The 144179-nt window shown below is 39.9% G+C and overlaps 16 protein-coding genes and 2 pseudogenes across 21 annotated transcripts in view; 13 read left to right on the top strand and 5 right to left on the bottom strand.

Moving 5' to 3' along the window:
- The window catches only part of ubl3a (ubiquitin-like 3a), a 22320-nt gene extending 8818 nt beyond the window's left edge, over window positions 1-13502 (top strand). For all 3 annotated transcript variants that reach the window (XM_081702114.1, XM_027022120.3, XM_081702115.1), the window contains 4 exons: window positions 5791-5899; window positions 7867-7953; window positions 9464-9541; window positions 9941-13502. In XM_081702114.1, coding sequence (XP_081558240.1) covers window positions 5791-5899; window positions 7867-7953; window positions 9464-9541; window positions 9941-9993 — 327 coding nt within the window. In that variant the 3' untranslated portion in view covers window positions 9994-13502. The remainder of the gene's footprint in view (window positions 1-5790; window positions 5900-7866; window positions 7954-9463; window positions 9542-9940) is intronic.
- A 2196-nt stretch (window positions 13503-15698) lies between these two features.
- On the bottom strand, window positions 15699-23815 carry LOC145652386 (olfactory receptor 2AT4-like; annotated as a pseudogene).
- Window positions 23816-23957: 142 nt separating this feature from the next.
- Window positions 23958-26860, bottom strand: LOC118242844 (olfactory receptor 1468-like). The gene is made up of 2 exons (XM_081702113.1): window positions 26756-26860; window positions 23958-26546 (listed from the first exon to the last, which is right to left on the bottom strand). The coding sequence occupies exon 2, from the start codon at window positions 26484-26486 to the stop codon at window positions 25491-25493; it is 996 nt and encodes a 331-aa protein (XP_081558239.1). The 5' UTR covers window positions 26487-26546; window positions 26756-26860; the 3' UTR covers window positions 23958-25490.
- A 5695-nt stretch (window positions 26861-32555) lies between these two features.
- On the top strand, window positions 32556-33106 carry LOC113584902 (olfactory receptor 1500-like; annotated as a pseudogene).
- Window positions 33107-45281: 12175 nt separating this feature from the next.
- LOC118242845 (olfactory receptor 2AT4-like) lies at window positions 45282-47893 on the top strand. Its single transcript, XM_035535751.2, has one exon. It carries the CDS (start codon window positions 46246-46248, stop codon window positions 47233-47235), a length of 990 nt encoding a protein of 329 aa, XP_035391644.1. The 5' UTR covers window positions 45282-46245; the 3' UTR covers window positions 47236-47893.
- A 5122-nt stretch (window positions 47894-53015) lies between these two features.
- On the top strand, window positions 53016-54440 carry or30bu1 (odorant receptor, family 30, subfamily BU, member 1). The gene is given in 2 exon segments (XM_027022118.3): window positions 53016-53114; window positions 53116-54440. Coding segments are annotated over 2 exon segments (990 nt in total). The 3' UTR covers window positions 54007-54440.
- Window positions 54441-61386: 6946 nt separating this feature from the next.
- Window positions 61387-62724, top strand: LOC113584906 (olfactory receptor 1J1-like). The gene has a single exon (XM_027022121.3). It carries the CDS (start codon window positions 61387-61389, stop codon window positions 62377-62379), a length of 993 nt encoding a protein of 330 aa, XP_026877922.2. The 3' UTR covers window positions 62380-62724.
- A 7434-nt stretch (window positions 62725-70158) lies between these two features.
- LOC118242846 (olfactory receptor 1E16-like) lies at window positions 70159-72481 on the top strand. Its single transcript, XM_035535754.2, has one exon. The coding sequence runs from the start codon at window positions 70379-70381 to the stop codon at window positions 71375-71377; it is 999 nt and encodes a 332-aa protein (XP_035391647.1). The 5' UTR covers window positions 70159-70378; the 3' UTR covers window positions 71378-72481.
- Window positions 72482-76211: 3730 nt separating this feature from the next.
- LOC118242847 (olfactory receptor 1496-like) lies at window positions 76212-77207 on the top strand. The gene has a single exon (XM_035535755.2). The coding sequence runs from the start codon at window positions 76212-76214 to the stop codon at window positions 77205-77207; it is 996 nt and encodes a 331-aa protein (XP_035391648.2).
- Window positions 77208-81327: 4120 nt separating this feature from the next.
- LOC113584904 (olfactory receptor 1496-like) lies at window positions 81328-82682 on the top strand. The gene has a single exon (XM_035535756.2). The coding sequence runs from the start codon at window positions 81464-81466 to the stop codon at window positions 82457-82459; it is 996 nt and encodes a 331-aa protein (XP_035391649.1). The 5' UTR covers window positions 81328-81463; the 3' UTR covers window positions 82460-82682.
- A 2302-nt stretch (window positions 82683-84984) lies between these two features.
- LOC118242848 (olfactory receptor 1496-like) lies at window positions 84985-85980 on the top strand. Its single transcript, XM_035535757.2, has one exon. It carries the CDS (start codon window positions 84985-84987, stop codon window positions 85978-85980), a length of 996 nt encoding a protein of 331 aa, XP_035391650.2.
- Window positions 85981-90366: 4386 nt separating this feature from the next.
- LOC113568136 (olfactory receptor 1496-like) lies at window positions 90367-93076 on the top strand. Its single transcript, XM_081702412.1, has one exon. It carries the CDS (start codon window positions 90367-90369, stop codon window positions 91360-91362), a length of 996 nt encoding a protein of 331 aa, XP_081558538.1. The 3' UTR covers window positions 91363-93076.
- A 2478-nt stretch (window positions 93077-95554) lies between these two features.
- Window positions 95555-96737, top strand: LOC118242849 (olfactory receptor 1496-like). The gene has a single exon (XM_035535759.2). It carries the CDS (start codon window positions 95691-95693, stop codon window positions 96684-96686), a length of 996 nt encoding a protein of 331 aa, XP_035391652.1. The 5' UTR covers window positions 95555-95690; the 3' UTR covers window positions 96687-96737.
- Window positions 96738-99056: 2319 nt separating this feature from the next.
- Window positions 99057-100357, top strand: LOC113568137 (olfactory receptor 1E16-like). The gene has a single exon (XM_035535760.2). The coding sequence runs from the start codon at window positions 99212-99214 to the stop codon at window positions 100202-100204; it is 993 nt and encodes a 330-aa protein (XP_035391653.1). The 5' UTR covers window positions 99057-99211; the 3' UTR covers window positions 100205-100357.
- Window positions 100358-105495: 5138 nt separating this feature from the next.
- Window positions 105496-106589, top strand: LOC113568142 (olfactory receptor 1496-like). Its single transcript, XM_026996324.3, has one exon. It carries the CDS (start codon window positions 105582-105584, stop codon window positions 106575-106577), a length of 996 nt encoding a protein of 331 aa, XP_026852125.2. The 5' UTR covers window positions 105496-105581; the 3' UTR covers window positions 106578-106589.
- A 51-nt stretch (window positions 106590-106640) lies between these two features.
- On the bottom strand, window positions 106641-115006 carry pla2g1b (phospholipase A2, group IB (pancreas)). Its single transcript, XM_026996321.3, has 9 exons — window positions 113356-115006; window positions 112900-113047; window positions 112577-112695; window positions 112318-112425; window positions 110681-110688; window positions 109865-109961; window positions 109459-109606; window positions 109002-109135; window positions 106641-108763 (listed from the first exon to the last, which is right to left on the bottom strand). The coding sequence occupies exons 1-9, from the start codon at window positions 113402-113404 to the stop codon at window positions 108645-108647; spliced, it is 930 nt and encodes a 309-aa protein (XP_026852122.2). The 5' UTR covers window positions 113405-115006; the 3' UTR covers window positions 106641-108644.
- A 142-nt stretch (window positions 115007-115148) lies between these two features.
- Window positions 115149-120753, bottom strand: prkab1a (protein kinase, AMP-activated, beta 1 non-catalytic subunit, a). Of its 2 annotated transcripts, none has more exons than XM_026996322.3 (8): window positions 120623-120753; window positions 119351-119505; window positions 118843-119009; window positions 118391-118484; window positions 117938-118052; window positions 117535-117668; window positions 116787-116855; window positions 115149-116281 (listed from the first exon to the last, which is right to left on the bottom strand). In XM_026996322.3, exons 2-8 carry the CDS (start codon window positions 119498-119500, stop codon window positions 116204-116206), a joined length of 807 nt encoding a protein of 268 aa, XP_026852123.1. In that variant the 5' UTR covers window positions 119501-119505; window positions 120623-120753; the 3' UTR covers window positions 115149-116203. The 2 variants fall into 2 exon arrangements, with proteins under 2 accessions (XP_026852123.1, XP_081558527.1); XM_081702401.1 differs by having other exon boundaries at window positions 119351-119527; window positions 120623-120745.
- A 4107-nt stretch (window positions 120754-124860) lies between these two features.
- phf24 (PHD finger protein 24) lies at window positions 124861-143975 on the bottom strand. Of its 3 annotated transcripts, none has more exons than XM_035535262.2 (9): window positions 143569-143975; window positions 136546-136946; window positions 132242-132427; window positions 128759-128837; window positions 128430-128632; window positions 128073-128239; window positions 126946-126981; window positions 125699-125791; window positions 124861-125558 (listed from the first exon to the last, which is right to left on the bottom strand). In XM_035535262.2, exons 2-9 carry the CDS (start codon window positions 136942-136944, stop codon window positions 125462-125464), a joined length of 1260 nt encoding a protein of 419 aa, XP_035391155.1. In that variant the 5' UTR covers window positions 136945-136946; window positions 143569-143975; the 3' UTR covers window positions 124861-125461. The 3 variants fall into 3 exon arrangements, with proteins under 3 accessions (XP_035391155.1, XP_035391153.1, XP_035391154.1); XM_035535260.2 differs by lacking the exon at window positions 143569-143975 and adding an exon at window positions 142980-143210; XM_035535261.2 differs by lacking the exons at window positions 126946-126981; window positions 143569-143975 and adding an exon at window positions 142980-143209.
- Window positions 143976-144179: the final 204 nt, after the last annotated feature.

The following is a 144179-nucleotide window of genomic DNA, read 5'->3' as shown; positions in this document are numbered from 1 at the left end:
TTGTCATAGCCAAGGGTGGAACAGAGGATAAGCTCCCACTATCTCAAATGTTCTCAAGGCACGCGACTCAAATAGCCTCCGACAACTAAATCCAACTTCTGGCTGTCTCGGGTAACTTAGACATGAGTGTTTGTGTGTACTCATATTTTTAATTAGAAACCTTTAAAATCTAATTTACATGTAAGTATATTTATATTCCTGTTAATATGTTTAGTTTCCTGTTAAAATTTTAAACCTAAAGGAGTTTTGCAACTCTTCTGTCAAAAATGCCATAAACATACCATAAACAGTTTATGACAAAAAATATTTTAATGAATCCTTATTCTGACAGTTATCCAGGAAACGTATCAGTGTATTAGTCATTCTAGGTGTTAACTTGTCATTTAAGGTTTTGTGCAGCCTGTTTTTAATGGGTATGCATTTAAGATTGAACTATAATAGTAGCAGATATAGTTATGTTGTAGTGACGTAATGGTTATGTTACATATTTGCTGTGTTTATGGGTCAGACTGCAGTTAGAACCTAAGGGCATGGTGTATATGCTTTAACTATGTGGTTAAAGTTCACATGCCTTGTTGATGATAAAACCTTAGGATATAAAACAGCAGCATTATTTGCTCAGCACTATCCTGAGCTGCAGTTCCAACCAGAATAAAATCAAAGTGAGCTGGAATGTTGGAATTCTGTACAAATTCTCTATATAACAATGGGAAAGTTGTCATTGTATGTTGCATTACACAAGTATTGGATTAATCTGCAAGATGAATGCTGAGAACTATTTGTCTTTGCTGGCAAAGTGTAGCAGCCTGTTATAATGTTGAGGAATTGTACCAATGACAGGAAGAGATGGAATTTTTGCCCACTTTCAGCACAAATGACCATGGTTGGAACATAAAGTGATCCACGTTATTTTTCATCTTAGTGGGCTTTGTATAGTGTTTGCCTGAGTTCATAAATACAATGTGGTTTTCAAGGATGCATTTTCATTTACAACTGACAGACACTCATATCCAAAATAAATTTGAGAAATTTGCAAATTATAATCTTATCTTTTGATATTTTTTTTTGCTGAATCCATATACTCTCAGCAGGGATGCTTAATATAAGTCTTTGTAAAACTTTGGGTGTTAAGGGTTCAGAACAAGCAAGTCAGACAAACACAAGAATGCTCATTACTCTTGATGCTTAGGAAGCACACTTCCATTTTCAAAGCGGACAGCCTGTCAACGCCCTAGGACGGTGGAGCGAGTTCTGTGTGATCACAGGTTTCAGAATGACTGCCGTCTGATCTAGAGCTTTCTCTCACACATACACAACAAACACAGACTCTTTGAATGAACACTGTGGTGGCAGGTAAAAGATGGCTGGTCTCATAGCTTTATTTATTACTTCTGCAGGATCTGAATACAGAGCTGGTGCAGATTCAATTTGAAAAAGACAGGAACAGGAACAGACATGCTTTTTACTAGATTATATTGGTAAAGGTTTTTTTTAATTTAAAATGGAGTGTTTTTGTTGGGAAGTAAAATGGAGAAATGATTGTTGGGTTTAGGTCTGCATTTAGTCCTATGTCATAAAATTTTGGTACTATTTGATGTCTAAGAATTCTCTGTTGTATTTAGTATTTTGAATTTAAATCCTTCATATAGTTTCCTCTTTGTTTCCTTATAGACACAGTTCTGTTTATATTACTTTATTGCAGGCTCTCATGCTATTCATTGTGTGTGTAATTTATCCGTTAATTACATAGACCATCCGGTGCAGCATAAGCCATATTTGAATGTGACATTTACTCCTGCTGTGTCAGCGTCCTTTTGTTTAGTCTATGCATGACATCCATTGCCAGTACGTAGGGGGTATACATTGAAATGACAGATCTTCCAAACAGTCTTTATGCGATCTCCTATTACTCATGTTGAACTCCCAGGCTCTCTCTCTCTCTCTCTCTCTCTCTCTCTCTCTCTCTCTCTCTCTCTCTTTCTCTCGCTCTCTCACTCTGTCACTCTCTCTCTCTTGCTCTCTCGCTTTCTCTCTCGCGCTCTCTCGTTCTATTTCTCTCTCTCTCTTACTCTCTTAGTCTCTCTCTCTCTCTCTCTCTCTCTCTCTCTCCCCTTATTTTCCACTGTCCTCTGCCTTTTTCTCTTTCTCTTACTATCTTTCAGTCTTGCATCCTAGAACATTTTTTCATTGTTGAAAATTGTTTTTCATTGTTCTGTTCTTCGTTGTTGAGGCAACTGCAATTTCAAAGTTCCCCCTTGGAATATGTGGAATATGACCTTATTACCGCTGTAAAACACAAATAGTGGAATGAAATACAGTGGAAAGCGGAGCTGTCTGTGTCACTGATGAGGAGGGGGGGGAGGTCACATCTGCTGGCCATGATTAAGGCACCTGTTAAATGTAAAAGCCTCTTTAATTTGAATATTAATCTCACACCAGGCTTGTGTGGTCAAACACACCAATAGCAGTAATGCAGGTCTGAATTGTTTTGGTTGGGTGCGTTATGTCAACAGCAGCAGGTTACTGTGTTGAGCTGACTAATTCAAAAAATTGGACTTACTTAAGAAATCCTTTCCTGGGGCTGACTGATATTGCGTTCGTGGATGCATATTTGCATAAGAGCTTTGTGTGTGTGTGTGTGTGTGTGTGTGTGTGTGTGTGTGTGTGTGTGTGTGTGTGTGTGTGTGTGTGTGTGTGTGTGTGCGTGTGTGTGCGCATTGCATAAATGTCATTCCCAAAACATGACAAAGGGCAAAGCTAGTCAGCTGTTCTACCTTAGTTGTCATTGGCTGTGGGTTGTTTTTCGTTTGGCTTGGCTCCCACATTACTGCCACTATATCGCTTTCTGTATCTGACTGCCTGCATAGCAAACACTGTGCTGTTCATTCTCCTTTTACCACACTCGGGAGCTGCATGTTCTAGTGTCTGTATTCCCTTAGGCATTTACACAAATGAGACTGAAATTCATCATCATCATCATCATCATCATCATCAGCTCTTCAGTGTTGTCATTTCATTTCAAACACAAAGTCCCATCATTATTAGCAACACTGAACTATTCAAATGGCTTGTCTTAAATAACTGCTGACATTGTTTATTCCGATGTTCATAAACATTTTTTAGTTTGTCAGTGTGCTTAGAACACATAATTCTTTAGTACAGCTGACTGGCGACTGCGTGCTGTTTGTTTGCTTGTACAGTATGTGATTTCTGTACCTTATTGATTTTGGTGTGACTACCTCCCTGTGTACCTCCCTGTGTACCTTGCTGTCTATCTCCCCGTGTACTTTGCTTTGTACCTCCCTGTGTACCTTCCTGTGTACCTCCCTGTGTACCTCGCTGTGAACCTTGCTGTGTACCTCCCTGTGTACTTTGCTGTGTACCTCCATGTGAACCTCTCTGTGTACCTCCCTGTGTACCGTGAGCCAGTTTTGCAGATACATTACCAATGATCCCTTTCTTTCACTTCGTTTGCAGTTAGTAGTGGGAGTTCAATGTTTGCTTGGAGTAGCTTGCAGGGGTGTGAAATTTCTATACCTTATTTATGCTGTTTTTTTTTAAATTATCTGAACAGGTGTTCATGGATCAGTCTGTTATATATAATAACAGAGACCAAGATCGATGTACACGATGTATCCTTGATCCTAGATCAGCCCTATAATGAAGTTGTGTTTTATATTGTACAGTTTATTTCATGAATAATCAGGGGTTGCTTTGGTGAAGCTATTTCAAAATCATCGCTCTCTCCGTCTGCATCACACCACCCCAGAGCTGTGTGTTGAAAATGCTGACTTTTACAATTACATGTTCCTTAGACAGTCCTGCATGTTAACAGAGCCCCCTCCCCCTCTCCACACAAACTCTCTCTTCGGCCAGTTGTTTCGTTTACGTATTGAAACAATAGAATCGATTCTCTTGGCTTCTTAAGGAGAGCTCATTCGTAATCTTAGGGAGGAGCCAGTGCTGATGACGCAGAGGGAGGGAAGGTGAGGAGGAGAGGATGACATGACAGGGAGAGAGTGGGAAAAGGAGGGGATGGGGGTGGAGGGAGAAAGAATCTTGTCTGCAGGTAATGTAAAGTGATATCAAATCAGAACTCCTCTAGGAACTGCTGCTCACAGTAACTATCGCTATGGCAACTGGAAGGTGTTCTGTTCCACTTCATTTTGATGTTTTTTTTTTTTTTTAGCTATTGTGCGGCAACCGGCAAGTCATGGTCAAGGGAATTCTGTGTAGGAATTCCACTGTGTGTGAGTGAGGTTCTCTATGCTTCTGTGTGCGAGAGAAAACCCAAAGGGCAACCAGAAGCAAATATATATCCATAATTAATCAAAGAAGATTGGGAGTGACGTATCTCACGACATTACATCATCAAATGCCACTGCAGAGCCGCGTTTTATTGATCTGAGCTAGCAGTGGGGTCGCTTTGATTGAGCTGAATCGGATACGAAAGCTAATGGGAGGAAGTGAAGTCTTTGCTAAACCTTCCCGTATTCCTGATTCATGTCTACCACAGCACCACAGCCTTTTAAAGTGTTTCCCATAAGAGTGTCGAGGCTAATATACAGTTTCTGCTATTAAAGAAAGGGGAAGGCTTTTCTGCGTACCAGCAACTTCTGGCCAAAGCCTAAATAGTTTTTTTGAAATATACCTCGCTCTGAATAATACTCTGAATCAATACGTAATGTGTGATTAGTAATTATACGCTATATTCACGGTGCCATGTTTGTTCTGCACTTCAATATAATGTGTTGGGTGCAATTGAATGTATTTGGCATAGTCAAAGGATTGGTTAGGTGTGCTGTATTTGTTTGTATTTGTGTGCATATACTGTATGTGTATGAGTGTGTAAGTTAGTTTTAAGAACGCACATACACACACATATGATGCAAGATGGAATCTTATGTCAAAGTTTACTCAAACACTCAAACCCTGTTCATTCACTGTCTGTCATTTGTAGCTAAAGGAGTGAGTGTGATTATGTGTGATATCTGAGGCCTGTAGGTGAGGTAAGTATGTGGGTGTTTGTGTATTTGTGTGTGCTGGTGTATGAAGAGTGTATGGGCATTTGTGTGTTTGTGCTCATGGATTTGTTTAAGTGTGCACTCTGGCCCTGGCTCAAATCTGACTGGTTGAAGTGCTTTGAAAGAACTGTATTTCATTCCACTTTCATTAGCTCTGTTACTCTGTGTGTGTGTGTGTGTGTGTTTGTGTTTGTGACTCACTGAGGAAAGGCACATTGATCCACATAAGTAAACATGTGCATCTGACAGAAACTGCCCAGGGAGCTCACTACTTGCAACCTTACTGTCTTGTTTCTCTATCAAAAGAAGAATCATGTCATTATAAGAATATTTAGATAATATATTGTTAAATTGGACTGATTAGAATACCAGTCAAATACCAATGTTACCTTTCCCTAACATATGAAAAAGAATGCATATCTAAATATAAATAAATACCTTTTTAAAAATGCCTAATATCTACTTGCATTATTAACAGTTAATAATATGTTGCTAACTGAGTATTTTCACACAAATCTGGGCATCTTACAATGGTACTGGTGAAAAGGTCTTCTTATTCTCATTTTAATATATAAATACCACTATGGTTAGAAAAATTATCAATTTATCATGTTTCTCTCCAAATCAGAACTGTGTTTTCAGTCTTCTGATGTTCTAAGAGCAGGGGATGGCCTCTTAAATGAACTGTGAATGTGTTAAGAGTCCCTAGTGCTTTGTAGGTCACTGGAGATGCCCATTGATCCATGTTTCTGTGTGCTTGTTTCAGATAAATCTGCGGCTCATCTTGGTGAGTGGAAAGACAAAAGAGTTTCTGTTCTCTCCCAATGATTCAGCTGCAGACATCGCCAAGCATGTGTATGACAACTGGCCCATGGGTGAGTGAAGGCGTATCTCTCTCTCTCACACACACACACACACACACACACACACACACACACACACACACACACACACACACACACACACACACACACTCACACACACACAAACTCACACCCACACACACACACACACACACACACACACACTCACACACACATGTATACACGCACACAAACACTTCCTGTCATCAGCCATACATTTTCATCTGTTCATATTATTATGAATACAAACTATGCCTATGATAGTATACTAGTCAGTAATACTTGCATCCAATAATTTATGCGTCTTGACAGTGCATCTCAGTTCCATGTCATAAGTCTTATCACAGCTGAAGCCAAATATATTTAGTCATTTTTGCCTTTTTGTCAAGTCTTTTCTATTTCTTAAATTTCTGTGACCTTTTAAAACAATAGCAATGCATTTGACCTTCACTGTGACATCATGCTAATGGATCGTATTCCTTTCCGTTATGTTACATGGGTGACACTATTTGTTCTAAATATGTAAATCAAGCTTACAGTTTCATTTACATGTTCAGTATTTGGCAAGTGTTCTTTTCTAGACTGACTCACATACACATACACACTTACCAGTAAGCTAGTGTGAGCCAGGGTTCTGTGAAATTGGTGGCCTGTACATATCAAGTGTGTACTGGGGCATTTTCTGACACTTGTGCCACTTGACAAAATGCTTGTGGATGTTTTGATTTTTTTCTTTGATGCCATAGTGTTGTTTACCTGACTGACTACAGGTACCTGAGAGGCTTACCCAAAAGATAGTAGTTGTGCCTGTATGTGTGTGCATGTGTGTGTGGGCTGAAGACAGATTCACCTTAAAAAGTCTGTTTTAAAAGACAGTGAGTTTTCAACTTGAATAGATTCATTACTCAAATCTGGAATGTCTCTCTCTTTTGTCTCTGTCTGCCTCTCTCTCTCTCTCTCTCTCTCTCTCTCTCTCTCTCACACACACACACACACACACACACACACACACACACACTCACACACACACACACACACACACACACACACACACACACACACACTCCCCTCTATTCATTTTGCTCTAGGTAGAGCAGATGGTATCCAGTATATGCTTTCATCGGTTCAGGTTTTTTGTTCTCTTCATGTCTCAGTTCCTATTTCAGACAGCTTTTCTCTGGTTTTCACTGTTACTGCACACTGCACGGTAATAGATAGTTACTGCTTTTTTTTTCTGAGAACTATCCACAGTTTTATATACATACTTGAATATTGTCATTCTCTAAATTGCTCCATTTTCCTGTAAGTGCTATTTTATGAAATTCATCATTTAACCATTATCTATAAAAAGCATGTGGGCAGGAATACAAAGCATGGAATATAACATTTCCTAAAGAGAGCAAAAGCCTTCATTTCATCCGGTTTCAAAGAATCCTACAGAGGATTAGTTTTGATTTAGCTTATTATTTCATTCATAAAAGGTAGAAGCATGAATTGTAGTTTTGGCTTAAAACCACTTTAAGTATGATGTCACATCTTTGCTTTTGCTCCGAGGAGCCCCAATCAGAGAGCATTTAGGGTCAAGCAAGACGACAGCTGAACTTGAAAGGTACTGGCTGGGGGAAGAGCGATGAGGATGCTTGCCCAGGCTGTAGGTGACGGGAGGAGACAGAACGATGAATTATTCACAGAAGGCACACTGAGCGAGCTCTTTATCGCAGCCATGTGTTGGCTTAGAGGCAGGGGAGAGAGCGCTTCTATACTGTATGGAGTTAAATTGCTCAGTGGCCAGAGGAAAGCCGTGACATTACACGCATCAGACTTCAGGTACAACCAGGCATGATCTGTCATGTCAAGGCTCATGTGGGGTCCTAAAGAACTGACCTGTATAATAAGGGAAAGAATAATGAAGGTTAAACGCACTACTACTGGTGGAGCACACATCTCCCCTCTGATGTGCTCGGTGTTCTCTCTCTCAGACTGGGAAGAGGAGCAGGTGAGCAGTCCCAGTATCCTACGGCTCATTTACCAGGGACGATTTCTGCATGGCAACGTCACGCTAGGGGGTGAGTTCCCAATCCATCACAGCTTGTGAAAAATGGCACAGGGACGCGTTTTCCATTCCTGTGTTTACATCAAGCTCACCTGACGGTTTGTGTTTAGAAGTTTGTTTTAATATATGCATAAAAGTGAAAATAAAAACTTGCCTCCAAATTAATTCAGCATTTTACTTTTAGTTTACTTTTGTTTATTCTTTTTATTTAACAGGGACAGCACACCACATCATTATCTTATGATGTAAATGTAGGAAATTTAGCCAAATGGCTAATTTTATTTGCAGTTCAGGGTTAGTTCAGGGTTTAGGATTATGGAGGAATGTCTTTAGTTTTCTGTAGGAGCTGTTATATTTTGTTGACTCAGTTTGCACTGAGCTGCATTAGGCCCAGATAGTGAAGGCTATGATGAGGAGTGGGAGGTGCATCCATGCCTCTTTGCTTCAATTAGGGGTTATGCACTGTTTAAAGGGGTCTGTACATTTGATAGAGAGGGAGAGAGAGAGAGAGAGAGAGAGAAAACCCCAGGGACTTGTGTGTTTGTGTTTTGGTGTGTTTGGGAAGTGAGTGCAGGTAAGGTTGCCAGGCTGCTGTTTTATAACAAAAGTGGAGGGGTGGACCTCATCCTTTGTGTGCATTACTTTGTCTTCCCAGTTTTTTGCAAGTGAACAAAAACAGGCTAAAGGCTCTGGCAAAAGAGGGTCAAGAATGCTTGTTCCTTCATGGTCACTGAGAAAAAAAACAAATATTCTTAATGTAAAACGTGATACTGAAATAGGGAGACTAACTGAAAAAACTTGACAAAACATTGTAGACAATTGATTAAAATGATGAGAAAGATTTAAAATTTGAAAGCATTCTTGCTGGAAGAACTTTGAGATCACCTTAAAGGGCTCATAGTCCTTTTCAAATCGCTAGATGATATTCGTGATCTTCTACAAAAAGACTGTAATTCAGTTGTTTGACAATTTCTTAACTATTTATTCAAATATTACCACTTTTCAAAACATATTAATCCTTTTTTGCCCTTTCTCATCGGTAAAGCATTCTGTGTTTGTATAAACACAAAGAAGCTCCAAGACCCAATCTACTCGCTCAGTGATGTGACCAGGAATGCAGTGAGAATCTGCCAAGTAAATGAATGTTTGTTAATACAGGCTGACACCAGCGGGAGAGAGAGAGAGAGAGAGAGAGAAAGAGAGAGAGAGAGAGAGAAATGAGTAAAGAGAGGGACTGAGAAAGATAAAAAGCGGATTGTTCTGTGATCCTGAGAGAGAATAAGGAAGACAAGACTGGCACGAGGAAGAGTGTCAACTCTGTTGAGCCAGTCAGGGCACTGGCAGTTTTCCGTAAAGCCAGTGCAGGGTTTGTGTTCCTCCTTACATCTTCAGCTAGCTCTCTCTAAGCCCTCTTAAGAGTCAGTCCCATACTTAGACTTCATGTGTCTCAGTGTGTTGCCCTTGCAATGGCCAGTCTTGTCCATTCATTCTGAGGCTTTTTTTCCACTCTCTTTTCAATGCAGCTTTAAAACTGCCCCTTGGAAAAACCACAGTGATGCATTTAGTTGCTAGAGAGACATTGCCTGAGCCAAATTCCCAAGGTAACCGCTCTGCTTTTACCTTCTCTGCCCTTCTCCTGTTTGCTCTTTCACACGCTCCCAGATCATTCCCACTCATAGTGTGTATAATTCATGCAGTGAAATTGCAGTTTTGTTGAATTATTTTTCTACAGTGAACACACCTAATCTGTTGTAATGAGCCAATCAGTTATTGTTTATTAAGAGGACAGAATATTGTTTTATTCTTTAAAAACAGGGCTGTGGTCCTCCAGTGTTTCTGAGTAGACCTGTCTTCTGTCAATTAATGTTCATAATGTTTTAGTTATCACTGAAAAAATGTCATTTGTGTTCTAAATTGTAAACATTGTTTTGAAGAAATGGTTGCTTTGCTGGTGGTTATGACCGATCTGTGCTCTGTGATCTCCTTTTTTTCTGTCCTAGGTCAGAGAAACCGGGAGAAAACTGGAGAGAGTAACTGCTGTGTGATTCTGTAGACCTCTCCCTTTCCATCATTGAGCGTGTTCTGTAGTCCCATATGCTGCTGAAACACACACACACACACACACACACACACACACAGACAGAAAAACAACAAACAAACACAGAAGGACATCATCCTGAACTCTAATCTACAATTCATGGGCTCTTAGTCTCTGGGACAAATATTCATCATGATATTGCGAAAGCCTGTCCTGTATAGACTGCAGTAGATGATCACAATCCCTGTCTTTATATCACTTTTCTCTCTCTCACGTTCGTTCGTTCGTTCTCTCTCTCTCTCTCTCTCTCTCTCTCTCTCTCTCTCTCTCTCTCTCACACACACACACACACACACACCCATACCCCTAGTTCAAGTGAACCAAGAGTGAGAAAGGGCTGTGAAATATGACACAATCTCTGATGAACTTTTCACTTTTACTGATAAACCAGATATGGACAGAGCATTTTTAATTTAGTTTCTAGAGCTATCTGTATCCAATAGGGAGGTGAAGAAGCTCTCAATCGGTTAGCGTGTAATAGGCACAGTTTACATAGTAGTGGTTTAACCACTACTCAACTACAGTGGCAATCATTTAACCACATTTGATCAACATCTGTAGTCTATTGTTTTCAGCACAGCAGACCAAGTATTATTGTACCTGATCAATGTTAATGACTGTGTTTTTTTCCCTCATTCTCTCTCTTCATGAACGCTGTGTCTTTCGAAGTGCACATGTTATGGGTAAATGTCCTAATTCTGAGAGTTCAATTTCTTAGGATCACAGATCAAGCAAACATAGTAGACTTGATTCTGTCACTAACTGGGCAATGCTATTGGTTGCTATTGCATGCTAACGTTTTCTGACTGTGTTTTTGACAGTCACTGCAGTCTGTAACTGACCAACCAGTGTTCTGTCCACCCTTATTAGATAGTTTTGATTCCTCCTCATAGAGGAGTGTGCAGATCAATTGTCCTTTGTTTTCTAAAGGTGAAGCAGGCAGATTATATGTATAAATAGCATTGAGAGATCATAATAAAATGGTTGTCCATAAATGAAAGTCATTCATTGACATATCATAGCTGCTGTTGTTTCTGAAGCCTTTGTTTTCAAAGTCTTACTTGCCCTTCGCAATGTTGTTGGTTGGATAGACAATAGTGTAAATCAGGGACAGGCACAGTTGAAAAGTTTAGTGGCGTTAGCAACTGTGACAGGGGAGCAAAACACCAGAGCACGTTACTTCTGTAGGGTTGGTTATTTCATCTTGGCAAAGCTGATGATGAAGTTTGTCAAAAACAAAACATATGATCAGAGCCAAGTGTGGATAACATATTTGCTTTTACATTAATAATACCGTGGAAAATACAGGATACTGATTGGACACGGAACTCTGCTGAACACGAAGCCTAGTTAAATTACTAATGTAAGAGAGCTTAGATTAAGATTTCAGGTTTCAAAAGTCTGTGTAGCATAGCATCATACACATAGCATCAATCACTTTTTAAACAGTGTCAGTTCTAGTATGACGAGGTCTTATAGGAATGAGGCTGTGTTCAGGAAACGAGGCATGTTAACACGGTGCACCTGATGTCTCAGGTGAAAATATTTAGAGGCTTAACTTGTTTGCTCAGTTTAATAATTCATTCCTCTAGTTTAATAATTATGCTGTCAATTTATATTAAGTAAAATAATCTCTTGATTTCATAATTAATTTTCAAATTGGTACACCAAAATAATGCATTTGACTGAGATAAGTTTTATGAGACTTAGAATGTATAGATAGCATTAAATAGTTAGACAAACTAATAATGCATTATATGTATTCTGCCTTCTGTTCCAGCCTATTTTGCAAATATTCACACTGAATCATAGACTTTGCTAGACAACAGCTTAGCCAGTATGTCACTATTAAGATAGCCAGTAGTTCACTTTTAAGTACTTGCACTGACGAGTACTCATTTTCTACCTATCTTCGTAGTAACATTATTTGGAGAGGAGTTGAATATGTTACTTTAATGAAAAATAGTCACAAGCTAAAAGCTAAATTCGAAGCATTCCTGCACACACAGAAAAGCCATAGCCATGCTATAGTGTTAGCTGATGAGATTTGCTATGTTAAGTGTCCCAGACCCTTGCAATTGAGATTTTATGAAGTGGATGACATGCACCAAATCATCAACGAGGGAGGCACCCATGAACTCAATTAAACATTCTGTACTTATATTAATGTACAAGCCTGTTGGTGCATTTTGTTAATGTGATGGGTTTGTCCAGCACACATTTGTTGGAAAAATACACTTTTTGGAATCTAGTGGTCATAGTGTCCAAGTCAAGTCACTGGTATTTCTGATTTTGTAAAGTCTCATATCAAAATGTTAAACTGATTTGAAGTAATTCACTCATCTGGAGTTGTCATCTCTGCAAGCCTAGACATGGATTTGGGTACTTTACATTGTTAGTAAGTTTGCAGGGCAATTAGTAAACTCTAAAACTGGAAATTTATTACATCCCCAAATTGCAGCTACCAGTTGTTTGTGTCCAGGTGGTCACCGGTAACTGGTGAACTGATGTGAGCATAGGTATTTTCGACTACCAAGCTATATGTCAGTTACATTTAAGTTTCTAAAGTTTAGGAAAATTTGGAGGTCAGGACCCATAAAATGAATGTCAGAAATTTACTAAATATATATTTACAGTATTTACGTATAAAGACAGATTTCTCAAGTTCGTTGTCTATTTTCTAAGAAAGAAAGGATTAATGAATGAAAGTACATGAAATAAACTTTTTATCATGCCATAAGTTGCAATTGATTTTAATAGACTATTTAGACTGGTACTAGTATATGATTTTGGAAGAGAAGTTATGCACAAATGAAAAAAAAAAATTATATATATATATATATATATATATGAATCTGTAAATGAAGGAATGATTTATTAGAGCAAAAGATTTAGGCCTATATCTAAATAATTTCTGTCTACCTTGAGACTTAAGGGACACTGAAGATGATTGGAATACATTTGCACAACAAAACGCATGTGTTATTTTGTATGATTTGTTCTCCCCTTTTGTCAAATTGGAATCAAACCTTAAGCTTAGATTTGTGTAGCATATATTTAATATAAATCATATTGAGAATATGACAGTCCATTATTGATATAGCTATACCAGTGTCTATAGTGTATGATTGTCTAAACAGTTAGCTATCTTATTTGCAGTCACACAAGTCATCTGCTGACATCTTGAACATAAAGCAGCAAAACACCTTAACAGTAACATTATTGTTTTGTGATTTCTTCTGTATTTTTATTTTTTAAATGTTTAAAACAAGATTTATTTTTTCCCTTTTACACTTCTTAAAACAGCAATGCCATCATTTTACTTCTTATTTTGATCAGGGTTCTGCAAATCTGTACAGTGCTGGTTTTCAGAAGTTGTTGTAAATACGAACCTAATCTTATCTCCATCCAATCTACGAAATGGAAATACATCTATAAACTGAATAAAGAATATTGAAATGGCATTCACATTTTGTTCATTAAATACATTACAGCAAAGAAAACCTTCTCTACATACGCTAAATGTGTCAAAACACAGCAAACCCGCCTTAATATCAGGTTATTCTTTTAAAACACCAGAATGTTTTCTATCCAAAAGGAACATATAGTCAGTCAAAGCACAAAACAGTGAAAAACAGTTGCTGGCATTGCAGAAAAGGCATTTTTTTTTCATGTGTCAGTTCTACCAGCAAACAATAGACATCACATCCATTGTTTTTTTTGTTTTTTTTATGATTACAGTCTTCTTACTAGAAACCACTACATTTTTTTTTTGCTTGAGAGTCAAATGAGTACATTTTTGATAACATACTATCTACAAGTGAATGAGTGATATTTATTGTATATTTACTCTAGACAAAAAAAGTTAATGACAGACTTGGTGCAGTAAAAGAGTTATTATAGTAGGGACATGAAATTGCTGCCAATGATCAAAAATCCAACATATATAGCCTTTTGTCCCTAAGGTGCAAAAATAAAATACACAAATACAGTTAAAAAAACAAAACACAAAAATGCACAGTCCTGTTTAACAGTAATCTCAGCAATCCCGATACAGTAATCACTAAAGTCCTGTTTAACAGTATTATCTACAGTCCTGTTTTAGAATAATCTCTAAAGTCTAGTTTTATAGTCATCACTAAAGTCTTTTACAGTTAATGTACAGTAATCTCTACAGTCCTCTTTTACAGTAATCTCTACAATTGTTTTAAAGTAATCTACAGTCCTGTTTTACAGTAATCTCTACAATCCTGTTTTACAGTAATCTCTATAGTCTTCAGCATTTGGCCACATTTTCTCTTCCACATCTTATGTCATCCCTTGCTATGCACCTTGGATAGAAACGCTTGGCATGCCGTACCCACCCCTGGAAGTCTTCAACGGAGGCATCTCTGCAGCTGGGATCCATCGTATCCATTAGGGACGTTTGGTCATACATCTTCCACCTCCAGGCTGAGAAAATGCCTCTGTGGGCTTGAGGAAAGGCGAGTAGAGGGGGAGGACTAGGAGCACGATTCTTGGATGGGCTTCAGACCAGTTTGTGTTGGCATGTGAATGGTACTGTCCCATGTAATCGCCAATGTCCTCATGGTTCCTCCTACTTATTACCTGGCAGCAGTTGTCAGTAGAGGTCATCCAAAAACAAAAGAATGAGCTCAGTGTTGTAGGGAACAAGCTGGCATTTCTGCAGGACCAAACCAGCACTCGAGATTGCGGGACACATTGTGATATTTGCTCCTTTCTGACCCGGCACATCAGTGGTGGTCATTTTGCCCGATGATGACTCTTCCCCGCTGACGTGTTTTGGCCAGGTCTACATAAATGAGTCTGTGTGAGGTCTGATTAGCCTCCAAATCCATGACTCGGAAATAAATTAAACACAGTATACGGACACGCTTTCCTACTCTCTGCTCCTGTATGTCATGTTGTTGTTGCAGAAATAGATGTTTTATATTGTGTATAAGATTTTGAACATTAGGTTTTAATTTCTGGAATGCTGTGTTCAAGGACTTGTAAATGAGACTAGAAAGATTCATAATTTTGGGAAAGCTTGTATGTACAGAGAATTTGAGCATTTTAGAAAATAACATTTTAGATGTTAACTACATATTCTGTGACAACACCATGAATTGTATTAATGGTATAGTTCAAACAGATGGATGTTGTGCTAATTGTGTGCTAATTGTGAGTTTTGAAAATGTGACCACAGTTTTGACAAAAGGAGGTTAGCGACTGTAAAAAAAAACACGTATAATATGAATAATATCGTTTACAGTAATGTTTAAAAATACCTATACAGCATTTTGAAGAATGAATATAGCCTGGTCTTCCTCAGATCCCTGTCCTAACTGGAGCTGTTTGCACATTCCTCACATGGACCGTACCTCTGAGTTCATCACAGCTCCATAAAGTTCCCGTCCTTCCTTTTCTGCATGAGCCTGAGGAATGTCAGCATTAACTGATCAGGGTAAAAGGAAAGCTGAGTTTGTCTGTTGTTGCAGGTCTTTTTTTTTACGCTGGATGCTGATCTGTGTTTTCTGCTGGGTTTTGTTTTATAATGTACTTATGTGTAAACACCACTGTGAAGTATTTATCAGACAGAAGAAAACTAATTTTCTCCAGATATGCAGAGTGCAGCTCTGCATATAGCTCTGTGTGTGTGTGTGTGTGTGTGTGTGTGTGTGTGTGTGTGTGTGTGTGTGTGTGTGTGTGTGTGCGCTTGTGAACGTGTGTGCATATGCAATGGCAGATTTAGGTAGGTGTGTATGTGTGCGCATGTGCATTGGTGGATTTAGGTGAGTGTGTGTATATGTGTGTGTGCACACAGTAGCAGATTTAGATGTGTATGTATGCAATGGCTGATTTAGGTATGTGTATATGTGTGCGATTTAAGTGTGTGTGTGTGGGTTAGGTGTGTACAGGGCAGCATCTTTTGGGGGATGGCACCAGATGGCCACACACACACACACACACACACACACACACACACACACACACACACAGAATCGTAATTTGCACAATGTCATCATCAGTCAGTTAACCTTGGCGGAGCGGCTGGCCTACTGCCTGGGAAGGTTTCACTGAAAATTACAAGGTGTGGAGGGGGCAGGACTAGGTTGACCTCAGGTGTTCCCATTGGAAGCCCAAGACAGAAGGGAATAGGGGAATGTAGTCAAATAGTGCACCTGTACTAACGCAATTTATTAAAATCACCAAATACATTCATTCATAATAGAGCAATATTGTTGCATCTTTGTTCAGGTTTGTGCAAATTAATTAAGAATAATATAAAACCAGCCTGTACACAGTATACAAACAATGTTTTAGTCTTGGGTCGGGGGGGGGGGGGGGGGTGTATAGGCGACCAGTTTAGGAAAAATGGGAAAATGGGAAAGAAAAAGGAAAAATGCACAAAAGATAAAGCCCTGCAGCTAATATGTCATCGCTTTATGAGTATATTATGAATATAATGAATAGGCTGGTATAATAACATTTCTTCATTAGCCCTTGCTATGGTAATCGATATTACACACAGGGTGACAATATTCTGATTTCTGTCCAACCACCTTACATTCGATATTTCACACATTTTCATCATCATAATGAGTGTAGCCTGAAGCAAAACAATTACAACAATAACTATAAGATGATTGAATTTGTGTTTATTTGTGTTTTTGAGTTTATCTAGCACTGCCCGAGTGAAATGGCAGGTATTGAAAGTGCACTAATGTAATTTGTGTACTCCTGTCTCCATCTTGTGGTGAAAATGTCATACAGTGAAAATGACATTGACATGCAACTTTCCTTAAATGTATGGAGGCTCACAAAGAATGCTTGCTACAGCCTATTACAAAAGCATAATCTAATAATGAACATAATTTGGTGTCTTTTAACGTGGAATATTGGTACTTTATCCTTCTAAAATGCTCAGTGATTTAAGATTAAATGCATTGCATTTGAAGCAAATAAATATCAGTTTAAGTCAGCAGTAGAAGATTTGATACATTAAGAAAGAAATATTGACAGATAAGTCATCTTGTTAATGAGAGGGCTCATTAATGGTGGCTGTAGTGAATAGAACAGAACATAGTCTCTGATCAGTTGTCAGATTTAAATTAGATCTGATATAAGTCACATTAAGTAGCTAATATTACACTTCAGAATCTTATTCCTTTTCATTATACACAAGAGTGAGGTACAGGTAGAGAATGCTTCCAAGCTTTTATGGTTATTGGCCATCCTGATTAGGCTACAGCCTCCACAATGCTGGAGGAGAAAGTCCTAAATAAAAAGGGCATGAAAAGATCAAACATGGGGAATTACACTTCATAGTCCTCTCCGATATCTGCACAGGCTCCACTGTTCATACACATGGCGTTTCAGTAGCACCCAATGATAAGATTTCAAATCTCAATAGCAGTTAATGATTAAACTTCCAGTCCCAATTCTCTCTACTACAAGAGCCTGTCTTACTTAGAAAGAGAAACAATTTCATTAGTGTGGATGTTTTTTGAACATGCTATTTCAAAAGCATCTGTCCAGTCTCTGTGCTCTTAAAGCAGTATATGAGTGGGTTCATAAGTGGAGGGAACAGCCCATAAAACATAGCTATAGCAATTTTTAAAAATCTATGTTCACCTTTAAACTTGGTATGTAAGGCATAATATACACTAAGAGACGTGGAATGTAGTAGATGCTAATTATACACACCTGGGAGGCACAGGAAAGGAAGGCTTTCAGCCTGCCCTGATTATCGGTCTTTGTGATTACAGTCACCACGATGATGGTATAGGACATGGCCAGGGAGAGTTGCACTTGATAGGCAGCCCTTATGTCTGTACAGGCTAAGTTATTCATAGAAATTGTGTCACAATAGCAGTTAATTATCAGGTTTGGTCCACAGAAAGGCATTTGGGCAGTTAGAGATGTAGAAATGGGGGGGAGAGATCACTGCTGAGGCCCAAATGGACGCTGCCAAGATCCTCATAGTCTGGTTGGTCATCAGTGCTGGGTATCTGAGTGGGAAGCAGATAGCCAGATATCGATCTAGAGCCATGATCATCTTGATCAGAGAGTTCAGTGTGCCAAAATAGTGGATGAGCTGGAAGGAGATAGATCTGTTGTTGAACCAGTAGCGAGAGATCAGTTTAGGTAGAGCCACAGTGCAAAATCCAAAATCAGATAGAGCCAGATTCAACATGATAATATACATAGGCTTGTGAAGTCGTGGTTCAATCGCAAACAGCACTTCCAAGATAGAATTCCCCAATTCTATAATCACATAGATGCTAAAGAAAAAGGTGCCCATGAGATTATAGAATTCAGATGGAAGTCCAGGGAATCCCACAATAAAAAACTCTGTGACAACAGTCAGGCTTTTCAGCAACATCCTGGAAAATTTTAAAATAGGTGAAAATTCTTATTGTACTACCATAAACAGAATAAACAATATCTTAGAATTCTGTTAGATTTTTACTTGCTTTCCTGAGTTACATTTTTGAATACCTATTTTAATGCCCTACTATGCATTGGTCTGAATAATGAAATCAGTAATAAAATCAATAGTAATCAAAATACATACAAAATTAAATATTTGGGAAATGAATGATTATAATTAGAGAGTTTAGTGTTCAAAGCCATTGTTGAATCAAAACATCTAAAATTTCAGGTAATCTATGTGTGTTTCTACTGGTGCACACATTCAAGGGTTTTGTTTAAGTGAAACATAAAATATAAATATAGCCTCTACAAATGTTTGCATTTTGCAATTAAAGCAGTCCTTAGTTAATATTACCCACCAGTCTGTGTGGAGAATTCCAATATGACGTGGTGGACAAATACAGCGAATTTATTGTTTTTAAAATTTGTTTATTTATAAAAAATATTCTTATTACACCAAATTAAAGCAGTATTGAGCACTGTGCTGTTTTCTTGTGGCCAATTCACACCAACATGCCTCTTTAAATTGTAATATTGTATAAAGAATTCAATAACATATCTATGGCTAAGATACGGCCATTAAATATGCACTGTTAAGTGTCGTCAGGGTTTGAAAAACCATTTGATCACTTTTGCTTAGTTCATTTTTAGCTCAGTCTTCATATAGTGTGATTCAAATTTCACACCAGATTGTCAAGGTTGAAAACATGTTGGAAAAAAGGAGGAAGCAAACACAAGCATCCAAGAATTTAATGCAACGAGTGTAAATGAGACTGAAACGAGTATAAACGAGACTGCTAACTAGAACATAAGAAGCAAAGGTAACACTGGTGACTGACAAATAGTGTCTGAAACAGAACAGGCTTATTAAGAATAAAAACATAACACAGGTGGTGTGGAGAATGAGGCAAACATGAACCACCTGAGTGGGGTGTGGCGATAAATTAAAACAGACCTATAAACCAACCAAAACGTAAACAGAAGCCATTGGCAAATAATTTGCTGTGGCTTCAAGATGCACACTTTCTGGCCCATAATATGTGTGAACATGACTGAGTATCTGCATTACTCTGAAATGGGAGCATCTAGGAGCAACAGAAACTCAGCCATGGAGCAATAGACCTCACACACTCACAGAGGAGAGAGAGAGAGAGAGAGAGAGAGAGAGAGAGAGAGAGAGAGAGAGAGAGAGAGAGAGAGAGAGAGAGAGAGAGAGAGAGAGAGAGAGAGAGAGAGAGAGAGAGAGAGAGAGAGAGAGAGAGAAAACGAGAGAGCGCCAACACAAAACCTGAGGAGCAGCAGAGGGCGGCATCAGACCACAAGTAAAGCCATGATCACAGCTTCATAGTGTTATGGATCATATACATCTCAGTGTGGAGCAGGTCTGAGTTTAGTGTAAATAGCAGCAATTCCTCCATCAGAAACTACACCTTGCCTGCATTAGCAGTCCTGGCACCCCAAACTCCTGCAGTCCATCCTGCATGGCGTCACTGAGTACATGGTCATGCACTTTCAAGAACACATGTATGCTGCAATGGCATGCTTTCAAGCACCCTCAACAATCAGGGAGAGGATAAAGCGTTGGTCCAGAATGCACTTTGTTCCTCCTGAATCTTCGACAGTCAGCTGGTCTCATTTCCAGTTCCCTGCAGTTTTCCCACAACTATTTGCAGTTGTAACGGATATGAGGCTACCAGAGTCTCTCAGCTTCATTGCAAGCATTGACATAAAATCACTGTTGGGATTAACAGCACATTCTATCCACACATCTCACAAGATCACCTGGAGCACAGCAGCAAGGGGCAGTGGAAGAGGAAACCCCATGTACCGCATGGACAGCTATGTAACCATCCTACGTTGGTTTGCTGTACAATCATTGCTTGGTAATGCCTGCCATTTGTGGAATACCTTAAGGACAGTGCTGATAGTGACAATGGAAATGAAAACAGAGTTACCTCGGGAGCTGAAGGAACAATTTTTTGACAGCATTTTGTCAACCTAAATTTTGCTTAAGAGAGCAATTAATCATTCTACTGCCAATGTCTATGGAGATTGCATGGCTGTGTGCTTGATATTAAACCGCTATTAGCAAAAGGTCTGTCTAAAGTACCTGAACTTAATAATTGGGATGGCTGTCCAAATATGTTTAACCATATAGCATATGGTAATTCAAAACTATCATTAACACGTGATATTACAAGGATTTTCTGAACCTGATGTGACACAGTTTAAACTGCGTTTACAGCAAAAATGTAAGATAAAAGTACAAAACTTCTATTTTATTTGGGGGGAGGGCAGCTGTAAATGACTTGTGTGACAGGTCTGTACTACTTATTTATTTTGTTCTTGTCCAGGAGAAAATTCTAGAAATGGGTGAACATAGCAAGGATAAAGGCAAAGCAAAATGTAATAGCTGGAGGGAGGGGGACTAGATGGATCTATAAGTGTATATGGGCTCTTTGATTCTGAGAAAAGAAGCCACCCCCAGTTTATAGAACGCACAAGACATATCTGGCAACAAAGAGACAATCTGGCAGCCAATAGAAATGTCTAGCACAAATGGGTTGAGGTTTTGCAACTCATTTATAATCCTGGTCCTGAAGTCACTGGATATGAACCCTTAATCCTTTTCAAAGGCTGTCGAAACACGTCAGGCCCAAGTGTGGAGGAAGGGTAAAGAGTAGACATCCTTCAGAAGGCATAAGGGTTGGAGTTGAGGGTGGACTTGGTAAAAAGTTGCAGTTGCCACCATCATTGAAACAGCTTTGCGGCAAGATAGTGTTATCTGGTCAGAGCAGGCGAAAAAAGGTAATGACAGTCCCACGGGAAGAGGAGTGTGAAAAAACAACAACAACAACAAAAAAAAAACCACTGCTAAATAGCAGGACCTTATCCAGGAGTATAAGGAGAAATGGTGGCAAGCATGTCTTGTTCCAGTCAGAGTTGGGTGTAGAGGGTTCCCAGCGCAGTCAATGTGGACGATGTTCACTGCACTTGGAATATCAGGGAGAGGAAGGAGAACAGCTGTGTGCAGGATTTCGGAGCATAAAGAGCCTCTTTCTGGTTTTGGTATAAGAGGGAGGATGTGAACTGGAGGCCTTGACCTGATTGTCAGTGATTTGAACAGAAAGTTAAGAACTGTTTTTGAAAAATGCATACTATATACTGACTCTGTCCAAAGTAACGAAAAATTAGGACGTCGTCAGCATGAATTTCTCCTGTATGCCAGTGATACACGGCTCATGTACTACTCCAACTGCCACATTGCAATGCTAAGGTTTGCAAAAGCATCACTGGATGTCATGAAGCAAATGGCACCAGCAAGTATAAATGGTTGTGGTGTAATATATTTTCATGCAAATACTGCAAATGAGTCCTAGCTATTGCTAATGTTATAATATGAACTGGAAGCTTGAAAATTGGTAAATTAGCCAAAAGTACTGACAGCTAACAAGCTAAATGTCATTCAATTGAATGGTCTGATATTAGCAACTTGCCTTACCGATATTAGCAGTTATACCATTAGTAGCTAATTAGTCTAGTTTTTTATTTGATGTTGCTAGGTGTTAGATTTCACATTCTTGCTGCTTCTGTTACCTCAGAACCTTCATAGTAAACACCAGCAACATGTAGATTAATGAATAAAAATTGAGGTCTGTACACCATCCAGTCTTTTTTCATTTTCAGTCACGTTCAAAAAAGTGCATTTTTCCAACAGATCCCTCCCTCGGACATGTTTCTGTCACATCAAGTGCACAAAGCAGGTGGACCGGCGGCAAGGAGGAGTAAGAGGGTGTGTGCCAACGTGGAAAGTCTTAAGAACAGCAGTGGACGAGGAAAGAGAAGAGAGCTCCCAGCACAATAAGGCAGAAGCCTTTCTCAGATGAGCAGCAGATGCCCAAGTGTGGACCCTCCAGACACAGTGTTTGCATTAGTTAGGCTAACCTTGCTCACTGAAACATATGTTCTCTCAAAGCATCAGCTTTTTTACAAGCTTGCATATTTTTCTGCGTCATGGCAAAACGGTTTAAAGCACATGGCAATGTTTTTGTCTATAAAAGTCTGCAATTGTTGGTGATCCAAGGATAAAGACAGCATGCATTTTCATTCTAGATGCCTTTGGTGTTGTCTCTAAAGAGCGATCCAAGTTGTTTGTGTGCTGATTTGCAGTGTAAAAAGGAGGAAAAAACTTTTGTTGTAGTCATGCTTGTTGATGTTGTACAGCTCCTCCTCAGTTTCCACTCACACCATCTCTTAATGCTCTCATTGGCTGTAGCTTGTTACCAGACTAGCTGCCAGTCAGTACTGGGTCCCGACACTTCTTCACTAAACATTTGGACTCACTAACAGGTCCAGATATTTAGCTTGCTTGATATTTTTCAGTTCACACATAACAATTGAGAGCTGATTTTTGAGTCTTAAGCAAATACACATTTGCCTCTGATCTGGGGCTTTTCTCGGCGAACTTCAAAAACTGTGGATGATTTGAAAATCGGGGCTAAAATCATGTAGTAAAATTAACTCCATATAAGATTTTCAAACTAGGATTCTTTAGGTGTCTCTAACACGTTCTCAATGCAGATGGCTGATGTGACTCTCCAGGCTACTTAGCCAAGTACTGTGAGTCAAGATGTTGTGGCCTAAAAGGTTATAAACTGCACCAAAGTTTCCAGCCCCAATACCATGGAACTGATAGAGCTCTACAAATTCCTAAAGAAATGAGGGTCTGCAGTCCAGAAAAAAAACATGAATTTGATCCCTGGCACGTGGCAAAAGGAGTTTAAAAAACTGGCCACTGCAGGTTAGATATAGGAATGTAAAGGCTTGTGAGACCATGTATTCTATCCATTAATAATTTGTGGTGGAGAGCACAGGCTGTGAGGGTAATGCTGAGATGTTGAAAGAGAAGTGGGTGTTGGTAATACACCATGGCGCCAACCAACACGACTGGCCAGGAGACAGGCACTGGCACTGGTGTGCTCATTTAGGCCCTTGATGGGCGAGCCAGAGAAGTAAGCTTTTGTTAAAGCCATAATCAGAAGCCCACAAAACATTCATGAAGACTGTAAAAGACAAGGTGCTTTTGAAAGACCTGCACCCACACTACAGCACTAGAAGTATGTTCAAATATTAGAAAAAGTTACACCTTAATGTAATATGGCAGCATTTTGTATGGCAGGATGTGACTCACATACCTTATTTTTTGTTTTTTAAATTCAAATGTGTTCAGATGTACCTCTCCATATTGTTTGAATACCTTCTGAAGAGAACCATTTCAGAAATGAAGTGATGATCCATGTCTCTATGCTTGCTGCTCTGGCTCATAATATGACCAGAGAACAGGTGGGTTAACTATCATCATTTCTCTCCTTTGTAAACACCGTGTGTCTGTGTGTCACTGGCCATTGTACATCAAACTCTTCTTGACCCATGTTATCTCTAATCTATTTTTGATTAATCTATTTTCTATTTTTGAACAGGCTATTTTTCAAGATGGGGAGAGTATTGGTGAAGTTCAGGATCTCAGAGCAAAGGCCACAAGACATCCAGAGCTAGCCCAGTGGCTGTTGAGGACTGTAGCTTCAAGATGGCTGTGAGGGCAGACGCTCTCTCCTCTGTGTCAGAGTCAAACCAGGGCATGGACATGAGAGAAGCAAAGAAATGTCATGGCCCCACAGGAAAGACTTCCCAGAACACAGAGCATTTTAAAACACAACAAGTTTCATGTTTCAAGCACATGGTGTAAAACAGCATTGTTTAAATCTTTAACTTTAATTTTAAATTCTAGTCAATAGGTCAGTGTTTTCAAAGACATAATATATCATAAATGGCATGAAACACACACACACACACACACACACACACACACACACACACACACACACACACACACATATATATATATATATATATATATATATATATATATATATATATATTTTTTTTTTTTTTTTAAATATACTTAAAATTTCACAATGCTTCATCAACTTCTGTATGATTGATATCCATATCAAGAGGACCTGTTCATATTTCACATATTTCACTGAACTATCACCATGGAAACTACACAACCTTTGGTCCTCCACTGTCCTGAATTACAAACATGCTACCTGAAGTAGGCAAATAGAATTCAAAATTCACAAGGATATTTTTTACAAGCTTGTATGGTTTCTCATTTGAGGACATCAGTTACTGATTGAGTCAGATAGAAAATGCTACTTAAATATAAACACTGCTTAGCTGTCCTGTAGATATGATAAGGTATAATGAAATATATGGTCAAAATTATGCATGTATGGATGCCATGTAGAGTAATTTCAGACATTTCAAATCTTTTTGGTCAGAAAACATTACGATATATACATATACAAATAAGCAGGAATCAAACTGAATTTAATGTATGAGGCACTTTACACAAGATACATTTAGTTAGTATGAAATAAAATACTAAAATAGCATGACACAAAATACAGGTGAACATGGGATGGTGTTTTGATTTGTGTGTTGGTGACCTGGTTCTGAAAGTGTGAGCTTTTTAACTGTTTAACACAATTAAAAATCTTATCTTCTCTTTGAACAGCCAGCTGGGGTCATGCCATTATGTTTTCATTGTTCTAAACCCTCTGCAGAATTTCTATTGCAGTGATGCATTCATCTCACACAAGTCTGTTCATTTAACTCACACATCTCACATGGGCCTGTTCATTTAACTCTCACCCATCTCACAAGTCTTTTCATTTAACTCTCATTCATCTCACACAAGTCTGTTCATTTAACTCTCACACCTCTAATATGGGTCTTTTCATTTAACTCTCATTCATTTCACATGGGTCTGTTCATTTAACTCTCACCCATCTTCAGCTTTAAGAAACAGACCAACACCCAGTTTAATAATTAATGAGGCCAAAACCTTAGTCTAAAGTATAGCTTCTCTGAAATAAATAAGGCCAAGTGCTTTTTAAATCATAAATTGTTCTACCCCTCACCTGACTTAACATTATTTTTACCTCACACTAAACATGCCTGACCTGTAGGGGAAACAACAGCTGACCACTGGACCGAGGTAGTCCATGCATCACAACCAATTTGGCTCGTTTGCAGAGAACTTTAATTGCTTGCTTGAACTCCTTTGTCTTTAGAGTGTAGATTATGGGATTTAACAAAGGTGGAATTGTCTGTGTCAAAGTGGAATTGATTATTCTGTCATTTGGGCTTATGGATGAGATCTTAACTGCTAAGTTTGTACTTAAAATTGGAAGATAAAATATGGCCACTAACAGGAGGTGGGATGTGCAGGTTTTCATGGCTTTGATTCGCTCAGTCCACTGTGAGATCCTAAGCAAGGCAGTGCCAATACAAACATATGAGATCATTATTACTATTACAGGGGTGCATATCAGTCCATAAAAACAAATAATTGCCATTACATAATTCATGTAATTATCATTGCAGGATAACATATAGACAGGCCCATGATCACAGAAATAGCTGTTAACAGTAATAGATTTACAGAAAGACAGTCTGGTAATCAAGGCTACAATGAGAGTGACAATAATTACAGAAAAAAGCCAATTAACACCAATGATTATAGCCATTGCCATTTTGTTGACAATAACATGGTACCTCAGTGGAAAACATATAGCGATTACCCTATCATAGGCTAGAGTTAAAAGAGTAAGAGACTGCAAGTTCATAAAAAGATAAACAAAAAACATGTTTGCTAAGCAAGCTCCATATGATATGTACTGGTTGTTAAATAGAAATGCATCCAGAATCTTTGGAACGAGAGCTGAGCTCCCACACAGATCAGAGAAGGCCAAGTTGAAGACTGCTATATACTTTGCTGTGTGTAGACTTCGTGCCAAGTAGATTGAACACATTACAGCGGAATTACCCAAAACAGTCACAACATAGACAAAAGACAGAAATATGTAGTAATACATTGTGTGTGGGACATTGTAAAATCCACTGATGAAAAACATGTTAGGAGGAATGAGTGTTGCATTCATGACAGGAGATGACTCCACAGAAATCACATAAGAAGTTTTACAGATTTATAAAGACCCAACCTGTAAGAAACAATGAACTGCATAAGTTAAAACTGATTCTGCACCTTATATTAATTTCCCCAATGCAGATCAGGACAAAATCATAGAAATATATTTAAAATGCTAAAATTAAAACAAAAATATAATCTAAATATTGCAGCACTATTAACATGAGGATATTAGATATAAGTAGATGGAGACAGTGATCCACAGTTGATTGATGTCCTTACCTCTGCAGCTAGAGTAGTATGTCAGTATACCTGATAGGATCAAACACATTTATACTTAAGCCGTGCTATTATCATGTGTGCATATAATATGTATCTCAGTCAAAGGAATGCTGCTAGGTAGGCCACATCCTTAGCAGCAGTGATTTGTTGAGGACCCTTCCTCTGTAGCTGGCAACAAATTATACAGTCTATCAAGCTACTGTGACATCATAGGTAATTCCTGCCTCTGATAGGCTAAGGGGCTAAACTTTGGTGTATGAAGAAAATGAGAGAAGAGAATGAGGGAGTTTGCAACATTGTTAGATATACAATGTTTGTGTTTTGTTTTTTTTTACATTTGAGGAAGTGCTGAGAATTTTCCAACAGATTCTAGAGAAGGGTGAGAAAGGTACTTTATCTTCTCAGTCAGTCTGGTACCAGTTGTCATTTAAACACAATACATTTTTTAAAAATAGATTTTTACATTCAGCTACTATTAATTACAACAATTTTGTCTGGCTTTACATAGGCAATAGTTTAGCATGGAATAAACCAAAATCTAACAATGACTGTATCTAGCATTTTATCTGATATAACTCAAATCAGATTTTCCCTGTATGATAATTAGAATTTTTAAAAAAAGATTATTTAAAGTTAAATGTGTTTATTAATGATGCAGTTATGCAACATGCAGTTATGATTTTTTAAAAACATTTTTATTCGTACATTTATTAGTATCATCAATATTAACATAACCACAGAATTATTCTAATATATTCGTATTATAGGATGAACAACAAGAATATTAGTAAGCAATCATTGTAAGTGATATACACGGTGACGGTGGTGGCACAGAGGAAGAGACGAGGATAAGATAAGTCAGGCTGCTGAGCTGCGATGCAGTGATAAACAAAACAACAGTAGTTGGTGTGTAGGCTTAGCGCTGTGGTGAGCAGTATGCTGCTCAAAGGTCCACTAACGTGCAGCACCTGTGGGCTTAAATAGAGACAGTGGAAACAAGGAACAGGTGAATGAGATCAGTAAATGGGTGATTGGGACCGGGACAGGTGCCTCCTCCTCGTCAGAAAGGGGACCCTCCACCCTCGTGGAAGACATATGGAAGGTAGACAATGCATGCAACTCCCTGGCAAGCCTATCCTGTATGTGACCTCGTTAATCTGACCAAGTAGTGTGTACAGATCGGCATATTTTGCGCTCATCCTGCCTGCAGGTCCCACCCGGAAGTCTTTTGTAGCTACCTATACCTTGTCACCTGACTTATAATGTGGGGTCTCTCCATGCCTCTTATCTGCCTTCTGTTTCAAAGCCGCTATAACAGAATGCAAATGCTGGTGCATCTCTGCCAACACCTGTTCGCTGCACTGACAGCATGTCTGGACAGTGGGCTCGTCTGACGTAGAAGGGTTCTAGGGATATAACGGTGGTTGGTAACCTAGGATGCACTCAGAGGGAGTAAGCCTTGTCCTTGCATGGCAGAGAGAGTTTTGGGCATATTCTGCCAAGGAGAGGTAAGTACACCATATCTCAGCGTGCTGCTGACAGTACAAGCGAAGGAACTTGCCCAACTCCTGATTGACTCTCTCAGCCTCTCCGTTAGCCTGGGGGTGATACCTGGACGTTAGGCTCACAGTGAAGTTCAGTTTTCCTTGTAATTCTTGCCATACCTGTGATGTGAACTGAACCCTCCTGTCAGACACGATGTCCTTGGGAAGCCCGAACTGTCTGAAAATGTGGTGAAAGAGCAGATCGACTGTTTCCAGAGCGGTGGGTAGTGCTTTTAGGGCAATGAACTGGACCATTTTTGAGAACCATATCCACAGCAACAAGGATGACAGTGTTCCCCTCGGAGACAGGAAGGTCAGTTACGAAGTCGACGGCCATGTGAGACCAGGGATGTTGGGAAATAGTGGAGCTGTGCATGTTGACCCGTGGTGTCCTGTGTGGAGTTGTGTGCCCATTTGATGAGAGCTCTGCAGTATCTAGGTGGAACATATAACCGATGTGATGGGCAGTGAGGATGGGGGTTAGCTGCCTCGATGTTGTGGTCCAGATCCCACTGTACAGCTGCCAAGAAGCAGGAGGGAGAGAGCATTATCTCCTGATTGGTGAATTGCACCTCGGCAGTGTACTGCCTACTGCGTGTCTGCTCACACATTCTTCTCTTCTGGTCTGAAGGTAATCCGGAAAACAAACCAGGAGAAAAAGAGAGACCAACGAACCTGCCTGGAGTTCAAACGTTTTGTTGTCTGGAGGTATTCCAGGTTCTTGTGGTCACCAGGGATCACCGTGAAAGGATGCTGTGCTCCCTCCAGCCAGTGCCTTCACTCCTCAAATGTGAGCCTCATGGTGAGAAGTAGAGATACTTTATAGTGATTTCACTTTGGCCTCGATAATCAATACGAGGGTGTAGACCATCATACTTAGAGATGAAGAATAATCTTACTGCAGCTGGGAATTTTGAGGGATGAATGTATCCTTGCTCTAATCCTTCCATTGGTTTCGTTTTCTGCCAAGGAAAGGTGGTATGGATGTACATGAGGAGGTGTAACACCTTCTATTAGATCTATAGCGCAGTCATAAGGACAGTAAGGAAGTAGGTCAGCACCTTTCCTTTTACTGAAAACCTCTGCTGATAACTAAATTCAGCATATGAAGGCAGTTTTGTCTACAAAAGGCAGACCAAGAAACAATGTCAGTGTGATGTTGCGACAAAACAGAGACAGAGTCACATGCAGTATTGTGAATGCAGTTTAATAGTGAATATGGGTAGTCCACAGACATAGTCCACAAAAAATATGCAAAGGTCTTAGAAGGGAACCTAGACCTACATGGAGACAGACCCTGCGGAGACAGGCCTGGTATGAGGCATGGGGACAAGCTTGGTACAAGGCATGAGGACAGACCTGTTACAAGGTACCGGGACAGGTAGAGTGGCATACTCCACGCTGGAGACAGGAAAAGGCAGGGCAGCATCCACCATGCCAGGAACAGGAACAGGAACAGGCTGGGCAGTGTCCTTCATGCTGGGAACAGGTACTGGAACAGGCTGGGCAGCGTCCTTCCTTGACAACGGGTCCCGGAGGTCTGGAGGATGTCCACGGGTCCAGAGGTACAGCTGTGGCAGGCGACGGGTCTAGGGGAGCAGCGTCGATCAACAGCGTGTCCATGGGAGTGGCTGCTCCTAAAGGCATGTCCTACTGTACTGGAGACCTGAGTTCACCGGGTGTGGCCTGAGCATCCCAGATCATGCCGGACACAGCCTGAGCATCCCCGTAGTCCAGAGACTGGCCGTTGCATTCCACAACAGGGTCTGGAGCATGTAGCACAGGGGAACACTGAGAAAGAGAAGCTCATGTGCAGTCCCTCAGGCCCCTAGTCCCCCCCCCACATGTTCTATTGGGCAGGCCTGCTGGGCCTTGAGGGCCCAATGCAAGTAAATAGAACCACCCCAAGAAATACATGGATGCCTCCATCTCAGCAGTCAGGATGTTTGGCTGAGGGGCAGGATCAGGCTGGGATTCCATTAGAGGAACAGAAGACACCGTCAACTCAGGAGCAAAACCTTAGATTTCTTTCTACGCTTCTTTCCTTTGGGCTTAGCCTAAACTGTCTCTGACATAAGGGAATAGAGACCATTTAGAAGCTGGGTACAAAAACACTTACCCTTGCCATACATGAATAACAGGGCCACCGCATCAGCTGTGATGGATCGGATTCGGTTCTCTCCCCACCCAGTAGCATTGCGTTTGTATAGCCAATCCAGGGTGTCTGATAGTTGTGATAGTTGTCCAGATATGTTTTTCCTCTGTAGTCCCATTAGGAACACTAATTCACACCTATTGAGCACCAATGTGTTAGGGAGAAAGCGGGTGGGGGGCTATCAAATTACTGCACAAGTGTTTTCCAGGTGCAATCGGTGTAATTGGCAGCTGTTTCAACAAATACAGGACACACACGAAAAGGTAGATGCCTCACTTGCCTTATTTGGTTACTCACTTAGTCAGCTACAGCCGTGTGCACAGCAAAACATAGCTTGCGCATTCTAAGAGAGATAAAGTGTTGTGCATGCGTGTGACACTGTTTCACTGTTTAGTGAAACTGGTACAGTCATGGATATTTTAATTATTTAATAGCCAATACTTTTGGACATCATAGAAAGGAAGAGGCTTATTTTATCTGAAGTTTACGTGGAGCTGTTTTGGTGCAGTTATGAGCTGGAAGCTGAGAGATGGTTGAATAGCTTCTAGCATGGACTCGTTAAGATGTGTGAAGTTTCCTCAGGACGCCCATTATGTGAGTCCACTCGGCATTTATGAGAAGAACAGTCGCAAAGAATGTGCCTTGACTCTACACAATACACACACACACACACACACACACACACCACAAGTCGGTATCTGTCTTCTCTTGAATGAGCTGAGATGAAGCTGCAGCAATACGAGAACCTTGCCGTAAACTGAACAGAATCTCACCACTAGCTCTGCCCTCTGAAGGGTGGTCGAAAACAGCCCGAAATTGATTTATGAGGAGATTATGTTCTCTTGTGACCTCTCCACCCTATGTCCACACGGCGTAAGCCCAGTATAACTTTTCCTTCTCAACAAAGATTTAATGAGGGAAATGTGGACAGAGTCTGTTCACGGAGGTTGATGTGCAAAACGCAAAGAGCACTGTAATAGGATTTCCTTACAGCCTGTTGGATTGCCGTTGTACTTGTCAGGAAAGGCACGAGGAATGGGAGAACTGTTATTAGCGGGTGGAGGGAATGTGACAATGCTGGGAGCTCTCACCTCACTGGTAGTTAGCATCGCTAGACGATGCGTCAACTCAGTGACTGAACAGCGAGTTGTTGCGTTTGCCTTGTAAGCTCTTCCACCATATTGCCCAAGGATTCCAGACACTGATGACACTGGCTTAGTAGTTGGCCTTGAGCAGCTAACGTGCCTGGTAACAGACCCTTACCTGCTGACTCCATACCAGGCAAAGTCTTCCGTCACTCTCAGGGAACACAGACGGAGTAGCATGCAGTAAAACCAGGCCTTATATAGGGAAACATAAGGAAAACAAGACGCAGGTGAAACTAATAATCTGGGGACTGAGAACATAGTCCACAGTAGACGGTGTCCTTGCGGAAGGCATGACATCTGGTCAGTGAATGGTAGGTATAGGAATTTTTTAATGAAAAGCAAATACTGCAACTAGGCAATGAATCGTCAGTTTGATTTTTTTTTATGAAGATGTGAAAGTACATTAATATTGGGACTATAAATCCTGTGTGCAAGGACTGTACTATATGCAAGGCATTGTCTTCAAGGCTAAACACTGCAAATAAAGTGGCATACATTTCCTACCCTACAAAAAAATAAATAAATCTGGGACTATCTTGAAAAGCACAGAGAAATAAAACATTTAGGCAATAAGTTGAACAAATGTATTATGAATGCAACATTGCTTTTGGATGACTGCAACTCCTTTTTTTCTGGAGGTGCGCGTCAGTCACTGACATCACCACATAAAGAGTATAAATGTATGATGACTTTAGGCAATGTTGAAATGTTCTCTCAGCTGCAAAATGTGGTATGCCTCAGTTTATCACTCCTCTATTTTTGTCCAATATGCATTATTGATATCACAAGTAACCTAATTGTTATGATACTTTAAAGCAATGCACCATAAATGACTATGTGAACTGTCCCAGAGGTTATATAAAACTCCTGACATGACTTCCCTGGTGTCAGCTTTGACTGCAAATGCAACATTTATTGGACCTTCTACTTTTTATATCAATGGATTTTACAGCATGCCAAATGCAAAATACTACTATGTATTACTGTGCTTTGTCTATGCTGTGGTTGTTTTAGGAAATTCTTTTATAATGGACACCATCTACTTAGCACGCACTCTCCATACAGGAATATATAGCAATCTTTAACTTGGCCTTCTCTGATCTGTGTGGAAGCTCTGCTCTCATTCCAAAGATGGTGGATAGTTTCCTTTGTGAGAATCAATACATATCTTATGAAGCATGTCTGGCTAACATTTTTTGTTCTAATCTTTATGACTTTATAGTCTCTTACTCTGCTTGTTTTGGCCTTTGACAGGGTGGTTGCTGTTTGTTTTCCTTTAAGGTATTATGTCATCGTCTCCAAAACAGCAATGACTCTGATCATTGGTGTTATGTGGATTTTCTCTGGAACTATGATTGCATTTCTTGTAGCTCTGATTACCCGCCTGTCTTTCTGTAAATCTACTACTTTTGATAGTTACTTCTGTGACCATGGCCCTACCTTTGCACTGGCCTTTAATGATACATCTATAAATCATATCTTGGCATATATTTTTTTGTTTTAGTGGCTTGCTTTCCAGTGTTATTAATAATTGTCTCTTATGTTTGCATTGGTAATGCCCTGCTGAAGATCACACATGGTTCTGAGTGAACCAAAGCCATAAAAACCTGCACATCACATATCATTGTAGTGAGTGACACAGACTATTCCACCCATGTTAAACCCCATCACTTTAAAAACATAGGAGGCCATGCAGGCAATTAAAAAACTCTACACACAGGCAAAGGGTGAGGTGTTACCTAGGATCAGTCTGCACAGGCAGGTTTGTGATAAAAATACATTAATCAACAGGTCAGGTTAAAATACATCTATACCTGAATTTATGTTACAGAACCCTTTGTTTTATCATGTTCATAAATGGAAAATAATCTAATCACACAGAATAATTGTATATCAAATTGAACAAAATTCATCAACACTATTTTATGATGAAACTGTGAAGTGGGCTTGAACCCAGGTCAGCATGCCAATAGCCTACTGGGTGAGCAACCATGCTCTAACAATGGTGTGCCCATGCGCAGAACAGTTAGAGCTTGGATCAAGTGAAATAAAAGGAAAAAACTAAACACCACGCTGAGCGTGGAAAAAGGGAGAACAAAGGTCGCCACGGGAAGAAATGGCAACCCCGATACACTGGGGAAAACCAAACTAAAACTTCCCAAATAAAACCAGAAAATGGGGAGGAACTAGAATGGCTAAGGGAAGCCTCGGGAGAGAGACAGACTCGAGAGGGGAAAACTGGAGAAGGGAGGGGACGTGTCAAAACACTGACACCCTTGCAGAACAGAAAAGAGGCATAGCACAAGGGCTCACAGACCTCAATACCCAGAGTTACCGGCTAGGAGCTTGGCTCAAAACTTTAGCAGAAACCCAGCTCTGAATGACTGGGTCACTGGGCTTATATAAAGTTTAGCCCAGCTGTTGGGTGTTAAGCCTGATTAGTAGCCTATTTGACTCAAGGCCTCCCTCTGGTGGCCGGAGGGGGCCTTGGCCTGGTGCCAACCCTTACAGAAAGACTGAAAATCTTTCTGTGAACAATTATGAAAGCTTTTGGGATTATTCAGATTTATGCATAAATAGCACTTAAAATTTAATCTGTCATAATAATAAATGTTTTTATTTATTTTATTTCTTTATTTTAATTTAATTTAATTTTATATAACCCAAACTCTTTAGAGTTTTAAATCAAATGCACTGATGCGACCCTGTACAGTAGTTTTTCCTGATACAAATAGTAATTCATTTGTCCCTCTATAATATTAAGCTGTAGAGTCCAGGCAAAGTTGATTACTTCAAACTTACAAAGTAAAAGTCTTCTGCACTATGACCAGGGTTTGATCTCTAGCTCAAGCCTGCAGTTCGATGTACTGAAATCACATGGCTGAAAATCATGGCAGGGCATTTATTGATTAACCTGAGCTTTCTCACTGTGGTATGCAGTGCATTGTTTCTCCAAACATAACATTGTGTATATTTACCAGGCAGTTCACCTTTTTGCCTTATGTATACATTGTATCAAATAACACCCCACATTTTTATTTGGAAAAAAAAGCTTGATATTTTAAAAAGTGTTGTCAAAGCATAAACAGTCCCACATCTCATACTGAAATAAATTCGCCATTGCCATATTCTGCCATTCACAAATTTCATATGTGAATCAAAAACAAGCCAGGTACAAGTCCATTGCAATCACTTGTTGTAAACTACCATCAAATATTAACTCTTTCTAGTCTATGTGGAACATTAGCACTGGTTGGCAAAAAAAGCTTGTATAAATATTGTACACCATAGATGCAATATATACAAATCACTTTAACCAACAGACCCAGTTCTTTAGAGAATGTGAGCTATTCACAGTTATGTGAGTTATCCAGAATGAACATGTCATTCAAAAGTTACTTTGCAATATTTAGTGATATAAAATGTGCATATCATTCCTATTTCACATTACCTATGCCCAACATCATAAAAGGTAAATAAACTATGAGTATGTGTTTATACATATTGAGTTATATTACAATAATAATTTTGTATTATTTATTACATTTTTACTATGGATTGAATTATTAAAAATGTGTTACAATTTTTGGTCCAACCTCTTTTGTACATATTGAACTTTAAAAAACAAGACAAAGCAAACAACAACAACAACAACAACAACAACAACAACAACCCCCCACTGATGTACATTCATGATAAATGTTATATGTATATTTATTAGCATTATATATAACCTTATATAAAGTATGTTTGACCTGAGCCCATCAGCAGACAGGTCCCCACTCCTCCTCTTGGACATCATGTTTTAAAAGACAACATCTGTATTTATTATTTTGAGATGGACAAAGGCTTAACCACCCTCAAAATAATATATACAGATGCCATAATCCTTTAGCAAATTGTATCCATTTAGTATTATAAGATTTTAGATTACTGTAGAAAAACAAATCTTTATTGTAGACATTGCTGTTGACTAACATATTGTGGCAGCTGCCACTGGCCAGGAGAATTGGAAAGACCAGGACAACACAGACTCCCAGGATATAAACTGGTTTAAAGTTTCACTTAGTTTTTGGCATGTGCATGAGTTATTAGTTAATCTGTTGCATCTGCTTTTGTTAGCTAGTGTGCTAAAGTTATCTAACCTTCTTTGTGTGGTATATGCATTTCACCCTGTGAGTTTTGTTTCTGTTTGTACTCTAGTTAAGGGAACAGTGGTAAATAAAAAAACTTTTTCCTTCGAGCAGAAATGGCATTCTTTGACCCTTGTGTGCCGATGCTACACTGGTGTCAGACGTGGGATGTGGCCGCCAAGTTAGACAAAATTGAGTGGCGCATCAAAGAAATTGAGAGTGGATGGTGAAGAAGGAGCAGTCGGGATGAAGGGGTTACCAAGCGCTGTCTGAAGGGTCCAGCCAGCTGAGAGTAAAACGACTGGCTGGGGAAGATGCAGAACTGAGCACTGCTAAGCAACGGCGCCCGGCTGGTGCCTGGCGAAAGAGAGATGGCGAATATCCGCCTAGCACGCCTCTACTCTGCACAGATGCAGGTGGTTGCTTGGCATCACAGCTGGACAGTGACTGTCATCGCAATGATGATGTGTCTGGTACTGGAGGGGAAAGCACTACAGGATACTCGTGGATCTGCTGTTGTAGCAGCGTGATGACCTGGCGACATTGACAACAGCCCTCCAGCAAAGTTCCAGAGACAAATGCTACGGTCTCTGAGCAGTAGTGTTAACTTTATCATTAGCATCAGTATTAGATGATCACTAGCAAGGGTGGAAGACTAGAATACAGACCTGTATGTAGCAGGCCATTTGGCTTTGGTTCCAATGTGGACCCATTGCTCATTTATGTCAGTTGTACTCATGATGGACGTTCCATCCGTCCATTCCACTGGCCTGACAATGCGTGTATGTTCAGCCTGCTACTCTGCTGAGCCCACAGTCGGTGTTCTGTTACCAACACTCCCACACTGTAACAATTTTTCAGCAACGGTGTTCTGAAAGCTGAGAACACCTTTTAGGTTTCTTTGGCAGACAACAAGAACTTTCAAGAACTATTCAAGCTCCAGTAGCAATAATCTAAACAAACAAACAAACAACAACAACAACAACAAAACACAACAAAAAACACCCAAACAAACAGGAAGGCAACTACATTCCTCTATGCAGAATATCTCTACATCCCCTCCAAACCGTTGTGCACTTAATTTCCCTTGCCCTCAGGCTTGATCTAAAATGTACTGGTATTTTATTGATATTCATAGGCCTTTTGGAAGCATAGCAGACAAATTCACATATCACCACACTTCACAGAACAGGTCAGGGTACTCTGTCTCTCCATTACATTTTATATTGAAATAAATAATTTTTTATGTAAAAAAAACCCCTGTTATGGTGACAATCTGATCAACACTTAGTCCAAGTTCCTATAACTCCAGATGCTTGGATTTGTGAGGTAGAGAATTTCCCTGTCAAAATTTGTAATTGCTTGGTGAAATGGAGGTATCTTCTTCAAAGAAATGGACACTTGGAAGAAATGCTGTTCTTTTAAAAAAATATTTATTCTCTCTGTACTTTTCAGCCAAAATGCAAATAAATTCTTCATATATCTAGTCATCTTAAATTCTAATATTCAAAATGCATGTTTTACTGTCATTGCCTGATTTATGAAGCTCAACAACCATTTGCAATTTTTTGAATACACAATAAAGCTGATTTTTTTTAAGGATGTTTTGTGAACTACCATACATTTTTTATGTTAGTTCTGTAAATCTTTACAAAATGCTGCAGATAATTAAAAAAGCCACTGTATTTTGTATTAACGTGTTAAGAATATATTTGTGGAAGAAGAAAAGTTTCTACACTATGTGTAGTAACATAATGCACAACACCATGTTTTTTCTGATGACCACTCCTACAATATGAGCTGAAGAATGTGTGGAAACTGCGCACACTTCATTGCAAGGAAAAGGTTTGTACTGGACCATCTGGCACAGGCCCATGGCAGTGGGCCAGATGGAGTGGAGCGAGGGGAGGTCTCCCAGAATGCTGTGTGTCTTCACAGACTTGACTTGTAATGTGCTTTTTTGTTAGTTAAACCTTCCCCACTAGAGTAGTTCCCTTTCTGTGATTTGCTGCTGTTGAGAAGACATTGCTATTGCAATAAATAGTGTTCTTCAAGCAGAAATGTCTTCTGGTGAAGACATTTTCAATGCATCTCCTCTGCTGACACTACAGTACAGTACTTTATTTAGCGTCTACACCCTTAAAAAGCTTGGGCTGTAAAAAATAAATCTATGATATTAGCAACAACATGTAAACATGTCATATTAAAAGTAAGATTGCTAAATTGTCATTAGTAGCATTTTCTAAAACAAAGGTAGTAATATGTATAACTAGTATACAAATTGCACCAACTAACTTCTTTTGGGACCGTGCTTAAAGAGAATGACAACCACACACATATTAGACCTACAACTCTTGCCAAAGAGGAACTTCTTATTTAACTATGCTAATTAGACTTTCTTTGTTGTGATGATTCCACTGAGACACGCATATGGAAACAACACTTGAGAGATTTGTGTCACCTGTCTCTCAGCTCATTAGTGATGTGGGTGCACAATAATGTGCTATTGTACCTAATTACACACTCCTGTTTGAACGATCCACCTTTTGACCGATATCTTGGGAGCACATCAGTGAAACATAACAAAGCACATTGCAAGGGCAAAAAAACAGAACTCATTGTGAATGTAGTTAACAAACATGCAGCTAAAAAAACCCTGTATCGATACTCGAGAAGGTCTTGCACTGTACAAGGAACAAGACATAACAAAATACAGAAATACATTAAAATATGTTTTCAGAACAGTAGTTGCCTTTGAATTAGTTTACTTTTTCTAAAAGCTCTGTCTGAATATTGTATTTTGCAAATAATATATAAATAGGCTACTTTAGATGGAGTCTAGATGGGAACAAACAAATTCTCTTTCACTTTTCTATGATATTCTCATTTCCTCTGTTCAAAACAGGGCATCTGCTCTCTTCGTACCTACCTGTTCTAGCTCATGACATTATGCATATTGTAGATGTCCAGATCTACCAGGCCTTTGGAGGACCTACCACTAAGCTGGAAAATGCATTCTTCTCTGGCTGGATGGGAAAGCATATGCTGCTTTAAGCAATTGTGCTGTAAAGATACTTACGTATGTAGGATTGCTTAATGTTTTACATTTTCTCCACAGCACATTTATTAAAAACACTGTTTGAAACGAAACAACAAAAACATTGTAAGTGTGGGGCATAGGACCCTCCAGTCCCATTAGAACTATAAAATTGCTGCAAAAAAGTCATATTTGTTGAAAACAAAGTTAACATTCTGCACCATTCCAGTTAATTTTCCATTTAAATTACACTGCAGGTTGGGATTTGTGTATCATGTGTATAATGTGTCTATAGCCTTCGATTCATAAAGAACATACATTAGCAAATGTATTACAAGTAATTACCAATCAACGAGCTGACTGAATATTTTCATTTACAATGAAACCCAGTGCTCAGACGTGGTGCTTACAATGAACAAAGGAGGTGTGCATAGGTCCCCTCACTTTTCCTTTTAATTTTTGTTTGATTTAGCAGTGTTCACTCACTCATATAACTAATCAAATATGCTTTTGCTGAGTTTAAGTTTCCCTTCATCTGTAAGTTGCATAGTCCTGACATGACTAATAACAACTGCACTTATCTAACTCTGTTTTCAAACCAGTTTTCAATTGGAGCACATACTTCTTGACACACTGGACAGTTTTACAACAAACACAAATCATTAACCTGTATGTCTGAAATGTCAAGTTAGACTGGGAATGAACTGGACTGTGAGTTCTCTACAATAGAAACATGTTTCAGTATTCTGGCCTCATGACTCCTAATTCCTTGGGGCAAGGAAAATATTTCAAACACCCCATATCCATTTCCCCAAAGAATAATTAAATACAAAATCTATTAACCTAATTAAAAATTCTAAGTACAGAAGATTGAATGAGAGAGAGAGAGATGTGATTAATCTCAGTGGGTAATAAATACAACTAAAGACCTGAAACTTGTCAGAACAAAGACTCTGCTGATGAATGGTGTTATGGATTGCATCTGCTACTGCCCATATTGCATAGTTGCTCAAGTTGTGCTTTTCTTTTTATATTGAATTTTGATGCATTGTTCAAGAAGTGTGCCAGTTCATGTCAACTATTATGCATCACTTTGCTATTCCATACATATTTATTATCTAATTCATTATGTTTTCTGAAAAATCAGTGCTTTAAATTAGGGGCATATGTATGGAAGCATTGGGCAGATGTGTTACATCATTCCAGGTCAAACAACCCCCCCCCCCAAAAAAAAACAAAAACCCCCAAAACAAAACAAGGTACAAAACATGTACACTGGTACATGTTCACTAAACATGACTCATGAGAATGGCTACTGGAGAAAGCACGCTTGTTTGCAGCGTCTCTAAGCACATGCAGTATGCTCTTAATTGATTCTCCAAGGATGCCCAACAGACCCAAAGGGCCACATGTCAGGATATGCACCCTGAGAGACCGTACACACTTAGTAAAGAGAAACTGTAATAATCTTTAAACAATGGTTCAAAATAAGATTCCCTCCTGACAGTTCAGATTAGTTTTAATCCTTGTTTGTGTCCAGAATACTAGCCTCCTAAAATTGCATGTCAATGCATATAAATGTCTGTAAAATAGGGTATTATATTTTAAAATAAAATGCAAAAGAAAAACAAAATTAAGAAAAATATCAGAAAAAAAGTATTATATATTTTAAAATAAATGAGAGTCCACTATGTAAAACAGTTTATAGCCAAGAGTTGTTATAATAGAGAAAGCAATCTGAAAGAGATGAGTTGTCAGTTGTGTTTTAAGCAGGGAAAGGGAAGTCCACTCCAAGTATAGGGGTGTAGTGTTGCAGAATTTTAGGCCTGCAACAGTAAAAGCTCAATCAGCAGAGAGAACACAGAGTGCATAAAAGAGGATAGAATAGAATAGATAGAATGATGGAATAGAATAGATAGAATGATAGAATAGAATAGATAGAATGATAGAATAGAATAGATAGAATAATAGAATAGAATAGATAGAATGATAGAATAGAATAGATAGAATAATAGAATAGAATAGATAGAATAATAGAATAGAATAGATAGAATAATAAATAGTCCATGGAGGTATTTGAGGACAAGAACAACAATTTGGTGTATTGTATCCAGAAACAGACCGGACATCAGGCAAGGAGTTCAAGGGTTCTATGTTCTCTGGATCTGATATGAATGAATACCCTAACAGCTATTTTTGCAAATGCTGCCACTTCTTCAGGTACTGGGCAGCATGGCCACAGAGCACAGCAATTGAGTACTCGAGTCTAGAACCTCTAGCAAAAACAGAGGGGCTTGTGTGTGAAAAGAAAGGCTGACAACGAGCAAATATTTGGACCTTCAATAATGTATTCCATTACTGCATTAAGGTTTTAGGTGAAGATAGACCACCTGATATTACTAAAATATGTGTGCAAAATGCAATAAGATGGTAATAACAATGAGACTTGTGCATCAATACCTTGCATTCCTTCACCTAGCTACCCATTATCAAAGTTGAACATTGTGAGGTTTACACATTTGTTACCCACTCCTTATGTACATCCATTTGTACATGTGAACCTAGTTAAGACTCATTACATATAAGTTTCCAATAACCTCTTGAGCTATATCAGATCACTCATATTTGACTACCTTGATAGCTAGACATAACCTTATCATCAAATATAAGTCTTTCAGGTTGTTAGTCACAGCTATTGCAAAATGTGTTTGAAAACTTTGAGAACCTGTGTGAGTCTGGACCATGGGGTTTCTCATCTTTTAGTTAAACTAGTAAAACTGTATTTGGCAAGCATTTGCAGAAGGCATTTGGTGCCTTTCTACTGCATATCACATGGTAATACAAAAAAGGCATTATGTCAGTATGTTAGTTTGTATATTTAATTATTATCATGAATGACCAAAGAGACAGGATGAAATGGCAACCAGCCTTTAATGAAATCAAAGGGGCTGTCACAGTTCCCACAATGGTGCCTACACGTAACTTTTGTTTTGGTTTTCTTGGTTTTGTTTTAGTTGGTTGGTTCCACCCCTCATTTGGTTTTCCCCATCTGTCATTATCCTCAGCTGTTTCTTGATTAGTCTTATTAACCGGTGTCTTTAAGCCCTATATTTCCCTCATAGTTTTGTTGGCTAATTTGTAAGCTACATGTTTTGCTTTGGTCTATATTTAATTATTGATTCTCCCCACATTGCCTGTTCTGCATTTCATGTAATCTCATTTTTGGTTTGTATGCCTCGGTTTAGATTGTACTCTTTTTTCATTAAAATCGGTGTGCACTTGTACCCATCTGCACTTACCTCATTCCGTGCCTGCCTGCCTGCATTACATATTATCCGACCACATAAGGACATAGCGGAGGGATTTAGTCAAGTTAATAGAGAAGGTTACTACTTACCTGGAATTATCCGATTGTACTAAGGACCAGAAAAGGCTTAAGAGGCTAGCAGCACGTTGTTTGGATTCGTCGCACTGGCTTTGTGAACGGGATGCTTCCAGATGGGGAGACAAATGGATTACACACCAAGACCGGCAGGTCTGGAGGCACAAGCATGCCAGATGTGGACTGGGCATCCCTAAGCGTGCCAGGGTCTGGAGGCTGGCCAGCGTGTTCCATGCAGGGATCTAGAGGCTGGCCAGCACATTCCATGCCAGGGTCTGGAGGCAGATCTGGAGTCTGGTTAGCGGGGCAACACACAGAAAGAGCAGCCTTTGTACTTTGGGTCCCTCAGACCCATAGTCCTCCCCACATGGTTTATAGGGTAGGCCTGATGGGCCTTGAGACCAAAAATACTTGGATGCCTCCCTACCGGAGGCCAGTGTCTTGAGCTGAGGGACAGGATCTCCAACAGGGAGACAGAGGAAACCAACATCACAGGAGCAGACACAGGCTGGCCCTTAGATTTTTGTTTTTTGTGACTTTCCTGGCTGGGCTTAACCTTGATACTCACAGTCTCTGGGGAAAGGAGTTCTTCAGGAGGGTGGGCAGAGATGGTCCACTACGGACCCTTTCTGTATATAGTCAGCAGCTGATCAGGCTCTCTCCAAACCCAGAAATATCTCTCATTAAAACAAGTCTAGAGTGGTTGCTAGCTGCCTGAGGCGTTTCTCCTTGGAAGTCCGATCTGGTAACACGAGGAATTCAATTGGCTCCTTAACAATGTCGGCTAAATCCCTCTGCTGCATCCTTCCTGGGTTCGGTTATTCTGTAATACTTGCTGGCAGGCACGAAATGAAGCAAGAAGATGGACATATGTGCAAAGGGGCACAAACACAAAAAAACATAAACCAGGACAAGACACACAACGTATGGAACCCGTCTAATAAAGCGAACATAGACTAGAACACAGAACAGCAAGATAGCTGAATGGACAAAAATAACTGACATCCAGGGTGACAAAACACAGGGCTTAAATACTCTAACTAATCAAACCAAAACGCGGAAGAAAATAAAAAAAGAGGGCATCACCATGGGAACTGCGATGCCAGGGAGGGGCGCTCGTGACACCACTCATATTGAGGAGACAGCTGAAGATATTATGATTAGGGGAGAAGAAGGCAGTTTAAATAGGGCAGGTAAATGGGGAACAGGTGGAAAAGGGTGTGGCCGGTGATCAGTAAGCAGAACGAAGGAGTGTGAGAGGAGTCAAGCTAGGGCAGGTGACAGTTATGGTCTGCTGCAATAGGGGCAATACCACCACCACCAGTAGTAGTATTAGCAGTATTTATTCTTCTTATTATTCCTATTATTACCAAACAACCAGTTAAAGCTATCAAGAAGCTGCTTTGATGAGCAGTAATGCACCAAGATACAAAACATTCACCATAAAGTAACAAATACCAAATTTTGAAGTTGACCCACAGCAAATTTTCCATTAGTTGACCCACAGTGAATTACTTATTAGGCAGCTATCAGACATTCAGTACAACAGATGTAAACAGAACATATGACTGCTTTGAGCTATATTTCTTGCCTTTAGTATACTGCACATTAATTAAATTATACAAATCATACATTATTTCACTTTTTTTATGGCCATGCCAACAGCTATTACATAGAACGTCAATTCTGATCACATGTGTATAGGCGTGGCGCTTCCTTAAATTCTCTGGTATACTGTTTGTTGGACCAATATGTGCATCATGGACCCAATATGTGCAGTTGGGTAGAGCAAGGGTTAAAAACTTTGAATAAATTGAATAAAGTCCTATTTCAGGATTTCTGATTGTTAATACCTACATGCACAAAAATTCTGCAGTAAAGGTTTGCGATAGCAAAATTTAAATAATTTTTATGCTGATATGACAGCCAGTTCCATTTACAAGACAGAGAGTTTTAATCTCACACATCTGAGTCCTCTAAAAACAGAGGATTGGAATGCAATGAAACAGTATTGTCTGCTGTATGATGTGGCACTGGTGACTCAACGCTGACAGGCTGAGAAACCTCTGTGAGAAGACTGGAGCAGGCTTTGCTTATAGCTAAAAGTTTCTTTATACCAGCACTACTTCTTGCTGTCTTTAGGAGTCTTTAGCATCCATGGGTGAAGTAGATGACAAAGCACTTTTGTAAGTCACTCTGGATAAGAGCGTTTGCTAAATTCCATTAATATAAATGTAAATGTAAGTAGGCCATGGTGTTGAAATGCTAAGCTCCTCTAGATCACAGGGTTGTTGTTCTAGTTTGCATGGTTGGTGCTACAGGTCTCTGTAGCTGCTTCAGGGGTCTGATTAGGGTCTGATTAGTGTCTGATTAACACTAAGTTTATAGCTTTGCATATATGCACAGCATTACATGGGATGATGGCATCTCATGTAGATGGTACAAGCAAGGAGTCTTTGAATGATTTTGGCTATTCTCATTTGTCCCCTCTACAAGCTATTGTCCAAACACTGGATCGCACATTCCATTGCAGTCATGGGACGTATGACTTGTTGAGATGTAAGAAACACACTGCAAACTTAGTTTTGTGCAAGATATTTTATAATCACATTATGAATGATCTTTAGCATATGAACAACCTTTAGTACATCATTTGTAATATAAGATATACTAAATATATTTTAGATTGTTCTTGGGCATTGGATGGGAATTGATGCTGTCACACTATTTTCAGGGGACAGAAATAAAAGGTGATCTTGCTCTAAAAACAACAAACAAATAAATTTGTGAAGCACAAGGCACAGATGGTTCTCAAAGCCAGAGCCTTCAGTAACTTCCACTGGGATTGGGTTCTTGGTATCAGGAATTGCCCCAAATCCAGGAAGAGGGGTCCCCCTGGAATTATTTGGGGTGTGCTAATGGGCCCCTGAGCCCTGCTCTCCAGGGGCTGACTGGTCCACCCCTGACTGCTATATGGGCAGTGGTTGCTCAGTGGTTAAGGTGCTTACCATAAATGTAAATGTGGGCAAGCTGATTGGTCTGGAGGGCTGCTCAGGTAAAAATATTATGCTTTGCTTTGCAGGTGCAAGCATCTCTGAGCCCAGGGTGTGCACTGTGCCTGCTGTATTCTGCCGCTCCCTCTCTTTGCTTTATCACCGCTATGGTGTTTGGTGAGGGATATGTGATAGTGCTCCCCCTACTGGTAGCCTCCGTTGGACGGTGGTGGCATTGCACATGGCATTTTATTTATGTTTCATATTCTGTTACATGTGTTCTCTGTTTTGATTTATTGCCATGCACCTCTCAGGTGGTGCATGCTTTGCCTCATTCACTGAACCACCTTTGTGTTATTATGGTCATCAAATGGTCATTGTAGAAATGCATGCCAGCTCTCTAATACATGTTTATGATATATACTAAAGTCAAATGTACAATAAGAGGCTTGCTATATAGAATCTAAACAAATTTATAAAAAGCGTAGTGATAAATAGTCAAGTTACTTCCAAGTGATCCTGTAATCGTTTCAATAGTCTTCCAAAAATGTGTTGCCTTATTTTGCTGCTTTAAACTACTGCTCTTTGTCCACTTAAGTTCCACACTTAAACTGAACTACCTAGATGCGGTCTACTTAGATGAGGGCTCTCTTTTCCTGAGATATCGGGCTTCACTATAAAAGACTGAACGAGAGAGTGCAGGCTCTTTAGTCTGCTGAGAGTTCAGGGAGTGTGGTGAGGGCAGGAGTCAGCTGCTCAGTTTCTTTATAGACCTGATAACCCAACAACCTCAGCTGTGATCCATACGGTGGATATTGGATGACGAACATTTTCAAACGTTAACAGTTTGGTCAACTTTTCATTCATTCATCTCATCCACAATAGAGGTCTATGAGATTTAAACCCGTAATCAGCATAAAGTAGTACTTTGTACAGTGCAATCACCAATGAATGTTGAATTCACTCGATAAAATGGTTTATCTAGTACAACTAATGTCCATGATATTGTAGACATTGTAGTATATTTGTAAATTAAATTAAAACAATGAAATCTAAAATGCATCTAAAACTAAAATCAATTTGTCTGATGTTTTTAGTATGTCACAAGGAAACCAGAGTGCCCTTACAGTTGTAACGGAGTTTTTCATCGTTGGCTTCCCAGGACTTCAGCCGGAGTATTATAACTTACTGGCTACTACTTTTTTTGTCATTTTTGTATTGGCTGTATTGGAGAATTCAGTTCTGGTGGTGTCATTTACAAGTGCACCAAGCCTCCAGAAGCCTATGTATATCACTATGTTGAGCCTGGCTCTGTCTGACATTGGATTTTGCACTGCGGCTTTGCCCAAAATAATATCTCGCTACTGGTTCGACAATGGCTCTATCTCCTTCTCTGTCTGTCTCTTGCAAAGACAGTTCATCCACTATTTTGGGACACTAAACTCTCTGATTATGATGATCATGGCTCTTGATCGATATCTGGCTGTTTGCTTTCCACTTAGATACCCTGTGTTGATGACCAACCGAACTATGACCCTCATATCAGGGCTATCTTGGGCATCAGCCATGATTATTCCTAGCATTGGCACAATACAAACTGCCCAGATGTTGTTCTGTGGACCCAATCTAATTATTCACTGCTACTGTGATGGCATCTCTCTGTATAGTTTAGCTTGTGGTGATATAAATTTGCAGATGTACATTTCGACCACAGTGGCTTCAATTATACAACTTTTACCTTTCAGTTTCATTATTTTCTCCTATTTCAGCATCGGGGTGTCAGTGATCAGAACTACAAACAACCAGGGCAGGCTAAAAGCTTTCTCCACATGTGCCACACAGTTGTCCATCATTTGTTTATATTACATTCCACGTATCTTTGTTTATCTCACACCTTATTTACCCAACTTAAAAATGAATTCAGATGAGAAAATTGCAGTCACTATGTTTTATGGGTTTTTCCCTCCTCTAGTGAACCCACTCATATACTACTTTAGGACCAAAGAGATCCATCTATTACTGCAGAATTGGTGTTCTCAGAAAAAGGAGAAAGGCCATAAAATGAATATTGTAGCAATTTTAAAGTAGCAAATATTACTATTTGGTTAAAAGTGGTTTTAACATTTGAATATGTTACTTTAATACTTTAATTAATTACAATAGAAAATACTTGCTTGTTTTTTTGCTTTATAAATGCTTATTTTTACTATGCTTATTTCGCTTATTAAACCAATATAAAATATTATTGTGCTTGTCAAATCACAATTTTGTATGATATCTTATAGAATGTATGTATATCTGAAGAATTTTGGCTGAAGAAGCACTTTTTTAACCTCAAATAACTGAAAAAATACATTTACTTTTCTTTTTGGATCTGAAATTTAAGTTTTTATTAGGAAGAAAATTGTAATTGTAAAATGTAAACTATTTTTACAGATCATGAAAATAGAAAGCACAACAAGGTATGCACAGGCCAAGCTATAAAAGATATTCGATCTAAGCATATAAAGTGACTTGTAACTGCTTAGTTGGTAGTTGTATGCATCTCCACGAGTGTCCCACACCATATATTCCTTTGTTTATATTTTTACTCTTTAATCTTATGGCATATATCTTAGAAACAGGTTTACATGATTTTTCAATCTACACTTGAAATAAAACAGCAATAAAACTGAGGTCCAGCTAATCTTTGTGGCTTCTGTTGTCACACTCTGTTGTAACTTCTCTGTTTAATGCTAGTCTCTTGCCTCTCGGGAGAGACTAAATGAAAAACTTATCTTAATGTATTTTCACTTGGACAATGTTTAAATGTATGAACTCATAAATGAGGCATTCAAGTCATAAAATCCTCATTCTGAACTGAACTACTTATTACTTTTTGACTGAAAAACATATGAATAAACCACATGTCAGAAGGAGGATTTCAGAATAGGTATAACATCAGTCATGGAGGTAGACATAAACTCTAAATGGAGTGTCAATTCAAATTTATTTATACAGCACATTTAAAATCAACAAATGTTTGCATGAGTTTGCACATTATTTGATGTGCAATGGAATTAATTTGATGTGTTTTGACTTTTTGTTTACTCATAGCTTTTAGTGATTTGGCACTTTTGTCAGAAGTATCTGTTTACAGCAGGGACTCCATAGTGGATGTATGACGTATATTTATCAGCAAGTCCTGGAACTCCACTCACAAGCCAACAGATGTGCAAAGGATTTGGAACCTTTTTTACAGTTTTGAAAGTGATCCATATCATTAAAGTCATAAATACTGAAGGGAGTGCAGATACTATGCTAAATGCTGTAAATGAAAATGTAAATGTAAATGTACGATGGCTCTCAGCACAGTAATTACAAAATATTCCTCTCTGTCAACTTAAGTTATACACTTAAACTGAACTAACTATATGCAATCTAGATAAGGTCTCTCTTGTCCTGGGATAACATTTACTCCTTCTGACACCACTGAGATGTCCTTTCTCATGTGTGGGCGTATATCCCTGTAGGCGAGGCCTAGCATGCATTCTAGCCCTGTATGTGACAGAGAAGATGCAATAAGCCCACTATAGCCTGTTTGCCAGTGAAATGGAAATGCTAACTCTTGTGAGAATGACTCCAGCAACGGTGGCTTCCCAGTTTCACAAGTGCACCTCCACCCACAACACAAAATTAGAGGTCTCACACGATGACCTCAGCCAGAGGTCAACTGTTCACTGCACAAATAGAGAGAGTGGTCATGAGTAATTTTCAGTGCAGTCTCCCATATGTGATGATGAAGGACAAAGGTGCCTCATACAGAAGGGAAGTGAGACTGAACTTCTTATAATGCAGCATTCAAAAATCAACCCAGTTATGTGGCACATTTGTGCATTCTTCTCAGACCATCCCATGACATCAACAGGAAGTCAAGAATTTCCTAATTCATAAGGCCTTTAACTAAAGCTGCTCTGCCGTCACTGCACTTCTACCGTGCTCATGAGGACTATGCACTTTGGTTCTTAGTGTAGATGCGCTTTTGCTTCCTTGATGGGCAGAAATACAGTTTTTAACTGTCTTTAAATTAACTATTATTAAACTAATCATTTAAATTGTCTTTCCGTTAAATGGTTGTATTCTTCACTTAATTTATAATTTTTTTCATTTTAATTTTGGCAAATACATTCCTGATATGAAAGATCTCAGGATGTAATACACTATCAATGTATGTATTCCTCTATCAATTCTATTTTCTGGAAAGCACTTATTTTTAAGAAATTTCTATACATTTAAAGTTTATTAAGTATATTATTATATTCACTCTGTTCCAGCGTAGGGGATTTGGTAATTGTATTTACATACCCCTACCCACTTACCTACAATCAATGAAAATAGATGTTTGAGCACACTTATTAACTTATTCATAATTTATCTAACTCATACCGCCACAACCGCTCCACCGCTCCACTGACGATGCAATTGCACATCTGCTCCACACTACACTGACTCACCTGGACGAAGGGAGAGGAAATTATGTTAAAATGCTATTTGTCGACTACAGTTCAGCATTTAACACTATCATCCCCTCCCTACTCACTACTAAGTTGGGGGATCTAGGACTGCATACATCCCTGTGCGACTGGATCTCCAACTTCCTAACAGACAGACCACAATCAGTACGGGTGGGCAACTGCGCCTCATCCACCCTCACCCTCAGCACTGGAGCTCCTCAGGGTTGTGTCCTAAGCCCCCTGCTCTACTCACTGTACACCTACGACTGCACAGCCAGCTCCACCATCATTGTCAAGTTTGCTGACGACACCGTTGTCATGGGCCTGATCTCGGACAACGACGAGAGGGCCTACCTGGAGGAGATTAAACACCTGGAAAACTGGTGCCAGGAAAATAATCTCCTCCTAAACGTCAGTAAGGCAAAGGAGCTGATCGTGGATTGCAGCAAGAAGCAGGAGCGGCACTACCAACCTGTGAGGATCAGTGGAACCACGGTGGAGAGAGTAGATAGTTTCAGGTTCTTGGTGTTCACATCTCGCAGGACCTGTCCTGGTCCCGCCATACCAACTCCCTGGCAAAGAAGGGTCGTCAGCGTCTTTACCACCTCAGACGCCTAAGAGACTTCAGACTGCCCTCCAAGGTACTGCGGAACTTCTACACCTGCACTATCGAGAGCATCCTCACGGGGAACATCACAGTCTGGTTTGGGAATAGCAACAAGCAGGACAGACAAGCACTCCAAAGGGTAGGGCGTTCAGCAGAGCGCATCACTCACACAGAACTTCCTGACCTGCAGACCATCTACTACAAGCGGTGCCAGACCAAGGCCAGGAGGATTGTGAAGGACACCACCAATCCCAACAATAGACTCTTCTCTCTGTTGAGGTCAGGGAGGCGCTTTCGCTCCCTGAAGAGGAGCTTCTTCCCACAGGCCATTCGGGCCCTGAATCAGGGAAACTGATAAACTGTGGGGACCACCACCACCATGTAACATAACTGTATATCTGTATATATATATTTATATTCAATTACCTTGTTACACATCAACTGTAGATATGTTATTATACAAAATGGATCTGTACATTCTGTAGATTGTGTACATATATACACAACCATATACATTGTACATTGTGTATATAATCATAATATACATATATTGTACATACATTGTTAATATATTTTGTACATACATAGAATATATATATATTTATCTTTGCATATATATATTTCACATATAGAGAATATCTATATTTCTCTACGCACCCCTGTTTTCTTTTCCTCAGTTTGGACAGAGCACTCTCCACCATTTCACTACGAGTTATACTGTGTATGACTATGTATGTGACGAATAAACCAAACTTGAACTTGAAGTTCCAAATTATAATTTCAAATGTGATTATTGTGGTAGTTTTGTATTCTATTGATTACACCATTGAATAATCGAGTAATTGGATAAGAAATACTTTTGCAGGTCTCTTAAAAGGAACTACTAACTGGCTTCTATTTTAGAAAAATCAACATTTTTATAGCTTAAAGTGCATACCTATCAAAACTAAAACTAAACAGAATGGATAACCTATAATAAAAATAATTTCAAATAAAAAAAAAATCCTTGATATTTTTCACGTGACTTTTATTTTTCATGAGTTTTTCATATTTATAGCCTCTCTGCCACTTGCTAATGATTCAAGAAAATATGCAAAACACTTCCAAAAGTTCTTGGCTTCTTCCAATTATTCTCCCGTCCTTTTCACGTGACTTTTATTTTTCATGCGTTTTTCAAAATATGTGCGGAAACATGCACGTGTGAACAGAGTCGTTACTCATTATTTTGATGAAGTTGGTGTAGCGATGCTAAGTGTTTGCTGATATGAAAGGCAAACACAGTGCACTCAGTGGGCCTCAATATTTGTGTGAAAGTAGAGTTTTTGAAAACAGTAGCTAGATTTCTCAAAATACAGAGCAGTTTATTACTTCCTCAGCATACAAAAGGAGTGCACTGAGGAACTAAACTTCTTTAGTATGGTACATTTGTTCATTCATTAGTTTGAAATAAATTTGTATGTAATGTAATATATTCCATTTACTATAATGCCGGCTGCACAGTACCCCCACCGACACCAGCTCTGCACCCAGTCAATAAATGATGTCTCCACAACCCTGATGTATTAAAGGATCCCAGCGTAGGAGGAGCTGTCCACACTTCACTGATGAGCGGGGGGCCCTGTCGACTACAGGGGAACTGTCTCTGTGCCAGATTGTCAAGGGGCCCAAGCGGGGCCCCCTTGAGACAACGGGGTGCCTGTAGTCCTCACTGCGGCGTTGACTTTGAGGTTCCCATCAAGGAAACAGGCCAGTGTCTGTTTGCCTTCTTACTCAGTTGGTGAAAGAGGGCCCCACTGAAGAAGAACCAGACGCTACATGACCCAGGGATGCACAGTGTTGTCGTGCCCAGGGCACTGTGTGGTGTAGTGTCTGTTCCGTGTGGCATGGTTAGAGATTTGGGTTTGCTTTTTTCCCCTGCATGTTATACACCCATGACAATTAGATTTAAGAAATATTAAATAAAGAAAGTGAGCAAATAAATACCCTTGATGGGGTTCCCTTTTCATGTTGGACATGACTTGGCGAAACATATTTTGGCTCCCCATATTGCATGACTCCTGAGAAACAACTAAAAAAATGGCATTAGGAGACAAAACACTCCAAAAATTAGTTTGAAACTTCACATAATCACATATGTTCACTGAATATATCAACACATTCCATCAAATGTTCTTCATCTTAATCATAAATAAAATTGTTTTGGCTGTCATACTGTTGGTCAGCTGCATCCTCACCTATGAGTCTGGCAGCTATGAGCATTAAGACACCTGTTTTAAAGGAACATGATATATTGTATAGTCTCAACAAGGCGACTTTTACAAACAGTATGATGAAGCACTTTCTTTAGTCCTGAGATATCAGGCTTCACTATAAAAGACTGAACGAGAGAGTGGAGGCTCTTTAGTCTGTGCTGAGAGCTCAGGGAGTGTGGTGAGGGCAGGAGTCAGCTGCTCAGTTTCTTTATAGACCTGATAACCCAACAACCTCAGCTGTGATTCATACGGTGGATATTGGATGACGAACATTTTCAAACGTTAACAATTTGGTCAACTTTTCATTCATTCATCTCATCCACAAGAGGTCTATGAGATTTAAACACATAATCAACCTAAAGTAGAATGAATACACTGGTGAAAAGATTTTATCTAGTACAACTAATGTCCATGATATTGTAGACATTGTGGAATATTTGTACACTAAATTAAAACAATTAATTCTAAAATGCATCTAAAACTAAAATCTAATCTTTTTTCCCCCATGTTTTTAGTATGTCACAAGGAAACCAGAGTGCCCTTACAGTTGTAACGGAGTTTTTCATCATTGGCTTCCCAGGACTTCAGCCGGAGTATTATAACTTACTGGCTACTACTTTTTTTTGTCATTTATGTATTGGCTGTATTTGGGAATTCAGTTCTGGTGGTGTCGTTTACAAGTGCACCAAGCCTCCAGAAGCCTATGTATATCACTATGTTGAGCCTGGCTCTGTCTGACATTGGATTTTGCACTGTGGCGTTGCCCAAAATAATATCTCGCTACTGGTTCGACAATGGCTCTATCTCCTTCTCTGTCTGTCTTTTGCAAAGACAGTTCATCCACTATTTTGGGACACTGAACTCCCTGATTATGATGATCATGGCTCTTGATCGATATCTGGCTATTTGCTTTCCACTTAGATACCCTGTGTTGATGACCAACCGAACTATGACCCTCATATCAGGGCTATCTTGGGCATCAGCCATGATTACTCCTAGCATTGGCACAATACAAACTGCCCAGATGTTGTTCTGTGGACCCAATCTAATTATTCACTGCTACTGTGATGGCATCTCTCTGTATAGTTTAGCCTGTGGTGATATAACTTTGCAATTGTGCATTTCGACTATAGTGGGTGCAATTGTATTACTTTTACCTTTCAGTTTCATTATTTTCTCCTATTTCAGCATCGGGGTGTCAGTGATCAGAACTACAAACAACCAGGGCAGGCTAAAAGCTTTCTCCACATGTGCCACACAGTTGTCCATCATTTGCATTTATTACATTCCACGTATGTTTGTTTATCTCACACCTTATTTATCCAACTTAAAAATGAATTCAGATCAGAGAATCGCAGTCGCTATGTTTTATGGGTTGTTCCCTCCTCTAGTGAACCCACTCATATACTACTTTAGGACCAAAGAGATCCATCTATTGTTGCAGAAGTGGTGTTCTCAGAAAAAGGAGAAAGGTCATAAAATGAATATTGTAGCAATTTTAAAGTAGCAAATATTACTATTTGGATATCAGTGGTTTCAACATTTGCATAAATTATGTTAACAATAGAAAATACTATGTTTATTTTTTCCTCATTAATATGAAATGTTATTGTGTATGCCTTGTCAATTCACAATTTTGTATGCTATCTTATAGAATGTATGTATATCTGAAGCATTCTGTCTTAAGAAACACTTTAATTTACATATCATGAAAATAGAAAGCACAACAAGGTATGCACAGGCCAAGCTATAAAAGATATTCGATCTAAGCATGTAAAGTGACTTGTAACTGCTTAGTAGTTGTATGCATCTCCACGAGTGTCCCACACCATATATTCCTTTGTTTATATTTTTACTCTTTACTCTTATGGCATATATCCTATAAACAGGTTTACATGATTTTTCAATCTACACTTGAAATAAAACAGCAATAAAACTGAGGTCCAGCTAATCTTTGTGGCTTCTGTTGTCACACTCTGTTGTAACTTCTCTGTTTAATGCTAGTCTCTTGCCTCTCTGCAGAGACAATGAAAAACCTATCTTAATGTATTTTCACTTGGACAATGTTTAAATGTATGAACTCATAAATGAGGCATTCAAGTCATAAAATCCTCATTCTGAACTGAAATACTTGTTACTTTTTGACTGAAAAACATATGAATAAACCACATGTCAGAAGGAGGATTTCAGAATAGGTATAACATCAGTCATGGAGGTAGACATAAACTCTAAATGGAGTGTCAATTCAAATTTATTTATACAGCACATTTAAAATCAACAAATGTTTGCACGAGTTTGCACATTATTTGATGTGCAATGGAATTAATTTGATGTGTTTTGACTTTTTGTTTACTCATAGCTTTTAGTGATTTGGCACTTTTGTCAGAAGTATATGTTTACAGCAGGGACTCCAAAGTGGATGTATGATGTAAATTTATCAGCAAGTCCTGGAACTCCACTCACAAGCCCTTCATCATGGCAACAGATGTGCAAAGGATTTGGAACCTTTTTTTACAGTTTTGAAAGTGATCCATATCATTAAAGTCATAAATACTGAAGGGAGTGCAGATACTATGGATATCAGCATGGTAACTATAAAGTATTCCTTTCTGTCCACTGAAGTTACACACTTAAACTGAACTAACTAGATGCAATCTAGATATATTTTCTCTTGTCCTGGGATAACATTTACTCCTTCTGAGACCATTAAGATATCCTTTCTCATGTGTGGGCATATATCCCTGTAGACAAAGACCTGGCATGCATTCTAGCCCTGTATGTTCAAGTTCAAGTTTGGTTTATTTGTCACATACATAGTCATACACAGTATAACTCGCAGTGAAATGGTTTGAGAGTGCTCTGTCCAAACCGAGGAGAAAAAAACAGGGGTGTATAGGGAAATATATATCTTTATATATACAAAATATATTGATAATGTATGTACAATATATGTATAATATGTTTATATACACAATGTATATATGGATATGTATAAATGTATGTACACAATGTATAGTTCCAGCTTACAATTGAATATTTACAGTTACATGGTGGTGGTGGTCCCCACAGTTTATCAGTTTCCCTGATTCTGGGCCCGAATGGCCTGTGGGAAGAAGCTCCTCTTCAGTCTCTCTGTCTTGGTCTTCAGGGACATTAAGACTCACATTTCAGAGTTTACTCTCAGACACCTTTGTTACATGCAATTATCATGAATAATAAAGAGCACGTCAGTTCTAGTTCACCTCTCGCTCCTTCTGTGCCGCCAATGTCACAGAATGCGTAGCCTACTGGAAAAGAAGCGAGTAGCCCAGACTGGGCTCACCTGCTGATGGTTCAGATGGAGGCTCTGGACCAGCAGAAGCAGGAGATCGGGGAGATTCGCTCGTCGATACAGGTACTCGGGCAGTACGTGCACCGCCTGGGTACAAGCCCAGAACAGCTGGCAAACCCTCCCATCAGTTTGCCAATACCAGAAGGGATAAAGGGACTGATCGCTACTCCTGAGGTATACAGAGGAGACCCGGAAGTGTGTGAAGGGTTCATCGTACAATGCAAGCTTTTCTTTGGTTACCAGCCTCGGTTTATGGATCACATTAAGGCGTCAGTCGTGATCTCCAGGCTTACAGGTAAACTTCGCGAATGCGGTACGGCACTAGTCACTAGCGCATCATCCTTAATGAACAATTATCCTGAATTCATTCGAGAACTAAGGGCTGTGTTCAATCACCCCCATCAGGGGAGGCTCTGCGGACAAGCCCTGTTGTGCCTGAGGCAGGGTATCAAACCAGCAGCAGAATACGCCATGGAATTCCATACCCTGCTTGCAGGAACTAGATGGAATGAACCTCCGCTGATCAACGCATTCCTAGGAGGGCTACGTGCAGAGCTGTAGGCAGAGCTAGCCTGTAAGCAGGAAGCTACCTCTTTGAATGCAATGGTGCATTTTGCCATTACCTATGACACCTCAGCATCTCTGCAGGGGTTCACCACCAAGAGGAGGGAATGTGACAGCAAGACAGACTGATCCTCCAGAAGAGCCTATGCAGCTGGGCGCGGCGGGAGTTCAGCACAGACCTGGGGAGCAGACGAGAAGTAACACCAAGGTGAGCTGCTCCCCAACACCCTCCATGTGTAAACTACTGGTCGAGGTATCATACAAAACTCACCAGCTCAGTACACTGGCCTTAGTAGACTCAGGAGCAGCTGGTAATGTTATGGATTGGGGTCTTTTTTGCTAAGAAAAAGGATGGGGGCCTAAGACCATGCATCGATTACCGGGGGACTCAACAAACTATTGGTTCAGTACCCTTATCCCCTCCTGTTGGTTCCGGCAGCACTTGAACAGTTAAGGGGGGTTAAATGTTTTACCAAGCTGGACTTGCGCAGCACTTAGAACTTGATATGGGTCAGGGAGGGGGATGAGTGGAAAACTGCTTTCAGCACCTCCACCGGCCACTATGAATACCTGGTCTTGCCCTATGGCCTGGATATGGCTCCATCCATATTTCAGGCACACATTAACGAGGTTCTGAGGGAGTACTTGGGAAGATCGGTCATCGCTTACATTGATGACATTCTGATCTATTCCTCCTCCTGGAACCAACACCTGCAGGATGTTTAGGCAGTGCTCCAGAACCTGTTAAAGAACCACCTATATCGCAAGGCAGAAAAGTATGAGTTTCACAATAGGGAAGTAGATCTCCTAGAATACGTCATCCAGGAGGGCATTGTGTGAATGCAATCGAGAAAAATAGAGGCAGTGAAGGACTGGCCAAGACCCCGCACACGCAAGGCACTACAGTGGTTCCTAGGCTTCGCTAACTTCTACAGGAGGTTCATTTTAGTTCCATCGCCAAACCTCTCACTGACCAATTCCGGGGACCGGCTAGGCAGGTCAGGTAGAACTCCAAGGTGGAAAGGTCTTTTGAGGGGCTCAAGGGCGCTTTCATTACAGTACCAGTACTGCAACAACCCGATCCGGAGAACCCCTTTGTGGTGGAGGTAGATGCTTCAGACACAGGAGTGGGCGCAGTATTGTCTCAACACATGGGTGAGAGAGGTGGGATCAAACCTGTTGCCTACTTTTCCCAGAAGTTGAGCTACAGAAGTTGACCTCACCTACAGGCCGGGGGAGTGGAACACCAGGGCGGATGCGCTGTCACGACAACACCATGTGGGGGCCTTACCAATGAGTGCAGAACCCGTCCTTCCCCCCTCGTGCTTCCTTGGATCACTGGAGTAGGACATTGACCAACACATAAAGAACGTGAACCCGCATCCACAGTGCCCACCTGACCACCTCTACGTACCGCCAAAACACCATGGTGCCTTGATCACCTGGGCTCATACATCGATGGGAACAGGACACCCTGGTGCCACACGTACAGCACAACTAATAGGCACCGAATACTGTTGGCCCGCTATGCATAAGGACGAGGTGAGGTATGTGTCTTCTTGTGTGGATTGCGCTCGCAGCAAGACCCCACGCATCCCTCCTGCCGGTAAGTTGCTCCCATTGCCCACTCCTATAAGACCTTGATCACACCTTGTGGTGGACTTTGTTACTAACTTACCTGCCTCTGAGGGCAATGCAGTACTTTTAAAAGTAATTGACAGGTTTTCGAAGATGGAAGCACATCCCTCAATAAACTCGCCTCCGCCTTTGCACCAGGGGATAGAAGGGGGCCCGGCTTACAAGGTGATGGCCCTGCTTGATTCCCGGAGAAGAGGGACTACAATATCTTGTGGACTGGGAGGGGTACAGCCCTGAGGAATGTAGTTGGGTTCCAGCCTCCCAGATTTTAGACCCCGACCTCATTGACTTGTAGAGTAGCCTAATAGAGTAGCTTCCAGTGTTTTAAAATGGGCACTGCAGTTCAAAATATTGAAGCACCATGTTAAACTTTGAGTATGGCAAGCGATGACAAGTCCTACACTGGAAGTTGATCAGCTAAATAAAAGTGTAGTAACCAGACTAGAAGTCAGTGTAACAGGGTTATTAATGACCCACAAACAGAAATGGATCTTAAAGAAACTAACATAGTAACATAACTCCCAGGTGGTGTGGCAAATGAGGCACAACACACACCATCTGAGGGGGAGAGAATTGCAACAAAAAGATAAAACATACAAAAGCCATGTGCACTGCTACCGCCCTATGACAGAGGCTACCAGCAGGTGGTTAATACTAAGACCAGAACAGAAAGATTGCCAAACCAAGTGATCATCCAAACACGAAGTGAATAAACAGTCCAGGTCAAAACCAGCAAAGCCAACAGATTAGGCAAACTAATCCAAAATGGCAAAAGGCTTAGACAAAGGTCGGGGAACATAAACAATGCTGTTGGTATAAGCATCAGTAATAACAAGAAAATTGCTTTGTATGCTTTTTAGTGACAGACATGTATATATGGGCTGAATATAATTGCATAGAGTGTAGTTAATAGTCTGGTGATGAGGATCTTGTATGTCCATACTTGGAATTCTGGTCATTATAGGATCCCCCTTCCCAGAACTGAGCCAGTTCCAGACACCTAGATATTGGTCCTTGGGATGAGCTCAAGAACGCTTTGGTAGTAGCTCTTTTCCATTAAGTGGTGCCTCAGATTAATTCCTGGTGTGAAGTAGTGGCAGTACTGACATCCCGGGCTAGCTGGGGTATAACTATCGTTATTCCTTGGGAAAACTCTTTCTCACATGGAGAGCATCGGGGTGGAGCGAGCCTCCATTGAGCTCTAGGGAACACTGCATTAGAATGCCAGGCTGCCAATTCCACTGAAGAGAGAGAAAAGAGCCAACAACAGTCTGACAGATAAAAAGAAGTAATGAAAACAAAAAAGGACACAACTGCTTCCAAAAATTGGACATTCTGTCATGAGCGTAGAACATGCAGGAACAAAGGACGCAAACATGTCTCCCACTGAAGAGTTTAATGAAACAAATGTCAATGTCAATGTCTCCACTCCTTGAATGCAAGTTTCACCGCCAGGAGTTCTTGATCACCTACCCCGTAATTTCTCTCTGATGGGCTTAGCTTCTTGGAAAAGAAAGCTATGGGCTTCAGCTGTCCTGACTTTCCCCTGTGTTGGGACAACACAGAATCTACTCCCACATCCTACGCGTCTACCTCCACTATGAAAGGTTTCTCGGGGTCCAGTTGCTGTAACACCGGAACAATAGAGAAGGCGGTTTTAAGCTCTCCGAAAGGTCTCTCTGCCTCCGTGGTCCATTTTATCTGCTTGGTCTGTCCTCGAAGCAGATCTGTGAGGGGCTTGGCCAGAGTGCTAAAGGACTTAATAAACTGTCCGTAAAAATTTGCAAACCCTAGGAAACGCAGTAATTCCCTTCGTGTCTGTGGTCTTGGCCAGCCCATTACTGCCTGCACCTTGCATGATCGCATGCGTACACTGCCCTCCTGGATGATGTATCCTAGGAAACTCCCTGCAGTAGAATTCACATTTCTCTAATTTGCAGTAGAGGTGGTTCTGCAAGAGGGTAAGGAGGACAGCCCATATGTCACGCACATGATGGCCCCAGGAGGAGGAATAGATCAGGATGTCATCAATATAAGTGATGACGGATCTACCCAGCAACTCCCTTAGGACCTCGTTTATGGACATTTGGAAGACTGAGGGAGTCATGGCTAGACCAGATGGCAGGACTAAATACTCATAATGCCCTGAGGATGTGCTGAAGGCTGTCTTCCACTTGTCACCCTCCCTGATCCGTATGAGCACTGTGTAGGTCTAATTTTGTAAAATACCTGGCTCCCCTTAACTGCTCAAGTGCTTAATGGAATAGACACTGGCAGAGGCCAGAGAGGTTGGAGGGACAAATCTAACCCTGCTCCAGTGCCTTCTTACTCCATTGTCCGCTCCTCCTCCTGTGAGAGAGGATAAATTCTACACCTGGGAGGGAGAGCTCTCCTCTTCAGAGTGATGGCACACGATAGGGGGGAAGCTTTTTAGCCTTAGTGGGACTAAACGCCTCTGCCAAGTCTATATTCCCAGGGAATGGTGAAGCTTTTGTCAGTGTCGGGACTCCCTATCGATGTTGACTACAGAGGCACAGCCCGGTTAGGAAAGCATTGCCTGTCACAGGAGGACACCCACTCGAGGAAGCGATTCTTGGTCCACAGCAGCTGAGGGCTGTGTAAACGCAGCCAAGGCAAACCTAATATGAGGGGGTGAGAAAGAGAAGAAAGGAGAAAAAAGGAAATGTGCTCTACGTGATCCTTGTTTGTTTTGAGGAGGACACGAGGAGTGATGAGTGATGTACCCTGAACCCACAGGTCCTCTGTCAAGCGCTTGCACGCTTATAGCAGAGGGCAGGGAAATTGCTTCCCCCAGTCCATCACGTTCCCCGCTGCTCCAGAGTTGCCAAGTGTCCAATTGCATGGGTTCCTCAGGAGCCTTGGCATGTCCCATCGACAGGGTTCCCTCCCAGTTTCACTTATTTGGTGATCAAAAATAAGGAACAGGTGAACACAGGAGTGGGCGTGTCCCTCCTCCCTGATGAACAGTCAACCATGACACGAGGACAGCATGTAATCCAGTTTATCCTCTCTTCAGAGATTTGGGAATGGAGGTGTGATTTAGTGGGTGATGCAAACATAGGTCTGTTATAAATGTGATTGATCTCTACTGTTCCAGCTCCAAAAGTATTCGATCAAACCTTTGGAGATCTTTTTATTTTTCCTGCACTATAGGACTAATATGTTTAATATATATTACAGAGATTATCATTTGTTATTCATTCACTGGGTGATTTAAAATCTCTGCAACTTTACACAACTATTGTAACTATTTGAATTGTGATATGAAGTTTCTTCATGGTTCTGTAACTATATTTTTCTTTCAGTAAGAAGTTACAGATATTTCTTGCTAACATGACTTACACAAGATCCCTTGATAATGCAACCTTTATTCACCCTGCCACATTTTACATCAGTGGATTTTACAATGTTCCATATGCAAAGTATTACTATATATTTCTGTGTTTTGTGTATGTTTTGACGGTTTTAGGCAATTCTTTTGTAATGGGTGTTATATTCCTGGCACGCGTACTACACACAGCAAAGTACATAGCAGTCTTCAACTTGGCCTTCTCTGATCTGTGTGGAAGCTCAGCTGTCATTCCAAAGTATGTGGAAATGTTTTTGTTTGACAAACAGTACATTTCTTATGAGGACTGTCTGGCAAACATGTTTTTTGTTTTTTTCTTTATGACTCTACAGTCTCTTACTCTGCTTGCTCTGGCTTATGACAGACTGGTTGCCATATGTTTCCCTCTGAGGTATCATGCTGTTGTAACCAAAACAGCAATGGCTGTGATCATTGGTGTTATATGGGTTTTTGCATTGATTGTCTTTGCTCTGCTTGTGGGTTTTATTACCAGACTGTCCTTCTGTAGATCTACTACAGTTGACAGCTATTTCTGTGATCATGGCCCAGTCTATAGACTAGCGTGTAGTGACGTTAGTATGAATTACATATTGGCACATGTAGGTGTTACATCAATACTATATATTCCATTGATTTTGATCCTTGTCTCATATGTTTGTATTGGTTTTGCATTACTAAGGATCTCGCGTGGTGCTGACAGAATCAAAGCTATGAAAACCTGCACCTCCCATCTCATATTAGTGGCCATGTTTTACCTGCCAATTGTTAGCGTTTACATTTCTGCTCTTGTAACATCCATCCCTCCAAATACTAGAATAATTAACTCCGTATTAACACAAACTATTCCACCTATGCTGAATCCCATTATATATACTCTAAAGACAAATGAGATATTGCAGTCCTTTAAAGTTCTTTACAGACGAGCCAAGCTGATCTTTGCAAAAGAAGGGTCTGTGATTAGCATTGTAAAGAATTAAAATGACATTGTAATGATTGTTTAGTGTCAAAGCTTAGAATTTTCATGTGTACCGAGCTGAAAAGTTGACAGGCTACACCCCTCTATAGACTGTTATTGAAACTATGATTTTTTTTTACTACAGCTGGTCTATCATTGTACTATGATACACCATAGTTTAAGTTATAAAGTTTGGACATGTATTTGATCAAAGGTAGATGCATAGTATACTTCTATTGTATGCATAGTGTACATATACTGAGTAGGATAAATTCAAATTATGAATAATGTATGGCTTATGTTGAATTTGTTTTTATGGGTATTTCAAGTAACACTTTTTGTGCATATACAAATATATCATAATGATACAATGACACCCTTCAGAGATGAATATAAATAAACGTCTGAATTTCTGTATATGTGTTTAAATGATTCCAAAAGTATTGCTTTGTCTAGAGTGTTTACAACCCCTATAGATGGTCTAAAGATCTTTATTTGTGTAACAATGGGCTGTGAGGCAGGATGCAGAGTGGAGCCATGTTCACACAAACAGACGTTTATTTTAACATGTAACAAAACCAAACATAAAACATGAACAGCAACACTAGTGTTAACCCTGACCTGTACATCGATGGGAAATTTGCATCATTTCAACAACTTAAAGATACATTTTAGTTACCCACCAATACATTTCTGCAGTGTTTACAAGTCTGTAGCTTCATCCATGCCCAAACACCCCATTTTCCCTCTGAACCTGAAAGTTCCTAAAGCCGACCTCAAATGAGGGAGGTATGATTTCCAACATGTATGCCAGAATTTTCTGAGGGTATACAACCACGCTGTTTCATCAATTAAAAGCCAGTGGGAGAAGGATCTGGGTGAGGAGCTGGGAGATGATGATATATGGGAAGCAATATTACACTGTATACACTCTGCCTCTTTCAAAATTCAAAATTGTACCTCGCACTCATTGGAATAAAGTTAAGCTCTCACCCCCCCCCCCCCCACACACATATCAGTCCTCTGTACGATAGATGTCAGCAAGGCCCAGCTTGTCTAATCCATATGTTTTTATCTTGCAGTTAAATATTTACATCCATAAATATTGGTCTCACATATTCCAACTTCTTTCCAAGATTCTGAATGTAACACTTGATCCCACCCCTGTGACCATCTTGTTTGGTGTGCTGCCATCCACCCTCTTGATGCTAAGTTACAAGGCAGATTTTATAGCTTTTGCCACCTTGTTAGCTAGAAGGCACGTTTTACTCAAGTGGAAGTCAATTGTCCCACCATCTGTTTTTCACTGGCTGAATGATCTCTTAAATTTTGCCAAATTAGAAAAACAGAGCCACGTTATGAGGTTCCACCCGTAAGTCCTGTAAGACATGAGATCCTTTTCTTGAGTACTTAAAGCTACTCCAGTTCCCCTCTGCCACTAATGCAATTTCCTCTGACTTATCTGTTGCATCATATCATCATATAGCTGTTGCATCACATCATATCAGCTATCTGTCTCATGACTGTAGATTTCAAAGGACCCCCCCCCCTTTTTTCTTTCTCCCTGAATTTTTACATATTTTTTCTTTTCCCTCTCTCCATCACCCCCCCCCCCCCAAGCCCCCCTCAGTGTGGTGGTGTTTTTTTGCCTTTAAATGTTCATTCAGTGGTAGCTTACACATTTTGTACTAATGTTTTTTTTCCTTTCTTTTTACATTTATCCTTGATATTGTTGGCAGGTGCAGTTTCTGTAGTCTGTGCTATGTGTGCAGTACTGTCATTGTGTGAATGACTGTTAAATCTTAAAACCAACCCCCCCCCACCAGACAATGCAGCTAACAATAGCATAGGCTAGGTCGAACACCCAAAAGACAACGACTAAACAATTCATAGGAGGAGGGGGCTGTGCCATGATAACTTGGCTGTTTTCAGTAGTGCCCACCTTCAGTGGTTTTAAAAGTAGTAACCAAATCCAAGCAAACCCATGGAATTATTGGACTGAAAAATTTAAAATACTGCTTTTTGTCCACTGAAACAAAACATTTATTAGCTAACAGTTATGTTTCAAGGAAATGGTGGAATTTACCCAACTCAGGTAAACATTCCTACCAAAACATTTGACAAAATGTTTGACTAAAAGTTTTAAAAGTTTGAGCTCAAGAAAGTTTTGGTAGTGGCTCTTTTCCATTAAGCGGTGCCTCAGACGAATTCCAGGTATGAGGTGGTGGCAGTATTGACATCCCGGGCTAGCTTTGGGGTAACTGTCGTTATTCCTTGGGAGAACTCTGGGACATTCTCACACGGAGAGCATCGGAGCTGAGCGAGCCCCAGTGATCTCTAGGGAACACCGCAATAGCATGCCAGGCTGCCAGTTCCACTGAAAAAAATGTGACATTCTGTCATGAGCGTAGAAGATGCAGGAACAAAGCACGCAAACATGTCTTCCACTGATGAGTTTAATGAAACAAATGAAAACAAACCTGAACATAAAAGTGCACTAACCCTAAATAATGAGAGTCTGTGTTATAAAGACACAAGGACAATGCAGACCATGGGAGGGGACTCGCACCTTCATTTGTACCAGGGGTTTGGGTATGGCTCTCAACTAAAGACTTCAAGTTTGGGAGAGGATGCAAGAAATTAAGCCCCAAGTATGTTTTTCCCCTTAAGTCTAGTCTATACTGTGTGTAGGTGTAGGTTGTTGGACTCCTGGCAGCATTGGGGTGTTCTCCATTACCTGGTTGACTGAGAAAGTTATGTCTTGGAGGAGCAGTGTTGGGTACCGGCTAGTGATATTCTCAACCGGGGGTTGAATCTATCTACTATTACCAGAATGACTGTTATCTTTGGAGACAGGCAGGTCTGTAATGAAATATACCACGATGTGAGACCATGGGTGCAGAGTGGATAGGAGAAGCAGCTTACCTGTAGGTGGAGTGCATTTTGCTGCAGGTGCAATCTGCACACAAATCAGCTCCAGCATTGTGTTGCTGAGAGAGCACATCCATCCTTATGGTCTTCTCTCCCTATAGGTGATGCAGAAAATAAACCTAGAGAAGAGGAGCAACCACTGGGCATGCCTGGAGTTCAATCTCTTGGTGGTTTGGAGGTACACCAAGTTTTTATGGTTGGTAATGACTATAAAGGTGTGTCGTGCTACCTCCAGCCAATGTCTCCACTCCTCGAATGCAAGTTTCACCGCCAGGAGTTCTTGATCACCTACCCCGTAATTTCTCTCTGATGGGCTTAGCTTCTTGGAAAGGAAAGCTATGGGCTTCAGTTGTCCTGACTTTCCCCTGTGTTGGGACAACACAGCATCTACTCCCACATCCTACATGTCTACCTCCACTATGAAAGGTTTCTCTGGGTCCAGTTGCTGTAACACCAGAGCAATAGAGAAGGCGGTTTTAAGCTCTCCGAAAGGTCTCTCTGCCTCCGTGGTCCATTTTATCTGCTTGGTCTGTCCTCGAAGCAGATCTGTGAGGGGCTTGGCCAGAGTGCTAAAGGACTTAATAAACTGTCCGTAAAAATTTGCAAACCCTAGGAAACGCAGTAATTCCCTTCGTGTCTGTGGTCTTGGCCAGCCCGTTACTGCCTGCACCTTGCATGATCGCATGCGTACACTGCCCTCCTGGATGATGTATCCTAGGAAACTCCCTGCAGTAGAATTCACATTTCTCTAATTTGCAGTAGAGGTGGTTCTGCAAGAGGGTAAGGAGGACAGCCCATATGTCACGCACATGTTGGCCCCAGGAGTAGGAATAGATCAGGATATCGTCAATATAAGTGATGACGGATCTACCCAGCAACTCCCTTAGGACCTCATTTATGTACATTTGGAAGACTGAGGGAGTCATGGCTAGACCAGATGGCAGGACTAAATACTCATAATGCCCTGAGGATGTGCTGAAGGCTGTCTTCCACTTGTCACCCTCCCTGATCCGTATGAGCACTGCGTAGGTCTAATTTTGCAAAATATCTGGCTCCCCTTAACTGCTCAAGTGCAGCTGGAACTAGGGGAAGTGTATAAGGGTATTGTACCAGCAGTTCGTTGAGCTTGGCTTGCATGGTACCACGAACCCCTCACAGCTTTCTGGGTCTTGCTCTCCTGTAAACCTCTGGGGTAGCAATCAAACACCTTATCCTTTCAGGGACAGGTGGAGTAGCAGGAGAGGTCACTCGACTCTCAGGACTTGCAGATTTACGCATTGCCCAAGACTGCACTAAAGAGCAAATCTCTCCGATTTCCTGCTTCTGCTCTTCCAGTGCTGCCATCTGGACAGTGAGCAGGTGTGCCCATTCAGGGCTACTTCGCCTCACTTCCAGGTGGCTGCACATTCTGTGATATTCCAAGTAGCGTTGCGCTGTGTTGGGACATGTAGCTCCATGGTCCGCTAATGTGTGCAGGGCTACTTCCTGGGACCTGTGGGTTTAAATAGTGGTGAACGACAATAAGGAACAGGTGAACACAATTAATAGGTGTTGTGATCCTGAGCAGGAGTGGGCGTGTCCCTCCTGCTGGATGACCAGTCAACCGTGACACCAGGAAAGCATGTAATCCAGTTTATCCTCTCTTCGGAGGTTGGGGAATGAAGGTGTGATTTAGTGGGTGATGCAAATATACATCTGTTATAAATGTGATTGATCTCTACTGTTCCAGCTCCAAACGTATTTGATCAAACCTTTGGAGATATTTTTATTTTTCCTGTACTATAGGAATAATATGTTTAATATATATTACAGAGATTATCATTTGTTATTCATTCTGTGGGACATGGCATCAGAAGTCTCAGCCTAAGATCCTTGTTGGATAGCCACACCCACTGGCTAGGTTGCAGGGCTCGCACCTCCCTCATCCTTTGGTCAGCCTGCAGCTTTTCCACTGGACCACCCATTGCAACCTGATGTGGGCTTCCTCCTATGTCTGTTGGCTGTGGCCCACCCTGCCATCCACAGCTTGAACCTCAGTTGTTCTTTGATCCAGGGGAACATAGCTGACTGGTAACCCTGTGGTTACATAGTTGACTGGAGTGATGTGGAGTAATGTGCTTTCATTAATTCAACTTTCACCAGAGAACCGTCAAGACAGTGTGTCTGCCTTCATGTTCTTATATCCTGGATGGTAAGTAACTGAAAAATCAAAGTTGTTAAAGAACAGCACCCACCTAGTTTGGAGCATGTTCATCTGCTTTGCCTTTTAAATATATTCAACATTTTTGTGGTCAGTGAGTACAATAATGAGTACAATAAAATGTTTCAATTCCTCAAAAGCCATTTTCATGGCTAACAATTTGCAACTTTCTATATCATAGTTTTTTCAAGTGTCAGTGAGTTTGTATAAGTAAAACACGCAAGGAAAAAGCTTTGGTGGCTCACCTGACCTCTGTGACAAGATTGCTCCAATTCCTGCTTCAGATGCATCCACTTCAAAGAACAGACACAAAACAAGGAAGAGCATGGCTAGGCATCACCTGGGAACCATGATGCCAGAGGTGCCAAGGACAGGAATGAACATGACCGCAGAGACAAGAACAGTGCCAGCAATAGGAGGCAGAAAAATAAAGGGGCAGACAAAAAAGCAAACGAAGTGGCCACAGGAGTCACAGTGGTGCCACAGTAGAAGACCACAGCAGAAGGCCAACAGGACAGCCACAATGGAGCCATGCTGGTGGAGGTGGGCCAGGCAGCTCCGGAGATGTGGCGACCTCCTCCAAAAAAATCACGAATGCTGTGGGCCTTCATATAAGGCAGGAAAATGAGAACATAGGGTGGAAAAGAATAGAAACAAAATAAAGGAGCACATGGATAGGCATTGCTGTAGGAACCGCAGTGCCAGGTGGGGCAGAATTGTACGCCTGTGGTGGCTGCAGAGCAGGGAGGGGGTCGGCAAAGGAACTGAAGGTGTTGCCTGTAGTTTCTGACCAAAAGGTGGCATATTGGTCCTGACATCCTTTCGTGGGACCTGTGCTCACAGCCCAGCACCATGCAGCTCGACTGGAATTTACCAGAGAACTCCAGAATTGGCAGGTCCACCTCTAGCACCCCATTCTCCTCACAGGTGAGTGCAGGTTCACACTGAGCACATGTGACAGACATGAAAGAGTCTGGAGACACCGTCTTGCATGTTTTGTTGCCTGCAATACCAGTCAGCATGACCGGTTTGCCAGTGGGTCTGTGATGGTCTGGGGAAGATTACCAGGATTTGCAGTGGTTTTTAGGCTTCTAGTGACAACTCATCCACTCTTTCAATTCCACCACTATCACAGAGGCACTTTACCTGGTCTGATGCTGCAACCACAGGCAGCTGGTCGCGGCAGTCAACAGCACTTTACATGGTCTGCTGCTGCCTCTCATGCTTTTCAGGATCTTAAGAGCGCATTTACCTCCGCAGCTGTTGGCTAGCACCCTAACACTGCCATACCATTTGTGCTGGAGAGAGCTGCTGTTCTTTTCCAGCACTCTGGTCAGTCCCCCAAACTCCATCCAATAGCCTGCTTCTCACACAGACACTCCCTAGCTGAGGGGACTATAGCTGAGAACACCTGGCCATGAATCTAGCCTCTGAGAATTGGTAATCTAGAGTACCTCCAGTCTGCTAAGAGATTTGAAAAGGAATGAATAAGTAAGAAGGGAAGCATTTCAGTGTTTAGTGTGCTAGTGCAGAGTGTGACAGGTGTGGCGTAATGTCGGAAGGTTCCCTCATTAACACGGCGATTGTCCTATTGATTTGTACTGGCAGTGGTATTCCTCTCCACAGGTCAGTTCTGCCTGCAATTTTTTCTTAAGGCCCCTCCACAAACAGCACAATCATTCTATTTACCTTCTATAGCTAGGGTTTGGAACTCTACAGAGTAATCCAGGGGATTATGATCGGTGGCTAATTGAAGTGGTGATGTAGTATGTATGTGGATGTGTGTGTGTGTGTGTGTGTGTGTGTGTGTGAGATTAGGACAAATCTAGCATGAGGGATGTGCGGAATCCTGGAGACTGGACTGCCTGAATGCGCATAGTGTGACGTAGTGTGACAGTACTCCATGGGGACTGCACCCAAACCCCACACGTGGCAATATATGTATTGCAGGGTGAAAAACACTTATATATTATACATGTTACTTATCCCAGCATGCAAATATTATAAATTGCTATTTACTTGAATCCAATCACCTCACCAATCATATGACATAATTAATTTCTTATTTACTGTGGCACTTTTATGGTTTGTCCAAGGGGCAAAAAATAATAAATAAGCTACACTTCACAAAAAATGTACGAGGTCCTATATGAATAGAATACCCGTCCCCCAGCCCAAATGTAAGTTGGTTTGTCTCCTCTCAACCATTCTCTCACCATGCTGGATGTTCTGTGCTACCTTTTGGATATTCTCGTCTCTCAGATGTTTCATTGACATTGTTGTATTGTATTGTTATATTGTGTGAAAAATCTTGTGAAAGACCTTGTGAAGTTGTTGGCAGTCCAGGAAAAGTAGCTATATATATATATATATATATATTATATATATATATATATATATATATGCTTTTATATATATATGCTTTTGGACATTTACCTTTTGGACATATCTATACCTATCACTTTATGAATAATTTAAATTGCCAGTTAGGTTGCCTGTCTTCAGAGGTTTGTGTTTTGGAGGTGTGCTTTAATTGGATGACATAAGCATAGGTCTGTTATAAATGTGTTTGATCTCTGTTAATATTATGTTACTGCTGCTGAAGGTATCAAATGTTTGGCAATCTTTTTTTTTTTTTTTTAACATCCTGTACTCTTGCTTAATATTTATTGCAGAGATTATCATTTCTTGCTCATTCAGCATATGTTTTGACAATTTATTGACAATCTATTTTGACAGTTTGTATTGTGAAATCTATTCCAATATTTTTCTTGCAGTAAACGGTATATTTGTCTCATGATAATATGACTTATGTAGGGTCCTTTGATAATGCAACACTTATTCATCCACCCACATTTTTACATTTTACATTTTACAGGTGTTATGACAGATGACTGCTAAAATGACTTCCACTCAGTTTGTGTCATCAATGAATGAAACATTTTTTCGTCCAACATTTTACATTAGTGGACTTTACAATGTTCCACATGCAAAATATTACTATATATTTCTGTGTTTTGTGTATGCTGTTACTGTTTTAGGAAATTCTTTTGTAATGGGTGTTATATTCCTGGCACGCACGCTGCACACAGCAAAGTACATAGCAGTCTTCAACTTGGCCTTCTCTGATCTGTGTGGAAGCTCAGCTGTCATTCCAAAGTATGTGGAAATGTTTTTGTTTGACAAACAGTACATTTCTTATGAGGACTGTCTGGCAAACATGTTTTTTGTTTTTTTCTTTATGACTCTACAGTCTCTTACTCTGCTTGCTCTGGCTTATGACAGACTGGTTGCCATATGTTTCCCTCTGAGGTATCATGCTGTTGTAACCAAAACAGCGATGGCTGTGATCATTGGTGTTATATGGGTTTTTGCATTGATTGTCTTTGCTCTGCTTGTGGGTTTTATTACCAGACTGTCCTTCTGTAGATCTACTACAGTTGACAGCTATTTCTGTGATCATGGCCCAGTCTATAAACTGGCATGTAATGATACTACCTTGAATTACATAATGGCACTTATCTGTATTGCTGCAATACTTTATATTCCACTGATACTGATAACTGTTTCATATGTTTGTATTGGTTTTGCCTTGCTCAGGCTCTCACATGGTGCTGACAGACTCAAAGCTATTAAGACCTGCGCTTCTCATCTCATGTTAGTGGCTATGTTTTACCTCCCAATTATTAGCGTTTACATTGTTATTCTTACAACATATATTCATCCAAATACTAGAATAATTAACTCCGTATTGACGCACACTATTCCACCTATGTTAAATCCCATTATATATACTTTAAAGACAAAGGAGATATTACAGTCTATTAAAGTAATTTACAGACGAGCCAAGCTAAACTATGTGATGGAAGGGCCTGTGATTAGCAATTAGTAATTAAAACTGACATAACAATAGTTTAGTATCTTAAAGAAAACAGAATTCTCAGTGGTACTAAAAGCTGACGCGCTCACAGACTGTGACCCTCTATAGACTGCTACTCTAACTATTGTATCTTTTATTACAACTGTTGTACTGTGTGCTGTGTTACACTTAAATACATTGTAGTTTAATCTGTATAACATGTATCCGAGTCACCTTGAGATGCTGTTTACATTTGCTTTAAAATGTACTGAATATTTTACTATTTAAAATTGAATATAATACATTTCAGCATAAGACTCAAAGGTACGGATGACGTTGACTATTTTTGGAGCGTTTCAAATAACACAGTTTTGCCACAAATGTAGATAAACTACAGTATATATACCCGCCAGATATATTTAAATAGAGAACTTTGAATTTTTTAAATTTGTTTAATGTAGCCAGAAGTGTTTCATTGTACACAGTTTTCATTCCATCTCGATATTCTAAAGATTTTTACTGTGCTTTCTTCAGCAATGCCCAAGCAAAACCATGGAATTACTGGATTAAAATAAACCAAAACTTTTAGTGTTTTTTGTCATTGCAACGAAATACAGCTCCATAAAAAAATTATTTTGTAGTGATCTCTTATCAGTTTCTCTAATTTTACAATTGATGGGTATGTGTTTGACCAGGCTGAGCAGTTTTGTTTAATCCTATAAACTACAGGCAACATTTCTTCCAAATTCCAGATAAAAATATTGTATTTTAGAGCATGTTTTTTTTTTAAATGAAAATAATTGTCAAAATTGTGGAGGAATTCAACAAACATTTGAATGGAGTGAGTGAATTGGAGTGGTTTCTTATTTTTTTCTGGAGCTGTATATCTGGGTTTTCAATGAGTTTCAGAGCAAAAAAGCTGAGGAATAGACTTTTTTCATGTTAAATTAACTGGCAGTTATTTTTCAAGGAAAATGTTCTCACACTCAGGTAAACATTCCTACGAAAGAGCTTGACTTAAGTGATGTCCTGTCAGTTCCACTGAGCATGCAACATGACAACTATATACAAATTAAAAGAATTACAAAGAATTTTACTGTAAATGTTTATTAAACATTTTAAAATAAATTTTATTGGACAAAAGTCATTATTAGGTCAGAAGGGATTTTTTTAAATGTGTGTGCTTGTCCTACAGTTAGATGTTTTCTTCTGTCACATGCCAGTTTTATAGAGTTGAGGTTAAAATAATATATTCATATTCACTAATGCACAGGGCAAAATATGTATCTGGTAGATTTATATTTAAATAAAATCATTTAGCAGATGCTTTTATCTAAACCAACTTTCTAGTTGTGACTGAGTACAGTTTGAGCAAATAATGGTAAGGGTCTTGCTCAGGAGCCCAAGAGAGGTAACTTAGCAATGGTGGTGCTTGAATTGGCAATCTTCTGAATACTAGTCCAGTACCAATACATTCAGTCCAGTTTTTTAATGCAGGTATAGTCATAACTATGTACAGGAGTGTTAGGTGATGTAGAATATAATAAAGAAGGTGTGGTAAGTAATTAGCATCTCCATAGTCTGTCATGTTACAGCTTTTAAACAGCTGCACTAAGCTCAGTGCCTAAATACAAAAATAGAGTAGAAAAGGCAGTGCCAAGTGTTTCATGAAAGAGGATAATTGGTTGTTTCATTTTTTTCATGGTGCTTATTTGTTCCTGAAGCCACACCTGCAGACCTGCCCCCGCTGATTGCCACTGCACCCGTACCCGTGGCCTCACCTGCGGACCTGCCCCCGCTGATTGCCACTGCACCCGTACCCGTGGCCTCACCTGCGGACCTGCCTGTTCCTGTTTTTGTGTCCTTTCCTGCGTTCGTTCATGTGTCTGTTCCGGTGCATGTGATGTTTTTGTTCCTGTCCCGCTGTTCCTGGCCTGATCTGTGTTAAGTTTTTGCTTTCCTCATCCTCCTGTCCCTCCAGTTATCCATTGTTTGGGGTCGTCGTGTTGTGCCTTTTTTGTTAATCTCATTAATTGGACTTGTGGGAGTGGGCTACATTCTATTTACTCACCTGTGCCTGTTTTCTCTTGAGCAGGTAAGAGTCAGGGATTGATGATAGCATTGAGCAACCAATAGTCCGTGCAGAAGCTCGAGATGTTGTCCGTTCTTTTCAGCAAGAGCACCGGCACTGACCATTCCCAAAGCCACACTATCCCTCACTTTTTGCTCTGCAGCCTCTCTTTTAGCCAACATGACCAAGTGATGGTGTTATCAAATTGGTGCAGCATGGCTGGTGTTGATGCTGTCAGTCCAGTGCTCCGTCCTCCATGGCCACAAAGATATCAACATAGTGCTGCAGAAGCTTCCACAGCCACTATTGCTTTCCTCTAATGAAGCCTGACCCACTCCACTGACTCAGTTCATGCACCCCCTCCTGCGTCACGCACACCTCCACTTTATTAGTTGCTTCTGTTCTCTGTGCTTTCCACGTTCTCCATCATCTGCTACTTTATCGATCCTGCTCATGTGCTCTGCCCATGATTTTCAAGTATCAAGTGTTTTGGTAAAAAAATATATGCATTAATTCTAACTTAAACAAATGAAGCTCCATTGTACAGTTTGTGGTAGAAAAACAGTCTACTGACCAGCAAGTACTAATCCTACCCATTCACTTATGTCAAGGACCCCAGTTACGTGCACATCTAAAGTCTATGGTTCATTGAGCTCTATGTACAACCAGAGAAAGGAATGTACAACCACGAAGGCACATGGGAAAGCAGGCTTTAACTAAGGCAAGGGAAACACGAAGGCTAGGATAAACACAAAGGCATGGAGTACGAAGAAACAACCACAAGGAAAAATACACAAATTCAATAATTCAAACAGTCAAACATCCAAACAAACAAACAATGAACAGCCACGACCAAGGCAATCAACAGGGTTTAAATACATGACATTCACAAAACTAGAAATGAGAGACAGGTTGACCCAAGCTGTTTCATATAGCTTGACCACATCACCACCTCCTATGACAAGTAAGGTTTTCTTCCCAGTATCACCTTCAAAGACCATAAAATCACAGAGAACTCTTGACGAAGAGCAGAATGCCCAATTTCAATGGGGATTGCCCTTCCCATTCTGCCTTATTGGGCTGTGTGTCCCTCTGAAGGACACCATTAGTACATTAGTAGCGTTGTGCTCCTCTGGGATGATATCTAGGCATTGTTTGAGAAACATATCAATCAGCCATGGATGCATCTTCCAACACTTGTCCTCTTCTTGTCTGTATGACAAATCAGTGCTGCCAGTAAAATTTAAAGAAGCCAGCAGGGTCTGAAAATGGCTGTGACGTTAGCCACCATGTTATAATTTTCCCCAGTATGTATGATTTGCTTCCATACGCAGGTAAAGGCCAATCAATATTTTCATTTTTAATAGTGATATTAACATTGCCATAACATTTAGATTTTTGTACACTGTACAAATCTTTTTGTTCCATCAATAACTGAAGCATTTCTGCTGTTATTAACTTTCTGAAGTACTCCAGTGGAGTATGAAAATTGTCTTGAGTTGTGACACACTTATATGGTTGTATTTTGCTGTCTGAGGTTTATGTTTGGTTGTAGTATATCATCTCACTCACTTGATTCACTTCTGTCCAAATCATCTGACCCACTTTACTCATCACTCTCCATGTCTTTGTATAATCAGGCTCTTCATCCAAGCTATCTTCACATCCCTCCAACTCACTGGCATATCCAGTGTTGATACTGAATGCATCCTGAATACTGTATCGGTTCTTGAAATTCAGACTACAAGTAATTAAAATGGCATTGAAATAGGATCAACATAAGATAGTAAAATGCTTGTGCCTCAGCTAAAGCCAAAGTGCAGTTTCAGTACTGATATGCAAAAAGATGGGTCAAATGGGTTATGTGTAACATAGGACATGTTAAAGCATTAGACCTGTTAAAATGGGATGGAATGTACATTTAGAAACAAAAGAAGCTTTTTAAAATGAGCTAGGTTTGTCTCATGTGATAATATAGCACACCAGCATTTTGTACATGAAGTCATAACTACACAAATTCACAAATTGTCTTATAAGTGCAAACAGGATGTTCAGTATGTCACTTAGGGACTTCATGAGTTAAAGTGAAGGATAAATCTATATAAGGAACTTTCCAGACCATTTAAAAGATTTGTGACATCATTTTATTTTTTAATATTTTACCTTTTATTGTTAAATGAATTTATTACATTTAATTTTTTGTAGTTCTGTGCTTTATATGTTATATCTTAATTTATTTGATTTCATTTTATTGCTGATGATTTCTGTTAGTTTTTTCGATTTCATTTAATTCCTATTTGTGACGCATGAGGTGATACAAACAATCCATGATGTTATTGTTACAGGCTAGAATAGATATCAATGCTTTTAGATCTACAAAGAGAGCAATAACAATCACAAAAAAAACCCCAACCCATATACCACTGGAGATTATAGTCATTGCCGTATAAATGAAAACATCATGATGCTTCAGAAGAAAACAGCAATTAGTCCACCATATGTTAAAGGTCAAAACAAGCAGAGTACTACAGGGAATTATGTCAACAAGAATTAAGAATAAATACATCTGATCTTTGTACATATATCAGCATTCTGTCTCCTCTGCAGTAAGGTAGCATCAACGGGTTTTCACCGCTCATGCAAGTCTAATAAGATTATTACTATTGTTCATTTGCTGTTACTGTTACTCCAATGCAATATTAGCATTCACATTTACATTGTAACAAAGAATTAATTTTGAATGCTTTAACAGAAATTGAATACAAACCATTATTTTTACAGGGGTTATGACAGATGACTGTTAACATGACTTCCACTCAGTTTGTGTCATCAATGAATGAAACATTTTTTCGTCCAACATTTTACATTAGTGGACTTTACAACATTCCACATGCAAAGTACTACTATGTATTTTTATGTTTTGTGTACGCTGTGACTGTTTTAGGGAATTCTTTTATAATGGGCACCATATACCTGGCACAGAGTCTACACACTGCAAAGTATATAGCAGTCTTCAACTTGGCCTTCTCTGATCTGTGTGGGAGCTCTGCTCTTGTTCCAAAGCTTCTGGACATGTTTCTGTTTGATAACCAGTACATATCGTATGGAGCCTGTTTGGCAAATATGTTTTTTGTGTATTGCTTTATGACTCTACAGTCTCTTACTCTGCTTGCTTTGGCTTATGACAGACTGGTTGCCATATGTTTCCCTCTGAGGTATCATGCTGTTGTAACCAAAACAGCTATGAGTCTGATCATAGGTATTATGTGGATTGTCTCTGTAACTGTAAATGCTCTTCTTGTATCTCTGGTTACTAGATTGTCCTTTTGTAGATCTACTACAGTTAACAGCTATTTCTGTGATCATGGACCTATCTATAAATTAGCTTGTAATGATAAATCTATCAATTCTGTAATGGGTTATGTCTGTACAGCTGCTCTGCTTTACATTCCATTGATATTAATAACTATATCATATGTTTGTATAGGTGTTGCATTGCGGAAAATTGCACGTGGTGGTGAACAAATCAAAGCTATGAAAACGTGCACCTCTCACATCATTTTAGTGGCTTTGTTTTATGTACCAATTATTAGTATTTACACTGCAGCTCTTACAACATCTATAGATACAAATATCAGGATAATCAACACTGCTCTTACACAAACTATTCCACCCATGTTAAACCCAATCATATACACTCTCAAGACAGAGGAGGTCATGCAGTCAATTAAAGTACTCTACAAACGATCCAAGATGAAGTCTGCAATGAAACAAGCTGTGAGGAATTAAGTATGAGATTTTCTATTTCTATGATGAATTTGATCCAGAATTACAGTCTGAAAAGTTCATGAATGCGCACTCAGGTCAGTTATAGAAATCATTTCTGTTATATCTGGATTTGGATATATTTGGGTGTGTTTTTATATTATATATATATATATATATATATATATATATATATATATATATATATATATATATATATATATATACATACATATATTATATATATATATATATATTTATATATATATATATATATATATATTTTTATTTTTATTTATTTTTTTTTTTTGGATATATTTGGATTAGTAATATATAATTACTTTTTTTAAATTACATTGTCAGAAAGATAAAAGTTATAAAAGTTTTTCAGACATATATTTAATGCTTGTAACTCAATAAAAGAGTTCTTATATATTCAGTTCTCCTTCAGAATGTCAGATCCACAGTAGTGAAAAACTGAACTGAAAAAGTAAAAAAACTGTTTGAGGGGAGTGTAAATTTTTGTTGCCATTCATTTTTTTTTGATGAGAAATTGAATACTTTTTCTTTTGATCTTATGACATCAATGAACAATATAGGCTGTGTATTTAAATCCCTTAAGTACGCATATGATTTTTTATGGAAAAAATACATTTTTTGTGACTTATTTTTTTAGTACTTCTCTCTTGCTCTTTGTTACACCGATTTTGGCGGTGACTCTACATGTGATGCATATTAGCAATTACCCTTTTTGTGCAGCTTTTATCTAGAGAGGTAAAATTATTCACAACATTTGTTTATGGATGACATGGCTGGATGAAGATAAAATAATGAGTTAATTGCGCACTGATATGTAGTTTATAGAAAAGGAAAAATCTATTTGATAATTATTTGTATAGTGCTTTTCATGCGCTGTCACCACAAATGTCACGGTACGGCCCCTCCTCCCAAACCTCGGAGTGAGGAGTACCAGGACGTGAACCTGATTCCGAGACCAAAGAGCATCGGGCACCCAAGGCTTCGCGCAGGGCACGTTGCACTAGAGTCAGCAAGCTCCACGCGTGACTCACAGAGAGGTGGCACCGTCACCTGAGGACACTCCCTCACCTAATGCACACGCACGCCTCAAGGAGGCAAGAAGGAGGCGTCACCAGTGCCCGCCCCAGAGACAGGCAAAACCGCTGGTGCGCTTCCTGAGGCGTCTGCCCCAATGCCAGAGAAGCCGCCGCCACCCAACTCGGCGAAGGGCGAACCCCCACAGCAGAGTCAGACTCCCACCCAGCCGACGCCTGGGGGACAAGCTGGGGCTCCTGCCAGCTTCCCTGGACTTATTCACAACCATTTGTTGAATTTTGTTCATGTACCTGTCCAGGTAACTGTGCCAGTCCCAGTCACACTTAATGTGTCTGTCACTTTGTCTCCCTTCGTGTCTGTGCCTGTACCCATCAGTGTGTCCGTCCATGTGTCTGTTGTCGTCTTGGCTCCTGTCTTCTTCCCTCTGTCCTGCTCACGCTGACCCGTGTCGGGTCACTCAGTCCTCCGGCCTCGCCATTTGGCGTTGGTTTTGGGGCCATAGCCTGATAGGCTGGTGTGCCAGGATTCGCACCGTTAGGGAGGGGCTCTGTCACGGTACGGCTCCTCTCTCCAAATGTCTCCCTGTGTGTGTGTGTGTCTGTGTTCGTGCATTCGTCCATATGGCCACGCCCTTCCTGTGTTTCACACCTGCTCATCATTGTGTATTGTTAGTGTGTGAGCATATAAGTCTTTTGTTTAAATGTGAATATTGTCAGTGTTTGACCTTGCAATAGCCTAAGCGCTACGTTGTCTTTCGTATTTATCAATAAACGTCGTTGTGTGTCACACAGCTCGTCTATGCATCCTGCCAAGCCTCCCCATGTTAGAACAAAGCACCTTTACAGAAATCCTATCTACAGAGAATCCAAGTGTAGGCACCTAAGCAGCAAGTCAAGGTGACAAGTGGCAAGGAAAAACTCCCTGAGAGCAATGGAAGCACTTTTCATCTGGAAACCAATAGTTCAAGTCAGTCTATAGGAGTAATTCAGGAGAACTTGACAGCAAACAGTAGAACAATACATTGACAGCCTTGTTGAACCACCATGGTCTAACATCGTTTATGCCAAGTCCAAAGCGAAAAATCCTAATTGTCAAATATCCAAAGAGCAGCATGTGACCAAAATCTACTATTTGTGCAGTGTGCACATTTCCCACATGTAAATCCAAGTAAATATTTAAAATAAAGGAGAGACCAATTAAAGGTCAAAAGGTTATGATTTGATTGTGTCAAGCTGGAAAAATCAGACATCTCAAAAGAAAGAAGAAATTTACACAAGTTAACAACATCAGAAGGGAAAAAAATTCTAAGCAGGAGATGACTAGAAGATATACCTCTCCAACAAATAATGGATGTCAATATTTACCATTAGTTTGATTAAGTGTATTTTTAAAGTAGTTTCATCACAGGTGAAAAAGCCAACATCTTCACCATAATGCTGCTACATTCCCTGATTATATTTTGAGTCAAAATCAGTTCCATAAATTTCATTATCTTTTTGACTTTCCTGTAGTCAGCACAGAACCGAACAGTTCCATTTGTCTTTTGGACGAGCAATATGGGGCTGGTTCAGTCATGAATATGTAATGACAAATGGAAAATATAATTAAATCTTAGGAAAAAATCTAAATCTGTTGTATGTAGTTAGTAATTGGGAGATATATTTTTAGTGAGGTGATTTTCGTAGTCAAACTCCCATTGTGACAAATTGAACTTTTCTCTACATGCCTGCTTGAAGTGAGGAAAATACCGTCGTGTGCTTGCATTTGTGCTAAGAGAAGGTCTTAGGAGACAGCAGCACAAGCTCTCTTTTAACCCAGTATAGGAGTTTTTCAAAGGCAGGATATGAGTATCTACTTCACAAATATATACTAAGGTCATTATTCTTAATACCACTGCATCCTCAGTAGCTCCCAATGTTTTATATGTGGGCACACCTTCACCATTTCTGTACACTGCCATGGAGAGCAATGCATTCTGGGAGTTGTGCAAATGTTTTCCTTAGTGTGATACCAAACAAAAGAAATAGTTTTGTTACTCACATAACCTTGAGATACCTTACCCTGCCTAACAGGAGTGAATTCTCACAAAACTTCCCTTATTGCATTATTCAGAGGGCAACGAATGCTGTTCAGGTGCACCGCAGTGTTAGACATGTGTGAGCAGGGGCCCCTATGTTGAAATGTTATACATGTGTGAGCAGGGCCCCCTATGTTGAAGTGTTAGACATGTGTGAGCAGGGGCCCCTATGTTGAAGTGTTATACATGTGTGAGCAGGGCCCCCTATGTTGAAGTGTTAGACATGTGTGAGCAGGGCCCCCTATGTTGAAGTGTTATACATGTGTGAGCAGGGGCCCCTATGTTGAAGTGTTATACATGTGTGAGCAGGGGCCCCTATGTTGAAGTGTTATACATGTGTGAGCAGGGGCCCCTATTTTGAAGTGTTATACATGTGTGAGCAGGGGTCCCTATGTTGCATAGTTAGACATGTGTGAGCAGGGGCCCCTATGTTGCAGCGGTGAAAGGTTTGTCCTTTGATAGTGTTGGTCATTGGGTTTTCCATAGTCAGCCTCATCTGAGGCATTCGCATAGTAGCATACCCTACTGTAATCAGATGACCGGGTGTATACAAAAACACTTAACTTTCATTACTGGCTAGTTCAGATGGTCATGATCACAAAAATACCAGTGGTTGCAGATCTACACAATAATCTTAAAAATAGGCGTGGCTCGTTTATTTATATAGCACTTTTCATATGCAGTGGCAATTCAAAGTGCTTCACATCAGATATAGAAGTATAATTTAGTGAATAGGTAATCAGAGCTACAATGTATGTAATGCCAGTCACAGATTAAATCCACATAACATCAGTGATTAGAGTTATTGCTCTAATGAAAACATGATACCTTAGAGGAGAACATAGCAATTATTCATCATAAATCAAAAATAAAGACAAGCAGAATACTACAGGGAATGATGTCAGCAATGATTAAGCATAAATATGTCTGGTCTTTAAAGGTATGCCAGCATATCTTCTCTGATCCAGTAAGGTACGGTATCAGCTTCCCCTACTAGAACTCTGATATGCATTGATTTAGTGTTGATTTAATGTTACTGTCATTGTGCTGTAATAACTGGATTTAATTTAGAATGCTGCAATGGAAATTAAATAACAGAAAAACTTTATTTTTACAGGTGTTATGACAGATGACTGCTAACATGACTTCCACTCAGTTTGTGTCATCAATGAATGAAACATTTTTTCCTCCAACATTTTACATTAGTGGACTTTACAACATTCCACATGCAAAGTACTACTATGCATTTTTATGCTTTGTGTATGCTGTGACTGTTTTAGGGAATTCTTTTATAATGGGCACCATCTACCTGGCACAGAGTCTACACACTGCAAAATATATAGCAGTCTTCAACTTGGCCTTCTCTGATCTGTGTGGGAGCTCTGCTCTCGTTCCAAAGCTTCTGGACATGTTTCTGTTTGATAACCAGTACATATCGTATGGAGCCTGTTTGACCAATATGTTTTTTGTGTATTGCTTTATGACTCTACAGTCTCTTACTCTGCTTGTTCTGGCTTATGACAGACTGGTTGCCATATGTTTCCCTCTGAGGTATCATGCTATTGTAACCAAAACAGCTATGAGTCTGATCATAGGTATTATGTGGATTGTCTCTTTAACTGTAAATGTTCTCGTGGTATCTCTGATTACCAGATTGTCCTTTTGTAGATCTACTACAGTTAACAGCTATTTTTGTGATCATGCACCTGTTTATAAATTAGCCTGTAATGATAAATCTTTGAACACCGTAATGGTTTATGTCTGCACAACTGCTCTGCTTTACATTCCATTGATACTAATAATGACCACATATGTTTGTATTGGTTTTGCATTACGGAAAATTGCACATAGTGGTGAGCACATCAAAGCTATAAAAACTTGCACCTCGCATGTCATATTAGTGGCCATATTTTATGTACCAATTGTTAGTATTTACACTGCAGCTCTTACAACATCTATAGATACAAATATCAGGATAATCAACACTGCTCTTACACAAACTATTCCACCCATGTTAAACCCAATCATATACACTCTCAAGACAGAAGAGGTCATGCAATCAATTAAAGTACTCTACAAACGATCCAAGATGAAGTCTGCAATGAAACAAGCTGTGAGGAATTAAGTATGAGATTTTCTATTTCTATGATGAATTTGATCCAGAATTACAGTCTGAAAAGTTCATGAATGGCAACTCAGGTCAGTTATAGAAATCATTTTTGTTATATCTGGATTTGGATATATTTGGGTGTGTGTGTCTGTGAGGAATTAACAAAGTTTTTCACAATAAATGATAAGAAATAAGCAAAAATCTATGATAAATAAATAGACTTTCTTTTTGCAGTCAAAATGTTAAGACAGAAAAGTGTAAATCACAAAGTAATAAAATACTTTATATACTTTATATATACTTCAGTTATGTTAAATGACTGTGAAATTAAAAAATAAAAATTTATATTACATCATAAAAATTACAATAGTGATAAAGGTTTTTCAGACAACTATATAAAAAAGGCTTCATATAAAGGGATCCAGGGGAAATCAATACAAAAGTATTTACATACCAAACTTGAAAAGTATAAAGTCATGAGTTAACTTTGGACTGGAATATAGGTAACACAGGCTCATCCAGACCAAAACACATTCCCTTTGCTGGGGTACTGGCAGCAATTGATTTCCTATTATGCTTTATGTGGTTGGACTTAGATTTTGTAAGTAAGTAAAATGTATTTATATAGTGCTTTTTCCAGACATAAGTCACAACATGCTTTACAAGGACAAATCTGAAATCATAGGAAACACTCAAGAAAAGGGGGATCCAGTAGCAAGCAGTCTTTATTTTTTCACAGAGTAGGCTAGTAGCACGCTGGCCAGTAATAGTAAGGACTGGGCATCTTAGACTAGAAGCAGCGAGAGCACAGTCCTTCTCGTAGTCTTTCCACTCCGGGGTTGTAACAGGGAGACCGGGAGTCCAGGAGGTACCGAAGGGTCAGGCGGAAGGTGTAGTCTAGAAGTACAATATGATTATCACCAGAACAGGCAGAGAAAAGAACTGCTTGGTATACATCACAAGAATGGCAATACTTTGTGGTTAGTAAAAAGGAGAGCGCAGTGTTAGCAGGAGGTACTAGGGGGGAATTACAAGGTGAACATGATCAGGTGGGGCCAATTAGAATTCAGGTGAGTTTGATGGGACATGACCAAGTGTCTCACAGTAAGATCTTGGCGTGGCACCAAGGGTAGAGTGTCCACAATTTGTGACAAATGTGATGTGCGTGGCACAGAGGAAGCAAGATGCGAGTTTGTGAGGAAGTGCTCTTTATTATCCATAATAAGTAAAGTCTGAAAGCACTAATGAAAGAGAAAAAAAAAAACAGTCCAGTTCTCTAAGTAGCGTTGCGCCTTGCAGTGACACGTAGCTCCGTAGTCTGTTAAAGTGCAACGCTACCTTCCGGGACCTGTGGGTTTAAATAGTGGCGAAAGGAAATAAGGAACAGGTGAACACAATTAATAGATAGGTGATTGGGAGCGGGGCAGGTGTGTGGGGTGATACCGAGCAGGAGGGATGACCAGTCAACTGTGACAACAAAATCACACACAAAAAAGGTTTTTGTTTTACAATATCAAAACTAACCAGGTAAACGGTGTACATCTGATAAGTAAATAGCAGATTTCGATTGCAAAACAAGAAGTTAAAGCAGCAAGATACTCTCTTGGAGCTGGAGACAAAGACCTCCACCAGAGTTTTGATAACTAATTTTTCCAGATCATATTAGAATTTGATTAGGTGAATTCTTAACTTAAAGGAACCAGAACTGTTAGAATGAGGCCTTGGGTTTTTTGACAAGCAGTATATGACAGACATATAAGAAGCATCATCACACTCATCAGTATTCTTCCTGGAAGATTTTTCACACAGTGTGATAAAGCACCAAAGAGGGGATTGTGTTATTTGCATAAGTCCGAGATACCTCACTCTGTATAGCAAGAGGGAGTTAATTCTCCCAAATTCCCAAATTTTTGCATTATGCATGGGGTAGATGATGGCGTTCAGGTGTACTGACCTGGGACCCCATGTCACAGTAGTGTCATCGGTTCTTCCACAGTCAGCCATGCCTGACATATTCTTAAAGTGATATATACCTTACTGTAATCAGAAGGGGTATACAAACTATTTATAGATATCATTATAGGCTAGTAGAGATAGTCATGATTGCCAAAATAGCAGAGATCTACACAATAGTGTAAATAAATGGAAGTCAGCACTACAAAGTGTGCAGTGAAAATCCCTATAACACCAGTGATTAGGCTAGTGCTTTATGAAAGAAAACAGCTTGATACCTCTGAGGAAAACACTTCATCATAAGTCATACGTCAAAACAAGCAAAGTCCTACAGGGAATGATGTCACCAAAGATTAAGCATAAATGTGTCAGTACTTTACATGTATGCTGGTATGCTCTGCATTCTGCAGTAAGGTGCCATATCAAGGCAATTTCCCCTCCTAGATGTCTGATATAATTTGATTATTATTATCATTGATTTTGTGTTTCTGGTATTTTACTACAATAATTTTATTCCCATTTGCATTGTAACAAGGAATTCAGGACAAATAAATGCAAGCCATTATTTTTTACAGGTTTTATGACAGATGACTGCTAACATGACTTCCACTCAGTTTGTGTCATCAATGAATGAAACATTTTTTCGTCCAACATTTTACATTAGTGGACTTTACAACATTCCACATGCAAAGTACTACTATGCATTTTTATGCTTTGTGTATGCTGTGACTGTTTTAGGGAATTCTTTTATAATGGGCACCATCTACCTGGCACAGAGTCTACACACTGCAAAGTATATAGCAGTCTTCAACTTGGCCTTCTCTGATCTGTGTGGGAGCTCTGCTCTCGTTCCAAAGCTTCTGGACATGTTTCTGTTTGATAACCAGTACATATCGTATGGAGCCTGTTTGGCAAATATGTTTTTTGTGTATTGCTTTATGACTCTACAGTCTCTTACTCTGCTTGCTCTGGCTTATGACAGACTGGTTGCCATATGTTTCCCTCTGAGGTATCATGCTATTGTAACCAAAACAGCTATGAGTCTGATCATAAGTATTATGTGGATTGTCTCTTTAACTGTAAATGTTCTCCTTGTATCTCTGATTACCAGATTGTCCTTTTGTAGATCTACTACAGTTAACAGCTATTTCTGTGATCATGCACCTGTTTATAAATTAGCCTGTAATGATAAATCTTTGAACACCGTAATGGGTTATGTCTGCACAGCTGCTCTGCTTTACATTCCATTGATACTAATAATGACAACATATGTTTGTATTGGTTTTGCATTACAGAAAATTGCACATAGTGGTGAGCACATCAAAGCTATAAAAACTTGCACCTCGCATGTCATATTAGTGGCCATATTTTATGTACCAATTATTAGTATTTACACTGCAGCTCTTACAACATCTGTAGATACAAATATCAGGATAATCAACACTGCTCTTACACACACTATTCCACCCATGTTAAACCCAATCATATACACTCTCAAGACAGAGGAGGTCATGCAGTCAATTAAAGTACTCTACAAACGATCCAAGATGAAGTCTGCAATGAAACAAGCTGTGAGGAATTAAGTATGAGATTTTCTATTTCTATGATGAATTTGATCCAGAATTACAGTCTGAAAAGTTCATGAATGCGCACTCAGGTCAGTTATAGAAATCATTTCTGTTATATCTGGATTTGGATATATTTGGGTGTGTTTTTATATTATATATATATATATATATATATATATATATATATATATATATATATATATATATATATATTTTAAATTATTATTATTTATTTATTTATTTTTGGGATATATTTGGATTAGTAATATATAATTACTTTTTTTAAATTACATTGTCAGAAAGATAAAAGTTATAAAAGTTTTTCAGACATATATTTAATGCTTGTAACTCAATAAAAGAGTCCTTATATATTCAGTTCTCCTTCAGAATGTCAGATCCACAGTAGTGAAAAACTGAACTGAAAAAGTAAAAAAACTGTTTGAGGGGAGTGTAAATTTTTGTTGCCATTCATTTTTTTTTGATGAGAAATTGAATACTTTTTCTTTTGATCTTATGACATCAATGAACAATATAGGCTGTGTATTTAAATCCCTTAAGTACGCATATGATTTTTTATGGAAAAAATACATTTTTTGTGACTTATTTTTTTAGTACTTCTCTCTTGCTCTTTGTTACACCGATTTTGGCGGTGACTCTACATGTGATGCATATTAGCAATTACCCTTTTTGTGCAGCTTTTATCTAGAGAGGTAAAATTATTCACAACATTTGTTTATGGATGACATGGCTGGATGAAGATAAAATAATGAGTTAATTGCGCACTGATATGTAGTTTATAGAAAAGGAAAAATCTATTTGATAATTATTTGTATAGTGCTTTTCATGCGCTGTCACCACAAATGTCACGGTACGGCCCCTCCTCCCAAACCTCGGAGTGAGGAGTACCAGGACGTGAACCTGATTCCGAGACCAAAGAGCATCGGGCACCCAAGGCTTCGCGCAGGGCACGTTGCACTAGAGTCAGCAAGCTCCACGCGTGACTCACAGAGAGGTGGCACCGTCACCTGAGGACACTCCCTCACCTAATGCACACGCACGCCTCAAGGAGGCAAGAAGGAGGCGTCACCAGTGCCCGCCCCAGAGACAGGCAAAACCGCTGGTGCGCTTCCTGAGGCGTCTGCCCCAATGCCAGAGAAGCCGCCGCCACCCAACTCGGCGAAGGGCGAACCCCCACAGCAGAGTCAGACTCCCACCCAGCCGACGCCTGGGGGACAAGCTGGGGCTCCTGCCAGCTTCCCTGGACTTATTCACAACCATTTGTTGAATTTTGTTCATGTACCTGTCCAGGTAACTGTGCCAGTCCCAGTCACACTTAATGTGTCTGTCACTTTGTCTCCCTTCGTGTCTGTGCCTGTACCCATCAGTGTGTCCGTCCATGTGTCTGTTGTCGTCTTGGCTCCTGTCTTCTTCCCTCTGTCCTGCTCACGCTGACCCGTGTCGGGTCACTCAGTCCTCCGGCCTCGCCATTTGGCGTTGGTTTTGGGGCCATAGCCTGATAGGCTGGTGTGCCAGGATTCGCACCGTTAGGGAGGGGCTCTGTCACGGTACGGCTCCTCTCTCCAAATGTCTCCCTGTGTGTGTGTGTGTCTGTGTTCGTGCATTCGTCCATATGGCCACGCCCTTCCTGTGTTTCACACCTGCTCATCATTGTGTATTGTTAGTGTGTGAGCATATAAGTCTTTTGTTTAAATGTGAATATTGTCAGTGTTTGACCTTGCAATAGCCTAAGCGCTACGTTGTCTTTCGTATTTATCAATAAACGTCGTTGTGTGTCACACAGCTCGTCTATGCATCCTGCCAAGCCTCCCCATGTTAGAACAAAGCACCTTTACAGAAATCCTATCTACAGAGAATCCAAGTGTAGGCACCTAAGCAGCAAGTCAAGGTGACAAGTGGCAAGGAAAAACTCCCTGAGAGCAATGGAAGCACTTTTCATCTGGAAACCAATAGTTCAAGTCAGTCTATAGGAGTAATTCAGGAGAACTTGACAGCAAACAGTAGAACAATACATTGACAGCCTTGTTGAACCACCATGGTCTAACATCGTTTATGCCAAGTCCAAAGCGAAAAATCCTAATTGTCAAATATCCAAAGAGCAGCATGTGACCAAAATCTACTATTTGTGCAGTGTGCACATTTCCCACATGTAAATCCAAGTAAATATTTAAAATAAAGGAGAGACCAATTAAAGGTCAAAAGGTTATGATTTGATTGTGTCAAGCTGGAAAAATCAGACATCTCAAAAGAAAGAAGAAATTTACACAAGTTAACAACATCAGAAGGGAAAAAAATTCTAAGCAGGAGATGACTAGAAGATATACCTCTCCAACAAATAATGGATGTCAATATTTACCATTAGTTTGATTAAGTGTATTTTTAAAGTAGTTTCATCACAGGTGAAAAAGCCAACATCTTCACCATAATGCTGCTACATTCCCTGATTATATTTTGAGTCAAAATCAGTTCCATAAATTTCATTATCTTTTTGACTTTCCTGTAGTCAGCACAGAACCGAACAGTTCCATTTGTCTTTTGGACGAGCAATATGGGGCTGGTTCAGTCATGAATATGTAATGACAAATGGAAAATATAATTAAATCTTAGGAAAAAATCTAAATCTGTTGTATGTAGTTAGTAATTGGGAGATATATTTTTAGTGAGGTGATTTTCGTAGTCAAACTCCCATTGTGACAAATTGAACTTTTCTCTACATGCCTGCTTGAAGTGAGGAAAATACCGTCGTGTGCTTGCATTTGTGCTAAGAGAAGGTCTTAGGAGACAGCAGCACAAGCTCTCTTTTAACCCAGTATAGGAGTTTTTCAAAGGCAGGATATGAGTATCTACTTCACAAATATATACTAAGGTCATTATTCTTAATACCACTGCATCCTCAGTAGCTCCCAATGTTTTATATGTGGGCACACCTTCACCATTTCTGTACACTGCCATGGAGAGCAATGCATTCTGGGAGTTGTGCAAATGTTTTCCTTAGTGTGATACCAAACAAAAGAAATAGTTTTGTTACTCACATAACCTTGAGATACCTTACCCTGCCTAACAGGAGTGAATTCTCACAAAACTTCCCTTATTGCATTATTCAGAGGGCAACGAATGCTGTTCAGGTGCACCGCAGTGTTAGACATGTGTGAGCAGGGGCCCCTATGTTGAAATGTTATACATGTGTGAGCAGGGCCCCCTATGTTGAAGTGTTAGACATGTGTGAGCAGGGGCCCCTATGTTGAAGTGTTATACATGTGTGAGCAGGGCCCCCTATGTTGAAGTGTTAGACATGTGTGAGCAGGGCCCCCTATGTTGAAGTGTTATACATGTGTGAGCAGGGGCCCCTATGTTGAAGTGTTATACATGTGTGAGCAGGGGCCCCAATTTTGAAGTGTTATACATGTGTGAGCAGGGGCCCCTATGTTGAAGTGTTATACATGTGTGAGCAGGGCCCCCTATGTTGAAGTGTTATACATGTGTGAGCAGGGGCCCCTATGTTGAAGTGTTATACATGTGTGAGCAGGGGCCCCTATGTTGAAGTGTTATACATGTGTGAGCAGGGGCCCCTATTTTGAAGTGTTATACATGTGTGAGCAGGGGTCCCTATGTTGCATAGTTAGACATGTGTGAGCAGGGGCCCCTATGTTGAAGTGTTATACATGTGTGAGCAGGGGCCCCTATGTTGCAGCGGTGAAAGGTTTGTCCTTTGATAGTGTTGGTCATTGGGTTTTCCATAGTCAGCCTCATCTGAGGCATTCGCATAGTAGCATACCCTACTGTAATCAGATGACCGGGTGTATACAAAAACACTTAACTTTCATTACTGGCTAGTTCAGATGGTCATGATTACAAAAATATCAGTGGTTGCAGATCTACACAATAATCTTAAAAATGGGCGTGGCTCGTTTATTTATATAGCACTTTTCATATGCAGTGGCAATTCAAAGTGCTTCACATCAGATATAGAAGTATAATTTAGTGAATAGGTAATCAGAGCTACAATGTATGTAATGCCAGTCACAGATTAAATCCACATAACATCAGTGCTTAGAGTTATTGCTCTAATGAAAACATGATACCTTAGAGGAGAACATAGCAATTATTCATCATAAATCAAAAATAAAGACAAGCAGAATACTACAGGGAATGATGTCAGCAATGATTAAGCATAAATATGTCTGGTCTTTAAAGGTATGCCAGCATATCTTCTCTGATCCAGTAAGGTACGGTATCAGCTTCCCCTACTAGAACTCTGATATGCATTGATTTAGTGTTGATTTAATGTTACTGTCATTGTGCTGTAATAACTGGATTTAATTTAGAATGCTGCAATGGAAATTAAATAACAGAAAAACTTTATTTTTACAGGTGTTATGACAGATGACTGTTAACATGACTTCCACTCAGTTTGTGTCATCAATGAATGAAACATTTTTTCGTCCAACATTTTACATTAGTGGACTTTACAACATTCCACATGCAAAGTACTACTATGCATTTTTATGCTTTGTGTATGCTGTGACTGTTTTAGGGAATTCTTTTATAATGGGCACCATCTACCTGGCACAGAGTCTACACACTGCAAAGTATATAGCAGTCTTCAACTTGGCCTTCTCTGATCTGTGTGGGAGCTCTGCTCTCGTTCCAAAGCTTCTGGACATGTTTCTGTTTGATAACCAATACATATCGTATGGAGCCTGTTTGGCAAATATGTTTTTTGTGTATTGCTTTATGACTCTACAGTCTCTTACTCTGCTTGCTCTGGCTTATGACAGACTGGTTGCCATATGTTTCCCTCTGAGGTATCATGCTATTGTAACCAAAACAGCTATGAGTCTGATCATAGGTATTATGTGGATTGTCTCTTTAACTGTAAATGTTCTCCTTGTATCTCTGATTACCAGATTGTCCTTTTGTAGATCTACTACAGTTAACAGCTATTTCTGTGATCATGCACCTGTTTATAAATTAGCCTGTAATGATAAATCTTTGAACACCGTAATGGGTTATGTCTGTACAGCTGCTGTGCTTTACATTCCATTGATACTAATAATGACCACATATGTTTGTATTGGTTTTGCATTACGGAAAATTGCACATAGTGGTGAGCACATCAAAACTATAAAAACTTGCACCTCGCATGTCATATTAGTGGCCATATTTTATGTACCAATTATTAGTATTTACACTGCAGCTCTTACAACATCTGTAGATACAAATATCAGGATAATCAACACTGCTCTTACACACACTATTCCACCCATGTTAAACCCAATCATATACACTCTCAAGACCGAGGAGGTCATGCAGTCAATTAAAGTACTCTACAAACGATCCAAGATGAAGTCTGCAATGAAACAAGCTGTGAGGAATTAAGTATGAGATTTTCTATTTCTATGATGAATTTGATCCAGAATTACAGTCTGAAAAGTTCATGAATGCACACTCAGGTCAGTTATAGAAATCATTTTTGTTATATCTGGATTTGGATATATTTGGGTGTGTGTGTGTGTTTTTATATTATATATATATATATATATATATATATTGGAAATATTTGGATTAGTAATATATAATTACTTTTTTTAAATTACATTGTCAGAAAGATAAAAGTTATAAAGTTTTTCAGACATATATTTAATGCTTGTAACTCAATAAAAGAGTTCTTATATATTCAGTTCTCCTTCAGAATGTCAGATCCACAGTAGTGAAAAACTGAACTGAAAAAGTAAAAAAACTGTTTGAGGGGAGTGTAAATTTTTGTTGCCATTCATTTTTTTTTGATGAGAAATTGAATACTTTTTCTTTTGATCTTATGTCATCAATGAACAATATAGGCTGTGTATTTAAATCCCTTAAGTACGCATATGATTTTTTATGGAAAAAATACATTTTTTGTGACTTATTTTTTTAGTACTTCTCTCTTGCTCTTTGTTACACCGATTTTGGCGGTGACTCTACATGTGATGCATATTAGCAATTACCCTTTTTGTGCAGCTTTTATCTAGAGAGGTAAAATTATTCACAACATTTGTTTATGGATGACATGGCTGGATGAAGATAAAATAATGAGTTAATTGCGCACTGATATGTAGTTTATAGAAAAGGAAAAATCTATTTGATAATTATTTGTATAGTGCTTTTCATGCGCTGTCACCACAAATGTCACGGTACGGCCCCTCCTCCCAAACCTCGGAGTGAGGAGTACCAGGACGTGAACCTGATTCCGAGACCAAAGAGCATCGGGCACCCAAGGCTTCGCGCAGGGCACGTTGCACTAGAGTCAGCAAGCTGCCACGTGTGACTCACAGAGAGGTGGCACCGTCACCTGAGGACACTCCCTCACCTAATGCACACGCACGCCTCAAGGAGGCAAGAAGGAGGCGTCACCAGTGCCCGCCCCAGAGACAGGCAAAACCGCTGGTGCGCTTCCTGAGGCGTCTGCCCCAATGCCAGAGAAGCCGCCGCCACCCAACTCGGCGAAGGGCGAATCCCCACAGCAGAGTCAGACTCCCACCCAGCCGACGCCTGGGGGACAAGCTGGGGCTCCTGCCAGCTTCCCTGGACTTATTCACAACCATTTGTTGAATTTTGTTCATGTACCTGTCCAGGTAACTGTGCCAGTCCCAGTCACACTTAATGTGTCTGTCACTTTGTCTCCCTTCGTGTCTGTGCCTGTACCCATCAGTGTGTCCGTCCATGTGTCTGTTGTCGTCTTGGCTCCTGTCTTCTTCCCTCTGTCCTGCTCACGCTGACCCGTGTCGGGTCACTCAGTCCTCCGGCCTCGCCATTTGGCGTTGGTTTCGGGGCCATAGCCTGATAGGCTGGTGTGCCAGGATTCGCACCGTTAGGGAGGGGCTCTGTCACGGTACGGCTCCTCTCTCCAAATGTCTCCCTGTGTGTGTGTGTGTCTGTGTTCGTGCATTCGTCCATATGGCCACGCCCTTCCTGTGTTTCACACCTGCTCATCATTGTGTATTGTTAGTGTGTGAGCATATAAGTCTTTTGTTTAAATGTGAATATTGTCAGTGTTTGACCTTGCAATAGCCTAAGCGCTACGTTGTCTTTCGTATTTATCAATAAACGTCGTTGTGTGTCACACAGCTCGTCTATGCATCCTGCCAAGCCTCCCCATGTTAGAACAAAGCACCTTTACAGAAATCCTATCTACAGAGAATCCAAGTGTAGGCACCTAAGCAGCAAGTCAAGGTGACAAGTGGCAAGGAAAAACTCCCTGAGAGCAATGGAAGCACTTTTCATCTGGAAACCAATAGTTCAAGTCAGTCTATAGGAGTAATTCAGGAGAACTTGACAGCAAACAGTAGAACAATACATTGACAGCCTTGTTGAACCACCATGGTCTAACATCGTTTATGCCAAGTCCAAAGCGAAAAATCCTAATTGTCAAATATCCAAAGAGCAGCATGTGACCAAAATCTACTATTTGTGCAGTGTGCACATTTCCCACATGTAAATCCAAGTAAATATTTAAAATAAAGGAGAGACCAATTAAAGGTCAAAAGGTTATGATTTGATTGTGTCAAGCTGGAAAAATCAGACATCTCAAAAGAAAGAAGAAATTTACACAAGTTAACAACATCAGAAGGGAAAAAAATTCTAAGCAGGAGATGACTAGAAGATATACCTCTCCAACAAATAATGGATGTCAATATTTACCATTAGTTTGATTAAGTGTATTTTTAAAGTAGTTTCATCACAGGTGAAAAAGCCAACATCTTCACCATAATGCTGCTACATTCCCTGATTATATTTTGAGTCAAAATCAGTTCCATAAATTTCATTATCTTTTTGACTTTCCTGTAGTCAGCACAGAACCGAACAGTTCCATTTGTCTTTTGGACGAGCAATATGGGGCTGGTTCAGTCATGAATATGTAATGACAAATGGAAAATATAATTAAATCTTAGGAAAAAATCTAAATCTGTTGTATGTAGTTAGTAATTGGGAGATATATTTTTAGTGAGGTGATTTTCGTAGTCAAACTCCCATTGTGACAAATTGAACTTTTCTCTACATGCCTGCTTGAAGTGAGGAAAATACCGTCGTGTGCTTGCATTTGTGCTAAGAGAAGGTCTTAGGAGACAGCAGCACAAGCTCTCTTTTAACCCAGTATAGGAGTTTTTCAAAGGCAGGATATGAGTATCTACTTCACAAATATATACTAAGGTCATTATTCTTAATACCACTGCATCCTCAGTAGCTCCCAATGTTTTATATGTGGGCACACCTTCACCATTTCTGTACACTGCCATGGAGAGCAATGCATTCTGGGAGTTGTGCAAATGTTTTCCTTAGTGTGATACCAAACAAAAGAAATAGTTTTGTTACTCACATAACCTTGAGATACCTTACCCTGCCTAACAGGAGTGAATTCTCACAAAACTTCCCTTATTGCATTATTCAGAGGGCAACGAATGCTGTTCAGGTGCACCGCAGTGTTAGACATGTGTGAGCAGGGGCCCCTATGTTGAAATGTTATACATGTGTGAGCAGGGCCCCCTATGTTGAAGTGTTAGACATGTGTGAGCAGGGGCCCCTATGTTGAAGTGTTATACATGTGTGAGCAGGGCCCCCTATGTTGAAGTGTTATACATGTGTGAGCAGGGCCCCCTATGTTGAAGTGTTATACATGTGTGAGCAGGGGCCTCTATGTTGAAGTGTTATACATGTGTGAGCAGGGGCCCCTATTTTGAAGTGTTATACATGTGTGAGCAGGGGCCCCTATGTTGAAGTGTTATACATGTGTGAGCAGGGCCCCCTATGTTGAAGTGTTATACATGTGTGAGCAGGGGCCCCTATGTTGAAGTGTTATACATGTGTGAGCAGGGGCCCCTATTTTGAAGTGTTATACATGTGTGAGCAGGGGCCCCTATTTTGAAGTGTTATATGTGTGTGAGCTGGGGCCCCTCTGTTGAAGTGTTAGACATGTGTGAGCAGGGGTCCCTATGTTGCATAGTTAGACATGTGTTAGCAGGGGCCCCTATGTTGCAGCGGTGAAAGGTTTGTCCTTTGATAGTGTTGGTCATTGGGTTTTCCATAGTCAGCCTCATCTGAGGCATTCGCATAGTAGCATACCCTACTGTAATCAGATGACCGGGTGTATACAAAAACACTTAACTTTCATTACTGGCTAGTTCAGATGGTCATGATCACAAAAATACCAGTGGTTGCAGATCTACACAATAATCTTAAAAATAGGCGTGGCTCGTTTATTTATATAGCACTTTTCATATGCAGTGGCAATTCAAAGTGCTTCACATCAGATATAGAAGTATAATTTAGTGAATAGGTAATCAGAGCTACAATGTATGTAATGCCAGTCACAGATTAAATCCACATAACATCAGTGATTAGAGTTATTGCTCTAATGAAAACATGATACCTTAGAGGAGAACATAGCAATTATTCATCATAAATCAAAAATAAAGACAAGCAGAATACTACAGGGAATGATGTCAGCAATGATTAAGCATAAATATGTCTGGTCTTTAAAGGTATGCCAGCATATCTTCTCTGATCCAGTAAGGTACGGTATCAGCTTCCCCTACTAGAACTCTGATATGCATTGATTTAGTGTTGATTTAATGTTACTGTCATTGTGCTGTAATAACTGGATTTAATTTAGAATGCTGCAATGGAAATTAAATAACAGAAAAACTTTATTTTTACAGGTGTTATGACAGATGACTGCTAACATGACTTCCACTCAGTTTGTGTCATCAATGAATGAAACATTTTTTCCTCCAACATTTTACATTAGTGGACTTTACAACATTCCACATGCAAAGTACTACTATGCATTTTTATGCTTTGTGTATGCTGTGACTGTTTTAGGGAATTCTTTTATAATGGGCACCATCTACCTGGCACAGAGTCTACACACTGCAAAATATATAGCAGTCTTCAACTTGGCCTTCTCTGATCTGTGTGGGAGCTCTGCTCTCGTTCCAAAGCTTCTGGACATGTTTCTGTTTGATAACCAGTACATATCGTATGGAGCCTGTTTGACCAATATGTTTTTTGTGTATTGCTTTATGACTCTACAGTCTCTTACTCTGCTTGTTCTGGCTTATGACAGACTGGTTGCCATATGTTTCCCTCTGAGGTATCATGCTATTGTAACCAAAACAGCTATGAGTCTGATCATAGGTATTATGTGGATTGTCTCTTTAACTGTAAATGTTCTCGTGGTATCTCTGATTACCAGATTGTCCTTTTGTAGATCTACTACAGTTAACAGCTATTTTTGTGATCATGCACCTGTTTATAAATTAGCCTGTAATGATAAATCTTTGAACACCGTAATGGTTTATGTCTGCACAACTGCTCTGCTTTACATTCCATTGATACTAATAATGACCACATATGTTTGTATTGGTTTTGCATTACGGAAAATTGCACATAGTGGTGAGCACATCAAAGCTATAAAAACTTGCACCTCGCATGTCATATTAGTGGCCATATTTTATGTACCAATTGTTAGTATTTACACTGCAGCTCTTACAACATCTATAGATACAAATATCAGGATAATCAACACTGCTCTTACACAAACTATTCCACCCATGTTAAACCCAATCATATACACTCTCAAGACAGAAGAGGTCATGCAATCAATTAAAGTACTCTACAAACGATCCAAGATGAAGTCTGCAATGAAACAAGCTGTGAGGAATTAAGTATGAGATTTTCTATTTCTATGATGAATTTGATCCAGAATTACAGTCTGAAAAGTTCATGAATGGCAACTCAGGTCAGTTATAGAAATCATTTCTGTTATATCTGGATTTGGATATATTTGGGTGTGTGTGTCTGTGAGGAATTAACAAAGTTTTTCACAATAAATGATAAGAAATAAGCAAAAATCTATGATAAATAAATAGACTTTCTTTTTGCAGTCAAAATGTTAAGACAGAAAAGTGTAAATCACAAAGTAATAAAATACTTTATATACTTTATATATACTTCAGTTATGTTAAATGACTGTGAAATTAAAAAATAAAAATTTATATTACATCATAAAAATTACAATAGTGATAAAGGTTTTTCAGACAACTATATAAAAAAGGCTTCATATAAAGGGATCCAGGGGAAATCAATACAAAAGTATTTACATACCAAACTTGAAAAGTATAAAGTCATGAGTTAACTTTGGACTGGAATATAGGTAACACAGGCTCATCCAGACCAAAACACATTCCCTTTGCTGGGGTACTGGCAGCAATTGATTTCCTATTATGCTTTATGTGGTTGGACTTAGATTTTGTAAGTAAGTAAAATGTATTTATATAGTGCTTTTTCCAGACATAAGTCACAACATGCTTTACAAGGACAAATCTGAAATCATAGGAAACACTCAAGAAAAGGGGGATCCAGTAGCAAGCGGTCTTTATTTTTTCACAGAGTAGGCTAGTAGCACGCTGGCCAGTAATAGTAAGGACTGGGCATCTTAGACTAGAAGCAGCGAGAGCACAGTCCTTCTCGTAGTCTTTCCACTCCGGGGTTGTAACAGGGAGACCGGGAGTCCAGGAGGTACCGAAGGGTCAGGCGGAAGGTGTAGTCTAGAAGTACAATATGATTATCACCAGAACAGGCAGAGAAAAGAACTGCTTGGTATACATCACAAGAATGGCAATACTTTGTGGTTAGTAAAAAGGAGAGCGCAGTGTTAGCAGGAGGTACTAGGGGGGAATTACAAGGTGAACATGATCAGGTGGGGCCAATTAGAATTCAGGTGAGTTTGATGGGACATGACCAAGTGTCTCACAGTAAGATCTTGGCGTGGCACCAAGGGTAGAGTGTCCACAATTTGTGACAAATGTGATGTGCGTGGCACAGAGGAAGCAAGATGCGAGTTTGTGAGGAAGTGCTCTTTATTATCCATAATAAGTAAAGTCTGAAAGCACTAATGAAAGAGAAAAAAAAAAACAGTCCAGTTCTCTAAGTAGCGTTGCGCCTTGCAGTGACACGTAGCTCCGTAGTCTGTTAAAGTGCAACGCTACCTTCCGGGACCTGTGGGTTTAAATAGTGGCGAAAGGAAATAAGGAACAGGTGAACACAATTAATAGATAGGTGATTGGGAGCGGGGCAGGTGTGTGGGGTGATACCGAGCAGGAGGGATGACCAGTCAACTGTGACAACAAAATCACACACAAAAAAGGTTTTTGTTTTACAATATCAAAACTAACCAGGTAAACGGTGTACATCTGATAAGTAAATAGCAGATTTCGATTGCAAAACAAGAAGTTAAAGCAGCAAGATACTCTCTTGGAGCTGGAGACAAAGACCTCCACCAGAGTTTTGATAACTAATTTTTCCAGATCATATTAGAATTTGATTAGGTGAATTCTTAACTTAAAGGAACCAGAACTGTTAGAATGAGGCCTTGGGTTTTTTGACAAGCAGTATATGACAGACATATAAGAAGCATCATCACACTCATCAGTATTCTTCCTGGAAGATTTTTCACACAGTGTGATAAAGCACCAAAGAGGGGATTGTGTTATTTGCATAAGTCCGAGATACCTCACTCTGTATAGCAAGAGGGAGTTAATTCTCCCAAATTCCCAAATTTTTGCATTATGCATGGGGTAGATGATGGCGTTCAGGTGTACTGACCTGGGACCCCATGTCACAGTAGTGTCATCGGTTCTTCCACAGTCAGCCATGCCTGACATATTCTTAAAGTGATATATACCTTACTGTAATCAGAAGGGGTATACAAACTATTTATAGATATCATTATAGGCTAGTAGAGATAGTCATGATTGCCAAAATAGCAGAGATCTACACAATAGTGTAAATAAATGGAAGTCAGCACTACAAAGTGTGCAGTGAAAATCCCTATAACACCAGTGATTAGGTTAGTGCTTTATGAAAGAAAACAGCTTGATACCTCTGAGGAAAACACTTCATCATAAGTCATACGTCAAAACAAGCAAAGTCCTACAGGGAATGATGTCACCAAAGATTAAGCATAAATGTGTCAGTACTTTACATGTATGCTGGTATGCTCTCCATTCTGCAGTAAGGTGCCATATCAAGGCAATTTCCCCTCCTAGATGTCTGATATAATTTGATTATTATTATCATTGATTTTGTGTTTCTGGTATTTTACTACAATAATTTTATTCCCATTTGCATTGTAACAAGGAATTCAGGACAAATAAATGCAAGCCATTATTTTTTACAGGTGTTATGACAGATGACTGCTAACATGACTTCCACTCAGTTTGTGTCATCAATGAATGAAACATTTTTTCGTCCAACATTTTACATTAGTGGACTTTACAACATTCCACATGCAAAGTACTACTATGCATTTTTATGCTTTGTGTATGCTGTGACTGTTTTAGGGAATTCTTTTATAATGGGAACCATCTACCTGGTGCGGAGTCTACACACTGCAAAGTATTTAGCAGTTTTCAACTTAGCCTTCTCTGATCTGTGTGGGAGCTCTGCTCTCATTCCAAAGCTTCTGGACATGTTTCTGTTTGATAACCAGTACATATCATATGAAGCGTGTTTGGCAAATATGTTTTTTGTGTATTCTTTTATGACTCTACAGTCTCTTACTCTGCTTGCTCTGGCTTATGACAGACTGGTTGCTATATGTTTCCCTCTGAGGTATCATGCTGTTGTAACCAAAAAAGCTATGAGTTTGATCATAGGTATTATGTGGATTGTCTCTGTAACTTTAGATGCACTCCTTGTATCTCTGGTTACTAGATTGTCCTTCTGTAGATCTACTACAGTTAACAGCTATTTCTGTGATCATGCACTTATATCTAAATTAGCCTGCAATGATACATTTGTAGATTCTATAATGGGCTATGTCTGTATATCTGTTCTGCTTTACATTCCATTGATACTGATAACTTCCTCATATATTTGTATTGGTTTGGCATTGCAGAAAATTGCACATGTTCAGCAAACCAAAGCAATGAAAACCTGTTCCTCACATGTCATATTAGTGGCTTTATTTTATGTACCAATTATTAGTGTTTACACTGCAGGTTTTACAACTTTTGTAGATACAAATGTCAGAATTATCAACACTGCCCTAACACACACTATTCCACCCATGTTAAACCCAATCATATACACTCTCAAGACAGAGGAGGTCATGAATTCAGTTAAAGTACTCTTTAAACGATCCAAGGTGAAGTCTGCACTGAACAGACCTGTGAGGACTTAAAATAACACAATAAGTTGAAAGATATAAAGTGGGCTATTCAGTTTCTATTATAAAAAAAACTGTTCTAGCATTTCAGTTTGAAAAGTCCCTGAATGTTTTATTTAATGCTCAGAACCATTCTTAAACATTTATCATATGCTAGATTTTTGTAAAGTGCAGTTTTTTTTACTATCATTATTATTATTATTATTATTAGCATTCAAGATGTTAAAGTAAAAAGTTGTAATCAAAAGTAATTCTGTAAAACTTAAGAAAAATAATGTAATGAAAAAATAACTGTGAAGTTACAATTAAAATCTTATTGCATCATCAGAATGAGAAAGATAAAAAAATTAATTTGTGAAGAAACTGAGTTGGCTTGCCAAAGACCCTTCTTTGAAAACTATTACTATGTTAATGGTATAGCTGTCATTATGAAGGGTGGATATATAATTTATCACAAATCTAAAATTAATATAAATTATACTGAATCTACATTAAAGTTTTAATGTAGTTTTAATATAAATTATTTTGAATTGGAGCATGGAGGGATGAAGAAAAGGGTAGTTTTATGAGCGTGGTCAGTATATATCGTAATTTAGTTCTTGGAGTCATTTTTTAATCAAGTTTGATGGTTTTAGATGAAGGGTGTTATTGTATTGGGGTAACAGGCTTGTTATAGTAATTGATGGGTGGGCAGCCCAAGGGACTGTTGCCCTGATGGTTAACTGTAGGGTTCAATCAGGGTTTAAGCTGAGGCAGTGAGGGCACAGTGCACCTAGACTAGGCTTCTGGAACATGAGGACACACGAACATTAACAAGAAGGAGCATGCTTGGGTGAGTACAACTGAACAGAAAGGAGGAAGGAGGACCCTCCTCTGTAAAAACAGAACAGAAAGAATTAAGGGGCAATGAAAACAGAGAAGCCTTGTTTCTGCCCTGAGGAAAAAAACCAAATTTACAGAGAACTTAACTGAATATATTCTCTTTCTCTCTTTGCTCTTAAGAGATCAAATAAAGCAATAATAGATCAAAACAAAGGAAGAACATCTTCCTAGAGAATAACTAAAAAAAATCTACCCCCAGAAAAAACTGAAAGAAGAGGGAGAACTATCCCCAAAGAAAACTGAGAGGCTGAAGGTGAGACTTTCCCTACAGAAATCAACAGAGGGGAGGTTCTCACCAGCAATGCCTCAGTAACCATTCACCACCCAGTGAAGCGGTAGTAGTACGTTTCAGCCACTAACCCTTCACAGCGTGGCCTTTGCAAAGCCCTTATGCATATAAGCGGCGTGTAGATAATCACACTGCTGATTGTTAATTAGTTTACAGGATGTGGCATCCCCCTGGTGGCCACAGATCAGTACTGCAGGCAGCCCTTTAAAATTCTAAAGTCAGAGGGTCCCTATGGCAGGGATGGAGGAATGAATGAAAGGAGAGAAGTAGATAGATGAGTGCCATCTTTGGTGTTGGTACCTAGTAGGTAACTCTTTACAGCAAATTTGATGTCTGTCTTAAAGTAAGAATGGCCTAAATTAATGGTCTGCTATGAGATGGTGAAAGAAGGAACGAAAGGAAAGTACCAACAATATATAACAATATAAAGTGAACATGGGTGAGATGTTGATTCTTTATTCCAAGTTTTATGGAAATGAAGTCTTATTTAGGGATGAAAACTCATTTCATTTCTGAATAAGAAATTAAATACTTTGTTCATACTTTGGCAGTTCTGCCTTTAATCTCTTGACAATAACCAATGGTATAGTAGTAGTATTTAATGCTCACACACCTGTGATTTCTCATGCTGATATTAGTGGCTACAGTACATGCCATCATATATAGCAAGTGAAATAAGTATTGAACACATCATCAATTTTCTAAGTAAATATATTTCTAAAGGTGCTATTGATATGATATTTTCACCATATGTCGGTAACAACCCATCCAATCCACACATGCAAAGAAATCAAACCATAGATGTTCATAAATTATGTGTAATAAGGAGAAATGACACAGGGGAAAAAGTATTGAACACACTTACTGAAATTTATTTAATACTTCATACAAACCCCTTTGCTGGTGATGGCAGCTTCAAGGCACCTCCTGTAGGGAGAAACTAGTCGCATGCATTGCTCAGGTGTGATTTTGGCCCGTTCTACCACACAAACATTCTTCAAATCCTGAAGGTGCCGTGGGCTCCTTCTATGAACTCTGAGCTTTTAGTTCCTTCTATACATTTTCAACTGGATTCAGGTCAGGTGATTGGCTGGGCCATTCTAGCAGCTTTTTTTTTTTTCTTTGAAACCAATTGAGAGTTTCCTTGGCTGTGTGTTTGGGCTCATTGTCTTGCTGAAATGTGCACCCTCGTTTCATCTTTATCATCCTAGTAGATGGCAACAGATTTTTATCAGTGTCTCATTACATTTGTACATTCATACTTCCTTCAATTATATGAAGCATGCCAGTGCCATATGCTGAAAAATAGCCCCACACCATGATGTTCCTACCTCCAAACTTCACTGTTGGTATGGTGCTTTTGGGATGATATGCAGTGCCTTTTGACCTTCAAACATGGTGTGTTTTATGGAATCCAGAGAGTTTAGTTTTGGTCTCATCTGACCAGACTATATTCTTCTTGTCTAATGTTGTTGAGAAAACTTTAAACACGCTTCAACATGCTTTTTCTTCAGCAACAGAGTCTTGTGTGGTGAGTAAGCATACATGGAGGTTGAATGCATTACTTATTGTTTTCTTTGAAACAATTGCACCTGCTGATTCCAGGTCCTTTTGTAGCTCTCCACAGGTGGTCCTTGGCTCTTGGACAACTCTTCTGATAATTCTTTTCACTCCTGTCTGAAATCTTGCGGGGAGCATCTGATTGTGGCCGGTTTATGATGAGATGATGTTCTTTCCGCTTTCAGATTATGGTCCCAACAGTACTCTCTGGAACCTTCAGTAGTTTAGACTGAATTCTTCTGTAATCAATGCCATCAGTATGTTTTGCAACAATAAGGTTGCAAAGGTCTTGAGAGAGCTCACATATTATTTATTTATTTATTTATTAAAAAAAAAATTTTTACCCCTCAGGAGATGTTTCTTGTGTGGCACCTTGGTAATAAGCCACCTTTTTATAGGCCATCAGTTGAACCAGCTGATATTAATTTGTACTAAGTGGCAGGATTGCTTTCTAATTACTGATAGATTTCAGCTGGTGTCATGACTTTCCATGGCTTTTTGCACCTCTCTTTCTTCATGTGTTCAATTACACATAACACATAAAATTATACATAACTTAATTTATGGACATCTATGGTTTGAGTTCTTTGTATGTGTGGATTGGCTCATGAGTCTGGTTTGCTTTCATATATATATATATATATATGCAGCTCAGGGAAAAAAAAAAGATCAGTTTCTCTAGTTCTACAATTGATGGGTATGTGTTTGACCAGGCTGAGCAGTTTAGTTTTATTCTATAAACTACTGGCAACATTTCTTCCAAATTCCAGATAAAAATATTGTATTTTAGAGCATCTGGTTTTTTTTTATGAAAATGAATAACAAAATGTCAAAATAACAAAATAGTTACAGAAATTTCAGCCCACAAATAATGCAATTATTAATTACTAATTATTAACTACAGCTGCCATGTATCTGGTATGCTTTCCACCAGTCTTTCACATTGCTGTTCGGTAATGTTACGCCACTCTTGGCAAAGACATTCCAGGAGCTCGGCTTTATTTGATGGCTTGTGACCATCCATCTTCCTCTTGATCACATTCCAGAGGTGTTCAATGGAGTTCAGGTCTGGAGATTGGGCTGGCCATGATAGGGTCTTGATCTGGTGGTCCCTCATCCACACTTTGATTTACCTGGCTGTGTGACATGAAGCATTGTCCTGTTGAAAAAACAATCATCAGAGTTGAGCAATATTGTCCGAGCAGAAGGAAGCAAGTTTTCTTCCAGCACAGTTTTGTATGTAGCTTCATTCATGCATCCTTCACAAAGACATATCTGCTGAATTCCAGCCTTGCTGAAACACCCCCAGATCATCACTGATCCTGCACCAAATTTCACAGTGGGTGCGAGACAATCTGGCTTGTAGGCCTCTCCAGGTTTCCATCTAACTATTATATGACCAGGTGTTGGACAAAGCTGAAAATTGCACTCATCAGAGAAGATGACCTTACTTCAGTCCTCTACAGTGCAACCCTTATGGTCTTTCTCAAACTTCAGTCTGGCTCTTCTTTGCTTCTCACTGATGAAGGGCTTTTTTTTTTTAGCTTTGCATGACTTCAGCCCTGCCTCCAGAAGCCTGTTTTGAACCATCTTATAAGAATAAGCTGGGACCCAGTATCCCTGTAACATTCTCTATTCTTGTATTGATTAGAAACAGAAAGAATTTAGTGCATTCAGTGTATGAGGTAAACCAATTATCTGTGTCATAACTCCAGGCTACCCCAGGGGCTCCTATGATCTCTGTAAAGCTCTATTTAATAATTTAGATCTCTAGCCCACAAATCGTTTTTGGTTAATGATATTATAATATCCCACAATTTATATTTTTACATAATTCAGCTCATCATTTAACATTACTCTGAAGAGTTAACTAGAGTGACATAAATGTAACATAGCTATTGTACTGAGTGGTCACCTTACATATAGTTGGCTAGATGTTTGAATAACCGCCAGCCTGTCAATTTGCCACAAGACAGCTATGTTCTTTCCAATTACTGGTAAGATATTGCATTCCAGTAACTGTTATTTTGAGTAATATTGACACATATCAAGCACACTTCAAATTAAAGTTGTGAAGTATTGTGTAAAATTTAGTTGTGAGTGAATTAAGTGAGTGAAAGCATATGTATATGTAAATACTGAATATAGTCATAGTTACAGACTCACATTGGCAAGATGATAAGTAAGAAGCCAAATAGCAGTTTGACTGTGTGTGTGTTTGAGGTCCTCAGAGATATGATTATTATTTTTTTTCCATCATTGTAAGAGACATTATGAATTGCCATTGTGTATGAAAGGTTATATGCAAATAAACTTCCCTTGCCTTAATGCCAGCCTACAAATCCTAGACCCTGTCTCTTAGTAACAGCCAATGGGCACATATTGATGGTCATTATTGCTTTTTCTCTGATGTAACCACAAATTTGCCTTTAAAAAGGAGACAACAAAGACTTCAAAAGATTTGCTGGGTTTATGATGCAATCGCAAATAAAGAAAAGACTATATTTCTCTCTGAGTTAAATTGTTTGTTTTCCTTTTTTGGCCACAGTTGTTTTTATAAAAAATGCAACAACTATATTCTCATAGACAGTGTAAATGGAATTAAATTAGACTGCTACAAAATAAATGAAATAAATTAATTTATAGGTGTTTTGATGCTAGATGACTGCTAACATGACTTCCACTGAATCAGTGCCATTACTGAATGAAACATTTTTTCATCCCACATTTTACATTAGTGGACTTTACAACATTCCATATGCAAAGTACTACTATGTATTTTTATGTTTTGTGTACGCTGTGACTGTTTTAGGGAATTCTTTTATAATGGGCACCATCTACCTGGCACAGAGTCTACACACCGCAAAGTATATAGCAGTCTTCAACTTGGCCTTCTCTGATCTGTGTGGGAGCTCAGCTCTCGTTCCAAAGATAATTGACACATTTCTGTTTGATAACCAGAACATATCGTATGAAGGTTGTATGGCAAATATGTTTTTTGTCTATTGCTTTATGGTACTGCAGTCTCTTAATCTGCTTGCTTTGGCTTATGACAGACTGGTTGCCATATGTTTCCCTCTGAGGTATCATGCTGTTGTAACCAAAACAGCGATGAGTCTGATCATTGGTGTAATATGGATTTTTTCTGTGACTCTCAATGTTCTCCTTATATCTCTGATTACCAGATTGTCCTTTTGTAGATCTACTACAGTTAACAGCTATTTCTGTGATTATGGTCCCATCTATAAATTAGCCTGTAATGATAAATCTATCAGTTCTATAATGGGTTATGTCTGTACAGCTGCTCTGCTTTACTTTCCATTACTACTAATAGCGGTTTCATATGTTTGTATTGGTTTAACATTGCGGAGAATTGCACATGGTGATGAGCAAATCAAAGCAATGAAAACCTGCACCTCCCACATCATATTGGTGGCTTTGTTTTATGTACCAATTGTTAGTATTTACACTGCAGCTTTTATAACATATATAGATGCAAATGTCAGGATAATAAATGCTGCTCTTACACAAACTATTCCACCCATGTTAAACCCAATCATATACACTCTCAAGACAGAGGAGGTCATGCAGTCAATTAAAGTACTCTACAAACGATCCAAGATGAAGTCTGCAATGAAACAAGCTGTGAGGAATTAAAACAATAGAAAATACATTGAAAGAAATAAGCACAGGATTCTCTGTGCATCTGATAAAAATTTATTCAGCATTACATTCCAGAAATTCAATATATTTACATATGCTATTCAACATATGCTAGATTTATGGGTAGTGCAGTTGTTTTTTAAATTGACGTTATAAGATAAAAATTCTAATCACAATGTAACATATGTCTCTGTAAAAGTATACTGTAAATCTGTAATGTAAACTCAATGTGAACTTATAATTAAAATTCATATCATACGGTTAGCCAAGTCATGTTTAACATGTGCAGATATCAGACACCCACATTCAGACCTGCCAGATTCAGCTGAGTATGTTTCAGACCTGCCAGACTCAGCAGAGTATGTTTTAGGCCTTCCAGGGCAGAGTTCTTGCTCCAGATCCTCCCATTTGCTGCATGAGTTGTTTTCTCACCATATGACTCACTGCTCTCCAGCTCACATTCCCTTCTCATTCATGAGAAAAAATGAATTCATTGAGGTTAGTGTTATATCCAAACGCAATAGTTGAATGAATTTGTGAGTAGGCGCTGTGTTAATGGAATGCCTTGATTAAAAAACAAATTTGCCTGTTTTTATGGTTACTGTAATTGTGGTTGATGTAATATGACCTAAACTCATTGATCTGTATTAAATGAGAAAAGATTCTTATTTACTCATTTAACAGTTTTTTTCAGAGGGTAGTAGAATCGCATTTTTGTGTGCAGTAGCAATGAACATCTTTCTGTCAATCTCACATTTAAATAATTTTACAGCTTCCTCTATATAAATAAGGACAACTCTTCTCACTTTAAATTCAGTGGTAGCTTAGTGGTAGGAGCAGTGGTAGCTCAAGGGTATGGTATGAAATGCATACCTTTTTCCACATTCCTGTTAGTTGATATTAGCGGAAACTAGCTGTCTATTGTAGGTCTTTGCTAGGTTGGGAAGTCTGAACAGAGAAACGTGCTGTAATATTAATATTATTTTCTGCCCGCTTTCAGTCCAAATAATGTTGTTACATATGTATGTTAGAAGCAGTATAGAGTCAGACAAAAGTCACTGCACTTTGACTAAAGATTTACAAGAAGCAAGAATATTTCCTAATAAATAATATGTCTCTAAGGATTGTGATAAAAGACATGAGTTAAAAAGATTTTTTAAAAGCTGTCTTTAACTCAACAGAGCACTTAATTGTGCTTCTAACATTGTTTTTGCTGTTAGAAAAAACCTACCAACTCCTTCTCAAACAAAATTAACACAATTATTTTCCCAAATGTATTCAGAACATGACAGGTAACAGGGAACACCTGTTCACAGTGTACAGGCTCAGGTCAGCGACAGAAACTGCACCTATCACAAAGTCAAACACCGTTTACTAAGATGTCAAACAAATGTACATTTCATGAAAAACAAGTTATGAAGAATAAATAATTTCAAACAAAAAATTATTTTGAAATATAGATAATCTGAGTTTATAATACATAAGCAAATTTAAGAATGTTTTAAATTATTTTCACCTACATATATTTATTAGTGCTAGATTTAAACAATCCATTTGCATTTACAGGAAGCAGTCTCAATATGATCCCATCATTCCAAAAAAAGAAAGAAGCAGTGATAGATCTTTGCTAATTCATGAAATCTCTGTCTCAGATTATCTAAAGATTAAAGATTATCAAAAATAATTTCTGAGAGCACTGAGGATGCATGGGTAAGACTAACAGACCCTGCATATGTGAAAAATTGCTTATATTTAATATATACAATTAAAAAAATGTAACTGTTTCTCATAATTAGACATGTAGCAGTAGAACTAAAGAACTGCGGATACAAAAGCCTGCGTCAACAGTTGCTTTTAAGTATTTATTGCTTTCTGTATGGAATTCACAAAAACAGGCATTTAGATTTGGCACTTAGAATAAAAAGTAAGTGTACACTTGACACACCTGTTGAATCAGCAGGGGTGAATCTTATGTGATAAAATTCAGATGAAAAATATAAAAATAACCTATTTGTCCAGTGGAAGAGCAGAGCACAACTTCCACAGAACGTTCCCTGATGTTCATTTGCAGCGGTCACTAGGCAGGTGCTTGTTCTCCTCATTGTAGTCAGATGCAGCAAAGCACTCAGCAGCCTTCTGGTCACACTCGCAGATAAACATCTCACATTCCTTATTGCTGCCTGAGATACAGAGAGAGGGAGCAAAATTAAATAACAAAATGTAAAAGTTTTTTAAAAATAAATAAATAAAATTACTAATAAAAAGTAAAACAATTATTAAATAATAAATAATAAAAAAATGTGACCTACTTCTTTTTTAAAACAATACTCGCTGCATAAATGAAAAAAATCTTTTTTGTTATTGACAAAATTCGCAACAAATTCCATATAGAAAATAATATAAATTATCACCACTCACTCTTGCAGGTGATTGTCTTGGTAGCTTTGTCACACTGATAGGAATAAATCTCAGTGTAAGGGTTGTCCAAGATTGGCCAACATGCATCATGTTGCATTGCATCACTGTAGCACCTGTCATGAACTTCACAGCACCTGTAGGTATGGGAGACATTTGTGCTCTTCAGTAATACCTATTAGCAACAAGCTACCGTTAGGTTTAATAACAGTACCATGCATATTTAATTGAAAAAATGGACAAGAATATGGAACAGGATCAGCTGTATGATTTTATATCTTTTAAGATAAATGCCTCATGCAAATTTCATTGCAAAATGTTCTACACTGAATACATTCATCATCCCATGTTGAAACAATATCTTGTTACAACTGCTTGTTGTGGAGCAAATCCAACGCACAAACAAGCATTCAGTTAAGGAGAGCCTCTGAAAACCAGTTTCTATACCATTGTCTCCCACCTGTCCAGCTCGTCGACGGGGGTGCCAGAGCCTCCCTTGCCACAGTAACAGCCATAGTCAGCGTAGTCCAGGGCTGGCCAGCTGTCAGGCTTTACACAGATGATCATACTCCTAAACTGCCACAGGGCCCTGTAGTCAAGCGCCTGAGCTAAACCACACACACAAACACAAAAAAAGGATGATTAGTTGTTGGTAAATTATGGTAACCTGTTATGAATATGGATCAAATAGTGACATAATTCGGAGGACAAGCAATAACAGTTAAATAATGCAATTGCTTAATCTTATAAGTCATAGGGAAAAAATGCTGCCCATTCCGTTCAGTGTATCATTAATAAGTCATGACTTGTAGGAGCAGGATACAAAAAAGAAACTATACAATGCAGAACTCCTAGCGGGTGCTTACCAACAGTGAGACCAATGGCCAAGAGCAGCACAAAGTGGAGGGTCTTCATGGTGTCGGGTGGAATGGTCAACTCAGACTCATCTCTCAGCTGGTACACCTTATGTAGTCACGTCACAACCTTGAATTGTTTCATTTGCATAGATAATAAAATGTAAGACTGCAGGTCACATGTGGATTTGTGCTGGAAACTCTCACGCCATGACAGGCCTTGACTTATCTCATGACATTTCATCTTTTCTGTTCTGAAAGAACAGTTTTCTGGACAAATGATACCTAGAAGTGGTCTAATCTTCATCTAAGATAAAAGGATAATTAAAATTTGTTTTATGGTTTTATCTAACTCTTTTTACCTTGTCAAATCGTTTACATGTTCAAATATATAAAATGTGTTTTTTACTTGTTTCATTACAAATTTTCAATTGGATTGAGACCATTCTAAAATGCAGAATATCTTTTGTTGAAGACACTCTGTTGTTGAGTTTTAGTTAACAGGTTCTGACAATACACATTATGACTATCAGAATGTCCTGATATAACTTGGAATGTATCCAAACATAACACCATATATATAAAGCAAAAATCCAAATTTCATGTATGTGTACAAACAACACCATTTCAGTAATGCTGTGGAACCTCACATGAATAAGAGGAGTGAAAATAAGCCAAAAGACATGCAGTGTAAGAGCCCAGGGAGGGAAAAATTCCATCCAATCAGTTCTAAACATTTACATGTCTGCCTGTCATATCCACTGGTATTTTGAAAATATGTGGGCACTTAGGGTTCCAAAATCATTAGCTTTCCAATGCCACTCTGACCTTTTCAACTTACAAAAAAAGTGGCGAAAAAGTATATAGATTCTAAAAAATAGACCAATGCTTTATTGACTTAAAACCCAGATGCTTGCCTACAAAGTCAAAAATGGACCTAACCCCTCTCTTGCTGGAAATTCTAGTCCCACACACTGACATATACTGATGACCCACCTACTCAAAAAGCCCCTAAGCACTTTGATTAATGACTAATCCTGCTCATACTCATTTACACATGCCTGCACACACACACACACACACACACACACACACACGTACACACACACACACACACACACACACACACACACACACATATATATATATACACACACACACACACACATACACATATATATATATATATATATATATATATATATATATATATACACATGCACAAATACATAGATATACACGTGTGTATATAAGCACACACATATATAAACATAAAAAGGTCTTGTTTTTTGTGTATTTTCCTTGTAGTTATTTTCTTTGGTAAGGTTCTAGTTTAAAGGCATCTTTAGACTCCAGCCGAATGTATTAACATAAGGGTTATTTCCATGGTGACAACAAAGCAAATGGCTTACAAGAGGTTTCTCTTGCATTCAGGAGTGTAGATTAAATTTCAGGAGTAAAATTCATAATATTGCATAAAGTATCTGACCTTCTATGGCAACTGAGAGCATTGAAAGAGAAATATACAAAATAAATAAAGGATGTTGAATTAAAATTAATATAAAGTATTTGACTTTAAATGCCAGCCTGAGAAAGAAAAAAATGCCTTACAATGACATACAATTATTTTAATGAGGATGATATTGACAACCTATCATGCAATATTTTAAATATAATGAGTGAAGGCTACATATAGCTATGTGTAAAAACTTCATGAGGGAAGGACTAGAATTTGGAAAAAGGCTTGTTTTCCTGACAGGTTACAGCCTCAGATATCTGAATTTCTAACTGTCATTCATTCCTTCACTGGTGCAGTTTATCCACACTCAGATGGAGAATTCCAACATGATAATGCATCGTATTACAAAACCATGTCAGTTCCACGGCATGTGTATTGGACATGTCAATTGCATGTATTTGGTGAGGTGTCCAGGACACACGAGTCTGCATAATGTCTTAATCCCTAGATAGCATCACCAATGGATCTATGATATAAATTTGTGAAATGTGGAATTTCATGAAATTAATTGACTCCTAAAACTACTTTTAGATCTTCATATTTGTAGAGCAATCAACAATGAAACACCTATGAGGATTATTACAAAGTGATTTAACTGTGCTTCCCAAATAAATCTACAAGTTATGATTGTTGAATTATAGAGAGCAAAAAGTATAACCTGAAAAACCCAAACACAAAACCATGACATACAATTTACTTTTTAGAGTTTATTGCTTATTGTGTAGAATTTTCATCAAGGATTAGAATTTTCATAAGAAGCAGTGGGGGCAGGTAAATTAAGTACTAGACATCAAAGTCTGCATTTCAATAGTACTTGAAATACATGCTGAAACAGTAGGAGTTGATTTACTATGATAAAATTGATGGTTAGTATGTCTGTCACCACTGAGTAGGGACTTAGGTTTGGTGTAAAATCTCTGTGGAATTTAGTTTAGAATTTAGTTGCAGTATTCATTTGGCAAATGATTGTGCTCCTTATTATATGTATTCACAGCAAAGCACTCAGCAATTGTCTTGTCACACTCACAGACGAACATCCCGCACTCACTGTTACCTTGGACGAAGAAAAACACATTTGCAATAATTACATTTTAAATAATTATCCTACCCACTTACCATTCTTTTTATTTTCTAGTTTAAATTTCAGTATTTTTTTTAAGTATATGTTTGTTGAGATTTTACAAATATTGCAGATTATCACTTACTTTGGCAGGTGACTGTTTTATTGGCCTTGTCACATATATAGGAATAGGATTTTAGGTAAGGGTTGCAGTTTGGGAGCATCTTGGCTGCTTTGTAGCAATAGTCATGAACCTGACAGCATCTGCAGGAATCATCGACAGCAAAACCCATTAACAGCAAGCTACCAATCAGAAGTGTTATTACTAGTACCAGAAAAACTAAATAGTTTGTAAAATAAATAAATGCTAAGGGGAGAAGAAATAGGTTTTAGCTGTATGGCATTCAGTTAAAGAAAAGTCTCTGTAAAGGTAGAAAATGAGACCTTTCCTATACTGCTATGTCTCACCTGTCCAGGTCGTCTACAGGGGTGCCGTAGCCTCCAAAGCCACAGTAGCAGCCGTAGTCAGAGTAATCCAAGATTGGCCTGCTATCAGGGTTTGCACAGATGATCATGTCCCTTAGTTCCCACAGAGCCCTGTTGTCATGGACTTGAGCTTATTCCCACACACACACACACACACACACACACACACACACACACGAAACAGGTAACTTCGTAAATTAAGACAACCTCATTTTCTACAATTTGAAACAAAACTCAACTCAATGCAGTGGACAGTGTATAGTGCATAGGGTAAGCTGGATAAGTAAAAATTGCAGTCCCTTGTTAACAGAAATAGGAAAAAATACATGGTTTTAAATTCATTAGCTCATCAACAAGCCATTCAGTCACTTTTGTGATCAACAGACGGCAAAACTATATGCAAAAAACTAGGGCAAAAAAATCTAAGCAGCCTCTTACCAATAGTGAGACCAAAGACCAGCAGAAGCACAATGTGGAGAGACTTCATGGTGTCTAGAGAAATGGTTCAGAGTTGAGGAAGCAGATTTAGTATTAAAATAAAAAATAAGCATACACTTGAAGTATCTATTGAGACAGTAAAAGTGTGTTCTCTTCTCATCACTCAGATGACTCTCCTTATATTAGTTACACAAAGCCTTGAAATGTTTATTTTGGAGGTATATTAAAGAGCACTAGAGTGCACACGTGGATTCAGGATTGAAACTCTCACCCCAGCCCACCCCTTTCAGTCTTTACCTTATCTCATCTCATGACAGCCCATCCTCCTGGGGAAAAATAAGGTTGTGAACCCCTTCTAAATAGCTACATTCTGCATGTGTGCCTGTCCTGCTTGAATGGCCTACTCACATCATGTCCTTTCAAGGCCTGTATATTTACTATTTCAGGAATACTTGTAGGGATTTTGAACTTTTAAAGTTTGGTTCATTCCTGGTACTGGCAGATGTGACTTGTTCTTATGGTCCTTCTGCAGAGAGTTGAGGATGAGACTGGACCAGTGGAGAATTTTTGTACTTGGCATCTTTCTGGCATGAGCTGTGGCCTCACAACAGCTCAATAAACCAGAAATTCAAGAGAAACTTTAGTTTCTTCTGCAATATTTACTAATAAAATACCAGTAACAAATTGACCAAAATTAGTAAAATGTATAAAGATAAGTTTCTTTAACAATGTAAAAGATTCTAGTGAGGGTAACTCTTCTTTATTTGCCTGTAGGTCAGCAAAAGAAATGTGCAGAGTGACACATAATGGGATACCCTGGAGGAAGTGGAAAGTGCATGCTATTAAATTATATCTTGGCTCGCTAGTCTTTTCTCAAAAGTCATATAGTCTCATAGGGGAACCGTGTGATGAATGATGTCGATGTTCCAACAGAGGGCAGCGTTTCCCCTGCGTCTTACATTTTAACCCAGTGAAGACTAGAAGTCTTAGGATGGTTGGAAAACTGATGACAGCACGGTTTGGTGTTTTTCCTGCTGTATCAAACCAAAGAAACCTAGAAGTGAAGTGCTGAGATTAATCAGACGCATTTGAGCAGAAAGGCACAGGAAAGTCAACTCAAACTCAGAATGAAATACATTCATGAAATAAAGTTGAAAATGATCATGTTTATCATCTGTTCAAGCTAAAGAGTACAAGGATAAAGAAGTTACATGTTGTGATGTAACTACGATAGCATTAGCTGAGGTGAAAAGATGCATTTATCTGTTTATTTCAAGTCACAGACAACCTACTCTAGATTTCTCTGGTCTGTACCTTGGTTTAATATAGTAATAGTGAGCTGTTCAGTCACCATTTCTTGCATGCCAGAGCCCTTGTTGGTATGTGCAACTTTTATTTGGGGGCAATTATTTGAATATTAGTCAAATTATAGGTTCCAAAAATTAAATTATCAAATTTCACTGAGATGCTTATCTATATAATGCAGTGCTGGAGTCAGTGCTATTTTGACAGGGTTATGGTTACGATACTTTCAGAGTAGGAATTCATATTGTCCTTGTGTAAACCTTTTAAATCTCTATTTCATCATAAACAAACCATAAGTGAAAACAAACCATAAGACCTGCTGTGATACAGGCAAGCTAACAAAAGTAAAATCTGTATGGAAAAATATCCAGGTTCATAGAGAAAGAGGCAAAGCCCTGCCCTGTGACTAGCTTTCAAAAGGTCACTGTGACCTTCTTAACTCACAAAATAAACAAAGAAAACAAACAAACAAAAAACATAAACGGTACTAAAAATAAATGAGTGCTTTATTGACAAGTGGTTTCTTTTACAATCAGGAGTGTATGTTAAAACTTCATAAATAAAAGTCCTAATAATGCACCAATTAATCTATTAGAAATTCTACCACAAATACTTAATTACCTATTACAAGAGAAACATACTAAAATACAAAATAATTCATGCTTTTTTACAGCATTATGGCAAAAGCTTGAAGCAGATTGTGAAAGTACACTGGCATGATGTATATAATATACAATATTACAATTAACACATTTAGTCCCATATTAACACAGTCACTATCCACACAGTGAAATTTAAGTTAACAATTTTCAGTTTACATTTCATACCTCTAAAGTTGGTCCATTCTGTCTAATGTAACAAAATGCACAAAGGCCTATATTAAATATTTTTTAAAAGTAAGTGATTATACATATTACAAGCAACCTTCAGTAAAGCTTGGCTTCAACCAGCAGTTCATATATGCCCTCCATTTTAAACTTTCTGGAATATTTGGAACAAAATCTATTTGTACCACTTGGGTTTTGGCCCATTCATAACTTTCCACTTATTTACTTGTGTCATTTAAACAGCTTAGGCAAGGCAACCCTAAGCACTCATGGACATGCTTCAGTTATCAGACCCATTCTGTGTTTTGACCAATGTTGATGTTTTGTGAGCTGATATTTTCCAGAATCCGGAGCTATTCCTACTCTCCTGTCTAGTCTCCTCCACACAGTCATTTATGAATGTTACTGGCTCTTATGTTTTGCAATGTTGTTATTATTATTTACATTTTATTATCAGTTACATTTATATACCACCTTTCTCAAACTCAAGGACAGAAGTCAGCTTTTACAAGCTGAATGTTATTATTTAATGTCTTTATTCACTTGGTCACATCCAAGTGTTAAGCATTGGCATCCATTTTGCACACACATTAACAAAAAACAAAACAGGATAGAGGAGGATACCTACATTAGACACGTGTAGAAACTCCACTAGATGGGGAACTCCACATAGAAACAGCACACGCTTGAGAGTTTCTGAGCAGTGCTTGTGTCAGTCAAATTGGTTTGTACAGGAGGGTGGTGACGTACTTCTTCTTGTAACGATGCGTGGCGCTAAGAACCATTACCCCGTCCTATGCATACATATAAGGGAAAAATCCCAATCAGTGAGTTCTGTGAGACAAAAATGTTCCTGTGCTGTATAGATTTCTACATACTCTCTCGATGACGGTGTCTGAGGTACTGACATAAAAAATGAGCTCCATAATGAACTAATCAAGGATCTGAAAACATCCAAATAAACAGTGCACAAAGAGGGTTTTAAGTCCTGAGGGACAAGTCCTGTCAGAACCATTGTCACCCAGTTTTCAGGAAATGGTCAAAGCTGTCCAAATATTTTACATGTTGTAGAGAAAGCAGATCCAAGCAACAATAGAAGTGAAGGGCCAGTGAAGGGCAGATTCCTTTAAAGCATTGTATTATTAAGATCTTAAAGCAGTGCATTATTAAGATTTTAGCTCACAGATGAGGTTGTTTGATGTTATACTCATTCTGTCTTCTTATAATGAACTCTTTCTCCCAAAAGCATTTTTCAACTGATACATGAGCTACAGTAGGGGTTTCAGACATGCCCCTTACCTTGATGGACAGAGCGTAGAGGTGGTTCAGCATGACATGATTGGGCTCAGGAAGTAAAGCAGGGTCGCACTGGCAAAAAACAAAAACAAATTTTAATTTTTAAAAAAATTTGACAAACCTTATTCATGTTCTGTAATGCAGAGTTTTTATGTCTGCAGAGGAAAACAAACTCCTCATGATTTAGTACTAAAATCAATAGTTTGCATCACAACAAAGACTGCAAAATATACTCAAGTCTATTTCAACAGATTTTTTTTCAACTTTCATCACACAAGTGGGCATCCAAGGCACCTAGGTGCCAAGAGCTGGTGGGTTTGAACCAGAGCCTCCAGCCCGCAAAACAACAGGCTGCTTCTAATGGGGAGAGCAACTCTTAATGTTCAGGAAAAGAGAGCACAATTCAGGAATAAATTAACTAAGCTTGGAGGATAATGTCAGGGCAAAATAATTACCAAAGAAAAAAAAACCCGAAACAAAAAACAATTATTATTAAACACAATTATTAAAACATATGAGTTATATGATTTTCTTACAAACTGATCTCAACTGTGCATCACGTAGATGTCAAACATGCCAATCAATAGACACCACCATTGATCATAGAAACGAAAAAGCAAAAAAGCTGCCGATTTCATCATTAATAGTCCAATGCTACACTTTGAAACATTCGCTCTAGCTTTTCCACTGGTGGAGAGAGACTATTATGAGCGAGAACTGGAGGAGGTGAGGGTGAGAGGTGGAGTCTTACTGAGATGCCAGTGTCTTTATTCAGGATGACCTGCAGAAGGTGTGGTGGAAGGATGGGAGGACACTTGAACTTCTCGTCCTGTTTGGGTACATAAGCGTCCTGCTGGTACGGACCAGGAGGAGAACTTGATAGATCTAAAGGAAACTTGGAAGGGTCAATATCACAAAGACACTTGAGCATCCATTAAATTACATTAATTACTTTTATTGGTATGTTTATCTGCAATCTATACTGCGTGCGCACAAATCAAGTATTTAGAATGACTGCACCAACTGGCTTCCATGCATCACAGGTCCTGTCACTCATCAGAGTTCATGTGGAAAAAACTAGTTCTCTAAAACATCTTCATGAAAGTGTAAAAGGAAATGGATGAATGTTTGTTTTTGGAGAAGCCTGTTCACACCTGACATGTCAGAGCATTTCTGCGAGTCCACCATGAGTGCATCAAAAACCTCAAAGTCTGTCTTCTTCACCTGGATGATGTTGTTGACTGTGCCCAGCTGACTGGTCACTACAGGCTGAAAGAAAATGCAATCATGTCCAGTTATTTAGAGCATTTAACAATCTTCAGCTGTGGCCATTGGTGTGTGTGCGACAGTAGGTGTGTGTCAGACACGAGTGACTGCAGCTTCAGGAACAGCTTGGGCAGAAGGAAAGAACGTTATTCCACACTAGGTTACGCATGTGCAGACTAATATTGTATGTTATCAAAAAATAACAGCATTTGTGTTTATATAAAGAACTTCTCCCTTCATGTGTGAAGGGCTGGATCCTAGTGACCTATTAGAAGCACAAAGCTCACGAGGATCAGCAGTACCAGTGAATAGGGTGATACTGTGCGTTTTGTGTTGGTCACCTCTGATGGGTCATGGGTCCACTGTCCGTCTACATAGAATTTATACTGGTGTTCACCCTCAGGCAATTCCACAATCGCCACAAAATTGTTTTGACTGAAGGAGTGATGGAAAGAGAGAGAGAATTTGAGGCCTTGACTCAAGTCTCACATGTAGCACAGAAATAGAACACGATGAGAGGCTCAGTACACAGCACCAAGGCAGGAGCAGGAACCACACTAGCACATTCTCGCCATCCTCTTTAATTCCTGTAGGATTTTTAGATTCAAGTGCTTTTTGTTCTGAGCTGACCTGGGGGTGGGTCCCATCACAGACTTGTACACTGTGTGGTGCTACAGCAGTGCTGGCCTCCATAGCCATTGGTGTTGGCATCTAAGCAATCTATAACATTACCTTCGTAGGCATTATGGATAATGATGTCCTACTGGCCAGATAATTAGGTCTCCTCGCTTACCTCCTCGCCAAAGGAATCTTAGTTGTCCAGTTGTTGAAGGATCCAGAAAGATAGACTTCCTTTCCAGCACCTGTCCAGCGAAACACAGTGGGCTGTGCCAGAGGACCCTTCTCACTGGTCTGCAGGTCGTGTCTCCAGGCGAGGAACTCCTCCTTCTCCAACGGAGCCTGGGGGATGAGAAAGAGTAGTACAGTCTAACCACACCAATGGCAGAAAAAAATGAACAGGACACCTCGTGTAGTGCATAGGGCCCAGACTCCAGTCCTGAAGGGCTACATTAGCTAATTCAACACGAGCACAATAACAAGCTGATAAGGACAAACAAACAAACAAACAAACAAACAAACAAAAAGAGCAGCGTTAGGGGCCTCCTGGAGTTTGTACACTGATGTAAAGGGTTCTGCTTAGGGGCTGGCGTTTAACACCGATAATATAGAGGGTTCTGGACAGTACTGCACAGCTAGCATTCCATGAGCCCTACCAAACCAGCATACACTGCCAGCAGTACCTTCATGTCCTCCCCCTGGAAGATATCAGCATCTTCAGGGCTGTCCATCAGTATCTTCGGACGGTCGCCATCCTTAAGACCACGGCTGTCCCTGCGATGGGCCTTCTCTCCCTGTCCAACACCTGTCCTTTCACTGCTTGTGTTGCCCATTACACCTTTTGAAAAGAAAAAACTAAACTAAATAAAGAGAGCACATGAATAGCATGTAGGCAAACAGATAAAACACATGCCAAGGTAGTTGAAAACATAACTTATCAGAAACCCCCGAGGTGTACTGTTGCCATGCAAAATTAAAATTCCTCCAACTCTTATTCAAAGATCAGTGAGTGTAGGTACAAGGTAGGTGTTTCTAATAAAGTAACTCTTCAATGTTCATCTTTTATCTTTGTGGGAATAACTGAAGGACAGCCTACCTGGCTTATTGTTAGAATATAACAAATAAATGTGTTAATGACATTTACAGCCTAAACAACTAACCTAATTCAGTAATGTAATTATACCATTAAGGTCCCTTGAGGGATCGTTTGAAACTTTTGCTATGCTGATATGCACAGCACGGTTTAATGACCTGCTGTAACACACAGGATTCGGAACTAAGCAGTGCAGACGCAGGACTGTCAGAGAAAAACATGCTATGAAATGACTCCTTTAAACAAGCAACAAAAAGATTTCCTGCAAACAAGTTAACCAGGTGCACAAGAACTGCTCACAAGCAAATCGCCGCCCACACCGGTGCAAGGTCAAACTCACTGAAACCAAACACCACAGCTAGCTAGTAGAGCTAGTTGGCTAATATCCTGACAGATTTAAAGGACGAACACCTATTTGCCACATACGATGGAAATACAAAACGATACATATAGCTGCCGCCACCTCGTCGACTCCAGGTGACTGATGCTACATTTGGCAACCGAGCTAACCCATCTAACTAGTTAACCAGCCAGCCCTACGTAGTCAGGGAGACGTAAACAGCAATGTTTACATTTCGTTTGACGTTTCAAGTAGTTTCCCAGCTAGCTCCATGAAGTGGTTAAACAGAATGAATAAATGTTTGCATCTTGCAAAATGAGGAATTATTTTGCTTAAACTTAAGGTTCTGGATCTGTCTAGCAAATCTCAAAGAGATGCCCCTTACTGTTAAACCTTAGTTATACGTTTATGCCAGAGCTAATCTAGTTAGCTAGCTACATAACGGTAGTTATCCCGGTAACATAGACACGTGAATCATTTCATCATATTTAAAAATACATTATTGGTTGACAAATCATTTACCTCACTCTTTTAGAAAACTATTTAATATAATTTAGCCGAATTTAATTTGTTTTGGCGCTCTAGCTACATTTATTATCGCAATCCAAAATCATTACGCCTCCGCCAGTCGCTGTCCCCTTGTTCCATTGCGCATGCGTGGAAATTTACTGTAGTCATCGCTAGATGGAGACAAACACGGCGCACGTGTGTGTGTGTGTGTGTGTGTGTGTGTGTGTGTGTGTGTGTGTGTGTGTGCTGTTTATACATTCTAATATATATGACTTACTGTACCTCAGCTGTCATATGAGATATGCATGATATGTAATCGTCCTTTATGGTAGGCTTCAACGCCACCTGCCCTCAAACACACACACACACACACACACACACACACACACACACACACACACACACACACACACACACAGAGATTTATTCTCATTCTCATTCTCTCTCTCTCTCTCTCTCTCTCTCTCTCTCTCTCTCTCTCTATGTCACCCCCAGCCCACATATTGCTGTGTTGAGGGCATGTGAATACCAGACGACCATGGGAATGTGCCTTATGGTGTTTAACCCCATAAGTCATATTTGAAGCTGATTTATGTCCTTTTTTGAGAAAAACATCCTCTTTTCAGTATGACAGGCTACATGTCTGTTACAGAACAGAAAGACACCAGGAACATCAGAAGCTGAAACTGCTCGACTTTTAGGCTGTGTTAATACATATGTTCCTATAATAACAGATGATTTCATTTAAACCAAAGTAATACTCAGGGTAGTAGCTCAGACCAATTACCACTCAGTAACCTTTAAATGTCTGATTTTTAAAAACCATATTAGTAAATACAGATCTGTCATAACTGTACACCTGTTTGTACTTTACTAATGCATGCTGTAATCTATATTCTAGTACATTTACATCTGGCACCAGCAACACACTAAAACTAAAACTGAAATCTTTTTTTCTGTGTATACAAATGTTTAAATTGGCTCTGGATTCTGCAAGTTGCTTTTTCTCTTTTCTCCCTGATGCAAATGAAAGCAACCTCTCTTCAGAAAAATGGCTCATCTCAGGATTTTTAAATGTAGCCATTCATACAAAAAGCCAGTAAGACATTGAAGACAAAGCACATTGCCTGTGGAGGTTAAAGGCATCCTTACTGATGTAACCCTGGCTCCGCGGGTACCAGACAGGATAGAGGTAGGAGACAGGGTGACCTCTTCAAATTTGTGCATTCATTCAGAGATGCAGGGACCAATAGTCTGAAGAACCACGTTTTTCTGTTATTTACTTTTTACATTACATTATGAAAAATATGTTGTAGGAGTAAACAAACTGATTTAATTCGGAGAACTGTGCCACTTGTCACAAAACAGAGGGAACAGGTAAGTTGTGAGTGGCTTTGGATAAAAGCATCAGCTAAATGCGTCCACCTGAAGAGTTTAATGGAAGTAAGGAAAATGAAACCGAACATAAACATACACTAACTAAACCAAAAAAACCCAATGTAATATACAATGACTGACAATGGTCATAGGACTAAACAGGGCTTATATAATGCTAAAAACATAATGGCACCCCAGGAGGTGTGGCTACTGATGGACAACACAGACCATCTGGGGGTGGCGTGGACTGACACCAGCACGTGCTAAAATGGAAGAAACAAAGTCATGTCAGTACACCAGTATCTTTCGGCAGTCGACGGCCCCGTAACACCAGTATTCATTTGATCTTTGGTCTGGTGTTTGTTTTCCTTTTCTGCACATTCATTTTTCTATGGGAGACAAGTACAGGATGAAGTGTCGCCAAAGAGTGGGTGTTTGTTTGTGCATATGTGTGTATTTTTTGCACTTGTGACCCATAAATCATTGAATAGTATTAGCATTTTTCTTGACTGTCATTACTGGTGCAGGGGTTACACCCTCTGACTTTCAGAGGGGCCTGTTCATTTTTGTGTGTGTATGTGTTTAAAAAAAAAGCATGAAACAAACCAAGACGACAACATCTCTACAGTGGAAGACTCGAGCTGGGTTTCTTTTTCATGTGTATGTTTAGGGATGGGTCAGTGTTTATGTGAGATAGGGAGAGCTCCTATAAGCATTCACCAGTTTTTTATTAAATGTGTTTGGGTGTTCATTTGTAGCTGTTGCTGTTGCTGTTCTTTTTGTGTCGGCGAGACAGTTCCCTCCAACAACCATAACTACCTTACACTGTACAATCTCTCCCACAGGATGTCCAAAGCCATGCTTTTATTTCAGGGTCTGTGGGTGTGACTATTAACATCTCTTTTATGTATAATTTTTGGTTTAGGTTTCTATTCAGGGATATATTAGCAGCAGTGAACTCATGAACTGCTTTATTGCTGGGCAGTGAACTCACTAGCTGCTTTCTTATTGAATTCCACAAAATGTGACATGCGGCTTTGTGTTTCTATTTGCGTGTCAGAAATAATACAGGTGTCCAAATCACAATTTGATTACCACAGCCTATATAATGATAAACGGCACACTGTTAAAAATGCATGAATATCAATGGAAGTTCACTTGTAGCATTGTTGTGTATGATTATACCTACATTATCTAAATGTATTATTAAGGCAACATTATTTGAATGCATGATTGTGGTCGTGTTATTGGAATGTGTGGTTACACCTATCAGTGGCATGCAGTGCATAATTAGAGTACCCCTACATTACAAACCCCCCCAAAAATAAAATTACACATGACCTTAAATTATTGTTTGGATTCTAACATATAGCTTGGCAGCCTTCAAAGTGCAACTATTGTTGACAAAATGTAGTGTAGAATGCAGAAAATGGCAAGGATCCTACAGGCTAGGCCCAGTGGTGAAATGCATCCTAGAAACAAGAAATATCTAAAGTACCGTATATGAATTGGTTGATTTTATTTTATTTTACTGTATTTATGGAATATGAATGTTATTTTTTGTCAACCTTTTGTTACCTTTTCCCTGAAGGGATAGAAGGGCCTGACTGTCTCAGTGGTGCTCAGTCATGTTATTTGAATATATGGTTATGGCTGCATTAGCGGAATGCGTACTTAAACCAACATTATCTAAATTAATCATTATGGCTTTATTATCTGAATGTGTGGTTACGCCTGCGTTAACTGAAGGTTACCTAAATGTCATAGATGCATGATTGGCTGGTTGTTAACACGAGAAAAGATCTGTGAGATGGGAAGGAACAGCAAGTTGGGGTGGGCTGTTTGCTCGGCAGAGGCAGCAGAACCTTCAGCACACCTACATTAACCATTATAGTCACGGCCATGTTATCTACAAGTTCAGTTAAGCCTTTGCTATTTGATGGTTATACCCGATACCTATACAGAGTTAATGGATAGCTGATGAGTAGCTGTATACAGTTGATGGATAGAAGTATAAAGCTCATAGGTTGCTGTAGAGATGATGGATATTTGACAGAGTTGATGGGAAAGCCAATATGCACTTATACACAGTTGACAGATAGTTGATGGATATCTAACACTTATACAGTTAATAGATACCTATATGGAGTTGATGGATAGCTGATATACACTTAGGCCTGTATACAGTGGATGGATAGCTGATGGATAGCTGTATAGAGCTAAGGCATAGCTGTTATGACCCCCATTATAAAGATGCCACAGACTGCTGGTTTTATTGAGCTACTGCCATGCATTTATTCTCAGTGCCTTGCAGTATTGCACTTTAACCCATATTGCCTTGATAGACTCAACAACTGACTACCATGGAAGTAAATACACTGCATTGGACCCCTATAAAAACAACACTGAATAAGCCACTTAGTACCAATTATAAGAGTGTGATAGAGTATAAACAAAAAAGTTATTTCATTTTTTTTTTTATTTGCGCATTATTATTACTTCTAATAACAATGTAAAATTTTATTTGACACAGTCAAAGTTTCGGTTCTGAATTCCATGTTTGCTCCCTATGTAAGTTCATCATTTAACTGCAAAAATAATAATTAAAAAACATTTAACCTCTGGGATTTTACATAAGGATTAAAGCCAAACATTAGCTAGTTTTTAATCACATGCCAGTGTATTAGACTTACATTCTGCCTACTCTGGGAAAACTGGGTCTCTGCATTGGCTATCAGGTCAACACTGATTCATTTACCCCCTATAGGGAAGAAAAAAAAAAAAAAAAAAAGCCTACAGTGAATTTAAAATCTAAAAGTCTGAAAAACAGTAGGTCATTTGTAAGAGTGGGGAATAAATACACATCATACAAATCGGTTTATATACTGTATATTTGTTTTTATATATTATCTTGATATATAATATATGCAGATAGATTTCCTTCCTTTTAGTACAGACTACTCTGATAGTCTACTTGTCTTTTTTGTGTTTGCAGTGAGTGTAGAACTGGGACCAGTGGTGGGCCAGACCCTGTTCTCAGTTAAACCACATATATTCAAAAGTGATACACTGCAAATTCTATGGCTGATGTTTGAATACTGTGGTGGTGCTCTTTTAAACACAGTAGGAGGCAGTGCTCTTTGCAGTTCACAACAGATATATTTATAACTTTATCCACTCAACCATCCTCTTAACTGTAATGCACTGTTACATTTTTTATTTATTTATTTTTTTGCAGGAAATGCATCTCACAAATATCTTAACTCTCAAAATCAGTGTTCTGGTTGCTTGTGTGGTCTGAGAAGTGGTGTGTTAATTGCTTTTACAATCTCTGAGTATAGTGTTGTATTTAGTTATATTTCATTTGATTCTTTCTTGGTGTCAGGTCTTTATCCCACACCAACTCACTGCTGCATGTCCAACACTAGGTGGCGCTGTAGCGGCCCCTACAGCCCCTGGCCAAGTCAGCCATAATTACAGAGGTAGGCGAATGTGCATGGCCGCGCTGTTGGGGCGGGCAGCCAACAGATAGATGGCGCTCTCGCACAGGAATGTATTCCACGTCACTGGCCTGAAATAAACAAAAAGGTAGAGATGAAGCATTACAGCTCAGAGTTGAAAGACACAAAATATCAGAAAGAATGGCAGAAAATACTGTCTCACACACACACTCACACACACACTCACACACTCCCACACACACACACACACCTGTTGTCATATTTCTCCATGGCTTTGTCCCTGCTCTTGTCACTGCCTGAGCTGGCTGGACTGCTCTCTGATATCGGGCCTACGTGGCTGATGCTGCAGGAAAGACGACGAATGAGGACATTGTTCATCCATCCCAAAAAGGTGAGCCACTGAGCACAACCCTGTAGCAGCAGATGGAATTTCCCTTTTGCACTGCCCTTCCTTTGCTTACCCACAATCTCTCTATATTACTGTATAGAATTACAATCAATAGCCTGCAAAGAGTTCAGGACAAACAAAGTAGATAGTAGCAGGTGCCAAACATCCAAACAGGCTGGTTCACTTGGGCAAGGGTCCCATAATATAGTATCACAGTCAAATATTAGTAATGGACTAATTTTCTGCATCATTGATGTGAAATCAAATAGCTAAAGTTGTGCATACATAAAAAGCTCCTGTTATAAGGACTGCTGTGTGATAACTTTCTTTACTCTCTGACTGTTTCCCAAGCCTGCATCATCAGGAATAGACACAGTTTGGTGGTTTTCTTGTGCCAAACACACCTGACTCAACAGACATCTGCCAGAGCAATAAAACCTTCATCAGTATGTTAGAGCACAGAAAGCACTAAAATATGCAGGCCAGGGCGACTCCATTAGCAGGACTTTGATGACATAGTGCGCACTTTGATAAACCACCTTAAAAGCCGTTATACAGCCAATATGATCATCTTTGTCCTTGAGTTGATTTTAATGGGCACAGATTAGAATGCAGTCTTATGTAGAGGGTAAAGACACATGCAGACACATACCTCCAGTGCCCATTTAAACTGACAATAGATTTTAATAAAGATTTCTCTAAGGAGTACCAAGTCCCTTCCTTGTCTGATCCTGATAATGTGAGGGCTGAGTCTGTCTTAGCTAATTTAGACAAAGGTCAATAAAGAAACTCTGACAGACCAACACTTCTTAATGATGTTGATGACGATGATGACGATGATGATGATGTTTAGGGCTAGATGATGTGCTCCCCTGTTTGTTCTTTAATAGAAATCTTTAAAATTAACATAAACATTGTTAGGTTTGAATAAAATATAGAAAATGAGGCTAACTTGTCCTCTTTAAATTTAGTTAGCAATTTTAGCCATTTCAGCTGAATATTATTTAATAATAATTTGATAATACTCCTCTGCCAGTTTATAAGGTAAATGTTAGTCCACAGGTTCAAGTTCTAAGAGGTGGAAAAAGTCCATACGGATTGCAACTTACCCCATATTCATTACAGGAGAACACAATCCGATAAGTCTGTGGGGGAGCAGATATGGAGTAGCCACAGTGAGGATGGGAAGATAGATGACGGTATTGAGTGAGCAGAAAGAATCCAAAACAACTTCCTATTTGTTACCAAGCATCCTAGCTAGGCTGTACATGTTGTAAGCTCATCTTGTTTCTAGTCCAGTCTGTAGGTAAGGTGGAAGGAGCTATTTGGGATACAGCCATAGCATTACATGCACATTATTGACCCAAAAATAGCAGATGATGCAGTGAAACATGGTTTCGACTGACAGATAATTAGACATTGTTCACTTTGCGATGATGCAATATGCATAAACACTTTCCTATAACGAGAGGAAAATTAAATACATTGGGCTGGGTTTCCCAAAAGCATCATAACAAAGAATTTTAAATGCTATATATTCCAATATTACATTGAACAATTTTCCGTTAAGGTGATCTTAATATTACAGTGCTTTTGGGAAACGGAGCCCTGTTTAATTAATGCCATCATACTCAAAGAGTTCTGAATGTTCATTATATATTACTGACAAATAGATTAGTTGCAGGGAGGAGCTGGAAATCAACCAAATAGTGTAATTATATCTTCACAGATAACAGCCCAACACATCGTTCTGTGGCTTCCATGTGGCTTTAAGCTAGCTGACAGGGAACACCCAGTTGTTCCTCCTTGACTGACTGCGTTGTTTCTGTTTAGCCTTGTTCGTTACTGTTCAGTATTACATGCTTGGAATCCTCCGCCGTAGCCGAACTTTGTTTTAAAAAAATATTCTACATTATCTCCCAGTGCACCTAAACATTAAGTCAGCAGCTGATGAATCAACAGCAAAAGAGATATTATAACTACAATTTCATCGATGACTCCACAACATTTAACTTTTGCTAAGAGCAGCCACAGACGCAGAGGATGCTGTTATTCCCTTAAAAATGTCCACACGTCTGCACATTTACTGGTTCCCAAAACAGTCGGGCAGACGATGAATGGCATTGATTTACATTTAACATCTTACGCTGGTTGTTTAAGTGCTTGTTATGGACAGTAAGTGAAGGGAGAGAACAGCCCTTGGCTCAGTGACCGCTGGGACTACGGGTTGGCCAACCTGACGCTGCAGGACTGCGACTCTCTGCTGAGCTTGTGGAACCAGGAGGCCTGGACCTGCTTACACTCTCCTCCTCTGATGATGCCATCTTTGTCCTGGTCCAGGCTGTGGAAGGTGGCACGCGCCCGGTCGCGCTCTTTAGCCGTCAGCAGACGCACCAGTGAATTCTGGAGGCAAAACCATAACGGGTTGCCAAACACATGCATGTCAAAAAATGGCTGAAATGGAATTGGGCTTCAGATCCTTATAAATAGGCAGCATAAAAAGTTTCCTCTGATTTATAAAATGGATATCTTGATGATTAATCCTGCCAACACTCAGAAAAATTTAAGTCTACTGTGTACTGACTGTCATTACCTGTGTGCGAAACTTCTGCAGTATGGACAGGGATTCATGGTACAGGAAATCCGACCACTCTATCTGGCCTTTCTTGTCGGGGTCGAGGGCCGCGAACTGAGCCAGTACCTCCTCTTCCTGTTCATCAGTTAGATCCTTCTCAAACAGTTGCTTGGATACAAAGTGCCTGTACTGTAGGAGCTGGTCTGAGACGAGACAGGATTCTACGACAGGACAGAACACGGGACCCCAGCAGGTGTAAGCCCGAGAGAGAGGCAGACTATACCACCACTTGCCACACAAGCTTAAGATTTCAGGATCATTTCAACTAATTGTGAGCATTGAGGCACCTGGGATGATCTTGCATTGTTTGAAGGTCTCCATCAGACTGTACATCTCTTCTTCAGTGAGCAGCAGGTTCACATTGTCCTGAGACAGTACATGGGATAAAAATCTATTTATTACAAATTACTTTTCCCCCGAAACTGAATTTAAATGTTCTTTGTTGGTGAGTAGTATAAAATGTGTGTTTCTTGCTGCATGTCACTGCTTAAGATTATTGCTATTATTTGCTTCTCTGTGTCATGAGCCATGTATGCTATATTTGTGTCTGATCGGTGTCGTGATAGATGTGTGGGAAGTGAGCAATAGAGGGTGCTATGGGCAAGAGAGGATATGGGTAAAACAGTTAATTAAATGAATATTTGGGGGGGTTTTGCAAAAGAAATATGCTACTGTAGTTTCACCCACTGATGGTGGAATCTTTTTTCACAGGTTTATTTTATAACCATTACAAAAGTGCTAAGATGGCTGAATAGTTTGGCCAAGACAACGCTCCACTTGAGAAAATGCTGCCTGCTTTACAGCAGAGCAAAGGAAACAGGCACATTTTGCATCTACCATATGTTCAAAAAATGGACTGGCAGTACCATCTACATGTTCTAAAATATCAATATAAAATCTATGTATTTGTAATGGATTTGTGAAATATAAACCACAAATCTACTGGGTCCCTGTTGGCAGGTTAGCTGATTAGCTTGCTGGGTTATTATAAGATCAAGCACATTTCAACAGTGTTCTTAACCCCAGTGTTAAATCCTGGAACCTGGAGCACTGTACATTTTAGTCTTTTTACTTTTCCCAATGAACCAGACTCAGCTCATCACTTGATGACTAAAGCCAAGACTTTAAAATGCATGTGTTAGAGAAACGAAAGCACTACATTACACAGTTCAGGTTCTCACAGTCCAGGATTAGGAAACAATTAAACTTAAACAAAAGTAATAGAAATGTAAGGTAGTAATGCAAGTTAAATGATCAGAGAACAAGGTTTTGTAGAACGATCATCCATACTTTTTAAATGCTATAAATGTATCATTATTAAGTCATCCTCCTCCTCTCCCCTTCTCCCTTTACCTCTCTATCCATTTCTTTGTAATACAAGTCAATGAATAGACCAGAATTGGAGTGTAATTATCTCATGGGCTAATTGAACTCTTAAAAAAGCCTGATGAGTTTGTGGTGTGTGTAGGAGGAAGCTTTCGGAGAGCAAATGCAGGCAGGTCCTTTGATCTCAGAAGTCACTCTTCCACAACCAGATGCATCGTTTCCCTTCAGACTGAGGCTTTTAAAAGCATTTGTGCCCAGGGCAACAGAGATGCGCGTTTTTATCGGTTCTCCTCAGACCCATTTCAACAACAGTGCCAGAGCTGAGGGTGGGGGAGGAGCAGGAGTTGGGGGGTTAGGTTCTCCTGAGGCACCGATTTATCTCACACTTAAACTGTAACCGCTAGCGGTTCCGGCTAGTAAGATCTAAATTTGAGATGTGGTGGTAGAGTCGGTATTTGGGGCTAACAAAAAGAAGAACACACACACTGACAGGCTTTTTAAAAACTAAAATATTAAAAGAGAGAGAAATAAATTGTGGTGGTCAGTCAATGAAGCAGGAGCAGCTTATTGTATGGGAAGCAGGAAGGCCTAGGGTTTAGTGCTAAGACTAGGACTGCTGGTGGGGTCAAGGGCTAATAGTAGGGTCCATATGAGTTGTTTTTTTTTATTATTTGTCTAAATTTGTAATAATAAATAAATGTAAAAAAAATATTAGGGTCTAGGGTTTTTACATTTTTGGCCATATCACCATTGTGAAGAGATGAATTCCTGCTGTTAAAAGCCTTTTCTGTTTTCTACAGTCATTGATATCACCAAAGTGAGCGTGTCTGCTAATACCTGTTAAGACTTTTCTGGAATGAGGGAAATGTTTATTAGGTATATTAGGGCTGTGGCAAAAATGCCATGATTAAATATGTGAAAAAAAAACAGCCCAGTGATGGTGGCAATTAATCATTCAGGACCTTCAGGTAACAACTCCTTTGGTTTTTTTTGGTTTTTTTTTTTTTTCCCACCAGCTAATTTTCAGTGGTTGTACTTTTGCTGAAACAAGAGAGTTGGCAAGTTTTATCCTTTTGCTGTGATTTTACAGTCGGCTGAGCCATTTGTTGCCAGCCTGTGGATAAATATTATGATCCATTGTAAACCTTTTCTATTATAGACCTGGAAATACTTTAAGATTACAACACACACGTGCGAGCACACACACAGCGGATTAGGCAGTAGTGAGACAGAAAAGCTTTGAGATGAATCCTCAAAGGAAATGTGTGAGAAATCAGCCATAACAATCCCAAACTGTCAAATGCGTCCAGTATGTGGCGAGTTAAAGTTGCAGGATGCTAGCTTGAGGTTAAGGGTTATTTGTTAAGGGCTGCTAGCTTACAGCTAAGGGTTAGCTTAACCCTAACCCTTTGTTGGTTCTACAGGACAGTGGTAAGAAGCTGTCCTAGGATCTCTGGAAAAGTGAAATGTGGACAGTTGTGTCAGTGAATGTGACGGTGTGTCAGTGTGAGTGCATATTTCCGTCGGTGTGTGTGGTGTGTCTATGCATGCAGGTGCATTAATAGTGAATGCGTGTGCAGACATTCATTTATTTATTCATTCATTCATGTGCGTGTGTGTCTGCGCATATGTATGCGTGTGTGTGTGTGTGTGTGTGTGTGTGTGTGAGTGTGAGTGTGTTTTGCACGTGTATGGAGATGTCCTTTTTACAGTCAGACTGTCACAACAAAACAATGCTTCACACTCTCCAACAGCACCTACAAACAGCTTAAGCCTCCACCCGCTGTGAGGGGTAGATAAGCAATGTGCTCCAGTCTGACAGGCCTGTCTACATGTTAGGCTCCTCAAACCACCAGCAGCAGCTGCAGGAACCTCGCTGTCACAGGAATACCAACTTTCCATCATGGCCTGATGATCCATTCAGGATCATTTGTGATCCTTCCAAAGCACCACACTAAGGGAAGCTACATTTCAAAAAGGTACCACTGATTTTCCAAAAAGGAAAATAACTAAACAGTGCATTACTACACAACAGGGTTATGATGTAAAAACACTATAGGGAAAACACCATCTGAAATATCATTGCCTGGTCCCTGCAGTCTTAGACAAATGAGGCTTCTAGGAACTATAGCCCTGCAACCAAATGCAGAACCAGAACTTTTAGAGCTTGGAATGCCAAACCAACAACATCCTATAGAACCTTTATACCAAAGAATGCCTTGTTAAGCTACCATTACAAGTTAAAAGGGGATACATGTAGAATTTAAGAAATAACAAATTAAGAACTAGAAAAACTTATGCAATTCAATGGGGAGTTGAAAATGTTTAATGGGTGCAACATTGTTTTAAAAATATTAACCCATTCCAGAGAGGATGTGTGTGTGCGCGCAACAGTATGAATACACGTCATTGTGTCTGTGTGTGTGCAGTCAATATGGACTTACGCAGTAGTAACAGCTCCACCCAGTGGTAGTGTGAGCCGTTTCTCTCATTTCCTGCAGGGCATCAGCATGCAGGTATCCGATCTCCCGCAGACAGCCGTCATGGAACACCCTCGTGCAAATCCGGCACGGGAACAAGTCGTCTGCCGTCCATACCTCACACACCTCGCACATTTCGTCATTTACAGGCTGGTTATGAGAGAGAAAGACAGAGCACATCCATCTGTAGTAGCACTTACAGATTACAGTGGAGTTTACAGTGGAGGCTACCGTACAGCCAACAGTGGAGGTTACAGTAAAGTTTACAGGGGAGCTTACAGTATAGCTCAGGCTCTCATAAGGGTGAGGAAGAGAGAACTTGATTTTGACTCAAGTGCTCATGGTCATTCATTTCTAGCTAGAATGAGTTCAAACCGCTAGGAGAGCGGTGAGGTTTGGTTTTAACCCTCAGATGGTCATACACTGAGCAGAAGGAGAGCCTGAGGCTTCAAATGGTCATGACTCGATGGACAGTGACATATGTCTCCATTATCCTGCACAATGGATCTAAGCTGAAACCATGATTGTGAGGTCATTCATTACAGGTGACATTTTGTACTTAATTTGCACAGTCACAGTACAAGGGAACTGAAAATACAAACATCAAATTTTCCAAGTGATTTCATCAAGCCAAATGTCCACGTACTACTGAAATTGTAGGCTGCAGTCCAGTTGACACCCTCACATTCTCATATTCCAGGTCTAAGCAGTAATGGCCACTACTGTAGCACTTTCAGTCACGAGGAGCCTCACACTGCCCATCCCAAAAAATAAAATTTAAAAAAAAAAAAGAGTCCCCATTGAGTGAGAAACTCTGACCAAACCAGACAATATGTAGTCATTGCATTCAGGTTTTTTGGGATTTGAGTGAGCTGAGGAGAAATTTTGCTTGATAACTTCAGCCTCACATGAACTTGACCCCCATATTATTTTGTATTTATGTGATCGAACTTTGTGGTCACACAAGTCTTCCATTTCCAAAATAAAGCAAGTTCTGCAACTGGCATTCACAATCCTCATCAGACCCACAGTAATATAATGAATAATAACAGAGTTTTGATCAAGCTGCATACAGTTTGTTATTATATAAACACCGTTATTCATCACTGGCTCCTCAGAGTCTGTTTGACTATATTCGTTTGGGCTGTAAAACACACAGTGATGCTTGTCTTCCCCTTGATATCATACTTTCAGAGTCCAGATCCCCATTTAAGAAAATTTTATTCTGTAGCTTTGCAGTTGCAGTCATGAGTAATGTGCTAATTTGTGTATATTTGTTTATTTTCTTTAGCTATTTTAACATTGTTTTAAATATAAGCATTTCTTTATTGTGACGCATTTTGTAATCTTGCCTTGAAAAAGGACCATATACATAAAGCTGATTGACTGAGCTTTCATTTTTGTGTTATTTGTGCTGAACCGGCTGACCCTGGTAATGTCTGCTTCATTAGCATCTCCGTTAGCCTCCCGTAAAAAGCCCAGAGAAGAAAAAACCTCTCCTCACTCTCCCCCTGTGCTCTTCATCCCAGCATCTGACGCTGAACTTCTGCCATATTTCCCATGGCTTTGTCTGTGTCATGAGCCATGTATGCGGTGTGGGATAAGGAGGATTTTAGTCCTTCTAGGGTTTATTCCTTCCTCTGCGTATTCACGTACAATAACAACCAACGAGCTTGACCTTTTGCACAGCGGTGCATGAAAGGGCAGCAGTGGCTGAAAGGTGGAGAGAGCTGATCATATTCTCTCTCTCTCTATCTCTCTCTCCTCCCCTCCCTCCCTCTCTCCTTCCTTCTCTCTACCTCCCCCCCTTCTCTCTCTCTCCTCTCTCCCTCCCCCCCTTCTCTCTCTCTCCCTCCCCCCCTTCTCTCTCTCGCTCCTCCGCTCCCTCCTTCTCTCTCTCTCTCTCTCTCTCGCTCCTCCCCTCCCTCCCTCCTTCTCTCTCTCCCTCCCTCCCTCCCCCCCTTCTCTCTCTCTCCCTCCCTCCTCTCTCTCTCTACCTCCCCCCCTTCTCTCTCTCTCCTCTCTCCCTCCCCCCCTTCTCTCTCTCTCCCTCCCCCCCTTCTCTCTCTCGCTCCTCCGCTCCCTCCTTCTCTCTCTCTCTCTCTCTCTCTCCCTCCCTCCCTCCCTCCTTCTCTCTCTCCCTCCCTCCCTCCCTCCCCCCCTTCTCTCTCTCTCCCTCCCTCCTCTCTCTCTCTCTCTCTCGCTCCTCCCCTCCCTCCCTCCTTCTCTCTCTCCCTCCCTCCCTCCCCCCCTTCTCTCTCTCTCTCTCCCTCCCTCCTCTCTCTCTCTCTCTCTCTCGCTCCTCCCCTCCCTCCCTCCCTCCTTCCCTCCTTCTCTCTCTCCCTCCCTCCCTCCCCCCTTCTCTCTCTCTCCCTCCCTCCTCTCTCTCTCTCTCTCGCTCCTCCCCTCCCTCCCTCCTTCTCTCTCTCCCTCCCTCCCTCCCCCCTTCTCTCTCTCCCTCCCTCCCTCCCCCCTTCTCTCTCTCTCCCTCCCTCCTCTCTCTCTCTCCCTCTCTCTCTCTCTCTCTCTCTCTCCCTCCCTCCTCTCTCTCTCTCCCTCCCCCCCTTCTCTCTCTCTCCCTCCCTCCTCTCTCTCTCTCTCTCTCGCTCCTCCCTCCCTCCCTCCTTCTCTCTCTCCCTCCCTCCCTCCCCCCTTCTCTCTCTCTCGCTCCTCCCCTCCCTCCCTCCTTCTCTCTCTCCCTCCCTCCCTCCCCCCTTCTCTCTCTCTCCCTCCTCTCTCTCTCTCTCTCTCTCTCTCCCCCCTTTCCCTCCCTCCCTCCCCCTCATGGACATCATCCAAGTAGGATGCCGGCATCCGAATGGGTGTGTGATGAAGGTTTGGAAGGGTGGGAACTTTCTCTCTCTCTCAGTCAGGGTTTCTCTTTTCAAGCAGTCAGAAATGGTCACAGTCACCTTATCTTTCTCCTTCACTGCAATGAGTCATCCTCACTGTTAGAGTCCAATTTCAGGATTTCATTTTTTCCTCCTAAGTGACTACCATCACCTACCCTCACTGATGAGAACAGAATTGATCTCTCAAATGTAGTTAGCTATATTTCATGCATGATTTAAAATCCAAGGAAAATATGTAAACTTTTTTGTCTAAATATTAATTTTCTCTTTCTTAGAAGCCAAAGAACAAGAATGAAATGTTGCATGCTGCCTAGCATATGTTTTTTTTCTGGGCCCCAACACTGTAATATTCACATTACTGCAGTAAATACACATTACTGCAGTGATGGTGCTTTTGCAACCTGTTTCATAACCATCCATTTGCTTTCAGCTCTCCAGCCAAGAGCACAAGGCCTTTATCCCCAACTTCAGAAAACCCTCACAATAAGCATGCCCCCTCATAACAGACAACAGCAAAGTGAGAGGTGCCTCTCGCTCTGCTCTCCACTGACATTTTTCCACGGTGAGAGCGGCGCAGGAAACAATGAGACACAGTGGAGGGCTGTCATCCAGCAGGCCAGTGCGACAGAAACAGCAGCTACGCTGATGTCAGCTGCAGTGACCCGAATTAATCAGCCAGGATCTGGATGCTAGCAGAGCCTGCCTGCTTTTTCTCTCTCTCTGTATGTGAATCCCACTCCCTCTCTCTATCTGCAACATGCTCTCCCTCTCCCTGCCTCCCTCCCTCCACAACTCTACCTCTCCCCCTCTCTTTCTCACTCAGTCCGGGCCTCTATGCAACCCACAGTCTGCTTGGTGCCAACAGCATGACCAGATATCCTAAGAGGCTGAAGATTCTGCTGTCGGCTGTTCATAGAATTTTCCCTTTTAACAGAGGGCTCAGGTCCACATGACCAACTCCCTGAAAGCCTCAAATAAACCGAGAACACACACTCACACATGTACACACACATTTATTTTGGAACCTTGTGGGGAAAAAAATACCTGGGTCATATTGCTGTAGGGTTAAAAACGAGTGTGTAATACTCTCGCTACAATTTAAAGATGGTCGTTTGACAAACCTAGCCCTGAATGATTTGCTTTTTTTTTGGGAAGACAGCGGACTGCATGGAAAAAGAGTGTTCACATGTGTTTTACTATGATTATTTAAATCGGCTCTTGTCAGCTTCTGAGACCATGCACTAGATGATATGACTCTAGTATGAAGGCTCAGTGTATAACATGGAAGAGCGCAAGTCTGTTTGTTGCCATGGTACCCCATCCAAGATGATAAGGCTCATGTTTAGAATGTGACTTTCTTGGAAGCTTTTGCCATCTACTAGTAATCATCGCTGCTGCTGTTGATTTTGTCATTACCTGTTCTCTCTGGTTCAGCTCGACCTGCGCAGGCTGATCGTCGTTCACTTGCCTCTTCGGTCGCACGAATGCCGGAGGCGTGAGCTGATGATCCTTTTTTAACTCCTCGGGCTCCACCCCTTTGCCATCACGTAGGCGGCCCCATGCCTCCTGATTGGCTTTGTTCTCCTCCTTGGGCGGAGTGGAGGAAGGTCCTGGTTTTCCGTCCTCCTCTTTGTGTGTGGACTCGTCTTCTCTGGGCGGGCTCTGAGGCTCGGCGAAGCCCTCTCTGTTCTCTGCACTCTCGTGAGGCTGGGCAGTGGTCGGCTGGTTCTTTAAGCCTTCGCGAAACGCGGAGACTACCGCACTGCATTTCTGCACCTTCTCCACCTGCTGCTTCTTGGACATCAGTACACCCATGGCTACAACGCAGAGAGAGAGGAATCAGCAAAAGACCTTTCTTATGCAGTTCAATCATCTTTAGCAGTTGGTAAACATTCAAAGATAAAGTGCTTAAAAGGAATTGATATACAAAATGGTTAAATGCATTGTGAGGTGACCTAGCAAAACCTACAGAGTCTGACAGAGCAGATGTCAGATGGCCCATACGAACTAACTTAAGACTATAAATTCTCTCCAGTAGGCAAGGCAAGGAGAAATCAGGATCAGACTGTCGAGCAGGTCAGGAAACAGAGTTTGTGGCTTTAAGCCTCAAGATTTAAAAGATGAATGTGAAGTCAGAGGGTTAGTTAAGGAGGACATGAACAAAAGCAATAGAAGTGAGTTGAGTCTTCAGTTGTATTTCCTGTCATATTACCGTAGCTAAGTACTGCGCAGATTACACCAGCACCTGACCTTAACAGAATACAAAAGGAAGTGGTTTGGCTCTGTTAGTCAGTTATAGTGTCACAGTGTATACATTTCTAAAGTCATATTTTTTTTTTCCCATCATGGGAACACTACAAATGATGTAGCTAAATACACCCTCTCCCTAATACTAACATGCGCGCACACACACACACACACACACACACACACACACACACACACACACACACACAAGCTTTTTGGGACTGCAGCTGAAGCAATAGAAGCCCTTATGCCATCACAAGAAACTGTGCACTGAACAGCTGTCATTACTGCTTACCAAACCCCATTAAACCCCCAAGCAGAAAAACATGAAGTACAACTTAAGCCAAATGATCAAACAGCACCACATGAGTATAGTCTGAAGCATCCCACCTGGCCAAGTGCATCTGCGTCAGAGCCTCACTAATATAGTGCTTATAGCAGCTGAGGTGAACTCTGAATTGCGGTCTCCGTCTAAGACTCATTTGAAAGAGGTTGATGGGTAAAATTTTATATCAATAGAATGCAAAATCAGTCAAATATCCTGCCTTTGTCTCCTGTGACTGAAACTGACAATCCTGGACCCATATTTATTCAGCATGTCATAGCAAGACGGCTCATCTGGGATTTGCTCTCATCAGCCAAAAATGCATTCACAGATGTGACCAGTTGAAGTCCTGTAACCAAAGGTCTTTGCCAGGATTTTGTTCCGACAGCCAAAATTTGGCAGAAGGTAGAAATAATGTGTGAAACCAATTGTGCAGTATGGAATACTGGCACAACTTAGTATAACGCCATGTTCAACAGGATGTAAACACTGACACCAGATCCAAGTCCTAAGTCATGAGATAGTTAGACCTTTTTTTTTTTTTTTTTTTTTGAATTACCCATTTCAGTTGGACTGTGTCTTTCACCATTATTTTGTGCAGCACTCAGCAATCACAACTGATTTATTACTGCTGGCCCTGAGGCATGATTTTCAGGTGTGTGTGTGGTGTGTGTGTGTGTGTGTGTGTGTGTGCACGCGCATGTGCGTGCGCGTGCGCGTGCATGTAAAAGAGAGCTAGCCTCAGTAATTAATCCTGATCGTCTGGTGTAGAAACACCAACGTGCTGTCGTCCTCTGCAGGATAGAGGGATGTCTGATTTTTCAGTCAGCTGAGAGACACTGTGATCTGATGTCTCTGCCGGCCAACTGCCATGATTCATGAATCAGCATGTTTGATTTAAGCAACAATCAATAAACTCTGAAAACACTGCAGCTCTGTCCTCGTAAAGCGTTCGGAGTAGACGCGCTGCTTCAGGTCCCGCCTTACTGAGTGAATTACAAATAAGGGTTGTTACGACCCTGTCTAGGTGGTGAAAACCAACTCTATATTTTGTAATTGTTTTGTTTAAATTAACTTACATTTGCCAACAAGAGACAGCTCCCTCTGCAGTTCAACATAAGGAGCTACAAGAGGCTCTGTGGTACTTGCTAGCCCTGTGATTGTTACACAAATACCATCTCATCATCTCCCGACAGATTGAGTCTTCCTGCTGAATATTCCCCCCACTGCTACTAAACATCATCCCCATCTCTTCTGTTCTCCAGTGGGAAATTGCTTGATATCTCTGACGCAGAGGAAGATGACATTCTGAGCCATCCCTATGAATTTTAAATGGATTTAATTAAGGTTTGGGATTTAATTATTTTCTTCTTTACTGGCAAGGTTGATGCCAGCATATCTGTCAGTGCTTTCATATGTGAGCTTGGCAGTGGGGTAAAGAAGAGAACTGAATTTTACCGGTTCCTTTGCAAACTATTAGCCAAATGCTGAGTTGTAAGTGGCTGTCAGATAGACTCTAATATCACAGGCACAATTTTCAGATCAGCTTTACACTTAAGAGAGTATATCTGTTGTCACCGAGGTCACACGCTGCAGAGATTATGACAAATGTGGTGTGATCACCGATTTCTGAGACCACGGGAACAATGATTTTCTACGCAACTATATCAAAAACCATGTCATTAAAACAACATCTGATGTACCCACATCAATAATTCTGCCTGCTGACATGATTATTCACAACAGTAAACACTGATTAAGTGCCTGAGTCAGTCATAATGAACGTATTTAAATGACTGATTAGAAAAGAGAGCCAATGAACATACAATGAATCATGTAATGAAGTGTTGGCTTCTAGACTTCTGGAAGCAACACTTATGCACAAGCAAAACATCTTATGTAAATATTTTCACTAACATGATCATGTTTCCTTGTGGAGTTTGTTAAAAACATAAAAATCAAATAAACAGGACTCGAAGTACTACATGTTGGTGTAATGACAAGTGATTAAGTAAATATAATGTTTAGAGACTGACTGTTAATCTTGATCGTTTTCAATGTAATTTTAAAATGAAAATTAAATTGCATTAAACAAAAACTTTTCCAAGCGACTCATTTATCTATACATTTTCCATCTTTGGCTGCACTGGATGTTAGAAAAGGGCTCGATTTCCTATAATCCCTTAAAGGACATGGTTCCTTTGGCAGCCAGCTCACCCTGAAAATGTTAATTCTTGTTGTTTAATAAAGGATTTGTGGTGAAGGGGGAAAGATGGCAACATTGAAACAAATTCCGGCATTAGGAATTCCTGATCCTTCCACTGACTGGCAGTACTGTGACTCAGCTCTACCAACTCCACCTGTGGTGCATACAGACCTCATATCGATATTCGATTAATAATAATACAGAAATCATAAGACTGTACATTTATCAAAGCTGTATGCTTAAATTATGTTCATTTCTATTACCAAAACACCACTGCTTTGTCTGCTTTATGGTGGAAAATGTTTTACATCTTTCTTTGGGACTGAATCACATAGCACTTTAAAGTGCCATGTGTGTGCCTGACCAGCGTAGTGAAACAGTAAAATGTTTAAGTTGGTTTTATGAGCCTTTAGCAAATCTTGGAATCACGATCACTAACATCTCCCTGCCATCTGAACCTCACTGTGTGCCTCTCACTGAGGTGGACAGAATATTGATCAACACAATGACAGTTCAGTCTACTTTAGCCTTCCTAAACGAGTGACCTCAGCACAAACCTGTCTGGTCCTGTTGAATTCCGGATTAAACATCATCAAATTGGTGAACACAAAATAATGACTGTGTACTGAAAAAAAGCAGTCACTGACAAACAGGCTGGAAAGGATGATGTTTCATCTGGGTTTAAAAGAAGGAAGCATTTTGGGTCAGCCCCATTCTTTAAAGAGCTTGCTTTTTTGTCTACTTCTGGAAACATCATGTTAGACAGTATTTTATTTTGTGTAAAGTTCCCCTTTGTGAAACCATTTTTAAATTGTGTGTTCCTGTCTGATCTGACTGAGCAGGTAGTGTAAGGTGTTAGCAACCCCCGGTCATGGGTTTGTTTACCAGGGAGCACAGGTACTGTCATGGAATTTGATCTTCAGAATATAAGAACTGGATATTTAGAATTCAATCCTGAATCTAGGAAATTGATCTTTATTGGTTAGTGAGAATTCCTGAGAGGTCTTGGGACACCTTGCTCTACAATCAGTATTCAGCAGGTAACCAGGGACTGCAGTGGAAGGTCATTATGGATTATTCCAGCCTGCCTATTCCACAGAGAATAACTTCCGTTTTACCTGATTATTCCATAGAGAATAATTGGCTTTAAGAGTTTGTGCATGCTGAGTCAAAGCTGCAGCAAATACTGTCCCAGGTCACATGTTTTTTTAAGCAAAAGGTCTCTGTGTTGTATCAAGCTTTGGGACCTTGGAGCAGAGGGGACTAGTAGGCCCTTGATACTGATATCCCAAGTCATGCTGTCAGGATTAAGATAAAGGCAGAAACAACCCCTTGGTGCTTATCTGCTTGCTTTTTCAAAAGCCGATCTAAAATGTGTGTTGTGGTAAGGAGCATCTTGCCGTGACAGAAGCTTTGCTGCTACATGTAGCCATCACCGTAATATTGTTTCACACAGCATCTCATGGGACTCCTTTACATTGCTGCTCTGCACTGACTGGAATCCCAACCAGGCTCAGCTTTTCTTTGGTCCTCCTGTAGGGCAGAGCTCTGTGAATGAGGAAGCTACAAAGCCTGCATTCTATCCATGGGAACAGTTTCCCATTGCTCCCAGCAAAAGCCCTGGAACTAATCACTCTAATGAGCTCACGAGGCTCTCTTCTGCCAGTGCACAAGCACAACCACGAACACCCACCCCACAACAAACCCAGCCAAGCGAAAGCCTGGACATGGTGAGTGTTCACTGAACATGGTCCAGCTCTCACTGAACATGGTGGATCGGGACAGTCATAATCACATAAGCTCAGTGCTCTGTGCCATATTGGCTTGTACCAAAGAACTTGGGCAAAATATATGAGAGTAGACTAAACCTGATGCCCTTTCACCCCCAGCCCCTCCATATACCTGCCCCTGTTAAGTATATACACATTGTCTCTCCGTTTCAGTTGCTGCCATCAACATCTTATGCTACGAATGAAGCTCACTGGCTGACCGTGACACTGGACTCTCATGCTAGCTTAAAGGCCCCATGGCTCACAGAGAACATGGAAGAATTTGAATGTAAATGAAGTGTGCATGTGTTGAGAGTGCAGCGGGGGGGGGGGGGGGGGAATGCTGGCATTCAGTTTCTGTCAGGCACAGAGCTGCTGCCAACCAATGGAGACGGAGCAGCTCACAATGGGGATTGTGAGCTCGTGCAGTTCCAGGAGATGAAACAGAGCATCTCTCTGCATTCTGGAATAAAATGTGCAATGAGTTTGCCCGGCGTTAGAGGCAGGCAGGCAGAGATGAGAGAGATTTTCCGAGTGCTGCGCCGGGGGGCCTGGGATTCTGGGGATGAGCAAGTCGTGGCCAGCACCAGTGCTCCCAGCAGAAACAAGACCAGGGACTGTAAAAAAGGACAGGCATCTCCCAAGAAAGGTCATTTCCTCTTCCAACAGAACATTTTAGTGTGGGAGAAGACAAGCGAACTGGCAGAAGAACACAGGCAGCATTTATGATGACAGCAGGGAGAATACAGAATAGCTCTTCCAATGATGGTCATTTTTCAGCCAAAAAGGACTTGCATAGATTTGGTAGAAAAGAAACACCAGATATGTTTAGCTTGTCTGTCTGCTTGGCACTGATAAATCTAATAAAGAAAGGGACAAAATCAGCAGTTCTCAAAGCAGATATTTAGTTCACATGATTATTTACATACTGGTCCATAAACTTTAACCAACAAATATATTTTGCATTTTGTTGTAAAACCTTAGACTTTGTAATTCCTCTGTTACTTGTAGAAGGAGAAGGAAGTTTATATACTGTGCATATAGACAGCATATTTCAAACATGGTGAGACATCAAACGTTGTACAAATGACGACACGCTTCACTTAAAATCGTCCCTCGCCATATAGCCAACACTAATACCGCATCACTGACCGCATCACTGTCCACGATCGGTCCGAGTGTTTGCCTGCGCCCAACATAAAATACTTAGAAGCAGGATCACAAGCCATTTACAGTCTTTAAAGACGTCGGCTCGGATGCACGAATATTTTACCAAGATAAATATCTGATATGGCACACTTACCTACGCGCAGTGAGATCCCAGAACATATACTTAGGATGTGATTACGCACATATGACATAGGAGGCTACGTGCAAGAATACCTTAAAGATAGAGTTTCTTGCGGTACGGTCATTTACATATACAACAAGACCAAGCCACTTAATTCGACTCAAAGGTGAAAGTTACTGGTTGTTTTTCAGAGAACTCTACCACTACATGTCCGATTTTATTTGTGAGAAGGTGATGCACGAACTCGTTTGATACCACGCGAAGCTCATCCACACCCTTCTGTGAACGCTGACCTAAATCTCGCGAGTGGGATACACATTCTGTTTTTTAGAAGCGAAAATGAGTAATTACACCCTCGCTCGAGCTAAAACCGATGCATGACTTCTTGAGCTTCTGGTATTACTACACGCGCGCAGTGAGCAGCTTGTATTGGGACGCCGATGCAATTAAACGCTTGTTAAAACTGTGCAAACTGTGCAATCACTGCACGGTCATTGCGGATGCACAATATTTCCGAAATGTCTCTGCAGTTTCAGTCGTCAAACGTAAAAAGCCTCATGCCGATTTGCGTCACAATTTTGCAGTTTATACTGAGACATACCTGGAAAGAGGCACGTCTGTACTCCCGGACTTGAGTCTCGCTTTCTCTTTGTCTTTTAAGCACTGCAAATCGGCATGTCACAGCTCCGGAAGGGTTTGTGTGTCTGCTCGTGACAGTATACCACACACTAGTGTGTCTTCGGTATAGCCCAGTTTCGCCAGTGGACCGCACAGAAGCAAAAACGCATCAAGACCCTTTTAAAGTTGACCGTCCAGCATCAAGGTCGCTCCGACCGGACAGCTCCAGTGCTGAATTCTTGCGTCTCTCGGAGCAAGTCGGCGCGTCTTTGCTCTGAGAATGTGCTTAGGGGATGCCAGTAAACAGAAAACAATAAAACTTCTGTAGAGAGGGCTGCGCCTGCCGTCTAATTGCTCCACGGAGTACCAAAGCTCTTCGAGTTGCTTCGATGGAACTTGTGAGCAACCTGCAAAGTACGGCTCTTAATTGGTCAAGATGACGCTTTTCAAATGACGTTCGCAATGAGAGACGTGGCTAATGAACCAATAACAACACAGTGAACCAGCAAGGGACACACAATAGCAGCAGCTTTCGAGGCTTGAAGAGCTAAAACTATCGTAATCACTTCTTGTAAACATAATCATGACAGAGAA

Source organism: Electrophorus electricus, chromosome 19, assembly GCF_041902795.1.
Source record: "Electrophorus electricus isolate QZ-2024a chromosome 19, ASM4190279v1, whole genome shotgun sequence".
NCBI classification, from domain to species: Eukaryota; Metazoa; Chordata; class Actinopteri; order Gymnotiformes; family Gymnotidae; genus Electrophorus; species Electrophorus electricus.
Note: the sequence above shows the minus strand (reverse complement) of the source record. Positions and strands in the feature narration are given on the sequence as shown.

Coding starts and splice junctions, on each gene's coding strand:
- LOC118242844 (XM_081702113.1), bottom strand. CDS start 26,486: ATGAATGCAACACTCATTCCTCCTAACATGTTTTTCATCAGTGGATTT.
- LOC118242847 (XM_035535755.2), top strand. CDS start 76,212: ATGACTGTTAACATGACTTCCACTCAGTTTGTGTCATCAATGAATGAA.
- LOC113568137 (XM_035535760.2), top strand. CDS start 99,212: ATGACTGCTAACATGACTTCCACTCAGTTTGTGTCATCAATGAATGAA.
- LOC113568136 (XM_081702412.1), top strand. CDS start 90,367: ATGACTGTTAACATGACTTCCACTCAGTTTGTGTCATCAATGAATGAA.
- phf24 (XM_035535260.2), bottom strand. CDS start 143,037: ATGTCATATGTGCGTAATCACATCCTAAGTATATGTTCTGGGATCTCA. Junction 125,792..126,945: donor TCTCCTGTAATGAATATGGG/GTAAGTTGCAAT, acceptor TCTTTCCTGCAG/CATCAGCCACGTAGGCCCGA. Junction 125,559..125,698: donor ATGGAGAAATATGACAACAG/GTGTGTGTGTGT, acceptor TGTTTATTTCAG/GCCAGTGACGTGGAATACAT.
- LOC118242846 (XM_035535754.2), top strand. CDS start 70,379: ATGACTGCTAAAATGACTTCCACTCAGTTTGTGTCATCAATGAATGAA.
- LOC113568142 (XM_026996324.3), top strand. CDS start 105,582: ATGACTGCTAACATGACTTCCACTGAATCAGTGCCATTACTGAATGAA.
- LOC118242848 (XM_035535757.2), top strand. CDS start 84,985: ATGACTGCTAACATGACTTCCACTCAGTTTGTGTCATCAATGAATGAA.
- LOC113584906 (XM_027022121.3), top strand. CDS start 61,387: ATGACTTACACAAGATCCCTTGATAATGCAACCTTTATTCACCCTGCC.
- LOC118242845 (XM_035535751.2), top strand. CDS start 46,246: ATGTCACAAGGAAACCAGAGTGCCCTTACAGTTGTAACGGAGTTTTTC.
- pla2g1b (XM_026996321.3), bottom strand. CDS start 113,404: ATGAAGTCTCTCCACATTGTGCTTCTGCTGGTCTTTGGTCTCACTATT. Junction 109,607..109,864: donor GGCCATTGGTCTCACTGTTG/GTAAGCACCCGC, acceptor TGTGTGGTTTAG/CTCAGGCGCTTGACTACAGG. Junction 108,764..109,001: donor CAAGACAATCACCTGCAAGA/GTGAGTGGTGAT, acceptor TCTGTATCTCAG/GCAGCAATAAGGAATGTGAG.
- LOC113584904 (XM_035535756.2), top strand. CDS start 81,464: ATGACTGCTAACATGACTTCCACTCAGTTTGTGTCATCAATGAATGAA.
- LOC118242849 (XM_035535759.2), top strand. CDS start 95,691: ATGACTGCTAACATGACTTCCACTCAGTTTGTGTCATCAATGAATGAA.
- prkab1a (XM_026996322.3), bottom strand. CDS start 119,500: ATGGGCAACACAAGCAGTGAAAGGACAGGTGTTGGACAGGGAGAGAAG. Junction 118,485..118,842: donor AAGATTCCTTTGGCGAGGAG/GTAAGCGAGGAG, acceptor TCACTCCTTCAG/TCAAAACAATTTTGTGGCGA. Junction 118,053..118,390: donor GGACCCATGACCCATCAGAG/GTGACCAACACA, acceptor ATTTTCTTTCAG/CCTGTAGTGACCAGTCAGCT.